Source organism: Spea bombifrons, chromosome 10 (assembly GCF_027358695.1).
Source record: "Spea bombifrons isolate aSpeBom1 chromosome 10, aSpeBom1.2.pri, whole genome shotgun sequence".
In the NCBI taxonomy this organism is placed as follows: Eukaryota; Metazoa; Chordata; class Amphibia; order Anura; family Pelobatidae; genus Spea; species Spea bombifrons.
Window position 1 is genome coordinate 30,138,838 of NC_071096.1, and position 142,654 is coordinate 30,281,491.

General features: G+C 43.8%; 9 protein-coding genes and 1 long non-coding RNA gene across 10 annotated transcripts in view; 7 read left to right on the plus strand and 3 right to left on the minus strand.

Annotated features, from left to right (window-relative positions):
- The first annotated feature begins 3,940 nt into the window (after positions 1-3,940).
- PIEZO1 (piezo type mechanosensitive ion channel component 1) lies at positions 3,941-50,040 on the plus strand. Its single transcript, XM_053449181.1, has 51 exons — positions 3,941-4,388; positions 20,156-20,251; positions 25,708-25,830; positions 26,159-26,201; positions 26,413-26,569; positions 28,935-29,112; positions 29,504-29,717; positions 31,207-31,378; positions 31,500-31,583; positions 31,793-31,883; positions 32,942-33,039; positions 34,398-34,658; positions 34,756-34,867; positions 35,052-35,230; positions 35,624-35,772; positions 35,891-36,067; positions 36,307-36,398; positions 36,726-36,886; positions 37,011-37,187; positions 37,566-37,691; positions 38,183-38,383; positions 38,620-38,824; positions 38,923-39,027; positions 39,157-39,310; positions 39,584-39,827; positions 40,159-40,255; positions 40,411-40,579; positions 40,817-40,906; positions 41,008-41,084; positions 41,332-41,403; positions 41,724-41,824; positions 41,909-42,017; positions 42,270-42,341; positions 42,600-42,772; positions 42,864-42,991; positions 43,086-43,292; positions 43,472-43,730; positions 44,007-44,195; positions 44,526-44,694; positions 44,802-44,907; positions 45,085-45,232; positions 45,314-45,528; positions 45,728-45,886; positions 46,282-46,429; positions 46,959-47,147; positions 47,256-47,348; positions 47,501-47,673; positions 47,920-48,042; positions 48,215-48,294; positions 49,001-49,199; positions 49,522-50,040. Exons 1-51 carry the CDS (start codon positions 4,325-4,327, stop codon positions 49,769-49,771), a joined length of 7,458 nt encoding a protein of 2,485 aa, XP_053305156.1. The 5' UTR covers positions 3,941-4,324; the 3' UTR covers positions 49,772-50,040.
- Positions 50,041-50,561: 521 nt separating this feature from the next.
- CTU2 (cytosolic thiouridylase subunit 2) lies at positions 50,562-56,052 on the minus strand. Its single transcript, XM_053449219.1, has 15 exons — positions 55,924-56,052; positions 55,490-55,564; positions 55,307-55,385; positions 54,651-54,710; positions 54,343-54,403; positions 54,129-54,238; positions 53,544-53,848; positions 53,281-53,416; positions 53,030-53,161; positions 52,835-52,926; positions 52,593-52,693; positions 52,038-52,194; positions 51,566-51,632; positions 51,248-51,306; positions 50,562-50,811 (listed from the first exon to the last, which is right to left on the minus strand). The coding sequence occupies exons 1-15, from the start codon at positions 55,974-55,976 to the stop codon at positions 50,757-50,759; spliced, it is 1,542 nt and encodes a 513-aa protein (XP_053305194.1). The 5' UTR covers positions 55,977-56,052; the 3' UTR covers positions 50,562-50,756.
- A 724-nt stretch (positions 56,053-56,776) lies between these two features.
- RNF166 (ring finger protein 166) lies at positions 56,777-62,099 on the plus strand. The gene is made up of 6 exons (XM_053449220.1): positions 56,777-56,988; positions 58,726-58,882; positions 59,513-59,625; positions 59,968-60,082; positions 60,491-60,598; positions 61,585-62,099. Exons 1-6 carry the CDS (start codon positions 56,822-56,824, stop codon positions 61,648-61,650), a joined length of 726 nt encoding a protein of 241 aa, XP_053305195.1. The 5' UTR covers positions 56,777-56,821; the 3' UTR covers positions 61,651-62,099.
- Positions 62,100-67,226: 5,127 nt separating this feature from the next.
- Positions 67,227-73,147, plus strand: SNAI3 (snail family transcriptional repressor 3). The gene is made up of 3 exons (XM_053449826.1): positions 67,227-67,324; positions 72,087-72,617; positions 72,966-73,147. The coding sequence occupies exons 1-3, from the start codon at positions 67,246-67,248 to the stop codon at positions 73,145-73,147; spliced, it is 792 nt and encodes a 263-aa protein (XP_053305801.1). The 5' UTR covers positions 67,227-67,245.
- Positions 73,148-84,894: 11,747 nt separating this feature from the next.
- Positions 84,895-93,466, plus strand: NAE1 (NEDD8 activating enzyme E1 subunit 1). The gene is made up of 20 exons (XM_053449150.1): positions 84,895-84,988; positions 86,300-86,403; positions 86,667-86,727; positions 87,284-87,314; positions 87,796-87,867; positions 88,161-88,240; positions 88,333-88,442; positions 88,789-88,898; positions 89,207-89,269; positions 89,353-89,416; positions 89,623-89,714; positions 89,840-89,899; positions 89,979-90,112; positions 90,385-90,460; positions 90,577-90,616; positions 91,189-91,275; positions 91,422-91,514; positions 91,901-92,015; positions 92,589-92,638; positions 93,256-93,466. The coding sequence occupies exons 1-20, from the start codon at positions 84,939-84,941 to the stop codon at positions 93,363-93,365; spliced, it is 1,602 nt and encodes a 533-aa protein (XP_053305125.1). The 5' UTR covers positions 84,895-84,938; the 3' UTR covers positions 93,366-93,466.
- Positions 93,467-96,453: 2,987 nt separating this feature from the next.
- TERB1 (telomere repeat binding bouquet formation protein 1) lies at positions 96,454-107,857 on the plus strand. The gene is made up of 19 exons (XM_053449790.1): positions 96,454-96,475; positions 97,222-97,332; positions 97,449-97,577; positions 97,665-97,796; positions 98,212-98,272; positions 98,535-98,650; positions 98,811-98,933; positions 99,506-99,655; positions 99,902-100,033; positions 100,485-100,610; positions 101,157-101,305; positions 101,718-101,984; positions 102,378-102,706; positions 103,206-103,267; positions 103,860-104,006; positions 104,497-104,572; positions 105,961-106,061; positions 106,648-106,695; positions 107,248-107,857. The coding sequence occupies exons 1-19, from the start codon at positions 96,454-96,456 to the stop codon at positions 107,493-107,495; spliced, it is 2,529 nt and encodes an 842-aa protein (XP_053305765.1). The 3' UTR covers positions 107,496-107,857.
- A 1,274-nt stretch (positions 107,858-109,131) lies between these two features.
- LOC128467249 (uncharacterized) lies at positions 109,132-113,981 on the minus strand. The gene is made up of 2 exons (XM_053448819.1): positions 113,790-113,981; positions 109,132-111,322 (listed from the first exon to the last, which is right to left on the minus strand). The coding sequence occupies exon 2, from the start codon at positions 111,312-111,314 to the stop codon at positions 109,536-109,538; it is 1,779 nt and encodes a 592-aa protein (XP_053304794.1). The 5' UTR covers positions 111,315-111,322; positions 113,790-113,981; the 3' UTR covers positions 109,132-109,535.
- Positions 113,982-118,763: 4,782 nt separating this feature from the next.
- DYNC1LI2 (dynein cytoplasmic 1 light intermediate chain 2) lies at positions 118,764-129,590 on the plus strand. The gene is made up of 13 exons (XM_053449202.1): positions 118,764-118,870; positions 121,138-121,211; positions 121,366-121,482; positions 122,845-123,075; positions 123,331-123,500; positions 123,742-123,835; positions 124,462-124,597; positions 125,020-125,131; positions 125,218-125,277; positions 125,430-125,471; positions 126,146-126,263; positions 128,111-128,236; positions 128,557-129,590. The coding sequence occupies exons 1-13, from the start codon at positions 118,785-118,787 to the stop codon at positions 128,658-128,660; spliced, it is 1,470 nt and encodes a 489-aa protein (XP_053305177.1). The 5' UTR covers positions 118,764-118,784; the 3' UTR covers positions 128,661-129,590.
- A 2,175-nt stretch (positions 129,591-131,765) lies between these two features.
- Positions 131,766-132,420, minus strand: LOC128467491 (uncharacterized). Its single transcript, XR_008345730.1, has 2 exons — positions 132,375-132,420; positions 131,766-132,030 (listed from the first exon to the last, which is right to left on the minus strand). It is a non-coding gene; the product is annotated as an uncharacterized LOC128467491 (long non-coding RNA).
- Positions 132,421-132,523: 103 nt separating this feature from the next.
- Positions 132,524-142,654, plus strand: part of CMTM4 (CKLF like MARVEL transmembrane domain containing 4) — a 16,696-nt gene continuing 6,565 nt past the window's right edge. Inside the window, exons 1-2 of the mRNA XM_053449149.1 lie at positions 132,524-132,902; positions 137,440-137,616. Coding sequence (XP_053305124.1) covers positions 132,714-132,902; positions 137,440-137,616 — 366 coding nt within the window. The 5' untranslated portion in view covers positions 132,524-132,713. The remainder of the gene's footprint in view (positions 132,903-137,439; positions 137,617-142,654) is intronic.

Genomic DNA, 142,654 nt, shown 5'->3' on the forward strand with positions numbered 1-142,654 from the left:
TCGGGGGTAGTTTGTTTATTAAAGTGGTACAGTCCTTGAAACAACTTTACTTCGCAGTTTACGTTTAGCTTCGATTTTATTTGGAAACATTGGCAGGTGTGTTTTTATACAACGAACATTATTTGTTTGTAAATAGAAGACTTCAGGAACTATACGTTTCCTTCGCATTCCATGCCCTCTAATTTAAAGGAACCTTAGTGGTTTTGTTTTTTTTTGTTTATTTTTTTAATTCATTTTGTAAAATGTGCTAAAAATAAATGTTGGTCTCATTTTTCTATAACGGCGCCTTTATTATTTCAGCAAAGCACTGTCCTGTGCATTATGTCCAAAGCTCCCTTCCCGTCTCCCGTTTGCCCCCTCTCAGGGCAGGGCAGCTTCCTTTACAGAGGTATAATGAGGTATTTTAGACTAATATTATTGCACATGAGGGGAGCCGTTTTATGGGCCTGTGGTGTCGTGTAACACCGGTGCCACCGACATTGCCTACCCCATCTTGAGGGGTTAAGGGCCGACAATGGGGCCATTTTCTTTGGGCCACTGCCAGAGGCCTCCACTTTTTCTTGGCGTCTCGCTCTAAACATAGCCACCGAAACGTCTGCAGTAAGTTTAGGAAGCCTTTACTGGATCCTTTTTTCTACTCTGTAACCTCTATTGGCGAATGTGTTGCCCTTTCCCCTGGGTTAGGCTTTTCCTGCCCTCCCCTAACAGGCCTGGATATGTTAATCGTATTCGAATAAACGAACTGCATTTGCAATGTTTTCCCCTTTTCGGCCAGTTGTCGGAAGTGCTTTATGATGTCGTTCCTTATGTTCCTCGTAATTAATAACCCGCAGGTGAGACACGGGGGCGTCAGAGCGAGAAGCAGAGAACTTCCTTCCGCACCGCGCATGAAGACAAGTACGTAAATTGCGTTTAGTATATGAAATACACCTGTTTGTATGACACGGCATGACCTCACGTGTTCATCCATGTCGCTGTCAGTTAGGTCATTGTCACAGCAGATGGACACGTCAGTTCAGTTGAATGCTGTGGAGCTGGTGACGTGGGCTCTGATTTTACACCCACCTCCGACTGGCTTCCCAGCAGAAGAGGCAACAGTCAGAACTGAGACAGAATCTCCTCACCCCTTCTGTCTTCTAGATTCTCACAAGGATCTCTGTGTCCAGATCAGCTTGAGAGCGGCCTGGACGGACCCGGTCTTGCTCATGCCCTTCCACGCCGGTCCACTTGGCACCGTTCTAGCTGGGTATATTACCTGCTTAGAACACTACTGGCTCATAGCAGACTTTCAAAATCTTTGCCCAAATTATCACCCAGAAAAGTGATTTCTTTCTTTTAATGTATTAAAGAAGGCCACCTTCAATGTGTAATGCTTTGCTGATCGCTTGACTCTTAATGTGACTAGAAACAGCAGAAAAGAAGTTAATATGCATTAATACTCAGTTATATTATAGCTCATTATAGCTAAAGATGGTGCTGATATGGTTATCAAAACATCAAGGCCTCTACTTACAAAGAACAAATGTGGTGCAGTATAGTGTGTTCAGCGTGACCAATGCTTTGGTGTGCACGGCAACCGCTCCACATTTAGCACTGAGATATGTGTGTCCTATACGTCTTCTTTATTATACAAAAGCCCTGGTAGTGCCCCACATGACGTGTGTGCTTGTTGGATGCTTCTGGGAACCCGTAACTGCGGTATGTCATGTCAAAGCCTCCTTTATTTCTGAAATACCCACACAAACCATTTAGCAGACACTGCAGTGTGCAGTTCCCATGTGCAGACACTAGATGGCGCAGTTCATCACCATTCACGCCTGCGGCAGAACCCATCAGAAAGCAGACGCCGAGTTACCGAATTCAGTGTTTATTATACATGTATATAGTGGTATATAACACACTGTTAAACCTGCAGATTTACTAACGTGTGCAGTTGACATATGAAATGCTCTGTACCCACTAGCACAGTAAATGAGGATTGCGGCGTGCCTTGTTCAGCACACCTTTCATGGAAGAATAGGTCTGAATACATTTATGCATCAGATCAGAGAGGGGACTGTGGAATCCTAAAGCCAAATCACTTGCAGCTAATCCAGAGGGTCCTGCTAATATTATTAGATGGGGCTGTTAGCTGCAAGGCGCTGGTAAGATTGTAGTAGGAAAGAAGTGGGATGCTGGTGTTGCACAGAGAGGGTATTATAGACTGTGGGGCACTGGTGATATGTTGTCAGGAGTCCATCATAGAGCAGTGCACCTACATACCGAAACCTTCACTTCCACCCAGCACTGTAGACTAAGGGCCCCTGTGTTGCAAAAATCTCTTTATTCACACAGAGAAATGCAGGTGATGGGACCCTTATTACAAAAGATTTGTGAGCACCTGTAGAATAATGTAGGGATATTGCCTTTTATAATTATGCGGGTACCAGGAAAACTGCTAGCCGAGTAAAAAAAAAAAAAAAAAACTCTTATATTCCAAATCCAGTATTGATGAAGACGGCACAAGGGAGTTGGAGAAACAACCTAAGTTACCCTGACATATTTTGCCTTAATTATCACCAAGGGTAGGCCTTGCAATGGGGGACAAAAGCTAGTCCTAGCCAGTTGGCACTAGATGGTCACCCGCTGACTTTCCACACACAATTCCGACATTAGAATGCTCTCTAAAGCTGACCATTTCTGAGTTCTATAATCATTCATAATGGAATAATGGGTGAACAGGGCAACCTGCCAGCCTGAGGTTCTGACATCCCATGTCAGCGAAGCAGTGAACACTTTGAAGTTGCTGTGCGTGTCAGGCTGGTTTACACATGTATGATCTTGTGTCGTGTGCCTTTCTTCCCTCCGCATTGTTCTTGCTGTTTGAGCTGATGCCAACCTCCTGGCAGCCCTTGTGCTTGGCATCTGATGGTTCAGGGGCATAACCACAACAGTATAACACTACAGAGGCTGCACAGGGGTGGAGGCCTAAGGCTAGGGCTAGGTCTCTGGCCTTTGTTTTTTTCTTAGTATTGTACTGATGGAAACAAAGTTGCCAAAGATTGAGTGCAACTTAGCAGAGTACATTTAATATACGAACAGGAAAGGTGGGGGTTATTTTAAATCTAGGTCTGTTTGATCATAATGTGGTGTGTTGGAAGTGAGCAGTCCTCGCCCATGTTGCATGCCAGTTCGGTGTGTTAATGGAAAAACACGCCATGCGCTGCGTGGACGTCTCTGCTGCGTCCACAGACTCACGAGCAGCTGTGGATCCCGGTCGTGCGGCGGGTGTCATACCGCTGAGTGACCACCAGGTCGCGCTGTTTCATTGCTTTTCAGGTGATGTTTTTTTGGGGCAGAAAACGTTAAAAAAAAAAAAAAAGTGAAATTAAAAACAAACAGCCTGGCTGGAGCCAAGAGCCACGCAGGGAGCCTGACGCAAGTGACGGCAGATGATCGCACCCTGGAGCCTGGGTCAGGGAGCCCGGTGACCGTGGCATACATAGCCTGGGATTGTCACCATGTCTGGGATATGAGGACGTATCTTGAAACAGGCTGCCTATAGGTGCGAGAAAGGGCACATCAGGTGGCAGGGGCAACCAGGAGCTCATCCCGGCACCCTAAATCCGTTGCTTAACATTGGGGCTGCGTGTGCGATGCCCCCCTTGGTGTGCCTGTTATCCAATAGCTCCTGTTGCAGAGGGCCAATGTAAACCACATGTTGGCAGCAGAAGCTGGTAGTTGCAGACTGAGTGTGATGAGGGAGGGGAGAAGGGCAGAGTCGGTGTCCTGACATTTTGTGTGTGTGCTGCCCCTGGGGAGATCTGCACAGAGGCAGTGCCCACACACCCCTCACCGTTCAGGGCAGGGGCCGTAATGTGGGTGTTGCTTTATTTGGAAGGAAGTAGGGGAGAGTTTAGGTAGGAAATGCAAAGGGAGGAGACTGAACATATAAAACTTGGTGCGCGGCATGCGGAGTAGGACACGGGACGTGTTAGTGTTGGGCAGCCCCGGGAGCGTCTAACTACAGCAGCTCATCACACCTACTCTGCCCACCAATTGCCGCGGTGGATTCTTTTAGTTATTGAGCCGGAGCCGGACTGCAGGAGGTGGATCTACCCTGACCGGGGTGTCACAGGGATGACTCGTGTGCCGAACTAACGCTCCCTCAATGGGAAAAGCTCTCTCACAAACTTCTCAGAGCTCCAGCTGCTGGGTGAGGACTGGACCCTAAGTCTGCCAGGGATGGATGCGTTCTGACAGAGACTCCCTTACCAGCTGATTGCACGGCCTCATGTGGGGGTCCTCATTCCCCACCCACTGACACTTCGTATGAAACTTGGCAATGGAGCTCCAGGTCCTGTGTGGAGCACTTTTTTGGGTCTTGCTTCCTCTATCCCTCTTGGCAGGTAAGCGACATTGCGCTCTGTGAGTTCATTCATTCATTTAGTGGTGGCTTGCAGGCGTTGTAGCGTAGTACAGAGATGAGCCCCTATGCCACATGGCAGCTACCTAGTTTCTGCCGGTAACATCCCTTGTGACTTATAACAGTGTGTGGTATGGGTGTCATTCAGCTTGTATGTAATTGCTGCTGTGTGTCGCTAGGTGAGACGTTTCGGGAATGCGATTTGTGACTTTTTAATTTTGTTTTCATACCTTGCTGTTTTCATGAACGTCCAGTTGTTCTTCCTTTTCCTGGAATGGAAAATTACGACTGAATGGAAACCCATTTTATCACATCTCTAAACAGTCGGTGTAGTGATTTGTGCAAGCAGGGTACTTGTTATTCACAAAGCACTTTCACCGTGCAACACTTAACCCCTTCCTGGTGATTTTATAGTGCTTCGCATCACTTGTTGGGTGGGGAAGGAAGTGGTGGTATTCACTAATCCTAGTGACTTTTTAGGTTTAACAATTTGCTTTTCTTAGCCAAACAAGACACACGTTTTGGAGGTAGATTTGATAAAATAATTTTTAGTTGCACTAAAAGTTGTGACATTAGCTGTCAAATTGCAGTAGTGAAGTTTTATTCTAATGTCCCGAAATGTTTGCCTGTAATTCCTCTCCTGTTATAAATTGTCAATCATATGGAAGTTATGATACGTATTTTTCATTACTTAAACCGTATACTATGCAGAGAGTAGTGAATCCATAGAACTGGCCCCCAGTGTTGGTTGTAGAGGTCCAAAGAGGAAAGGAATTTGCAGTCGCATCAGACAGACATAAGCCTGCCACAAACAGGATGAACGTGTCTGTGTTTACACGCTTTGTCTTTATCCGTATGTTCGTTTACATGCAGTGCTTGCGCAGAGCTATGGAATGTATGTATCAGCCGAGGCATCACTGTGCAGGCAAAGGCTTGAATTGAACTCTTAATCCATAAAATAACAATAATTGCCCTCGGGGCAATTCAGCTACCGGTGACTCTGTCCTCTTTAGCAGCCGTTTCACGTGATTCCGGGGATAGACTGCGCACAATATCACCGGCATCACCGGGCTTCATGTTCACCCATTCAGTGCCACACTGGCCCTGCTGGCATATGCCACCAACAACCAGCGGAGGAGAGTCCGGGCTGTGAAGTTCATCTGGCCGGTTGTAGGTCACTCACTTAGGTAGTATGGTCATACAGCTTGCTGGGTTTGGAACACGAGGGGCTTCCACCATGACTTTCCCCCAGGACTGGCTTCATTTAGATTGAAAGGTTATATGGCATGCGCTGTGAACTGTAATATGTTACACACTTTGTCACCAGACTACGAGGAGAGGAGCTTTGTGTAGAGAGGGGGCCATGAAGACGTGGTTACAACGCAACAATCGAAGGGCCTACAGCGTGTTACACATCACCTCTGGCTGTTTCATACAACCACTCCCTAGAACTCCGGTGCGGTAATCGTGACTCCTGTCTTATAACATCCCCTATAACTCCCTCTAAATCCCCACCCATGTAATAGGCTGCGGAGTCCGTGTGGAATCATTCCTTCTAATACTGAAGCTGCAATTCCATCCTTTGGGGATCTCGCTTACAAACATGTTTGTCCCGCAGCCCCGTTTCTGTTTGAATTCGGACTCAGGCGGTCTCTTTGTAATCCCTGATGATAATACATATTACTTGCATGTCACTAACGTTCTTTGTCTCTGAGGCCAGCGTGGAAGTCAGCTGATTGGTTATAAAGAATTAGTGACTTTGTGAACGCGTCCGTTTTATGGCCGAAGCTTCGTTGCCCTGCGTGTTGTTTGTCAGCCCCGAGTATTCCTTCCGCACAGAAGCTCTCGGACACACCAGCTGATCTAACCAGGGGCCGGTGACAGATCCGCTCTCTGCTCCAAGTACCACCGCTTATCACCATACCTGAGGCTCGAGAAATATTAACCCTTTAATAGCACATTGTAAAGATTCTCTAAATGTGTTACTCAAATGGCTCTAATACTGGGTCTCGTGGAACGCTTGACCTGTCGTTATTTAAAGATCCACTTAATGGCGTCGCCTGCGTTCAAGCAGGGATACCAACCATAAGTCTGATATATGCCCGCAGCAGGATAGAATAGAAATAAGTTCGTACGATCTAGTATCTTGTGATGAAGAAACTCCAGCAGCTGGGCGAATGACATTTTTTAAAGGGCTTTTTACTGTTATTGTCTCGTTTCCTTAGTGTCTTATTTTACGGGCCGTAACGTGACATGCACACATTAACACACTAAGGGGAATTAACCAACGTTATCAGTGCCTTGTTTTAGTAAAGTGTTTTATACAGGGTGTTTTTAACACTTACACCGCGGGCGTGCATTCACGTCATGGCAGTCTTGCACGATGCGTTTTTTGCATGTCTTTGGTTGTAGGGCCATAATGCGAGGGGCTGGCGGTATAAGACCTGCAGTCGCTGCCGCGTGGCACGGACACCTGCAACGAGTGTAAACTGGCACCGTGCTGCACATCATTGTGTTAAAGTCTACAACATGGACCCCTGTGCCTGACAGAGCCCCACAAACCCACACCGATGCCGCAATGCACTCTGTCACCGCCGGCACGCCGCATTCTTACATTTTCCGGTAAGCTTGCTGTACCATATAATTTTCTCTGCTGGAAAACGTGCCTTGTCCAGAGGTGGCATAACATCCGCTTCACAGACAATAGGACGGCGTCGAGGAAGCAATCGTGGGAAATGCATCTGTCCCCAAAAAAGCGTGCAAAAACAGGGTAAAAATACATAGAAACATAGAAAGTGACAGCAGATAAGAACTGTTCTGCCCAACCCCTGAATACTTTCCTTAGTCCCTGGCCTTATCTCATATCTAGCTTAGCTTTATGCCTGTCCCATGCTTGCTTAAATGCCTCACTGTATTAACCTCTACCACATCTAGAAGGCTATTCCATGCATCCACTACCCTTTCAGTGAAGTAATATTTCTGATATTTTTAAACCTTTGCCCCTCTGCGCTGCGGCCTCTGTTGGTGCTAGTTAATGAAACACTCTGATAATGCGGCACACAGGCCTCGAGGGTAAAAATCTGTGAGCACCAGGTTTGTAGGTTTGTTTGGAAGACGTCCAGTTTGTTGGGTTTTCTATTTATTTTATAATGTTTATTGTTTGTTTTTTGTAAATGACGGTTGGGGAGCAAATCAGGAGCAAAGCGGTGAAGAACTCAGCAGGGATATCCTGCAGCGGAATGGCTCTTCGTACATAATGCTCGTGGAATGTAAAAACTTTCCCTAAACATTGTGAATGAGAACAATAACAAATAACATAAACGTAGCATTTTCATGTTCAGATTGTATGTCGTGGTGTGAGACTGTAAACTGTGCGTGGAGTTACACAGGAGGCAGCCTTTCCATGTCTGGATCCCTTTTCTTGTCCTTCTACAGTATTACGTGTTAGACGAAGAATTATATATAAGAAGTTTTGTTAAGGTAATCCTTTATTCTCTTTGCGGTTGGGATGTCCGCCAGAGAAAACGTTACCGGTCTACCCCTGTCACAGCCTGACCTGTTAGCCTTTCTTTGTCATCGTATGAGAGGACGTTGTGTTTTAGGGGTAGAGATTATGCCGTATGAGAGAACGTTGTGTTTTAGGGGTAGAGATTATGCGGTATGAGAGAATGTTGTGTTTTAGGGGTAGAGATTATGCGGTATGAGAGAACGTTGTGTTTTAGGGGTAGAGATTATGCCGTATGAGAGAACGTTGTGTTTTAGGGGTAGAGATTATGCGGTATGAGAGAACGTTGTGTTTTAGGGGTAGAGATTATGCCGTATGAGAGAACGTTGTGTTTTAGGGGTAGAGATTATGCTGTATGAGAGAACGTTGTGTTTTAGGGGTAGAGGTTATGCCGTATGAGAGAACGTTGTGTTTTAGGGGTAGAGGTTATGCTGTATGATAGAACGTTGTGTTTTAGGGGTAGAGATTATGCTGTATGATAGAACGTTGTGTTTTGGGGGTAGAGATTATGCTGTATGAGAGAACGTTGTGTTTTTAGGGGTAGAGGTTATGCCGTGTGAGAGAACGTTGTGTTTTAGGGGTAGAGGTTATGCCGTATGAGAGAACGTTGTGTTTTAGGGGTAGAGGTTATGCCGTATGAGAGAACGTTGTGTTTTAGGGGTAGAGGTTATGCCGTATGAGAGGATGTTGTGTTTTAGGGGTAGAGGTTATGCTGTATGAGAGAACGTTGTGTTTTGGGGGTAGAGGTTATGCCGTATGAGAGAACGTTGTGTTTTGGGGGTAGAGATTATGCTGTATGAGAGAACGTTGTGTTTTAGGGGTAGAGATTATGCCGTGTGAGAGAACGTTGTGTTTTGGGGGTAGAGATTATGCCGTATGAGAGGATGTTGTGTTTTAGGGGTAGAGATTATGCTGTATGAGAGAACGTTGTGTTTTAGGGGTAGAGATTATGCTGTATGATAGAACGTTGTGTTTTAGGGGTAGAGATTATGCTGTATGATAGAACGTTGTGTTTTGGGGGTAGAGATTATGCCGTATGAGAGAACGTTGTGTTTTAGGGGTAGAGGTTATGCCGTATGAGAGGATGTTGTGTTTTAGGGGTAGAGGTTATGCTGTATGAGAGAACGTTGTGTTTTGGGGGTAGAGGTTATGCCGTATGAGAGAACGTTGTGTTTTGGGGGTAGAGATTATGCTGTATGAGAGAACGTTGTGTTTTAGGGGTAGAGATTATGCCGTGTGAGAGAACGTTGTGTTTTGGGGGTAGAGATTATGCCGTATGAGAGGATGTTGTGTTTTAGGGGTAGAGATTATGCTGTATGAGAGAACGTTGTGTTTTAGGGGTAGAGATTATGCTGTATGATAGAACGTTGTGTTTTAGGGGTAGAGATTATGCAGTATGAGAGAACGTTGTGTTTTGGGGGTAGAGATTATGCCGTATGAGAGAACGTTGTGTTTTAGGGGTAGAGGTTATGCTGTATGATAGAACGTTGTGTTTTAGGGGTAGAGATTATGCTGTATGATAGAACGTTGTGTTTTGGGGGTAGAGATTATGCCGTATGAGAGAACGTTGTGTTTTAGGGGTAGAGGTTATGCCGTATGAGAGAACGTTGTGTTTTAGGGGTAGAGGTTATGCCGTATGAGAGGACGTTGTGTTTTGGGGGTAGAGGTTATGCCGTATGAGAGAACGTTGTGTTTTAGGGGTAGAGGTTATGCTGTATGAGAGAACGTTGTGTTTTAGGGGTAGAGATTATGCTGTATGAGAGAACGTTGTGTTTTGGGGGTAGAGATTATGCCGTATGAGAGAACGTTGTGTTTTAGGGGTAGAGATTATGCCGTATGAGAGGATGTTGTGTTTTAGGGGTAGAGGTTATGCTGTATGAGAGAACGTTGTGTTTTGGGGGTAGAGATTATGCCGTATGAGAGAACGTTGTGTTTTAGGGGTAGAGGTTATGCCGTATGAGAGGATGTTGTGTTTTAGGGGTAGAGGTTATGCTGTATGAGAGAACGTTGTGTTTTGGGGGTAGAGATTATGCTGTATGAGAGAACGTTGTGTTTTAGGGGTAGAGGTTATGCCGTATGAGAGAACGTTGTGTTTTGGGGGTAGAGATTATGCCGTATGAGAGGATGTTGTGTTTTAGGGGTAGAGATTATGCTGTATGAGAGAACGTTGTGTTTTGGGGGTAGAGATTATGCTGTATGAGAGAACGTTGTGTTTTGGGGGTAGAGATTATGCCGTATGAGAGAACGTTGTGTTTTGGGGGTAGAGATTATGCCGTATGAGAGGATGTTGTGTTTTGGGGGTAGAGATTATGCCGTATGAGAGAACGTTGTGTTTTAGGGGTAGAGATTATGCTGTATGAGAGAACGTTGTGTTTTGGGGGTAGAGGTTATGCCGTATGAGAGAACGTTGTGTTTTAGGGGTAGAGGTTATGCCGTATGAGAGAACGTTGTGTTTTAGGGGTAGAGATTATGCCGTATGAGAGAACGTTGTGTTTTAGGGGTAGAGGTTATGCTGTATGAGAGAACGTTGTGTTTTAGGGGTAGAGATTATGCTGTATGAGAGAATGTTGTGTTTTAGGGGTAGAGATTAGGCCGTATGAGAGAACGTTGTGTTTTAGGGGCATTATTATTTTTGAGGCATGTGGATATGATTCACTCGCTATTTTATACAGTAAGAGGAAACGATACTGCTTCATTAGCAAGTCCCAGGAACTCGGTAGATGGGATTCCTTAATGTGAGATGTGTTGGGTCTGACTCAGCCATGTGAGTCAAAGCGCTGCTCGCACCGAGGAAACTGCCATCCGCCAGTCTCGCTTTAACCCTCTGCTCGCATACTCCGTATCACACCTTTCTCATATCAGTGTGCCCCTCAACCTTCTTTCACCGGCATGTGTGTTTCTTTTCTGCCAATTATTACGAATATAATGAACTGTAATATTGGAAATGTCTGTTCCACTAGTACCTTCTACCATTTTTTGTGGGCCCAATGGTCTCATGTACCCAATGCTGGCTGATATCCTAATCCTGTAGAATAAGGTGTTGGATACTAGTTCTGAAACGCTGTAAAGCAGAAGTGATGAAGGGGGTTTTGTGTGGCGGTGAGGAGATAAGATTTAAAAACTTTGTGACGTAAGAAAACTTGATTCCAAGGAGTACAAAAAGAGAAACCACAAAGGATTTTATGTAATATACAGGGTTACGTTACCCCAAACGGCATTATGATATCTAGATACGATAACACCATGCCCTGTAAAGCACTTTGGTTAGAAAGAAGCGTGTTTCGCTCATCTTGCGAGGATGAGGTCAAACAGTTAATATTTTATTCTCTAAAATATTCATGCGCTCCGAGTTGGAAATGTTTATGGAAAGAGATAAGATTTGGCAAGAAGAACAGAAACGAGATGTTTGGGTAACGGAGGTAGGGACTTTGGGGATTTGTTCAAAGACCGCTCTGCCTCAACAAACAGCTTTCCAGGTTTGTGATAATTATATACATACGGTGTCGGTAAAAAATCCGCGTGTACCGTGAAAAGGACGCCAGACTTTCTACCTCTCATGAGAGGAGGTGCTGAATGAATATTATATCGCCGGGATGGATATGTTAATATCGCTCTCGAATTGTATTTTGTCTTCACCAAACTGCGGGCCAGATTTATTTTAATCTGCTCCTCCTGGAAATCTATTTAGATCAGACAAGACTGGTTTATATCAGCAGGCATGTAAGGAATACTTTTTAGAAGTGGGTAAAAAGTATTTTCTGTGCTTGAAGTGCACTCTGTAATAACCGAGGTGAGTCACTTCTTAAACGTTTCTTTAAGTTTGCGTCTGTTAGAGGACTATGTGTGAATTCCTCATGATTCAAACAGACACATACAGAGTGAAATGAACATTCAGATCATTAATACACCAAATTTTCCTGCAGGAGAATGTGCTCATAGACATTTTGCTGTTCATCAAGTTACTCAAAGACAGGGGCGTAACGAGAAACCACAGGGCTCCGGTGCACTGATTGCCCTGGGATCCCCCATTTTCACCAAGCAAAATGTCCCACAGGGCCAGCTTTGCTCCAAGCAGCTTGTGAGTGCCATCTAAGCCCCCTAACAGTTTGTCTGTGCCATCTTAGCCCCCAAACAGCTTGTCTGTGCCCCTAAACAGCCTGCTTGTGCCCCTACCCACGTCACTTACCTGCAGGAGGGGTGTGTGTCACTCTTCCTCCATGCTGTGTGCAGACAGATCCAGCATGCAGGAAGTGGATATGATGTCATAGGATGATCTCTACACTCCGCATGCCGCTAGTTGCTGGTATTAATTATGCTCTAGAGTGGAGGCCTGGTTGCAGTTGCATCCCCTGCGACCATAATTGTTATGGCCTTTGCTCAAAGACACTGCTGGGCACAGCTCCCTGCCTAATACAGCTTGGCATGAAGCTTTGATGAATCTATTTTCCTGTGGAGTTCAATTAACTTTGTGATTCCCTTCAGACTGATTAAAAACTTGGCACGTTGAATTACTGAGGCAGAGAGTTGATTACTGATTATTATTATTATTATTGGCTCTTAGAAAAAAACATGGTCTGCCTATCTTTCTATCACCGTTTGTTAGGGGGTTATATATTGGATAACATTTACAAAGTGGTCCTGTCGCCGTAGGAAACAATGCAGTGGTCACAGTGGAGACCATTTTTTTTTTTCTGCATAACCTCCAGTGACCCCGGTGTGTAGAATATAGCACCGCGCGTTACTTACCTTTATCAAAGATAGATATTTGATCGGGAAGAACGTAAGGACCCGCTGAACCGGATATCCCAGATTCCAGTGCATGGAGCGGTTCTGTAGAAACCTGGGTTATTCTGGTTCAGGGCTGACCAGTTCCATTCCACGGAAATAACTCACCCGACTATTTAATGTCATTCATTAACTTTCCCGTGTGTAGCAGTGAGACTTAAAATGTATTAACGGCTTCAGACAGGCAAGGCTCATAGGCTTTACTTTTTATCTTTGCTTTAACAACATTACTCAAGAACAGTGTATACCGGCGTCTTTAGAGAAAAGCCTTTCTGTCCTGTATCGCTGTAGGATTCCTTGCCATGATTGGGACGCACGTTGCTCCTTTCTCAGCAGTGGTCAAGTATCCGTGTAGTTTGTATGTAGCGAGATGAAAGAAGACTGGAAGAGAGATGTTCACATGCCAGAGATTTTTATAAAGTGCGGTTCTCTGCTTTGCATCGCAGAAGGATAGCGTACTTGATGTATATTAATACAGAATTGTCAGTTGTAAAGGGGATGTAACATGGAAAGATAGTGAACTAAGTTTAAAAAAAAAGACGCGAGTCCATAAAGTTCCACCATGTTTCATGGATTTGCCCTTTTGATCCCTGACATGGTAGATGCTGCTCTGTATTTGTCTCTGTCGCCTTCCCTACTATACAGGGGGGCAGAGTCTTGGGTTAACAATATGGTTTTTTTTCTGCTGCCTTTACGAAGATTTCTGATTGTTTGGATAAAAGCCGTTACGGTGAGAGTTCAGTATTTTGGACGGCTTCCTAGGAATGTGTAATCAAATGCTCGCTGTTATGTCTGCTGACATATTAACCGTATTTCATAACTGCCTCTTTTTGTACACGGGGGCTCCTTACATTTAGTAGAATGTTATTTTCCACAATCAGCGCCTAATTAGTACCGTATCATTGCACCATATAGATTGAAAGAAGACTGAGTCAGAAGCAGCCACCAGGTTACCGAATGACAAAGATTCTCAGCCGCCTTCTGTCTAGCGCCTCTAATTTAGACATATAACAGTGTTATAATATCTCGTTTTGAATTATAAGTTTTGGTGTGATCTAAAATGATTTAAGATCAGAGATAAAATATAGGATATCTTTTTAAATTCATATTGTGGATGTGATCCTACAGTAATTAAAAGCGTCGGAACTTCGTGTAAGTGATAAAATATTGGTTTTGCCTTTTTTTTCTCATTTAATATCCCTAACAGGATGCAAGCATATATAATAAATTCCATATAGTTGTTTAGCGTATGAGGTTCAGATTGGGAGAAATTGCAGAATCCAGGTAACCTTTTTTTTAATGATTGTGTCATCCATCATACGACATCACAACTCAACAAACTTGACAACAAAGTCTTCAACTTTGTTGTCTTGTGGCTTCTAATTCATGACTGACTTAGTCTGCCCTCGTCAGAGATCCACTCCGTAGACGTATCTTTCCAATAATAATTTTAGCCACGTTATGATTTTGTGGCACACGCGTGTTTAGCAGAAATGCCCCACTTCCCCCCTCCTGGCCCGACGCTTTCTTTTCCTCGCACACATTTCACGAATGGACCGTCGCCTCTATGGACACAGGGCTCGTGGCAGCTGTCAGTGTTTGCCCAAAAGCCAGCCTTTCTCTGGCCATATAGCGCGTGTGAACGGGCTGTTTACACGAGATAAAAGTGTCAACGCTGGGCATGACACATCACAGTAACAAAAACAATTCGCAATATATGGGGTAGAAAGAACCTTATCACTGCGTGGGAACTCTACGGAAGCGCTTCATGTTTGATCACCTTGTATAAATACTTTGTTGCCAGAAGGGTACACCAAGTAATAACTGAAGGCATTGTTTTAGGGGTTTTTCATGCAAAGTAGGTACAATTCATGTTTGTCCCATCGTTCCCTGGTGGATGAACATTATTAGGATGTTTGGGGGGTCCTCAGGTGCTCCTTGTATAGTAAAGACCACCTTATTCTCTAACGCAGGAGAGCTGCAGTTTCACCCACAGTCATCAACTGTGAATGGCCAACCCCAGGGAGCTGCTTCTGCCCTTTATTAATGTATGTATTTTCTTGAACGTCGCCTCCCAGATTGAACTATTCATTACACGGGGCTCGCTCAGCTGTTCTTGCAGGAGAACCTTACAAGGCTGGGCCTCTATAATGCATTGTGAAGTTGGGAAGCTGAGCTTAAGAACATACAGCTCCAGGGTCAGTGACGCAATAACCCTCCCGATGGAACAGAATGGGGAGAATAATCTGGGAGCATTACATCACATGTGTGTGTGTCTGTGTGTGTAAAGTGTTGCGTAAGAATGTGTGTCGGACAATGCAGAGCGGATCGGCAGTGATCATTTATAGAGATCTGTCCGGCTTCTCTGGGGGCTACATACGCCGGGCGGGGGGCATATGAGCGGAGCCAGCACTTTGTGCTGAGTGACACTGGTGGGATTAGCAACATTGTATTGTGTCCCACTGTTTGCAGCGTGTTATACCGTCTGTGTCTACGCTGCTTCCCACAGACAGGGGATCCCATGCCCCGCGGCACACTGACATCGACACGTGGCGCTGGATACGTTTTGTGCCATCAGACTGATCCGTTTGCAGAAACGTTTGCTCAGGAATCTGAAGGCCACTTAATCTGTTTGCGAGCTCACTCCCTCCACTCGCAAGTAATTGGGTGAGAGAAGTTGTGTTCTTATGGCAAAGCCAACACTTGTAACACAATATTGTGTGGCTCTCGTGTTTCAGTGTGTGCGTTTCTACTAATAAATAAATCCTGCAGCCAAGAAAAGTTTCGTATCTGCACGGGGTGGAGGTGCAATTTAGCGTGGCTATGGGGCATCTAGCACCTCCGTTTGCCCCAGGAGAAATATCTCAGACCTATGTGCCAAGGAGAGCTTCGTGGCTCCAGCACGGGAAGGTACAGCTTGCCGAGTGCCCTCCCTGATCTGTATCCCGACGCCCTCCTCTCGCTGGGTGTCCATGCTTATTCTGTGGCTCAGGACTTGTTGTTTCCTTTTGAATTTCCTGGCAGCTTCGCTGACTCTTTTGCCCGGATCTTTCCTTCACCTGCAACTCCCCCCAGACGCCAGTCTTCATCCGCACCACCCGATAAGAGGCATTCTCTATATACACATGGATCTCATCTTAGACCGAAGCCATACATCTATATTACTATTTTCACTTTAATGCTGACCGTGTCTTTTAGCCAGGTGCCTTTGTCTCTTAAAGGGTCCGGTCGGGGTCTCTGTCTTGTTTACAGAGCATCTCTAAGCCAATTAGGATGTCTCGCTGTCCTGCTGTCTCCCTCTTCTCATTTTCTTAGTATGTCTCTCGTTTTCAGTGCCCATACTAAGCTTGCCTCCAGCTGTTTCAAGTCGCATTGTTGTATATCCTCATCGTTCAACGCTTCCCAGCAATCAAGCCAGCTGAATTTGCCATTAAGGGTGTGCGGCCCAGAGCAGAACACAAGCCGGGGTCGTAGGAGCTGCCCGCAAAGTGCACAGTGGCCCTGGGGGGGGGCCCTGGGCTCCCGAGGAAGTTACACTCACACCAGCACAATGTCTTCTAGCTGCTGATGCGTGTCCAGCGTCCCACGTCTTGGCAAGGGGGCCGCCTTTGCTGTTAATCTTATTACCAAAGCTACGAGCTGCCAGTAAAGCACTTTAACACGTTCAGCGCAGGCGCACCCGCTGCAGTGTGTCGCCAATAAGGATTTCTCTTTAGTCTTCCACGTAGGCAATCGATCGGTCAACTGCTGTGTGACCCTGTCCGTGTGGAGTGGCCTGCGGGTCTCTCCCAAGGGGAGGCTGGCTTTTCCACCCCTATATATATAGATATATGGTGTGATATATTCGTTTTCTTTTATTTTTCTGCAAACTGTAAGAGGAGATATGTAGAAAATGTAATGTTCCCATTGGTTTCGTCTAGAAGCACGCAAACCTAGATGCCCGTGCAAGAGACGTCTCAGACCATAAATACTCGGTAATTATTAATCTTAAATAAAAAAGGGATCAGATATGAAATAACTTGCCAAAGAAATGTGAACTATGTGCGCTGCTTGATTTGGGAGAAAGCAGGGGATTCTTGGTGCAGAGAGACGCCGGGGAAATGATCGGCCCGATAGCCGGCTTCTCTTCTGTCTGCTGTAAAGTTCCGTGTAACTGTTACGCATCTCTTCGAAGCCTCTCCAAAGCCAGACGCTGAAATATTAATCATTAAGTATATGACGACACGTTCTCCCATGTTACAGAGTTATTGGTAGCGCAGACCCCGTGGGTTCCCCCCCGTCGTTTGGTTTTGTTGTGGAGGGGGTCCCGCAATCTGTGCGCACGGAGCAGCAGGGTATGGGAATTTTCCATCTTCCTGCCCAACGCCATCACATACGATCTATACAATAGAGCAGTGTCTGGAGGCAGAGGGGGGCTGCCCCTATATTTTGTGCTGGAGATGTGCTTTTTATAGTTTATTTGGGCGTTTGGGGTCCCGTGACTTTACTTTAGGTGACTTTTTGCAGTTCCTTTATAAATAATTGCATGTATCGCCGGTATAATGGCTGCTATTCTGCTTTCATTCCAAGTATTTATTTGGAGTTACACATTCATCGTAACGGCGCCAAATATTGCTGTCCAAACAGGAGCTCCTCGTCTCCCCACTTTTGCTTTGATTTTATGATTTTAAAAAGTATCAAATAGGTCATGAAACATTCAAGTAAGAACATCCTTAATTACAACAATATTTGGGACAAAAAACAAAACAAAACACTGTTGTAAATATTTTGTATTATTTGCACGATTGAAACAAAGGAGAGTGTGGATCGGCGTGAGGTCGCTCTGAGAGCAACATCTTTTAAAACATCAAATTTACTAAAAATATACACAGGAAAAGGGTGCTTTTTTCAGACTCGCAAAAAGCATTGTTTTCCGTTAACTGTTTCTTATATGGGAACATTTAACGAAAAACCTTCATAGAGCCAAGCACCGCGTAGCCACATCTGTTGTATTAAAGGTGCTGTTCCACTGAGACAAATGATTACGTTCACCGTCTAGTTCTTTAGGTAAATAAACCGCGATGCTTTCATCTGAAGGTTTAATCACATAAGAATTTCCAAGGAGCCTTTTCAGGTTCTATGGCAACAACCTATCACTGCCCTCTTTTGTGTCACATGACTATTAAGCATTCCTGGAAGATTTTTAAAGAGGCAACATGTTAATTATTGTTGGGAACTGTTTGACGTAAAAGGAATGATGTTTATCGTGTGGTATTTAGTTACAAGATAAATCAATTCATCAGAGGAGGTGACAGAAACTTGATACTTTAGCATAGGTGTACTGCAGCCCATGTTTGCTAAGCAGTACAGCCGTACGATGCGTAGTTTTCACCGGTAGGGCGATGGTATCGCTGATGGTTCTGAGTCCAGTGCATGCCAACAAAAACCTTGAGCCCTCTGAATGATATTCTGTGCAGCCAGACATCGGCGGCCGGGTCGACCCCAAACCATCTGCAGCTGAACCATCTTTGGCAGCTCTGGACGCGCTGAGTGACAACGTCGGCCATCGACAGCTGAGAAGCCGAGGTCAGCCGAGAGCCGACTATCCGCACAGGGCCGTGTACACACATATGCGTGTTCATGTATGATTATATTACTGGCACGCACGCTCCTGCACAATGTACTCCCTTTCAGAAATAGGTGTGATTTTATTTATACATGTCTATGCTTCTGTTTGCTCATCTAAACCTGCTCTGTGCATTCAGTATCATGAATACAACTAAAAAGAGTATATATTTAAATAGCACGGGCTGGGCAGCCCCGTGAAACTTTTTCACTGGAAAAGAAATGAGAAAGCCGGATCTAAACTTCCTCTTCCTGACTGTTCCGACAGCCCCGAGTGGGCGCATGGCGGCAACTTCACATCAGACCCTTAACAAAAAAGATAAACGCTAAAGCAGACGGTGACCCTCCGCTTAGAACGTCTTTTATATCGCATTTTCTGTTACATTTTTATAGCTTATATTATACTTATGGTTTCTAAACCTACTCGGCCAGGGGGCAGAGATCTATTCTCAAATACATAAACCGAGTTAATGCCGAGTGATTAGCTTTTCACACACTCTGGGGCTTAAAAGCAGACGCTGCGATCTCGGTCACTATGACGGCATATGTCTCCGACGACCTGGCAGTTCCTTTGGGTTTATTATAGGTAATTTTCTTTAAAAAGTCCCAGCTGTGTAATAACGGCCCCTTTCCCCCCCCCGGCCACCTCCACCGGGCCGTTTCCTCTGACTCATTTGTATCATTTCCTCGCAGGACCTCGCTAATCCATCACCAGGGATTTCACATTATTTTTCCCTGTACCCCGGTCCTGCCCTCCCCAAACCATGTCACTCCTGTCATCACAGTTGCTTTATGGGCTGCAATGGCTGATATGGAGAACAAATCATATTATCCACATTATCTCAATTACAGTGAAACACAAATTAATTAGAAATGAATTGTTGCAGCCTACGGTATAATTTCAGGTTCCTACACTGAAGTGATCCTCCTCCTTATCCCTCAATGACTAACGGGGCACCCGGGGGTATCATTATCTGGGAATAGCAGAGTCCGGATTTTGATGTCACTTTTATCCTCGCTCTATTTTCATATATATATATAGAAATCCTTGCATTGAGGTATTTCCTCAACAGTGATTTTGAGCTCATCCTGGGGCATTATTCTATTAGTCCTGCATGATGGAATTCTACCGTCTATAGCAGGGGTCGTCAAACTGTGGCCCTCCAGCTGCTGCAGGACTACATCTCCCATAATGCTCCTCCAGCTAAGAGGCTGGCAGAGGCGTATGAGAGATGTAGTCCTGCAGCAGCTGGAGGGCCGCAGTTTGAAGACCCCTGGTCTATAGGTTCCACATGGATGTGTTCTCACCAGTCTGATACTGTTATAACGCACCTCTGAATAAGCCCCATTATATGTTTTTATTTAGGGTGAGTTTCAGTTCATAGAAAGAAGCTGATTAGAAGGAGGAGACACGGTTTGGTCTGGAAAGCGATTAGTTATACAGATTTTGCTGCGCATGCTGCTGCATTTTGTTAAAATGGTATAGCTCGTCAACAAAATACCAAAGCTAGTGAGGATGGGGATTGACTGTGCCTGTTCCATGTTATGCACAAAAGCTGGTTTCCTGATACATATACAACGCATTTTATTCCAATTTTGTAAAAACATTACGTTTGTTTATTTAGCTTATCCATTTGCACCATGTGATGTAACTGATCTGCTCTATTAAAAGCCATTTAGATAGCAGGTACACTTTGAACTTGACATTGTAATGATTTCCTTACTATTCTTGCAGCCAATATATCTTTTTGCTACTTATTTAATAGAAATGCATTGGAAATGGAGATAAAGCAGCATCGTATGCCCTGCTTGTTCTCAATTTATACTCAATTGTCTTTTTTTTCCCCCACTTGCAGCATGCGTCTTCCGATACAACCTCCTTTCCTTGATCTACTTGCTGTTTCTGCTGCTGCTACCATGGTTTGTAGGACCCACAGCTCAGAGCATGAGAGGTATGTTGGTTCTTCATCAATAAAGTACGGTAATAGTAATACTATTCATACCAATGCAGGGGTTTCTCAAAGAGGTGGTGTAGCAGCTTTATCCACGCCGCCTGCCTGCCACAACCCTGAGACGCCTCTCTATTCAGCAATCTCAACCCATCTCCATGTCTTCTAAAGATCTGTTGATGGGGTACCTTCGGTCAAAAGCAATATGACTTCCAGACAGGATTCCCTAAAGTATATAGCAGAGGGTGTTGTACCCATAAAGTATCAGTTGGCAGACGAGCCATTCTTTCAAATAGATCTCTGCTGGTCAGCCCCGATGCAGAGAGTAGTGGGCCTGCCGGGAATATTTGCAGAACAGATCTGTATTGTCCTGTCTCTGTAACAGAGCAGACGTTTAACACCTCTAAATACTATGTGCACAAAACTGGCCCTTTAATAAGAGGGGGACTAGCGCATTACCGGAATAAATCATTTTTTGTGCTAGAAGCGGTAAAGTCCAGCAGCATGGTGCAAATGTCTGGACCTGCGAAATTTGGGGTGAAAACCTGTAAATTATATAACCTTCTAGCTTTCTGGACTAGAAACTCAACTGATTGACAGCAGGTATCCCACAAAACACAATCCTTTTACAAACTGCAGCTGTGTTCCGTTCCTCTTGATACTGTTACTGAGTCCTCATGTTATGTATTTACCCACGTTTGTTGTTTCAAACCATCTCTCCCTATCTCCCTCTCTCTGGTTTGATGTCACATTCTCCTCCAGTCTGTTTTCTTTTTTCCATTCTCTCTCTGTGGATTTGTGGTAAATTGTTTGTTATTATTATTGTTGGTTTTTGTTCTGTCTGGACAGTGTTTAGTAGCCCTTTTTCCTTTTTTAATTTGACATTTCTGCGTTCTTCCCACCCTCCTTCCTCTCTCCCCTCTGTCTTTCCCAACTCTTTGAGTCCCTCTCCATCCTCATCCCTGTCTTTCCTTTTTACATCTCTCCCTCCCCCATTTTTTTTTCTCTCTGCCAAACGGCCTCTTCATATAAACCATCCCTTGTTTGAATTCCTCCCCAAACTTTCCTATCCCCTGACCCGCAGGGCTAAGAGTATATCTTCGGTAAAATATTCTTTCACAGCCTGGGCTGACCCCACTTGCTCTTTGCTACTCCTGGAAGGCTCATCTCTGCCTTTATTCAGCGCTCCTTGGCGTGGATCCGGCATTGTTTACCTGGCAGCAAAAATGTCACTGTTACAACCTTTTAATGTTATCCCCAAACTTCAGAGATCTCTGGGGGGAACGTCCCGTAGAGGACCTCCAAACATTACAGGGCAAACTGAGTAGAATTGGTTCCCGGCCCTACTGTAGGCTGGTAAGGTAAAGTATGCATACATGTCGTTGCCTGATTTGTAAATAATCAAGCATTTTGGACCATTGTATTCCAGCATACATTATTAAACCTGTGCCACATATAAAGGGTAAGCTAAAATGGCTAACGCGCTCTGGGATTTGGCTAATAAACAAAGCTTATTCCAAAACTGCAAATTTGGGAACAAAGGGGAATTATTGATATCCAAGTACATATATATATATATATATATATATATATATATATATATAAACAACGTTTTTCCAGCTTGTTAGTCTTTTGTAAATATGTCTGGACTTCCACATCTTGGCTAATTGTAATAATTTATATTTAAATGTAGCCGTTGCCTGGGTAAGTTTTATCACAGGAGGAAACCTAATATTAATGATCGTAACGCACACATTGCCCGTTTCCGGCGGTGACAGGGATTAGAAGCATTAAATGTACCCGAGTTGCACATTCTGTTTTGGTAGGAAAGGGCTTTTTTTCTGCCGAGTCCCGGAAATGCTCACATAAATGAATAATTTCCTGTTAGTGACTGAAATAATAAGCGCTGGAGGAATTTAAATCATTGGTGCTCTTCCCCAAATTTGCGTTCATTCTATCTGTCTCTGCATTTCCTCCCGTTAAAGGCTCGGGGGACACCCGGCGTTCCCTCTACAAAGAAGTCTCTTTGCTGCCCCTTAACCCTTCCTTGTCCCCTAGAGAGTGTTTAGCGGCCGGTTAACTAGTTGAGTGCAGAGGAGGAGCGATGCGTTGTGAGAAGATGTGTCCCTCCTTCTCTCCAGCAGGGAAAAAGTTAATTCTAACGTTTCTTCAGAAGTCCCACCACTGTAACACATTACTACACACGTTGTTAACCATTAGTAGTCGTTGTTTAGCTAAACCTCGTGTCTCGGCTTTTAAAGGGACTTAGACACTACCATTTATTAATTAATCCAGGCCGTAACCTCGTATCGCATACAGACATTGTAATGCCACATTTTGCCCCGATAATGCCATCATTGGCCATCAGATTTATTTAGCTCTTTGCTGTAAGGGGTAATGCACTTTTTTTTTAATAATAACCACTAATAAAATCATTTAGATAACTCACAATCTTCTGTTTTCATTATTTTGACTTTGCGGGCAGTTTGTGTATTTACAAATAGTATTACGTAGTAACAGTGTCGCAGAATGCCCACCATGCTGTAACATTTTCATTTGGTTCATAGTAATTGCGTCTATATGTGAGAAGTAGGGGGTATTTAAACATAAATAGAGACCGCCATGGCCAACATGCTCTTGGATTGATTCCAAAAGAGAAACTGAGAGAGTAAATGGTGAAGGACAACATGGATAAATAAAAGGATGCGCACTTGTGGGCTTAAAATAAAGACTTTCCATGGGATCAGATTATAATGATCAGCGATGGTAGGATATTTACTAGAGGGTGCTGTAACTTTTTAGCCCTCTAGTAAAGTGCGTATTTTTAAACGACGTTGTGTTTTTATTCCCTCCACCACAGGAAGTATCATTTTTACCCGTCCAACATTTTTCCTTTTAACCGCCAACCATCCTTAGGACCTCGGTTGCTCTGATGTTTAAAAGGGAAAAGCGTTGGCTATTTGCTCTGGATATCCAGAATAGACGCGCGCGTATTTATATACTAAAAGAATCATAGAACAACCAGAACGGATCTAAACACACCAAAAACCATCTTCCCAAGAGGCCGCGTCCAAGAACGTAGCGCTATATGTTATAAAGAATACGAACTTCCCTTCCAATTCCTAGTTACAAAATGTATATATTTTTTTTATTGACGATGTCACAAAAAGCTGTCGGTGATGATGTCGGCCATTTTTATTAGTTTGATGTTTAATTCTACTTATTTGTCTAAATTTCGCCATAGTGAATGCAGCAGATGAAATGTTTTCTTCGCCCTCGGCACCGTGTCGTGTGCCCTGAATATTGGAAGGGTCAGATTCCGATATGGCAATCGCACAAAAAAATGTTACCAGCCACTAAATGGTTCTTAAGATCTAAATTCCTTTTTTTTTTATATGAAACAAACGTAACAATTGTGAGTCGCAGTCTGTGGTGCATATCCAATGTGTGCACCTCTTTTTATGTGGACATTTGTAGAATTTACGCATTTTATTTCATAGCAAAAGCCGGTTAAATTGACTGTGGCGCATGCATGCTTCCTGAAATGTTTTGGAGGAATCCAGAACAAATGTGCTCATCAAACTAAAGTTCCGATACTTCTTAGAAATCCAGGTTTCTTTGTGGCGAGAGTCGGGTCTTGTACATACGCCAACAATGCCTTTAGTATTATCACATGAGACTTTAAAGAGGAGGAAAGCTAATCGAATGACTACAGGGAATGGACTTAAAAAGTGGATCTTTTTTACGGACTATATCCGCATTCCTCTCCAGTTTAAAATGACATTTCCGGGAATGATCCGCACGGATTCTGTATGCATGGTCCAGCTCATTTATACGCGTGTCTCTTGTAAATGGGATCCCTAAACCAATTCTTGAGGAACACAAAGGGTCCATGTTTTAGGGTGCTTGCGGTTGAGTGGCGGTGCCCCCCCCATTCCTTACCGATTGGCGAATGCCTTTAGGGCTGATTTAGGAGCCCCAGACCTGATTAGTGATCGTTAGGGTGAAATGTATTACAAAAAAAAATCATATATCAAAGATAAAATAATAATAATAAGGAATAAAAAAGATCAAAAAAGGCCAGAATATTTTATAATATTTTAAGCATGACATATCATTAAATGTATAACAAAAAGATCATCAAAATGCCGGAATATATTATATATATTATATTGTTAGCATGACATGTAGTGTTATATGTGTATGGTTTCGAACAAACCCCCTATTTAACTCTAATAAATACTGCAGCTTCAGCACCCCCAGTGGGCTCGCGCTGGCCTTCGCAGTGTTAAATGTCTTTCACCTGTTCCCTCCCTGCTGGCATTTTGGCTTCGTCGATAGGAACATGTGAAATCAGATACGGTCCCGTCCGCTTTTTTTTTTCCAGAGGCTTCATGGCAAGACCCCAAAGGTTGCATTCATGGAGACCGGTCACTGATGAGTTTAACAGTCCCGCTTTCCCTGCATTTCCGCTAATCCAGGACCCTCCGGGCACAGAGGGTGCTTAAAATGACAAAATATAAATATAAAAAATAGGTCTGCTGCAAAATCATTGAGAACAATTCACGTCGGCATTTAAAGTGCCGCCCCATTGCAAGTCTAACCTCATACACCCTACCCTCCTATACATGCTCATTTCTATAAATACCCCCCTGTGAAGACACCGGATCACTGAATGAGGGTCCGTTATCCCCGGTGGGGGACAGGGCTGCACTGGATACCTACCTCCCGCTGCCCTTTCCATTTCATCTCTTAATTAAACCACCCATTGCCGCTAAATACATTACTCGTTACTTGCTCCGAGTAACTAACATATTATTGTGTAGCCGGGTGTCTGGGAGCACAGCAGGTCCGGGGCTGTTCTGCGTCTTTAGAATACTCTTGTTGGTAACGATCTGCAGATATATTTTTCTGTGGCCCCTTGCAACGGGTCCAGGAACTTCAATAAAAAGAACCTAAATCATTTCAACTCGTCACATTTTTCCAAAGAAAAGTCTTTTAAGTGCAGAGGTCATAGGCAGTGCATTCTAAACACACTCACTTTGCACCATGGAGTGTCCCAGCCCCACTTCGAGTGTAGAGCGGGGGTCTACTGACCATATAAAACACACAATCCATCCATGCCAGTTGGAGACCAGGGGCTCATGGGAATTCTCCCTAATAATAATGTTAAGGTTGTAACAGTGACTAATAATGTATTCCTGCTTAATATCAGATACCGATCGCAAACGTTTATATTGGCGGTGGTTGGCGGGTTTGCCGTAAGAGGAGAACAGATGGAAAAGGCTGAGATACACCAAGTAATGTGGATGCTGGCGTCCAATACGTCTAAGCCACCCAAGGATAATACTTTTAAAATAGCTGTAGTGTTTATATAATATAGACAAAAGCAAGCGCAGCGCTCCATGCTGCGCTAAAACACTTGTCATGTTTATACTGTGTGTTCTTTTCCCTGACAGGTCACACGGGGCGTCTGATGAAGGCTCTGCTCGCCATCAGCATACTCTTCCTCTCCGGCCAGCTCGTCTTCCAGCTGTGTCTGTATACCGTGCCCGGGCTCGATGACATGCTGGGGCATAACTGTAAGTCCAGCAGCTATAACCCCTACGGATCTGCCCGACTTTCCTGCCGCAGATCTCTCTTAAACGTTTGAAAATATTATTCAAATAATATTAATTCTGGGGAGGAAAAAAAAAACAATTTCTGAACTCAAAGAGATTCTTCTCATTACTTATTCAATATGATTTCTTTGAGAAATACAGATAGCGTTTTTAGTTGTTAATTGTGAAAACAAAATATTTAAAACATTTCAGAATACTATTTGAAATGTTTGTCTTTTTTTATTATTATTTTGCTATTTGAAACTGTACATTCACTCTGCATAACATTACATTTGTGTAATTCCTGCAGGCACTACCTGGGAGATTCTCGCTCATCATGTGGGGGTCACAAGGTAAGCAGTCCTTGCTCCTTGCTTGCAGGCATTTAAAATTATATGTTCAAATGGAAAGTCAATTATAATGGATGTTAAAGAAAAATACTTTATTATATTCACCATCTCTGTTGGTAGCCGTCCCACGTATCCACACATATTCCAGCGTGGGCGATGCGACCATCAGGCTCGTTCTGACATTCAAAGTGTCCTGTGTCTGACTCTCCCCTAGGCTGGACTTCTACGATATCCCAAACACAGTGAGGATGCTGTCCCCGGATTTCGGCATGTTCTTGGTTTCAGCAATATGTCTAGGCCTGTGTAACCGCTTGGTGAAACGAGAAAACCAGCTCCAGAAGTCGCGCATGTCCACACTACTCTTGGAGCAGGTGGGACCACAGCTTGAACACATAATGTGTTAGTCTTTTGTGTCCCATGCTATCATGGGGCTATACCCGTTTCTAGCTCTTTAATCCATGTGCCAGTCTCCTGCTCCTCACACCTTCGTTATCCCAGGGTAATGGTGTGGTGGGATGATGCCAATGGTGGAGTCCTTCAGGGCTGCCCGTTCTTTCTACCACTTCTCGTGTCCTTTAAATGTGTTCATTGTTATCTGCCGTCTGCCTTCACGTACATCTTTATTTCTCTGGAATCCTCATTCAGATCCTTGTTTCATGCTTGCCTTAAGTGGTTTGTTCACTAGGTTGTGAATTGAGGGGATTTGATGTAATTATGCATTATAGAGGGACCACCTGAGACTTCTGGTTGTGTTGCTTAAGACCTTTAGGAACAGTGAGTGTGTATGTGTGTAATCTAATTACCTAACCAAATGACGTTAACTTCATATGAGCTTCTGGCTGAAGGGTCTATGGCTAGACACCATATAGATTTCTTTATGCAAATCCCTTTTTTATAAGATATATTTATATTATTTTTATAGCGCAATCTGCTGCTGGTGTGCAGCACGCTCCACGCCGGAGCCACATCTTCTCTGTGTATTCTGTCCCTGTGCTCAGTTACAGGCCTGGATAAATATAAGGAGAAACTTTAAGGAGGCATCTTGGACACTTTCAACAAACTATTACCGCGGTTCCCTGCCGTCCCTGCTGACGGCATGGGGGGGAGACCAGGTCCAGCTGTACCCGGCATGTGATAAGCTCACTGCCAGCCATTACCCTTCACACACCGGTTCTCCTCCGCCTTCCCAACCGGTTGGCTGTATTAACTCTTTCCTCGTTTTGCAGGAGATGGAGTCATGGAGAATAGCAGCTTCCGTGCGGTTTGGCACCGTGTCCGTGTCCGATTACATTTAGGGGGGGTTTGGGTTATACAAACACATGAGTGCACGGTGTTAACGTGTTCCAAAACCCTGGAAAAATTAAAATACCTTAATTCCCTATTTGTGTCTTCACTCTCATGACCCGTGTTTACAGACAAACATTCGTCCTGTACATATGTGTGGGCATACAATGTATCTTTTGTTATAATTTTGTATCTGAATGTAACTTTTATGTTGTTATTTAGAAACTTGGACCTAAACTACCCCGATTTCACATAACAGAATGAATGCTGCCAGGGTGGAATCGGACCTTTGACAGTCAGATGTGTTATTAAAGGGTGCTGGAAATTCACTTAGCCCAGGGGCCAGCCGAGAACAGCAGCCATAACTCTCCTGCCAGAGAGTGGGGAGAGCAGAGATTTCTGTCTGTTTACTAACCGCTCGATAGAACCAAAGCCATGAGTGTTATAACCTAGCTCGTGGGGACAGCAGCCATTGCTATTCAATACCTTTTCTGAGATTACGAATAATGTTAACAAAGTAACGATCACATCTAAGGTGCATCATACCTCTGATACAGAGACATGCCGGGGGTGTCTGTGAAGATTGAATCAGTAATAGCCAAAAGGTACCTTTCATACTAGAATGTATGTTTCACGTGGGTTACGCAGCATCTGTTTGTGTGCTCACTAAGGGGGTCCATGGATTGTGTCATTGGGGTTCTAGTGGTAGATCAACACCCCGTTTTATATTTATTAAGATGACTACTTTAAGGGTCTAGAATATCCATCCGGCCTCTTTCTTCCTCCTGGTCGGTGTAATAGAGGCATTATTGAAGGGGATTCTCATAATTGTAAGTTGTTTTTGTCCTATAAAGTGGTATAAAGGCGTTTAGAATTACCGTGTACCTGGTCCTTCAGAGCACACCACAGAAATAGTTTGAACAAGCATTATGTTTTCCCAGCTCTGCTGAAAAGTGAACTCTAATAACCTGAATTTAAGTTTAGCCAAATTTAAAAAAGCCAAACATTATTTGCCCGTAAAGCACGGTGGCATTTACTTTATTTGCAGACTAGGTGAGAAGATGTGCCTGCTTATGATTTGGAAAGCCAGTGTTTGCAGAAGGCTCACCGTGGCCCCTGTGCTGTTGACTGAGTAGTGGCGCTGGTCATGGATGATTCTCGGCAGAGCTGCACATTTGCCCAGCTTGCGGTGCATTCGAGTGCAAGCTGTTTGTCCCTGTTGGATGGGTTCCTTGTAAAACTGGTTCCATGGGTCTCTCTAACAATGCAGTTTTAATTTGTTCTCTTATCCGTGTCACAATCCCAAATGCATATTATTTTTTTTTTAAATCTCTGGATATCTCGGTACTTCCCTTTTTGTTCTCTTTGAATCTTTTTCTTTGTGGTCACGTCGAAAACTTTTAATAAAAAGATTAAATAGTAAAATAATCTCCATATCGCTTGCCATTACAGCTGGAAGAGGAGGGGGCAGAGAGCGGACAGCAGGAAAGCCGGGAAGATGCCGATGAAGAGGAGGATAGCCAGACAACGCCATACGACGAGGCTCTGGCCGTACGGATCAAAGAGGCAGCGCACAGACTCCTGGAGGCCGTGGGGAAGTCTTTAGCCATCCTGCTATTAGCTCTCGCAGGTAACATCTCGCCCATCTAGAATTTTTAAGCGTATGTAAGACCTAATAAATTAAACTACAGAAACTAGTGCAGTGATATATAGCTATGACATGCAATAGTGCTGCCTTGAGCTGACATGCTGAATTTAAAAATGGGACAGCTTCACCTGTTAGCATGTATCCCTAGTTGTATAACCGACAGGAATAGTAATTTCTCCAAAGGCTAAAAGATAAACCCGGACTGTGATTCCTTGCCTTTCCCTTTGTGTGATTTATGTACAGAAATATGGGTCTGTTTTTTAATGTAATTATATAAATAGCTGTTATTCCAGTATATATTTCACATTAGTTTGTGTTATCGCCGTGCTCCATTTTTTTTTACTAACCATCCTTTCCTCGTTTACCGTCACAGGTATTACTGTCCCCTCTGCGTTCTCGGCTGCCTACTACCTGGTCTTTATTGGGCTGTGCACGTGGTGGGCATGTCACTTTCCCATGAGCCACCTGGGCTTCCATACGCTCTGTGTCATGATCGGATTTTTTGCCGGAGGTCACACGATCTGCCTTTATATTTACCAGACCGCTTTCATCCAGCAAATATTTCCTCCTGAGCACCTGTGGGCCAGGTACGAATAGCTATATAGATAGCACCGCTTTCAAATTATGCAGCATGGCAGTCAAAACCTTTTTAAGAGTGTAATTTGCAAGATTCTGCGTGCACACTTCATTATTTGTTTGTAAACCGCTCCATATTTAAAATAAATTTACAAATCTGTATATGTCTGTATGTCTGTATATCAGTTCTGCCATGCAGCGGAATGCCCCGACCGTTACATTCTGGAACTTTTAAGCGCACATTTGCCAAAGACTGTCCAATTTGACAAGGATTCCGGAGCCATTAGACAGGGCCTGAGTTTAGATTCTCGGCTCGCCGTGGAACAGCTTGGCTGTGTTGGTGCGATGAGTGACAGCTGTGCGGTTGGCCGTGTTGATACAGTATTTTTCAGAGAGGATCTGTTGGCAGCTTTCCCCGTTTGAGTAACAGCTAAGGTATATTTGCATATGCTCTTTTAAACAGGTCTGTGACGGTTACTTTGGCTGCCTAGATGGTACTGGTAGAACTGGCCTCATACTTCTCATGACTATAAACACGCAGCGCCTCTTTCTTCTCTTGGTGTGTCTCTCTGTCAATTAATTGTTTAATCTCTTCCTCCGGTGGCCTTAATCAGCCAACCACAAAATGATAACTGAAGCCGACTTAATTGTGTTTCTTCCCTTGGTTGATTTAACAAAAAAAAAAAGAAGAAATTATTTTGCTGTCTTAAAAGACCGATTTTAAAGTCCTGTCTCAATAGGTTATAATTGTTGAGTTTTTTGGATATATAATTATAATAAATAATTTTCACACTGGTCTTTCAAAGTCAAAATGCTCCGCTTTTCTGTTTCGTATGGTATACCGTCTCTAGGAACAGAAAGGCTCCAATACTTTTCTATACATGAAATGGTTTATGATCTGTAGATAATTTGTCGGATGGTACGCTGTGGAGCTATCCCCCCTTCTGTCAATACAATCCCTTATACAGGTCTTCCTAATTTAAGATAATCGCGTCCCTAATGATAATCCACAAACAATATAATTATAGCTTTAGCATTTTAGTAATCCTAATTTGTTGAAGTCAACTCACCGGAAGAGGCTCTGTCTTCTTGCAATTGTGTTAAAAGTTACACAGAAGAGTCAAAATAAATAGGTGATTGCATCACATCGCAAAAAGATGTAAGTAAATCCTCACAAAAGACAAGCACAAAAAATAAAATACACAAATTATTGCTAGCATGCTATTCATATGAATACATTTCTCTCCGCTATTGCTGTGTGCTCTTTGATGATCTATGTATCCCACGGCTGATTTAATTGCATCAATAAGTGAAAACATGCGTTTTTAATTCCCTTCTTACTTTTTTTAAAAAAATTCTGTTTGACATTCACCTTTGGAAAATGAATAAAATATATAATCAGTTGAGTAAAGATCTCAGATCTATTCTTGTTTATCCATACAAATGGATGTTATGTAGGTACCCAATGAGAAACGAAACAAATGATTTCATTTGTTGCAGGTTATTTGGTCTGAATGACATAATTATTCACCACAACTGCACAGGCACCATTGATGACCTCACTCTGAATCAAAGCTTTGATTGGCCGGTCTATGTGAATCCCGGGATCCTGCTTATGCTTTACTATTGTGTCATATCGCTGCTGAAGCTGAGGACCTCCAAAAAAAGACTGGTAGGAGGGATAAGGAAATAGAATCAGCTGCCATTATCTTTTAACAAAAACATATTCTGTCATCCCAACCATGTTTTTTTTCTTCTTCTTCTTATATGACTTTATGTATATCCCTTTGCAGCAAAGATGTGGCCCCTATAAGTCAGAGCGTGAAACAATGGAGTTGGCAGAGATGGAGCGATACAATATGGGCGAGGAGACCAAGGTAAGGGAAATTATGTTTCCACCTTTAAAAAACAAACCAAAAAAGTAGCGTTTATTTCATTGACCTGTATATTTATTTGCTTTTATGTATTGTATATTTGTTTTGTATAATTTTCATAGAACGTAGACATTGGGGTCTAAATGAAGAATTATACCCAGTATTATTTATTATTATTCCTCTCCTTTTGTTTGTTTTTCTTTCTCTATCAGCCTATGTTGCCAAAGACTGACGCAGCGGCAGAAAGGGATCAGCAGGACTGCACCGTCCACGACCTCCAGCCTCCCTCTCGCCAGCATCGAGGTACGACCTTCGTGTTGGGTTCCGCTCCAGAAGCCACGCACATTTGGACTTGTGACCAGTTTATATTTGGCTGTATGCCGGTCTTTGGCAGTGGTACCTATAGAGAATACATCTCCACGGAATCCATTCAAACACTCCTTTTTCTCAGTCATACTGCGTATAGGAATGCATACCGGGGCAATTTAAGTGCAAATAACTTTCTCCGTAGAAATAACGCTCTACAGAGCCTTTTTAAGTTTGGAGTTTGGAATCAGATATTAAACAGTTTAATAATGACAATACAAGTTTCAGAATCCTAAAGCTCCTTAACAGATCTCGTCTTTCAAAAGCTGCAGACTTGCAGGGTGCCATCCCAACATGTTCATAGAGCTAAGTAAATATTACTAATTGAAAACCGTAATGTCAGGGGCTACATTCGCACTGTAGGTTTAAGGGAGAGAAATGCGGTTCCATTCTCTCTGCTTTCATTGTAGCTACAGCGGTGTTTACTATACTGGGTGAGCCGGTTCTGCGAGAATTCTCTGTGCCGGTCAAATACATCACCGAAGGCCATCAGCTGCCTGACGACCTCCTGAGGTCAAATCCCGTCTTTCACAATGCAGACAATGGCCCTCCTAAGGATATGCATTCCTTACGCTTTGCTTTTTCACACCCCAAATTTAGAGGGGTCATTTCACATGCCTGTTCCATTTTTTTCTCTAACTTTTGGGGCACATATGTAGGTTCCAGTTGTTAATCTAGAATTGCTGGGCAATAAAGAGGTTGCATGCATATAGAACCAAAAAAAGCCCACCCGTTTTCTGACGCTTCGTCTGGTTTTTCTCATAAAGCGAAATAGTTTCTGTAAAATGAATCGGCTCTCGGAGTATTTTGCAGGACAGAGGTTGCCATGCAGTGATTCACAGAAATGGCTTAGAAACAAAATATGTTATTCTTGAACTTTCCCAGCTGGAATTTGACAGCCGAGATATTGAGCGCTGGAAATGCTGGGGGAGTAGAACAGAAAATGAATTATTTTCAAGGCCTTTTCACAAAGGTTCTGAATTTCTTTTTTGCAGATGACGCTCATGAGAACAGCAAGGACCCGTCCCCGCTTCACCTGCTGAGTAACGTCATCCTGAGCCAGAGCTACGTGTGCGCGCTCATTGCTATGATGGTATATTAAAATGTATTTCTTGCCGCCTGCGTCACTGAAATACCTTTTTTACTTGCACAACTGTACACGTGTTCTTTAATGTATTAATCTTTCTGCCCCGTTTGAGATAGAAATCCAAGCCTCCTGGTTAACTTTCATATCGGTTTCACCTTTAAATATTTAGAATCTCTAATTAACTCTCTGTAACTAGTGCTCTGATTTAACTCAATGTATGTATTATCCCGTAGCTTATACATCTTGTAGATAAAGTAAGAGTAAATGTGATGAAGGCTACCCCTTCCTCTCGGGGGTCTCCCTGGTACAATGCCCATTTAGCTCTGTGTAGAATGTTTCCAGTAGTAATTACATTCATGGCGTTCCATAGCAGTGCAATAGATACATTTTGCCTTTCACGCATAGCACCGGAGGGGAGATTTAAGGTAGCAGCATTGCTTAAATGGCGCCCCGTTCTCCTCCTGCGCGGCAGCTGGCAGATGTTCTGGGGACGGCTTGTTTGTGTAGAATTTGGCACCAGGCCCAGAATAGTAGAGCCGGGGAGAGCCCGTGCGGCACGTGTACAAATGCCTCGGAGAAAACATTTAATGTAAACTTCTACGGAGTTTTGGTCCTCTATGCAGCTGACCAGATGCCTCGTGATGACATCAACGATGAAAATACGCCTGTAAAGCCAGAATTTACTAAGCAGCCTAACCCTGTTCCAAGCCTTAAGTCTGGAGCATACTCGACTTTGAGAGTTAAAAAATAAACTGATGAAATTCGATGCATTTCCAGCATGATTTGGCATTTAGATTTAAAATATCAGTCGGTATGCATGGCTGTAACTAAGAAAAAAGTATTACACAGACAGCATGAAAACACAAAATATTACAACTTTATTTAAGTCAATATAATATAATATTACAGTCCCAATAATATTCTTAAAACAGGGGTCCTACATTGTAACTGTAACCAACTAAGTGCATACACAATCACTTATACATCAAAACATATATTAATATTCTGATTAGAGCAGAAAAAAAATAAAATAACAGAGATACAACCAAAACAATCACACATTGACAGGACCGTGCCCAAAGGTCGGTGTCCCCAATAGCTTAACTTGCATGTTAGAGAGGCTCACAAATGTTTTAACAAACAATATCAATAAAAATAAACAAAATAACATCTGTAAAGTATGTTTTCTAAATACGCCGCCTAATATGTGCTGCTGTTTGTTCTTATTATACTCTGTTTTATTGAACTATAATTTGCTGCATCTCCTGCCGTAGGCTACTAATGATGATGTTCAGGGCCTAGCCCTTGAAGCGGGGTGTAATAAATTTGCTCTCGTTGTTGACTACGTGCCGTCTTCTTCCCAGGTATGGAGTATCACATACCACAGCTGGCTGACCTTTGTACTGTTGCTCTGGGCTTGCCTCATCTGGATGGTGCGCAGCAGACGTCAGTGTGCAATGATCTGCTCGCCCTTCATTCTCCTCTACGGTGTAACGCTCTGCAGCCTGCAGTACGTCTGGAGCATGGACCTGAAGGCTGAACTTCCCACCCAAATCGGCTTCATGAGGCTGTCCCAGCTGGGTCTGGTGCGAGCGCAATATCCCTGTCTCAATCTGGGAGCCATGGTAACAACATCACTTTTTCTCTGTTGTGATTTATGGAAATACGTAATACCATAACCGGTAGAGATTTGTAATAATGTCCGTTGTCTTTTATTCTCAGCTTCTCCTCACCTTGACATTTTGGCTGCTGCTTCGTCAGTTTGTATCAGAAAAGCTTCTGAAGCGTCGAAGGGTGTCCTCTGCCCTGATGGAAGTGACGGTGCCGAGTGCAGGTGGGTAGGGATTCTGGTTGCGGTCAGGAGCCACATTTCACACACATTTTCCGACAGGGTTCTGGGTTTTTTGCATATTTTGACATTCACCCTAAACGTCTTTATTGTATGACTATTAACTCGTTCATTGGCCGCGCTCTGTTTTTGCGTTTCCCGCATCTCTCAGTTGTTTCTTTCATCCCAGGTCAAACGCCGAAGAAGAACCTGCTAAAATGCCTGGGGGAGCAGGTGATGAGCTTCTATGCCAAATACTGGATCTACGTGTGTGGTGGGATGTTCATAGTGGTCAGCTTTGCTGGACGGCTTGTGGTATATAAGATTGTCTACATGTTCCTCTTTCTCCTGTGCCTTGTGTTCTTCCAGGTAAGTAACGTATACCAGGGGATAAAGAGAAGAAGTAAAAAGCTGGTTTTAATGGACAGCACAATCTAAACGAGTGTTGTCTAGGATTTTAATGGTAATGGCTACATTAAGTAGGATAACCTTGGGAGCCTGACCTTATCCAAATTGGTATATGATACAACAGAGCACATTGGGATTTTAGGTAGGGACTACATAAAACCTTTAAGGCCTCGTCCAGATAGTTAAACATTGGTCAACTTCTGGTGAGCTACAAGTTTCACGAGGTAGCTCAAACCTTTTAATATCTTTGGTTCCTATAGGTGATTATATGCTTTTGAGTTTGCAGTTAGTAGTTTGCTTCACTATAAATATTACTTTTTCAGCACTTCTGATGTCCTGGTGTTTTTTGTGCAGTTGTATTATTCACTGTGGAGGAAGCTGCTGACCTTTTTCTGGTGGCTCGTGGTGGCATACACAATGCTGGTCCTCATTGCCATTTACACTTACCAGTTTGAAGAGTTCCCCATGTACTGGAAGAACCTGACAGAGCTTTCCGATGAACAGTATGTTTTGTTCTTCTAAAGCCTAAAACCCCATTTTCCCTTTATCACCCCAATAGCGGAATCCTCCTCTCATCCACCGTTCGCCAAACTCTTCTCCTTCTTTGTCTTCGTCATGTAGGTTAGGTGCTATAGGTCTTGAACAGTTCAGTGTGTCTGAGCTTTTCACCAGTATCCTGATCCCAGGATTCTTCCTCTTGGCATGTATCCTTCAACTACATTACTTTCACCGGCCCTTCATGCGCATCACAGACCTGACAAGAGCCTCATCCTCTGAAAGCAAAATTTACCATGGCTTGTAAGTATTACTTTTGCAATTGTATGGGCCTTTTGAAAAGTTGCACAGCTGAGGGATAATCCTTGCGTCAGGGTGCTAATGGCATTAAAGGTTTGCTACAACAACAGTTTGTTAGGGCTGTCTACCTGGAAGCCTATGGGCCTTATGTTACCCATAACAAATCTACGGTTCACTCCCACTTCTATACAAAAGCTCTGATTTAATATGGATGGTTTGTAGATAATGTGTCTGTTTCACAGCGAAAAGCCAATCGAGGAGGAAGACGCAGCTGTCATGCCCAGTGAAGAGGGTGCTGGGGAAGAGTGTCCAGAAGAAGGCTCCACGCAGGAAGGTGAGCTATGACCAAACGCCCGATAATGCAAACTGGATGCTTGCCTTGAGTGTCACTTTTTTCAAAACATAGCAGGAGATAATGCTACATCCATTAATCCATGCGTTCCCACTGTTCATCAATGCTTGCCTTGAAATCTCAAGGGGAAGCAGCAGTTTTTGTACCGGTGTCGTCTCGGATTCCAATCCACACGCCCTGGGTGTTGGTCGCTGACCATGGTACAGTGGTATAAGCAAACGTGTATTTGTGGCTCCATTGGGTAGGAATCCTTGTGCATTTTGAGCCATACTGATTAGATAAGCCATCACAACCCATTGTCTCTTTCAGCTCCTCTGAGTAAATGGGATTTGGTCACCCAGCGCCTCACCGTCTTGTTTTACAAATTCTCCGAGCTGCTGCACAAGGTCCAGGTGTTCCTCTGGAGGATTCTCGAACTCCATGTACTGAAATTGGTGGCTGTTTACAGTGTGTGGGTGTCTCTTCAGGAGGTGAGAATCTTTTATGGTCGCGTATGGCTCTACGCTGTTTATTGTCATCTGAGCTCATCCTCGTTACTGCTAAATAAGGAGGAGGATGCAGTACATTTTCACTTTACTCACTTCTCATCCTCAGATCTCCGTGATGAATTTTCTGTTTGTGATACTCTGGGCTTTTGCCCTTCCATTTTCCCGATTCCAGCACATGGCTTCTTGTCTCTGCACTATCTGGAGCTCCGTCATCATTGTCTGTAAGATGTTGTACCAGCTAACGATTGTTAACCCACAGGAGTACTCCAACAACTGCACACTGGTGAGGAAGGACGGCATTACTTTGGGTTGTAATTGGGGGCGCATTTATCTGATACACCCAAAGACAGCGTGAACTTGTATGAATGGGCAGATATCCATGGGCATAACATGAATTCATGAATTCTTAGTTCAGGGGCAAAAAGCTCTTCTTTTAGTGTAGTCATTCTTTTCATGTATATCCATTTCCTCTTCCAGAAATGCACTAATTCTTAAGAATTTATTGATTTTGTCAGATTTTAAGATTGGGAATTACACAAATTTAAAATCACTCAAAACGAATAGGAAAATAAGTTTATAAAATGTAAAATGTGCTAACCCGTTTTCGTGTCAACATGATAAATCCTAGGAGTTAATTATCTCCTCTTCTCTTCGGCAACAGCCTCTCCCGAATGCCACCAATCTGCTGGAGGAAGAGGTCCTGAATTCCTCCCTGTATCGGGAACCGATTGATCCCGCCAACTGGTTCGGAATACGCAAAAGTCAGCAAAACCTGGGATACATCCAGGTACACGGAAAGCCCTCTGTGACCACCCTACGTCTCCCAGCCATGTAAAAGAAACCTTGGTTGTGCAAAGGCAATAGTACATAGCCCTTTCCTCTCAGTGCACCGTGACTATAAAGAACTGATCACTGATTAATACCTGGAAGCAGAAACAGCATTGCCTTTTCTTCCATCTGGTCATGGTGGATACCGCTGAAGCCATTATTTTACTAAATCTTTTTTTTCTGACCTTCTATCTAACTTCTTAACTATAACACAGAGAAGAGTTAGGCTAAAGCCAATTCTAATTTATTCATCAACACATTCCTCATGGTTGCACTTTTAGGTATATAATGATATATAAATACGAATACAGTTGGGTGTTTTTGGTAAACAGACTATTGCAGCTCAGTTTCCACCTACTGTAGTCTAACCGGATCACGTTAGCATTGCAGAAACATTTTCTGTGTTGTAATAAAAATGCAAAAATATTTTTTTATGTTATCCCCCTTCAGAATCATCTTCAAATTCTCCTGCTGTTGGTGTTTGAGGCCATAGTATATCGTCACCAGACATTTTACCGGAAACGTTACCAGCTGGAGGTGCCTCGCCTACAGGCGGTGTTTCCAGATGTATACAGAGACCATCTGGACCAGGGACTCCTGAGCTGTATTAAATACTTTATCAACTATTTCTTCTATAAGTTTGGTTTGGAGGTGAGGTGATTTCAGTAAAAGTTTCAGGGTGAAATAGAATGTGGACACTGGAGTTTGTGTTTCCTGACCGTCATCAGATGCATGTTAGTGATTTAGTAAAGATAACCGACCTGTGATGGTCCAGCAATACTCTGCTGAAGCCAGCAGTCTCAAATGTCACCTTTCTTGCTATGATGCTTTTAGAAGTTTCATGGTGACTTGTTAAAATGTTACATGTTGTCCCTGTGTTTCCATAGATCTGTTTCCTGATGACGGTGAACGTGATTGGCCAGAGAATGAATTTTATGGTGATCCTCCATGGCTGTTGGCTGATTGTGATCCTTACTCGGCGGAACAGAGTCAACATTGCTAAAGTATGGCCAAAGTACTGCGTGTTCCTGGTTTTCTTCCTGTTGTGGCAGTACCTGCTGTGTCTGGGTATGCCACCAGTCCTTTGCATTGGTAAGTCCTCTTGGAATGTATCAGAAATGTCATATTTGGCAACAAATTATTATATGTGGCAAGATGATATCCCAGCTGTTTTTACTCTTTGTTTACAGAATATCCCTGGAGATGGGATAAGTTTGTTCCTGTTAACTCTGCTCTAATAAAGTGGATGTATCTCCCTGACTTCTACTCCCCACCTAAAGCGATCAACCTGATCAGTAAGTGTAAACGGGTTATGAGCTTCTCATGGGGTTAGTTGTTGCAGATTTTGCTAAATAGTTAGAGGTTTTCCGGAGCCTCTGCGTCTTCCCAGCTTCCCCATCTCTTACATTCTTACCTTCCTCCAGGTGACTTTTTGCTGCTGCTCTGTGTGTCTCAGCAGTGGAAAGTCTTTGTTAATGAGAAGAAGGAGGAGTGGTACACCATTGCTGGAGAGAACATGGAAGTATTGGAGCTGCCCAAGGACAGGCCCAACCCTGTGCCCAACTTCATCAACTGTAGGTGGGTCGTCCTCTGTAATAAACAAATAATATCTAAATATCGCCCCGCAACTATTGACAATTCCATTGTGAGTGTAAAGTTAGTTGTCAATTAATGCAGAACAAAAGCGTTACTTTGCATTAGTCCCCCCCAGCATGTAAAACGGTGAGCTATCTTTTAGTCTCCTGTTTGAGATAGTATCTGCTGTATGATTTTGGTAAGCTTTTGCCTGGCCTTCCCTGTTCATTTCCCATTGTGTTGACTAATGTTACAACCATACTTTTGCCTCTGTAGATCATACCTGGACATGCTAAAAGTTGTGGTTTTCCGTTACCTCTTCTGGTTTGTTCTGGCTGTGGTCTTTGTCACGGGTGCCACCCGGATAAGTGTTTTCGGTCTCGGATACCTGATGGCTTGCTTCTACCTTCTGCTTTTTGGCACGGCGCTCCTGCGGAAGCCAGTGAAAGCAAGGCTTGTTCTGTGGGACTGCCTGATCCTCTACAACATCACTGTCATATTGTCCAAGAACATGCTGTCGGTGAGTTATTGTGCTGCAAATCTTTGCAGAGAGGTACTTCATTTTTCACCCTGTTTTCCCATCCCGTGGGTATTGAGACAATTGAGTAATTTGAATGCAGTTATTAATAATTCATGGAATAGGTCGTGTAAGTTAAAGACACTATGGGACCCACGTTCTACGCTTTGTTCATAATGGTTTATTCAGGCTGTCTTTGAAAATGATTTAACCAGTATAAATGTGGCCAACGCATTGTGTCCATGCTAGTAATACAATTCCTGAAATGATACATTACTTCAGAGGTAATAAAGTATAAGGTGGCTAACAGCTGATATTCTCATCTCTGCTTTAGCTTTTGTCCTGTGTGTTCGTTCAACAAATGCAGACTAGTTTTTGTTGGGTCATTCAAGTATTCAGCCTGGTCTGCACCGTCAAAGGATACTACAATCGTAAGTGTGCTTTCAATTTGAGTTAATTTAAGGATAAGTTTGTACTGTGCAGAAAACCTCTGCTGGCCTGAAATTTACGCACCTGCAATATAACCTGCAGGATGATTTACTGTTTTGTCCCTTTAAAGGAACATTTTTGTTTTTTTGTTTTGCAGCCAGAGATATTGCTATGGACCGTGACTGTTCCCTGCCTGTGGAGGAGGCTGGTATCATCTGGGACAGTATCTGCTTCTTCTTTCTCCTCCTGCAGAGAAGAGTCTTCCTCAGTTCATACTTCCAGCATGTTATGTGTGACCTCCGTGCCAGCTCTCTGCAGGCCTCCAGGTCTGGCCTTCTTTGTGTGCATATAATTAAAAAAATGTTTCCTATCACTAAAGCCCTAGTGTTCCGATAAAGTGACCGACAAAGATCTACTCTGTAAAACCCCAGTAAAAAAAAAAATCAATATGTCTTAAATCGGACTGTATTTGGTGAATGCCTTGTGGGGTCTCCGCAGTTCTAACAGCATGCAGAGTTGATGATCAGAGTTCTTCATTGACCAGGACACTTCTTTTTTTGCAGAGGTTTTGAGCTGTACATGGCCAGCATCCGGAAGAACATGCATTCCCACCAGGAGACAGAGAGAAAATCTCTTAAAAATCTGAAGAAACAGTAAGAGCGCCGACAATGATAGGAATCTCTGGACCCTGCTTTACCTTAAATGGTCCAAAAGCTTACGTCAATCACTATGTATCATCACTTCTGTCTTACAGAATGGAGAGGATACGAGCAAAGCAGGAGAAGTACCACCAGGGCAGGAGGCAGAGTGAAACTGACCAGGACAAATCTGGTAACATTATTATTTTTGTTTTGTTTTTTAATTAAAAAAAGAATTCCAGTTCTTTGTCAGGCATGAGCTTTTTAGACTGGTAGTCTTTTGTTAAATCACTTATATTTTTATTAAACATTTGCTTATGCTGATTGTAACAAAGAGTATAGAAACTATATCTGCCTCCTTCACTAAGCGGCAGCGCACTAGTCTTCATCCTGCTACTGTTAATTCCATAGCACCTCATGTCCTACTTTTGTTTTTCCAGGTGAGTCAAGAGGTCGGAAAGGACAGAAAAGAAAGATCCACTGGAGCCGTCCCTGGTTAGACCACGCATCAGGTAGAAAACCTTTGTTATGCTATCCCCAGTCATTTGCTGGCAGCATGAAAAAAAAGGATCCATGATCCGTCTGCTGCTGCCTACAAACTTTGAGACGCGCTAAGCCCAATCACCACAACGTAGCCATAGCTCCTGTGGAGCAGATGCTGCTGGCGCTTGACCATTCGCTAGCCTGTATTCTCTTCTTGCGCTGGTAAAAGTGGTGGTAATAGCATGAGATTCCTGTTTACTGCTGCAGCCCTCTGACTTTACCAGATTATTGACACATCCTCTGTTTTGATTTTCTTGTTTTTTTTTTTGTATTACCTCCCATTTTGCAGTACTGCACTCGGGAGACTACTACCTGTTTGAATCTGACAGCGAGGAGGAAGATGAGCTGGTTCAGGAAGATCAGAAGCCACCCAAGCAGAGTGCTTTCCAGGTGAGAACGCAAGCCTTTATTTTATTGTAGTTTTAATGAACACACACCACATTCCCAACATAACACACTTGTGGATCTATACAGCTGGCTTACCAGGCCTGGGTCACGAATGCCAAATCCGCCTTGAAGGAGAGAAAACATCAGCAGAAGATGGAGGCTGCAGTTGGGGAGCCTGGAACGGAAGGAAAGAAAGGTTAGAAAACTGAGCTGTTTGCCCACCCCTCCACTCCCTCCATGGTGGCTTTGGGATGATAAATTAGCATAATGGTGTTGGCCAGGTCCTTCCTCTTGTAAGCAGTATTTGAAACATCCAGTATGTCAGCTTGGTTAATGAATAGCGGACCACTGTAATTACACACAATTATTGAATAGACTGACTGTTTTGTCTTGTTTTAACGCTGGAGTGATGTTACCTAGCACTTCAATTGTCTTACTTTAACTTCAGATGGTGAGCAGGTCACACAGGAGTCTCCGGCAGAGATGGACGCTGAGGATGTGGTTATGGAGGAGAAACATGGTAGGGATTGCAAAGCACCTGGGTGACAATCGTGTTCAAGCCTATTCTTTTGGTTTTTCATGGTCATAGGGTTAAAACCTTGAACCAAACAAACCTGTAGCCAGTCTTAGAATCTTAAGTGCATATCAAGCAATAAACCATAGTGTCGGTGGCTGCCATTGTATTTGGGATTATCTATACCTATTTCTTTTTATTTCCCATCATAGTCTTAAAGAATGTGTGCCCCCTTCCTTACCTAACTTCTTCCACCTCCTGCAGGTGGCAGCAATGTCATGCAGCGCATACTTGATGTCCTAAAGTTCATCTGGGTTCTGCTGCTTGCCATGTTGGATGGACTAATAGACTGGTTGGCTTCTCTTACCAAGCAGTATGTGGATATGTCCACGGTGCTGTGGGTAGAGCGGTATATACTGACACAGAAGCTGTCTAAGGTAAGACTTGTGATAACATCATGATGGATTTGAAATGGTACCCTGGCATATTGTTTCTGTGAGTTAAATGGGGCTTTTGAATCCAACTCAGGGGGAACAAGTGACCCGGAGGGTTCTCGATTCGTTCTCTGAGACCGGGCCGGACCGGAAGACCCCTGGCTCCTCTAGTTTACTCACAGTGCCTACTTTAGACAAGGGAGTAGAGTCCCAAAACAGCAGGTGAGGTGCATATGTTTATGTACAGGTGGCCAAAACCCCTACAGTACAAACCAATGAAGGGGAGATGGTGTTATAAAATCTTCTCTTCCCGCAGTGGCTGTGAGGAAGAAGAGGTCCTTAGCAGCACGGCAGACTGCACAGATATCACCACTCCGCTTACAACGGGGTACAACACCATTAACAACAGCCTGGAGCAGGTGTCTGGGGCCGGGGGCTGGGAAGACCCCATGTCCATAGAGGAATCGCAGGAAATCGAGCCAACGAAACGCTGCCGAACCGCCAGTGAACTGCTGATTTATAGGTATAGAGCACTTCGCAGAGGGCAGTACGCATGAAGGGGGGGGGGATTAATTGCACCATATCTGTCAGAGGGAAACTCCCCTCATACTTTCAGTTTCTCAGATAAAAAAGTAGAAATATTTAGGTGGAAGATACGTTTTTTGGTGAATTTGCTTTAGATCATGCTCTCCCTACTTGCAGGCCCCTCAGTTTCCTGGAGCTGTCCGAGTCCCAGCAGTTCTTCCAGTCTCAGAACAGGCTTCTGAAACTGCTCTTGGCGCTCTATCACTTTGTGGCTTGTCATTCTGAGCTGCTCTGTTACTTTATCATCATCCTCAACAACATGGTGAGCGCTTCACTGATCTCTCTCTTCCTGCCCATCCTCATCTTCCTGTGGGCAATGCTGTCAGTCCACCGACCCAGCAAGCGCTTCTGGATGACGGCCATTATCTTCACCGAGGTACGTCAAAGACATCTATAGAAGCTTGGTAACCAGTAGACTTTACACGTGTAGGGAGAGTGATCTCTCACGCATACGCACACACATGCACACACATGCAGTATATATAGCTTAAATCTTTCCCCAACAGTCTAGATGTTACTAATGTGTTATTTATTAGCTAATAAGGTCTGTTTTTAAGACAAATCAATATATTTTGCTTGCCTGGCTGCCAATTACTTATTTTTGTCCTCTAGTCCCACTTGATTCCAATTACAAGTTTTCTCATTCCCACAGATCATGGTGGTGGTTAAATACCTCTTCCAGTTTGGTTTTTTCCCATGGAACAGCTACACGGTGCTGGTGCGTAATGAGGGAAAGCCGTTTTTCCCCCCACGCATTCTCGGACTTGAGAAGAGCGACTCGTATGTGAAGTATGACCTCGTACAACTACTGACGCTCTTCTTTCATCGGTCCCTGCTCATGGTAAGAATGAATGCTGCGACACCTTTTGTTAAAAATCGTTTGTATGCTAAGGTGTATGACTTTTTAGACTGCTGTAAGAAGATGTATCTGTTATATTCTGTAAATAAAAAATGTCAAAAAGCCATGTACATAGTATACCATGATGGTCTGTTAATCACTAATATATTGTTATGTCTGTACCTTTCGCGAAGAAAAACTATAAATGGTTTATCAACCATAAGTAAATAGATCTTTGTAGACTGTTATCTGTGTTGTGTGCGATAGCCCAAGATATGTTTGTTTACACTCTTGAAACCCATACTATGTGTCCCCACTATCCTTTGTTTACAGAGCTATGGCCTGTGGGATCGGAGGGACATGAATCCTGGAGAGAAACCTCTCATTAAGGAATGTGAACCGGAAATCCAAGCGTCAGAGGATCCAGAGCCCGCAGGAAGCAGCAACTCCACCTTGCGCCGGCGCAAGAGAGGGGAGTCCCAGGGCAGCGAGGCTGACAAAGGTGAGGGATCTGCCTTGAAGCCTATTCTGAGGTTTTGTTTGTAAAGTTTTTCTTTACCCGTAAGTCTATGTGCCACTCATTTTTATTCCACTATTTTTTCCCCTCAGATTTGGCAAAGGAGAAGCCACGAGAGGCAGACAAGAAGAAGAAGTTACCAGCTGCCGTCAGAGTCAAGATGATGGGGGTTAAAGTGAAAAATGTCTTTCTTTGCACGTGAGTCCTGTGGTGGGTGATGGGGTAAGGGAATAGTCTTAGAACTAAGACCAATGTGTGATCATCTCAAAACATCATCGATATGTAAGGTTCTGTTCCCTGTCTGTGGGTCCTGAAAATAATTTAATCTGGTGTCTGTTGGTTCCGTTTTGTGGTAACCCTATGTCTGTATTGCAGTCTGCAGGGAGTATACCAGCCCATCAGAGCTTTCTTTCATGACATTCTGCACACCCCGTACCGAGCTGCCACCGATGTCTATGCTTTGATGTTCCTGGCGGATGTGGTTGACTTTGTGATCATAGTCTTTGGATTTTGGGCGTTCGGAGTAAGTCCTCTCTAGATTAAGCACAGGATTTAGCTTGGAACTACTCGTAGATCTCTTCTTATGGAATATTCCCCCTGCCAGAAATACTCGGCGGCTGCGGACATCACCTCATCGCTCTCGGATGACCAGGTCCCTGAAGCTTTCCTGGTCATGCTTCTCATCCAGTTCTCCACTATGGTGATAGACCGAGCGCTCTACCTGCGAAAGACCGTTCTCGGAAAACTCATCTTCCAGGTTATTCTGGTGATCGGCATTCACGTCTGGATGTTCTTCATTCTACCGGCCGTCACGGAGAGGTAATGTCATTATATCTAACGTAGGATCCAACAAGCTTCTATAGAAAAGTCACATCCGCGTATCACAAAACACTGCGATTAATGTGTGCTTAATCTGAGTTTGCATAGTTGTAGTTACACCTCATGGTTAGCGTGGACATAAAACAGCAGAATCAGATTTCGCAGTTAGACTGACTAGTGGATTCTTCTCTATCTGCAGGATGTTCAGCCAGAACACGGTGGCTCAGCTGTGGTATTTTGTGAAGTGCATCTACTTTGCCCTTTCTGCGTACCAGATCCGCTGCGGGTACCCAACTCGGATCCTTGGAAACTTCCTGACAAAGAAATACAACCACGTCAATCTCTTCCTCTTCCAGGGGTGAGCACATGGATAACGCTACAGTTTAACTCTTTGTGTTGCTCACCCTAAGCCATTCAATGAGCACTGCCCAGGATGTTGTACATTATTGCAAATGTCAAGGCACAGTTACATGCACATTAAATTCCCTGCGATGTTGTGAATCGTATATTTAACCCCTTAAGGACAATGGGCAGTCCCTAAACCCATTGAAAACAATGCATTTTGAGCCCGTAAATGTACGGGCTTTGTCATTAAGGGGTTAAAAGGTTTGCAGCAGTTCTAAAGTGTGGACGTGAACATGCACAAGCAGATGAAGTATATATGGATACATTGCAGTCTGGACTTGTTAAGTCCAGGTAGGACATAAGTCGGTGATGCCCTGGCAATGCACTATCCGTGTGCCTTTATTTCAGGTTCCGTCTGGTGCCCTTCCTGGTGGAGCTGCGAGCTGTCATGGACTGGGTATGGACAGACACAACGCTCTCCCTCTCCAACTGGATGTGTGTGGAGGACATTTACGCCAATATCTTTATCATCAAATGCAGCCGTGAGACCGAAAAGGTGAGGTCCTACTCTTTCCTACCTAATAACTCGGATTATTTGTCAATATCTACTTATTATTACGGTTACAGTGCATTCTCCCAAATTTCTATTAACCATCACTTATAATGTCAGATCACTAGACTGTATGCCTGTTTGGGAGCCTTGTAGTGGTTACTGCCAGCTCTGAAATATTTTCAATACATTACAACATGACACGGGCTTTGTATAGTTATTTTTTATTATTATTATTATTTAGTTATATGGTCAAGCGAGTATGTTTTGGACATTTTGCTAGAATATTGCCACATTGTATATTACCATTTTTACCAGGCCAGTTTCCTTCTAGCTTAGCAGCCACAAAGCCTTTTCCATGTTTTAGTTAGTTAAAGAAAATAAATTTTTTCATAAAATAAACCCAAATTCTAATGCTTGCATCATGATGATTAACACAATGATCTCCAGCAGCATGGGATGTCACCTCAAGCGGAGATGTCTTCTATAAGTCATGCCTTCTTTAGCTGATGTGTTTTTATGTATCCTGTTCTAGAAATACCCCCAACCTAAAGGACAGAAGAAGAAGAAGATGGTGAAATATGGCATGGGTGGTCTGATAATCCTCTTCCTCATCTGCATCATCTGGTTCCCCCTTCTTTTTATGTCCTTGGTGCGTTCTGTGGTAGGGGTGGTCAACCACCCTATTGATGTTACGATCACCTTAAAACTTGGGGGTTACGAGGTAAGAAAGAGGGTCTAAACATAGCTTAACCCGCAAGGTGTGAAAAGAAAGTGGGGTTATATCATAAGGTGCTAAAGCGGCCACATCTCTGCTTGTCTCTGTTCTCAGCCCCTCTTCACCATGAGTGCCCAGCAGCAGTCCATCCAGCAGTTCACCCCGCAGGAATACGAAGCCCTCACCTACCAATTTGAGAGACAGCCGGTGAGTTTTCTTGATTTGTAAAGACATCTGACTCGAATGTGTGGTAATATGAAAAGCAGATTTGGTGGGAATGTAATGGAAATACACCTGTACCCTCTCACACAATGGCTATGAGGGAGTTTTTGTTACTGAGTTTCTCTGTCTCCACGCAGATAGCCATGCAGTTCATTTCCTTGTACAGCTTTGAGGACATCGTGACGGCTCGAATTGAAGGGAGCTCAGGTTCCCTGTGGGGAATCAGCCCTCCAAGCCGCGAACAGATGCGACGGGAACTCCAAAACGGAACATCCGATATAACTCTGCGATTCACCTGGAATTTCCAAAGGTTAGTAACGGAATAGGGGGCACAAACAGATATGCTAATCCACTGCCGAGGCAAATTGCAAGGAAAACAGAGAGCCAGAGAACTCGCATAAATTACCCTTTAAAAGACTAGAAAACAGAGGCGAGAAACTTTGTGGTTTTCCCTATTAAGGTTATTTTTATCTGTTTCATAGTTAACTTGATGGTAATTCAGTGTAGTATAAAGGAGGTAGACTACCTGCTAAACTTGGACTTTCTTCATTCACAGAGATCTAGCAAAAGGGGGGACCGTTGAGCACACGTTTGAAAAACATACCAAGGACCTGGAGCCCGGAAGCCTTGTGCGGAAGGAGTTGGCAGATCTCTTGCTTGGGGAACGAGACACGCCAGTGTGAGTCCATCTGCATTTTAATGTCCAAAAAAACCACACACACACAAGTTAACCTAACTGTGAAAGTGAAGTTATATTCTGCCGCTTGCTATGTTGACAACTAGATTGTTAGATCGTCCATTGATTTGGCACACAGTTACTTTCCAGTGTGTGACTTTGTATATTTTTCCAGCTCTGTGCCGCACTTGTTTCCAAAATATATCCGAGCCCCCAATGGTCCGGAAGCCAATCCAGTGAAGCAGCTGCAGCCAGGTGAGTTAAACAGAACCCAGTGTAACGGAATAACGTGAATTATTGGATCAGGTAATGCCACATTAGGCAATTATCATAATTAACACAAACTGTCTTATCCACTGTGTCTGTGCCGTCCGAAAGGGAGTAAAATAGTATTGATTGGGCTTTAATATATAAGGATTCAGCACAATATTTTACAACATAGTATTCGCTTTAGTGCATTAATGCTTCCAAGAAAGAGTGTGCCTTCTAGTGCCAGTACCATCAAAAAGAATATTGTATTAAATCCTCCTTGAGCAGAATTCTAAATATGTTGCTTGAAAGAGATTTTGCAGTTGGATCGAAATGTTGCCGTGGGGTGGAATAATTACATCAATCGATAGTGCTGAGTTATATTGTTTTATTTCATTCTTAACATGGAGCAATCACCATGGACACTGGATGATTGCTAGATCATTATGTTATTTACAAATATGTCTGTGGTTTTAAATCTGCAACAGTCGCTGTACTTGTAAATGTTGTTACAATGTTAGCTGTGTTACAAATACCAAATGAATGATCGCTTGCATATGAGGCAACTTCCAGAGAAAAGTCACATAGTCATAAATGTAACAATGATAGTTCCCTACTGCTAGACTAGAAGGGTAAGTTTTAGAGGGTTAGGTATTGTCAGTAAAGATTACTGGTTAATACATTTTTTATTATTCTTTAAATCTTTGGTCAGATGAGGAAGAGAACTACCTGGACGTGGAGGTTCAGTTAAACCGGAAAAGGATTGGGTCGGGGAACAGCAGTAGTAGTTTTGTGGAGTGGTGGGTGATCAAGCTGGCAGACTGTGAGAATGAAGAATGCAACATTCTGCCCATGGTCATCTTCAACGACAAGGTCAGCCCTCCCAGCCTGGGCTTCCTCGCCGGATACGGGTACGTCCGCAGCGACCACCTAAACACCTTGGCCGCCAAGCTATTTTAATTCGTCTCAGATGTATTTACTTTTCTTATACCTTCCACTTCCCAATTCCTATACTGGAATAATGCATGAGAAATAAATAATTTGCAAATATTTCCTAAATCATTAATGCTGCATTTAAAAATCCCACCATAAAGCCATTTGCTAATGTTCCTTCTGTCTGTAGTAAGTGTAGATGTATTATAGTTAAGACATAATAAGCAAATGGATAAAAGCAGGATTTATAATTTGTGGAAGAGGGATGAACTTTACTGAACGTCTTTCCTTCCTGCGCAGGATTATGGGTCTATACGTTTCAATTGTTCTGGTCATTGGGAAGTTTGTGCGAGGTTTCTTCAGTGAGATATCTCACTCTATCATGTTTGAGGAATTGCCTTGCGTGGATCGGATACTCAAGCTGTGCCAGGATATTTACGTGGTGCGAGAACGCGGAGAGCTGGAGCTGGAGGAAGAGCTGTACGCCAAACTTATCTTCCTGTACCGCTCACCGGAAACCATGATCAAATGGACAATAGAGAAGGACTGAGGATGGCAAACTTCCCATATGCAAAGAGAGGACTCCTGTACTTAAACTTTATACGCTGGAGCCACCTGAACTCAAGGAAGTCTTGATCCAAACAGGTGATATGGGCCACGTCTCTAATACTACAAATATTTATATGCTAAGTTTGTATTCAGCAGAACGGAGGCACACTACTGATCCGATGTGAAGAAAGGCCTGGACAGGATTTATATAGCCCTGTGCGATTGCCCTCTACTGGCAAGTAAAGGTCCAGCTTAAAGGACAGGACTCTTCCTTTCCTAGAACATTGGATATCGCTAAGTACGTTCACGAGATACACATATGCTGCTCATGTTAGAAGATCCAGCTTCTGGGGGAAACAAACTGCGTGCGGATGTTCCAGCATTACACCACCTGACTGCCTCTCGTTTGGGGAAGGACTACAGCGGGTGGTGTGAAGAAGAATTCCTTTACAAGGTTGGAGAAGGACCTTTTTCGTATATTTATATATTGTTCAATATGCAGTATGCACACGTCACTGCGTGCCGGCAGCCGCCGGATGCCAGAAACTGACCGTTCATTTAGCAATAGCCAAGACTGTTACCTAATGTGCAATGCTGCCGATCAGAGCTCAGCGGAGCCCTTCAACACACCTCATTTGCCTACTTTTCTGAACAAGAACAAAACTAGATTTCCACCGTTTTTACTATTAAAATGGCTTTTGTGAAATAAAATTGCGTGCGTGTGTGTTTTGAAACTGAAATGATAAATGCCCCACGGTCCTGTGTTAACCTATAAATCCACAGAAAACGTATAGATTTAAAATTCAATTTATTTCAAGAGGTAAACCAATCCATAAAAGTTTTAAAAGTAATAGGCATATTAAAAAAATTAAATAAAAACTAAAACGTGATGGGTCAGGACAATGATACAAGGCCTTCCATTCATACGGTTAGTTTAGCTTATTGCTTTCTTCCTCTAAAAACACGGTGAGCATGAAGTTTTCAGGTCACACGTCAGCGTCTTCGAGCAGGAATTCCTGGATTTCTTTTCTCATTTCGCGCCTGGTGACAGAAGGAGGGTGTAAGATTAATCTTTTTGCTGTAACAGTGCTAATACTTTTATTAGTCTGTGATAAAGACGTCATACGACAGGTTGCTGCAGAAAACCTACATACTCGCAAACTGAAAGACAATAAGAGAAACCGCCCGCTACCCCAGCATCAGACAATGAGGGATGGTGTAAACATTTCAGGGATTTGTAATTATTATTAATAAAGTGGTAAGACTGCCTGTAAAATTACACCAGCGCTATTGTAATTCTATTTAACATAAGAGATCTTTAAACAAGAGACTAAAGTGTGGCGTTTGTTGGTTTTATGTTTTTTTTTTAAATTGTGCAAACAGGTCACTGTAGGGGAGAAATAATTGAGGATAAAGTTCAGGATTGTGGTATATTAAATTATTTTCGCTGAAGCGGTTGGGAAAACTTTCTAGTTACCTGCAGCTTCGGTGTTCTGCTTCGTGGAGGATGTACTGGGGCATTTTATCCAAGGACTTCTAAAGCAAAAGGACATATTTTGGTAAATTACACAAAGAAAGATGACAGCGGGGCAATCCTGTAAGCCAACCATGATGACGATAAGCATGTCATGCTTGGCACTGTAGCTGGCTTTTAAAATGAAGATGGTTCAGGAATAACCAAATGTGAGTAATTCTTGCCAAAGAGATTCCGCGATATTACTTGGCGGACACGCGTTTACCTACAAGCTTCCAAATTAAATCGTTTGAGACAGATAGAAATTAATATTCAACTCACCAGTTCCTTTACAGTCAGTCTGCAGCTGTAACAAAGCATGTTAAAGATCCCGGGGGTCCCAGCTCCCCTGTGACACAAATAAAAAGTAATGTCTCAAAACGCGTACGCGGAAAAGCCACATTTTTTCTTCAAATCACAAAATTGTTTCAGCTGTATCTCTAGTTTATATATGCTTACCAGCAATGTCAGTGTTATGGTTACAGTAGGCGGTGAAAATGAATTTGTTCAGAACAATATCACCGAACCCGATAGCAAGAATAAAATATATACTAGCTCCATAGGCTAGTTAAACGTTTTTGGAGTTTACCAATGACAAATGATTGCAGCTGTAATTAAGATTAAAACAGTCTGGAGCTTTTATATCATTTTATGAATTAACAGACATTAATTAACATAAATCCTAGACTCTCACGTGGTCTAGATCTTGTGAAATGTTGACAGCTCCAGGCACGCTGTGTGAAACCGATCTCACCTTGTCAAATAGGCAGGTACCTTCTTTTCTTGCTCGCAGCATTGCCCTGCGTTGCCGCATGTGTTCTCACAGTCCTTTGCAGGCGTCTCGGTACCGTATACCGTCCTCTGAGACAGTCGCTGTGACACCTCCGTCGCTTGGAAGGCAGAGGCAGAACCTGCAGAGAAAGGTAAACGTATACCTATATATATATATATATATGTCACTATAATGTTCTCACCCTTCTTCAAAGGAAGATGTTTTACCAGAACCCAAGTATCTCTGCGATGACGCGTGTAAAGTTCCCTCCAACGTGAGCAGAACCAGAAACCTGTATATTTTACAGGAATTCATCCAGCAAGCTCACAAGCTCTGCCTTTGCAATCTATAGAGGGTGCATGTTACATCTGCGGAAATGCCCACCCGCCCGGCCAGTGCATTACGAAGGTGGTGAGGGTGGCGAGATTCCATTCGCAATGCCTACGGGCCATCCCTACACACTGCACTGTTTAGTTGATGAGTCCCTGTTTTAACTAGCGTGCGTATGAACGGTGACGAAGGCGTGTAGATCCTCACCCACACACGTATCCAAAGGGCACAAGCACATGAGACATTTTTCCTGCCTGTTGTCTTCTTGATGCTTTTCTGCTGTGGACAGATTCAACTTCTCACTAGTCCTGAAAGAAGCAGGATCTGCATTATTTTACAGAAGTGACGGGTGCGTTTGCCGTGACGGTTTGCTAGCCAAGTAGTTAGCCGTCGCCGTAACAGATCAGAAGTAATAGCCCCTGCGTAGCACGTGATGTCTTCTCTCTCACCTGTATACAGTGCTCACTGTGGACGGGAAGTCCGCCTGCAGCCTGGTGATAAACGTCTCAGAAAGCCGCTGGATGCTGCTATTGTCAGAAGCCTGAAGATCAAGTAAGAAACCATTAAATATGAATTGAGTCCACCCTGTGAGGCCAAGGCCCTGGCTTGTTCCACCCCATAGGTAAGGGAGCACCCCCCCACACCTTTGTGTCCAGTGTTGGAATAAAAACGGACGGGACATCAAACAGCCGGTTATTGAAAGAAATTTCTTTGAGGGAATATTCTCTCATGGGACGGATAAAGGTAACATCCCCAAAGCGGCTGTCAGAAAAACCCTAGAAATAAAAGGAAAAAAAACCGCTAGAATTAATGAATAAACCCCCAAATAGGCTTTTTATTTAGCACAGGTGAGAGGAGTAGTGATATAAGTAACGGGGCTGCCTGGAGTCCTTACCGTGTCAAGTGGCAGGAAAGCCCCCCTCCCCAGCGAGATGTTTGAGAGTAGACTGACAGAGAGACGGGTACAGCTCTCGCCGCTCATCACCTTAGAGTAACCACAGCTCCGGGCTGTATGTAAGATTAGGTGGGTCCTGAGAAATGGGGGAAACGTCATTAGAGCGCATGCAGGGATATGAGCAGGGTTCACAGGAGGAGAGGACGTCTCTGTAACGCTACGTGCAGAGCGACGTGGTAGACAGGCAGGGGTTTGGCTCTCACCGCAGTGTGTGTAGCAGCTCCTGTTTAGCGGTGAGCGTCTTGGTCTGGGTGAACAGCTGCGTCAGTTCCTCCGTAAGCCTTGCGGGAGGGCGGCTGCGTGAAGCGGTGTTTGGCGCGGCGTCACTGGCCCTGGGTGCTGCGGAGTCTGCAGTGCTGAGTTGAGCCAGCTGATCTGTTATGTGCGATTCCTCCGTAGATCCATGCTGATGTTCCAGAAAGAGACCCACGGCCTGCTTGTAATTCTGCTTCTGGGCAGAAGAGCCTGGGGGGGTCCTCTGCAGGACAGAACTCGGCAAAGACAAAACCTGCAGCCGCCAGGGAGGCGAGAGAGGTACCCATAAAAAGGTATTAAATACCATACGATAGATACACTGCGCAAGATTAATATATGTGTACAAATTTAAATTTTTAGTGACTTTGTACATGTCCTAATAGATGAATTAACATTTTTACTCCTCTTTCTCCTAATAACCCTTGCTGGGGGAGGGGGTAATTTTAATGAGTGCCCTGTGACATTAAGCATGACAATGGCTTTACAATATGGTATATAACAATATAATCTGTCTCCCCTGTGCCCTGTCCCACCTCTTCCAGGGCCACTATGTGAAATGGAAATCCAGTCCCCCGAAGTACATGTTCCACCTCCGAAACGGTCTTCTCTCTGTCCTCCCCGCTCTGACCACAAACCGCCCCTTCTGCGGTAAAGAGAAAGCGGTGGCGAGAGATGTAAATAAGTCTACTCACAGAAATAGGTCTACTCTCTGACTCCACTTATATGACCCAGTACTCTTAAATTTACCATCAACAAAGAGGATTCCGGGGACAAAACGCAGCTTTTTAGGAGCGTCTCGACTCAAGCCCTGCAAAAATAGAGATAGAGTGATGGGAAACATACCAGGTTACAGAATGTTATCGGCTGTATCTTTAAAGTGACACAGCCCTAGCATGTTTTATTATCATCTTTAAATCAATTTCACTTTCTTTAGGAAATATAGTACTATAACTAGAGTAATGATAGAAATATAAATAAAATAGACTTCAATTTAACCCAAAATACTCGACAGCATTTTACAATACATACATCAGCACAGTTAAGCAGATAATTACCTCCTGAACTTGCTGGATCATTGCACTCGAGGATGGACCACCTGAATAGGCCAAGAGAACCTAAAAAAAAAACCCAAAAAACACAGGGGAGTCCTTATACCATCCATAACATGACTTATGTCTATTATGGTTTTATATAGCGCCGTCATATTCCCCAGCAGTGTACAATGGGTAAGCAGGAACTAACAAGTAGTAAATAACATAACAATCAGGGTTTAGTGCAGTGATGCGCAATTCGTATCGCCGGATGGCCGGGACATACAGTTCCAGGCGGGTGATTTTTTCTTTCTTTCTCATTTTGCCCTGCTGCGGGCAAGCAGCAGGGTTAGGATCCAGGTCCCCGGCAGTGCTGCAGGATCCTCCTCTCTGTCAGCCGGTGGACGTCTGCGCAATGCAGACAACCCCCGCTGCTGCCGGCACTTCCGCCGGAGCTTCTATGACGGAGCGCCAGCGTGACATGACCTTCCAGCGCTCAAAGAAGCCCTGGCGGAAGTGCCGGCCAGCAGCAGAGGTTGTCTACGTGCATCGTACAGCTGCCGCCCTGGTAGACGGCTATTGGTTTTCCAAATTTCTGTTTGTTTTGAACATATCCTGTCAAAAGCAGGACGAAATGCATAATAGATAATAGCAAAAAACGTCAACCGTACGCTTCTTACCTTCTCACCAGGATACACCACTCTGTTCTTGCCAAGCATAGCCCGGAACTTGTGGACAAAGTATTCTTTGAAGCAAGACCTAAAAGGAGAAAGACGTCAGACATGTTTGCATTCGGAGTTATTTCTGTCCAAGTAAGTCTGGAACTGGGACTTATCTTCAAAATAACGAGCGAGTGCTTTTACCTGCAGAATGCATCTCCCACACGGATTATAATAGCAGCGGTTCCTTCCTTGCACTTCATGCATTTTGTACCCAAACTATAAAATAATGGAATATGTCAAATTATGGCTACAGTGGGGAATTGATATATCTGACAAAACATTACAGCTTTGACTTCCCTACACCTTTTATATCTTCGCCACATGTAGTACTTTACATGACAGAAAGGGTAATTTATTGGGATGATGATGAAGAAGACAGGAACTATTAGGGTTACATTTAGAGAAAGTCACAAAGCTCACAGTATTAATAGAAAACACTTTATATGGCGAGCTTTGCAGGACAAGTTGCTTGTCTGTATGATTAAATGGGGTTGGAATGTACTATTTAGGAAGCCTGTGTATTTAAATACCCCACTGCGATCACATCTGCCCCTCCATTAATACCCCCACCGCACCTTTTCTCCTTTTTGAAGAGCTCCAGGTGATCCCCGTCTTCCACTTCACACATGATCGCTGTCCAGATCACAGAAACTAACGTGCCTTGGCAGCAGCTGATAACTACTTCCGGCGCATAGACCCGGCGTCACTGCAACAGCGCCTGCCGCATGAAGGTGACGTCAGGCCATCCTGTGAAGCAGACTCTAGCTCGGTCCCGTAGGTATAAGCAACGCCGTGCGCTTTATGTTGAAATAAAACCAGTATCCGTGAATGACAGCATTATGTATGCAATACCCCAGCCCACATGGTAAAGCCTCTAACCCCTTATAAATACCCATTTTATGGGTAAATACATGTTTAGCATCCAATAATATTTTACCGTTGGTTTTTTTAGTAACGTTATTTTGCTAAAATAGCAACATTATGATATATCGATCTTATGTAATACGGTTATACTTTCCGGCTGTTTTCTATATACATTATTGTGACTTTTGGGGCTGTAGAGAGACTGCCCAACCTATGCTGAGACCCTTGGGGTCTATGGATGTCTGGTACAGTTTAAATATGATTTATACATTCACTTTCTCACGAAATACATTTCTTTTTCCTCATTTTACTCTGACTGTCCAAGTAACTAACAATGTTTTGCCCTCAGTCAAGATGGTGGAATTGGCCTCCTAGGGTATTTATTCTGGAAAATAATGAGTATTTCTCTAATCGCTCCCGGAACGTCATTTCATTCTCTCGGTACGTTTTCACCGTGCCGTCGCTGCTTGTCCCTGTCCCCTCTGACCCCCCCGTGCCGTCACACAGCCGTGCCGGGACCTGTCGCATTGCTGACGAACTCCGTCGCCCTGGTGATGACGTGCTATGTTTATGTCCTGCAGCCGTTGAAGTGACGGGGCTGTCGCGGTCATGGCCATGTTCCGGAGCCTGGTGTCCTCCTCTCAGCACCGGCAGCACCACTCGCACCAGCCCTCGGCCACTCCGTCCTCCGCGGATAGCCTGGAGGCGCAGTATGGCTGCCCCATCTGCCTGGAGGTCTATCACAAGCCCGTGGCCATCGGGAGCTGCGGCCACACGTGAGTCACCCGGGGGGGGGGCTCGGGGGGACATTAGTAATGGCCCCAGTGCCAGTGACCCCCAATATCAGGGCCCAGCTGTGTGCTGCACCCCTAAATGGCCGCAATCCGCTGTTCTCTTTAAGTGGACTCGGCCTCTCTTTGTCCTGCATGTCACAATCTGCTGCTAAGACAGGTGTCTCCGGAGCTCTCCTCACATGTCACGCTTCACTGATCTCGCTTTATTAGAAGACCTGCCGACTGTCGTGGCCACAGTCCCTATAAATAACACAGAGGAGCTGCAGCACCCATAGGCGCGGGGATCCCCAGCTGCTGCTCATCTTCTCTTTTAGTTTTTCCTTTAAACATCAGTTTTAGGAAGTTGTAAAAATGTCACTTATTCACAGCTGTATAAAAAGGAGCAAAATGTAAGAGGATGTCTTATCACCATGGCAACCCTTGGAATGGTCTAATGTGCAGCATCATGCCATTGGTTGCTATAGTGACAGGATCACTTTTTTGAAAGGATGTCTTATCACCATGGCAACCCATGGGATGGTCTAATCTGCAGCATCATTCCATTGGTTGCTATAGTTACAAGATCACCTTTTTTGAAAGGATGTCTTATCACCATGGCAACCCATGGAATGGTCTAATGTGCAGCATCATGGCATGGGTTGCTATAGTGACAGGATCACCTTTTTGAAAGGATGTCTTATCACTATGGCAACCCATGGGATGGTCTAATCTGCAGCATCATTCCATTGGTTGCTATAGTGACAGGATCACCATTTTTTGAAAGGATGTCTTATCATCATGGCAACCCATGGAATGGTCTAATCTGCCGCATCATTCCATTGGTTGCTATAGTGACAGGATCACCTTTTTGAACATGGGACCAGACCCATTTTCTTGCACATCCGTCGTTGCGTCGGTCAGTCACATCTCCTGTGGGTCACCTTATTTACTGCCGGCGTAACTCATCCCTAGTAACCATCAGTGCAGGCTAGTGATAGCGTCTCGCGATAAAGCACATATATATAATATATAATATTCTCTCCATACGGTATTAAGGGACGGCCTCGAGAAAATGAATACATTGACAGGTTTTCTTAACAGCAGTGATGTGGTGAACGTTGTCTGTGTGCGAATTCTGTAAAGATATCATTTAATAAATAAATAAAGGAAATCAAAGCATCCTTTCCAATCGCTCCCCAGAAGTTAATTGGTAAAGTAGGCCATTTCTGGAGTCTCATCCCCGTGTATTATTAGTTGCTCTGTGTCATAGTATACGCTCCAGCGACGTTGCATTCTATTGTTTGTAAATACAGGCGTGGGATTTATAAATCTCCGCGTTTATTTACATAAAATTCCCTAAACATACACAATAATGTGTCATTTTACAGCAATGTGCCTTTCAGCCCCCTGCGCTACTGAAGAAGCAGTTGAGAGAATATGGTTTGTTGGTACGGGTGATATCCCCAAAATAAAACCCGATCCTAAATGCCACATTCTCATTAATGCTATTCTAAATAATTAACTCCCTCAATTCGAGATTTCCCCTTTAAATCAAACAATCAGTAAGAAATGTGTTTTCAGTGTAAATTCTTGCCCCCCCCCATCCTGTATCCTGATGCTGGAGGGAGGTTTTGGCTCTGGGTCTGTCCCGTTAATCCGGATTTCTTTTCCCGGTAACGGGCGGCGTGTGGATGCACGGGAGCTGGCGATCACTCTGGGCATGGTGTGGTTCTTCTCCAGGTTTTGTGGCGAGTGCTTGCAGCCGTGTCTCCAGGTCTCGTCTCCTCTGTGCCCGCTCTGCCGCATGCCGTTTGACCCAAAGAAGGTGGACAAAGCCTCAAATGTAGACAAGCAGCTCTCCTCGTACAAGGCTCCCTGCAGAGGCTGCAGTAAAAAGGTGGGTCCCGCAGACGTCTTTCTGTGTTTGCCTCAACGTGATGGCTCTGTCACCCTAACTCTGCTTTATCGGGATGTTTACCTTTGTTTTGCTTATGGCTCTATAATGGTATTGCGCTTTTAGGAGGGTTACGAGCAAGGATCATTAGCTCGGCCAGCTAGGGGGTCTTAGACTGAAACGAGGCTTTATACATCAGTGGCTAGTATACGGTTATCATCCCAGTGCCACAAGAAGGCCGTAGTTATGATTGGTTTATATAGCGCCATCATATACCGCAGGGTAAACAGAACATAACAATTTATCCTTACAGAAACTAAAGCAATGTAGATATCGAGTTATACAGACAATTTCCCGATCAGCTGATTCTCTTAGGAATTTGCAACAAAGGCGTGTCGGTTTCAACTTTATTTTTTTAATTGTGGTTCAAAAGATTTTTAAACCGCTTTCATCTCCTTAATGTTATCTCATGTAAATAAATACATGTCATGGAAATGGCCGTCTGGGTGTATATGAGTCTAGATGCTGTGCCTGTTGTTATTCTGTATATGACGTGCTCGCCATCAGCAGTCCTGTTATATCCCCCTCACGGGGTCTGTTAATGCCATTTGCTTCTGTGCTGTCTGTCTACAGGTCACGCTGTCAAAGATGAGGTCCCACATCTCATCGTGCCCCAAGGTTCAAGAACAGATGGCCAACTGCCCAAAGTTTGTTCCTGTAGTCCCTACATCCCAACCCATTCCTAGGTACTGATTATTCTTACTATAATCCCTAAAGATAGTTTGTAATATCGAGTAGCCAGACGTAAAATGTACCGGTGTAAAAGTGTAGTCACCAAGTATGTAAGAAAGTATACATTTATTAATAATCAGCTTCCTTGCTGAGTGAATGTCCCTTTTACTGTCAGTGTATGAATGGCATGTTCCTGCGCAGGAGCCAACTTGGGACTCGTTCACTGGATTGGCATCTAGAAGATTAATGTGTCACATCAATTCAGACCCACTGTAGAAAGCACAAGAAATAAAAAAGAGAAAATTGTGTAAATGCGAAATGCATCACAATAACTCATCTTCTCTTCTCTTCCGTAGCAATATCCCAAACCGTTCTACCTTTGTATGCCCCTACTGTGGAGCTCGCAATCTGGACCAACAAGAGTTAGTAAAACACTGCATGGAAAATCACAGGAGTGACCCCAACAAAGTGGTAAGAGCTGCTACCCCCTAACAGCGGTGGGGTTCATGCATCACATATACCTCATATATACCTCGCCCTGTTTATCCTCAAAGCAAAACTAAGCGAGTTACATTTAGTTCCGCTCTGTCACTGAAACAGTTCTGAGGTCGGGGTTTTTTCCATAGTAACGTTGTCATGCTGGGTAGATGCCAGGACTTGTGTCCTTTTCTGAGACAATAGAAAGCTTGGATCACATGTCTGTAACAATGCAATAGTTCTGATTATTCAGCAGACTGACACATAATGTAAATGATTAAAAGGTGCAAATGTTTGTAAGGCCATTCCAAAGCCCCCCCCCTGCACCATGAATTAATAATGACACATCCAGTGCCCCCATCCTTTAATCCTTAGATCGGCTTTCTCTGCTTTGGTTTCCAGGTGTGCCCCATCTGTTCAGCAATGCCATGGGGTGACCCCAGTTACAAGAGTGCCAATTTCCTGCAACATCTGCTCCACCGGCATAAATTCTCCTACGACACATTCGTGGTACGTATCGTCTGAACAAATGGCCCACGTGGTCTGGAGAAATGTATACGGCAGATAATAATGAAAGCATCAAACCCTATAGGACGATGAGTCTGTAACTCCACAGGTAAAACAGAGAGAGTGCGCTGTGTGCTGCGTTATCTGCTGTAGATGTAGGTGAATTACTTAAATATTCAGTAAAACTATGGAGGAGAAACGTTCGAACAAGAGATCGTAATATAAAACTAGAGGGTAAGAGGCTTAGATGTAATGTAAGGATGTTTTACTTTACTCAGAGGGTGGTAGATAAATGAAACGGCCTCCCAGCAGAAGTGGTAGAGACTAATATGTTTAGTGATTGAACTTGTTTGCGGGGAGACTCTCAGTTGAAATAGTTCCAGATCAGCTAATGCTTAGAGTGAAAGTAGAGCAGATTAGTATTAGTATTGCTTGTACCCTCATCTTTAATAAAATGTGTAGTTTAATGATGTTGAGATGAGCCTCGTGAGGAGACACGGTCTCTGCTTTCTTGCATTTGTTGAGTTGTCTCAGAGGACGGCTGTCTCTGTAACGGATGTTGACGGCTGTCTCTGTAACGGATGTTGACGGCTGTCTCTGTAACGGATGTTGACGGCTGTCTCTGTAACGGATGTTGACGGCTGTCTCTGTAACGGATGTTGACGGCTGTCTCTGTAACGGATGTTGACGGCTGTCTCTGTAACGGATGTTGACGGCTGTCTCTGTAACGGATGTTGACAGCTGTCTCTGTAACGGACGTTGACGGCTGTCTCTGTAACGGATGTTGACGGCTGTCTCTGTAACGGACGTTGACGGCTGTCTCTGTAACGGACGTTGACGGCTGTCTCTGTAACGGACGTTGACGGCTGTCTCTGTAACGGACGTTGACGGCTGTCTCTGTAACGGACGTTGACGGGTGTCTCTGTAACGGATGTTGACGGCTGTCTCTGTAACGCATGTTGACGGCCGTCTCTGTGTGTCTCTTGCAGGACTATAGCATTGACGAGGAAGCGGCCCTCCAAGCAGCCCTCGCTCTGTCGCTCTCGGAGAACTGAAGACCTCCATTTAGTCGCCAGAGTTCTTCTCGGTGCTGCCACCCATGGCCGAGGCTTGTACATTCCTTCCAAGTTTAGCCAATCACGTTTCCTTTCTCCCCATGCCTTTCTTGTTTTATTCCTATTATTTTGATAGAGGTGGAATCTTTTGGGAATAGCAGAGGGAAATGTCCAGCGTTTACGTTTGCTCAGAAAAATGCTCTCCAGTGCAGTTGACAAAAAATGGACAGCATTTCCAGGCTGTTTATTGAAACGGGATCCGCTCCCGACTTCTTGGCTCGCTTTCCATCCTGCGGCAATGTAAGGAAACCAGTCCAGGAGCCGCAAGGAGGCTGCATTGCCTTTCAGTTGGTCAGATCTCACCAAATATGCCCTGTGCTTTAACCCTTTATATGTTGGAGGAATCGGCCGCGTCGTGCTCATCCCTCCAAGGGTTAGCAGAGCGAACCTATAGAATCTGCTTATCTTTTAAGTTTCCACCTTGAAGCAGCAATGGTACCACGGCAGCCAAATCAAGCTGTCCTGCGACTAATTGATTAGTCTGGGCATCCTTTTTTTCTACCAGATTGTCTGTGACACAGCAGAGGCAGGGCTATCCTTCTACATCCCATCTTAAAACCTTCAGAAGCATTGTCAGCTCGGCCCAGCAGTGATCGCTCAGGATAAGGACAGTCCTCCCCTAGGGAAACCTCTTGATTTAGCTGGCTAGCACGGGTACCCTTGCTGCGTATGCCTTACCTCTGAGGGCTTGTTTCCGAGAGCTCTGTGACCTCCGAGGGTGGCACCTGTCTGGGAATGTCACGAATGTACAGCAGACATTACCACGTGATGACGGCGTGGTAGATAAATGGAACAGCATCCCAGCAGAAGTGGTAGAGGCTAATACAGTGAGGGAATTTAAACATTCATGGGATAGGCTTATGGCTCCTGAATCTAATGCTAGACTAGATGGGCCGAATGGGCCTTTTCTGGCATCAATTTCTATGTTTTTATTGCGCAGAGGCTGCGGCCACCAAGGAATGGCTATTTTATTGAACTATGTGCCGTCTTGCTCCATTAGTGCACGTGAGGCTAGCTTTCCGCAGTGCGTTCATTGGGAGTTATGGTGCAAAGTTTGAAAAGTGGTCTTTCATCATTGTAATCAATAGGATGTTCCGTTGGTCGCTTGGGGTTAAAAACCCTGAGGAATATGGCGCTATATAAATCAATAATAATTGGTATATATATATATATATGATGTATATAATATATTATATATACATCCCCAGTAGTGTCGTGACCAAGCAGCGTCGCAGATCTCTCTCACCGCTCGCCCCAGAGGGAAAGGCTCGATTAGTTTTATACCGGCTTTACGATAAAACGGTTTTGGCATTTTTACTGCATTAGTGTGAAGCTTTGATATTTTATAGTGTACAAAAAGTATGTATTATAAACTAAGAAAAAAAAAGGAGAAAACTGTTATTCTTCATACTGCAATGTCCGTGTTTGACTAGTAACAATAGTATTTTTATGGAACATAGGAACTTGAAAAAAAAAAAATGTCTATTTTTTTTAAAACATTTTGCAGCTTTAGGGTAAGTGGGTAAAAAATCTGGTACGGTTCAAGGAAAGACTTTTTGTTTCAGTTCTTCTTTTGGTTGTCACTATATATATATATATATATATATATATATATATATATATATATATATATGCAATAACCAAGATAATTCAAACAGGTCTGATTATGTTGCACTTTATAATTCTGTACTTTATCCAAACCTTTTGGCTTCTATAGAGGAATGCTTGGCTTGTAAGCTCAGGCTAATTTTCATTTATAAAATAATACGGCCGTAGAGCACCTTAGCCCCTTTAATTCTGATGAAGGGACGTCCACGCTGCAAAATGGAACTTTTTTCTTTTCTGTACCTACATTACCTGCGAACAATTTCTTTTTTTTTTTTCTTTGTCAGGGATTTAACCAACGGAGAGAGATCAGATGTAGATAAAACTGTGTCCCGTCCCCCCTTTCCCTCCTGTAATTTATTGTTTGTTGTTTTTTCGGAAATTGGAGTGCAGTAATGGGTGGGCGCATGCTAAGTGGTTTTTTTTTAGGAAGGGTCCCGTAATTGTCGGAAGGTTTTGGATTTGCCACCGGTGGTCATGCAGTAATGTAGCACTCACCTTGTAGTTACACTCTGTGTCCAGTAGGTGGCATAGTCACAGCATTCATAAGCAAACCCCTTATTCCACTTTGGGTATTATTTATTATTATTATTAATTTCTTTTTTATTTAAATAGCGCCAGCAAATTCCCGCTGCACTTCCTACAGTCCAAACATCCAAAGGGTCTGACTACAAAAACTACAACTGACAGACTAAGACGAAGCGATTAGGTAAAGAGAGCCCGGCTCGCAAGATTAAGATGATTTGGTCTTGAAACTGAGTCTTTAGTGGAAGGTGATACCTTTATACCCTTTATACCTTTATTCTCACAGCTTCATCCGCTTTCCTTCTGACGATGCACTTTAAAGAAAGCCAATCAAAAGAGAGATTTCAATCATACTTTGTATGGACTTTCTGCTTTGGAAGGTAGGACGGGTTAAGTGGGGTGACGGCGTAACAGGGAACGTCCGTTTTATTAATTGAACTCACTAGAACGTCTGTCTGTATTAGGATTGCCCAGAACCTTCTGCTTAATGCGGATACCCGTGTGATTTCTGGTACGCTCGGTATAGTAATAGGACACACGGCTGTAGGGGACTGCGTGTTATCTGCTGTCACGTCCCAGTGAAATGTATGGAGAGATATGTAGAGAAGGGCACAGGGGAGATAAGGATCGCCATCTTCACTATGCGGGTTATATAGGTGCCAAAGACTCTGGTACTCTGTGAACTCCTTACTCCTGTGTATTATGATGCAGTCTGACCCTGTTTCTACCCTCACCCCTTCTCTTGCCCCCCATACGACTCCATTTCCCACCTCCTTATATGCTTTTACCTTCTATGAGCGTTCATTTGGCGCTATCATTAGACATAAAATTTCCCTTTATGGTTTTGATTCGTTGTGATCTCTAAGTTAATATGAATTGGTCAAAAGGCACCTTTAAGGCTTCTGTACGTCCGGGATGCTTTGGGGTATAGTCAGTGTGTTTGGGGTCTGTACGGAAGCCTGTGTGCTTTAATTTCAATCGTTCATTTGGAACTCGATAAAACTTCTTACCTGGGGCATTTGGCGCTGGGGTAGAGTGTATATTTCCTGTAATATGTTTATAAAGTGCTACGTATTGTTACCCTTCGTGATACATTTTCCCCCTGTGCCCCCCCTCTAATCCCTGCCGTGTAAATGCCCGGTCCTGCCGAATCTACACTCTGACTCTCCTGTGAGTGAGGTGGAAGGGTTCCATGCACACCCTGTGCAGATCAGTGCTTGTATGTGCATGAAAATAAATCTCTTACCTCGTGGGAACAATGCAAATCCGTCTGTTTGGTTTCTGTTACCGGTCTGTCCTTCTCTCTATGATTGTCGTACCCCTTCGGTTCTGCGGTGCTAGCTTGGAGACGGAGCGGCGTAACCAGCCGGGTGTACGTGAGCAGACTCCGCACTCTGCCTTTAATGCCGTCGGGCAGCCACAACTCCCATGACTCTCAGCCCGCCGTCCCGGAAGCCGCGCTGATTCAGAGTGCTATAGATGTAAGGGGTTGTCTCGAGGCGTGCTGATTGGCCGAGGGACGCGTCGCGTTCTCCTAGACCCCCGTCTCTCCCCCGCGGTTGCGTTACACGGAGGGGGGGCGCGCGGAGTCGCACATGGTACGTGAATATTGTCTGTCTGTGGCGTTCATACACTGCGTCTGCGTTAATTGTCTTCTTTTTTGCATAACAGGCTGAATACTAGAAGTTTTGAAGATAAATACTGTTTTTTGGAAGCAAAACAATTTATTATGTATTTGTAGCAAAATCATATTTCTCAGTAAAAATCCAGTTTCATTCCAAAAATGTGTCCAAAATGTCTTTTTTTTTTTTCTTTCCTTTATAAAGTCTCCAAAACTTAGTGAAAGTGACTTCTTTTTGACCCGGGACATTGGGGTGCAGAGGCTGGAAATGTGCAATTCACAATTACAGGACTAATTAACAGAAAGGGTAGTAGATACCCAGCATAGCCTCCTGTCAGAGGCAGCTGTGGCTGGTGTACCCCTTTTGAGCTTTTTTCTGGTTAGGAACCCAACACAATCACATTTTTTATTGTAAAATGACCTTTAACGTATAACATATTCACTTCTGCCTGTACGGCTCCATATAAAAGGCGCTTAATATATTTCAAAAGATGTTTTTCTTTGATTGACAGAAATGCAGGTTTAATTAATCTTTCCCAAACGCCACGCGCGCGCTGGGACTGATAACCGCACTCGGGGCAGTGAGGTGTCTGCGTTCCCATTTAGGTGCGGCCTGAAGAGGTAAGTAAACTCTCAGGGTATCTTTAAGTGTTACCGCCAACACACGGCGGCCCATCCCTGTACTTACTAAATATCTGAGAGCGATCAAGAATGCAGAGCCCTGGGTGACGTCTCGGTTAACCCTCGCCACTCTCACAGCGCCCCTCTGCCTCATTATGGGAAATGAGCGCTGCTATGGAGCCATCATTGCTTTCGCCATATACATGCCTGCTGAAGGGACTTTTTTGTCCGCAGCGAGAGAGAACGTGTGACTCCAGAAGGTGGCTGGGGGACTATTTTCCAGGAAAGTAATTATGTTGCATACAGAGTCCCTGGCATTTAACACTGCTGCTGTATATATATGTATGTGTGTGTATATATATAAATATCTCCAGATTTTGGGATGGCTACGTCAAACATAATTCTGCCTGCTGCGAGATAGCGTGATAACTGCAGCGTCACACGGCTAGGATGTAATCAATACACACGTCAAGGAATTACTAGGCTTTAATCAATACATACTGCCGGGTCGTGCTCTGCAAATATGGGGTTTAACCCGGGAATAAGCAGAATTTGTGTACAGAGAGAGAAATTCCTCCCCCTGATACATGTTACATGGATCCGGGTCCTAGCATGTAGGGTATATATGTGATTTATATACGTGAGTCATTTTTAATGGCAGCGATGTGAAATGGGGTATATAACACTGCACTATGGCGGTGGATACCTGGATACTACTCCCAGTCAAGGCGACTAAATGTGTTTATCAATCCTCCCTAAAAGTCTGCGCTGAAAGCAAATCGTTAAAGAAAGCTTCTCCAAAAAGACTCTCAGATCCAGAGATAACAAGTAAATAAAAAGCGTGCCGGCGGCGGTCGTGGGTCTGATGAGTGAGTGAGTGAGTGTGCACTCGTCGTGCATGCGCTGCTTGTGATGAGTGCAGTAAGACTCTCCGGAGTCAAAGAGATTACAGCCAACGGACCCCACGCGGTGCCAACACATCGTATCCTTCATGCACCTGCTGCAGCTGGGAGCGTTCATGGAAAAAGCCCCCCTGTGCCCCCCCCCCCGCACTCGCCCCGATGCCCTATTGGCTGACGTTTACTCCGTATGCTAATTAGCCCAGAGAATTTGTACTCGGATTGTCCCCGGCTGCAGACGGCGAGGTTGGAAAGTGTCAGAAGATGCCCCGGTCCTTCCTAGTGAAGAAGCCCTGCAGCCACAGGATCCCAAACTACAGGCGCCTGCTGGGACCAAACACAGGTAAGAAGACACACCTGCCCGGGCTGAGCATAACATATAACATTACGAAAACTTTCTACGGAGATTCCTTTACTGGGGACATACATGATAAAAACTATATGATGCCGGACAAAGCGGGAGCGCACAGACGGGGATGTATGACATGGATCCGACCGCACGTTATCAGGACGGGCTCAGACAGCGTTAGGTCTGTATATAATATACAGGATCCGACCGCACGTTATCAGGACGGGCTCAGACGGCGTTAGGTCTGCATATAATATACAGGATCCCACCGCACGTTATCAGGACGGGCTCAGACGGCGTTAGGTCTGCATATAATATACAGGATCCCACCGCACGTTATCAGGACAGGCTCAGACAGCGTTAGGTCTGTATATAATATACCGGATCCGACCGCACGTTATCAGGACGGGCTCAGACGGCGTTAGGTCTGCATATAATATACAGGATCCCACCGCACGTTATCAGGACAGGCTCAGACGGAGTTAGGTCTGTATATAATATACCGGATCCGACCGCACGTTATCAGGACGGGCTCCGACAGCGTTAGGTCTGTATATAATATACAGGATCCGACCGCACGTTATCAGGACGGGCTCAGACGGCGTTAGGTCTGTATATAATATACAGGATCCGACCGCACGTTATAAGGACGGGCTCCGACAGCGTTAGGTCTGTATATAATATACAAGATCCGACCGCACGTTATCAGGACGGGCTCAGACGGCGTTAGGTCTGTATATAATATACAGGATCCGACCGCACGTTATCAGGACGGGCTCAGACGGCGTTAGGTCTGTATATAATATACAGGATCCGACCGCACGTTATCAGGACGGGCTCAGACAGCGTTAGGTCTGTATATAATATACAGGATCCGACCGCACGTTATCAGGACGGGCTCAGACAGCGTTAGGTCTGTATATAATATACAGGATCCGACCGCACGTTATCAGGACGGGCTCAGACGGCGTTAGGTCTGTATATAATATACAGGATCCGACCGCACGTTATCAGGACAGGCTCAGACGGCGTTAGGTCTGTATATAATATACAGGATCCGACCGCACGTTATCAGGACGGGCTCAGACAGCGTTAGGTCTGTATATAATATACAGGATCCGACCGCACGTTATCAGGACGGGCTCAGACAGCGTTAGGTCTGTATATAATATACAGGATCCGACCGCACGTTATCAGGACGGGCTCAGACGGAGTTAGGTCTGTATATAATATACAGGATCCGACCGCACGTTATCAGGACGGGCTCAGACAGCGTTAGGTCTGTATATAATATACAGGATCCGACCGCACGTTATCAGGACGGGCTCAGACAGCGTTAGGTCTGTATATAATATACAGGATCCGACCGCACGTTATCAGGACGGGCTCAGACAGCGTTAGGTCTGTATATAATATACAGGATCCGACCGCACGTTATCAGGACGGGCTCAGACGGCGTTAGGTCTGTATATAATATACAGGATCCGACCGCACGTTATCAGGACGGGCTCAGACGGCGTTAGGTCTGTATATAATATACAGGATCCGACCGCACGTTATAAGGACGGGCTCAGACGGCGTTAGGTCTGTATATAATATACAGGATCCGACCGCACGTTATCAGGACGGGCTCAGACGGCGTTAGGTCTGTATATAATATACAGGATCCGACCGCACGTTATCAGGACAGGCTCAGACGGCGTTAGGTCTGTATATAATATACAGGATCCGACCGCACGTTATCAGGACGGGCTCAGACGGCGTTAGGTCTGTATATAATATACAGGATCCGACCGCACGTTATCAGGACGGGCTCGGACGGCGTTAGGTCTGTATATAATATACAGGATCCGACCGCACGTTATCAGGACGGGCTCGGACGGCGTTAGGTCTGTATATAATATACAGGATCCCACCGCACGTTATCAGGACAGGCTCAGACGGCGTTAGGTCTGTATATAATATACAGGATCCGACCGCACGTTATCAGGACGGGCTCAGACGGCGTTAGGTCTGTATATAATATACAGGATCCGACCGCACGTTATCAGGACGGGCTCAGACGGAGTTAGGTCTGTATATAATATACAGGATCCGACCGCACGTTATCAGGACGGGCTCGGACGGCGTTAGGTCTGTATATAATATACAGGATCCGACCGCACGTTATCAGGACGGGCTCGGACGGCGTTAGGTCTGTATATAATATACAGGATCCGACCGCACGTTATCAGGACGGGCTCGGACGGCGTTAGGTCTGTATATAATATACAGGATCCGACCGCACGTTATCAGGACGGGCTCGGACGGCGTTAGGTCTGTATATAATATACAGGATCCGACCGCACGTTATCAGGACGGGCTCGGACGGCGTTAGGTCTGTATATAATATACAGGATCCGACCGCACGTTATCAGGACGGGCTCAGACGGCGTTAGGTCTGTATATAATATACAGGATCCGACCGCACGTTATCAGGACGGGCTCAGACGGCGTTAGGTCTGTATATAATATACAGGATCCGACCGCACGTTATCAGGACGGGCTCAGACGGCGTTAGGTCTGTATATAATATACAGGATCCGACCGCACGTTATCAGGACGGGCTCAGACGGCGTTAGGTCTGTATATAATATACAGGATCCGACCGCACGTTATCAGGACGGGCTCAGACGGCGTTAGGTCTGTATATAATATACAGGATCCGACCGCACGTTATCAGGACGGGCTCGGACGGCGTTAGGTCTGTATATAATATACAGGATCCGACCGCACGTTATCAGGACGGGCTCGGACGGCGTTAGGTCTGTATATAATATACAGGATCCGACCGCACGTTATCAGGACGGGCTCAGACAGCGTTAGGTCTGTATATAATATACAGGATCCGACCGCACGTTATCAGGACGGGCTCAGACGGCGTTAGGTCTGTATATAATATACAGGGTCCGACCGCACGTTATCAGGACAGGCTCAGACGGCGTTAGGTCTGTATATAATATACAGGATCCGACCGCACGTTATCAGGACGGGCTCAGACGGCGTTAGGTCTGTATATAATATACAGGATCCGACCGCACGTTATCAGGACGGGCTCAGACGGCGTTAGGTCTGTATATAATATACAGGATCCGACCGCACGTTATCAGGACGGGCTCAGACGGCGTTAGGTCTGTATATAATATACAGGATCCGACCGCACGTTATCAGGACGGGCTCGGACGGCGTTAGGTCTGTATATAATATACAGGATCCGACCGCACGTTATCAGGACGGGCTCAGACAGCGTTAGGTCTGTATATAATATACAGGATCCGACCGCACGTTATCAGGACAGGCTCAGACGGCGTTAGGTCTGTATATAATATACAGGATCCGACCGCACGTTATCAGGACGGGCTCAGACGGCGTTAGGTCTGTATATAATATACAGGATCCGACCGCACGTTATCAGGACAGGCTCAGACGGCGTTAGGTCTGTATATAATATACAGGATCCGACCGCACGTTATCAGGACGGGCTCAGACGGCGTTAGGTCTGTATATAATATACAGGATCCGACCGCACGTTATCAGGACGGGCTCAGACGGCGTTAGGTCTGTATATAATATACAGGATCCGACCGCACGTTATCAGGACGGGCTCAGACGGCGTTAGGTCTGTATATAATATACAGGATCCGACCGCACGTTATCAGGACGGGCTCAGACGGCGTTAGGTCTGTATATAATATACAGGATCCGACCGCACGTTATCAGGACGGGCTCAGACGGCGTTAGGTCTGTATATAATATACAGGATCCGACCGCACGTTATCGGGACGGGCTCAGACGGCGTTAGGTCTGTATATAATATACAAGATCCGACCGCACGTTATCAGGACGGGCTCAGACGCGTTAGGTCTGTATATAATATACAAGATCCGACCGCACGTTATCAGGACGGGCTCAGACGGCGTTAGGTCTGTATATAATATACAGGATCCGACCGCACGTTATCAGGACGGGCTCAGACAGCGTTAGGTCTGTATATAATATACAGGATCCGACCGCACGTTATCAGGACGGGCTCAGACGCGTTAGGTCTGTATATAATATACAGGATCCGACCGCACGTTATCAGGACGGGCTCAGACAGCGTTAGGTCTGTATATAATATACAGGATCCGACCGCACGTTATCAGGACGGGCTCAGACAGCGTTAGGTCTGTATATAATATACAGGATCCGACCGCACGATATCAGGACAGGCTCAGACAGCGTTAGGTCTGTATATAATATACAGGATCCGACCGCACGTTATCGGGACAGGCTCAGACAGCGTATAATAATGTGTGTATATATGTCACATGGGGAATTCCCACATCCGTGCTCCGTTAGAAGCGAGTTCTTTATTTTACCCCGGGCCAAACTCAGGAGACCTGCTGACTTCACTCTATGTTATGAAAGGTCAACCCCAGCGAGTTACTTCTCCATCTAGACTCTGCCCGGGACCATGCATATCTAAATGAGTGGGATTTCTTAGAAGTCCCCGCTGCCATTGACATATGCATCTTTAAGGGCTGGCTCAGCTCATCGTGAAGGAGAAGCTCAGATTTGCCGGCCCTTCATAATGCGGCGTGAAGCCATGGCGTTAGAATCAGCAGTTCTCTTCCAAATGCTTGATTTAGTGAACCGCGCTGGTCCGCGGCGGTGACTGCCACAAAGCTCACCCTTGGAGCGATCTCTTAATTTGTTTTGCGCATTCCCTGTACAGAGCTGCAGTACGGAGATCCTTCGGCCCCGAAACAGGACGTCACGGAGGAAGGGAAGCCCCCACCAGCGGTGTCACAGGAGCTCGGGGACGCTGGGCAGAAGGAAGAGTCGGATAAGACCCCCATGCAGACCAGAGTGGGGGGTCCTGAGCTATCTGTTTGCCTCAATGGACTGCCCTTTAAAGACAGTATGATCAGTGTTAAGAACAGGCCGTCGGACGGCGACTGTGATACCCCAGGGCCAGAGGCCACCTTTCTGCCGCCTCCGCAGACTGTGCCTTCATGTGTCCTGGAGGCTATGGCGTGCTCGGACTTTCCCAACGCTTATTCCATGTTCTCCGAGCAGAAGCCGTGGCACTTCCAGGGTCCGCCACGCAGGCTCTTCAGCTGCCAGCAGTGTGCCAAGGCTTACACCAGCCTGGGGGCCTTGAAAATGCACATTCGGACCCATACCTTGCCCTGTGCCTGCGGGATCTGCGGCAAAGCCTTTTCCAGACCCTGGCTACTGCAGGGACACATCCGGACGCACACCGGTAAGCTGGAGCCATTCCGATGCCGCGAAGGATAACGTTGGCTACTACTTGGTCTCTCCCCAAAAATGTTTCTAATGTACCTAATGAGAGGAAGAGAGGGTCCGTGCCCTGCTATTGGTGATTGTATAAGACCCTCCGCTGCTTGGTATAAATGCCTCTAAAGCCTTGGAGGTCCTCTTTCATGGTGGGTCTGTGGACACGGGTGGGACAATCGTACGCACCCTCGGTTGATTATTCTCTGCCTGGGAGAATCTCTTCGGACGCGCTGCCAGCTCCTGATGCGTTTGATGTGAATATAGTGTAGGGGGGTTTGCTATTCTTTCCTAAATCTTTCTGTCCATCTCCCAGGTGAGAAGCCGTTCTCCTGTTTTCACTGCGGTCGTGGATTCGCAGACCGCTCCAACCTGCGCGCTCACCTGCAGACGCACTCCGAGGTCAAGAGGTACCTGTGCTCGGGATGTGGCAAGTCCTTCTCACGGATTTCTCTCCTCGCCAAGCATCGCGATGGCTGCTGCTGTCCTTTGACTTGAGACATGGTGCTTCGTAATGGGGACTTCGACTTAAACACATGGACAAGACTTTTGTACGACCTTAGGTGTCTTGGCCTATGACATCACAAAACATCCATAAAGTGGTGTTTGGCTTATTTACTAAAATCTGCCATAGCGGTGCAAGCTGCCTCTGAAAAAGCTCCGCTCCACGTTCTCAAAGTTCTGACTTCTGCATCAAGGTATCCCACAGATGTGATGGGAAGCCGGGCGATTTACGGTACCTTCACATCTATTCAAGGGGAATCTCCCGGCTTAATGACTTACGTCGCTGCGCATCGAACGGCTCATCAGAATGGAACCATATAATATGTTGGGTTGTGTACAAGAGGATGAAGAAGACCCCAAATTCACCCGGACCCGTAACACTTCTGCACAACTACGTAGGGATTCGGCGGTGAAACGTTGTATCTACATGAGAACCAGAAGAGCCTGAAGGAATCCGTTGAATCATTGAGGAACTTCCTTTCCTTGGTTCCAGCACTGAGTGGGACGCCGGCACACGCTGGGGATGCTATAATACGGGCTCCATATAACGGACCTTCCACCTGGGGGACGTATAAACATTACGCCAAGAAGTGAATAGTACATGAACTCACATAACATGGCCTACATACCCCCGTCCATGGATCGATGCAAAGATAATGGAGTCTAATGTGTTCCATGTTATGCGTATAAAGCTGTGCCAAGTACAGGACAATGACCAGGTTACGATGATCGAGGTCACAGCGGCCCAAAAAGCTACAACGATGATGATGATGATGATCGTTCCTGAAAGGGATCGCTTCGAAAAGAAACCTCAGGCTTCTCCTGCAGCCCCCTCTGCGGCAACGAAATGCTTAATAAGTTCTGAATGCACTGAATTCTTTCAAACCTGAATGAAATGTGAACTTGGGATCATTTTAATGAAATAAAAGCACTTTTGGATGCCAAGCGGCTAGTTTGATGGGGTGTGTGTGTGTGTGTGTGGGGGGGTATTAAGATTTTAATAGTCGTCTCCGTTAAAATGTTTTCCGTTAGACATGTAAGAAATTGTTTTATGGAGCATTCCAGGAGAATTTAGAACCGATCTTGGGTGACACCTAAATAATACTAAGGATGAGTGTCGGATTCTGCGGGCGTTATGACGAAGCATCGCTCGGAGTCTGACATTTAGAGCGGGCTGGAAACAGGCAGACGGCAGACTCTAGTGGTCCGGAATGGTTTCAGGTCGCATGCAGTAGACGTGCAGGCCCTTTGATCCGTGGCCTTCTGTTATAATCGCTATAGCTCAACGTGGCTTCCAGGCACATGCCGCTGACGGTACAAATAGCTCTGCGGATACCGGCTGCCGGTCGATGCCACGAGTGCCTCCCGAGACCCCCCCACCCTCCGTCCCACGCTGACTTATTGTGCGGGGCCGTCTATTTTCAGAAGCCGCGTCTAAATATGTCGCGGCACCTGTCTCTGCAGGAAAATATTTGGAGGGTCTAAAATAAGACGAGATGCTTTCCCTCCTGGAAAAAAGTCGCCGTGGTGGCGGCAGGTGGAGCGGCTAACCGTGCCATCTCGTGCCATCTTCTTGGCTCTCCCGACTCCTGCGAGATGTTTCTATCCTTCCAAGTTCACGCCAGCAGTCGGTGGGCAGCTTGGCATCTTTTTCAGATGAGCTCATCACAGAAGACGGAACATCAGACTGAAGCTCCATTAGAGCGCAAATCACTTTAACTACGCGAAGAGACGGCGTAGATACATCGCTACCTGGAGAGGTGGCCTTGAAACGGTTACATGTGACATCATATGTACGCAAGCGATGGAACTGAGATGTCACGTCAGAATTTGGGACAGAGAACACGCACACTCGCGCTTCCACAAATCTCTAAGCGTACACGTTAAGCGCGCAGCCCTCGCCGTACCGACGGCCCGGCCCGCCGTGGCCCCCCTCGGAGGGCAGTTCCTCTGTTTATTTTGCCGAGCTCTTTGTCACGCTTCTGTTTATTGTGCGATCCCCGCTGTCTGACGTGGCGAGGTCGGAGCTGTCACAGAAATGCTGCGGTCTATAAATACCCAGCGCCTGTCCGGGGCAGGGGATTTCTTGGGAGTGCCGTGTCAGAGGGGGTCCTTTAAATAGCTTCCGTGTTACTATGTATACCCACGAGCGGCTGGCATTCGCTGACGATCTTTCCTTGCTGTGGCACGAATCTCGAGACTTTCCTGCTCCCGCTGGCCAGGGCCGGACATGCCTGCGTCACATGCCACGGTTAGCACCTGCGGGCACCACACCTCGCAGCCACTTTAACCTCCTCAATACCGCTGCAGCCACAAAACCAAAACTCAGTGGCCAAAGCGTGTGATTTACAGATCTCTAGGTTTGGTCGTTTGCCTGATTCGTCCATTGTTATAATAATGTTATAAACGGCTTCTCTATACAGAAAGTCCGCACACCTTTCATGCTCGTGTCAGAGATTTATTAAGAAGAAGAGGCTCTTGGGGGATAGAAACGTAGAATTTGCAGGCAGTTCAGACCCATAGCCGTATGTCTATCCCATGCATGTTTACAACATTCCCTCGCTTAACCTCTACCACTTCTGCTGGGAGGCTGTTCCACTTATCTACCCATGAGTGGATCCAGAGGGGACAATGGGGCGAGTACCCGCACTGAGAATGATGGCAGCATGTTCCGGTCGTAGGCATGAAGAGGTAATTCCAGATGTAGCTGTGCGGCAGCTTTCACCGCATTAACAACAGGCTGGAGGTGGCTCTTGCAGGTAGAGGGCGGCCCTGATTGATCCACCTGGGTCAGGACTGCTGGGCTGTTCAGTGATTTCCAAAGAGCTGCTTTGATGTTGCCTCTTAATCCACTCTTTCTATTAAGAAATGGAAACCCAAAAGACCCCACAAGTTTGTGTGGGGGGCTGCTGTCAACTTTCTGCCCCCTGAAAAGTCTGTTTGGGGTGAATTGGGGAATTATCTGCTCAATCAAGCAGCAGGCCAAGGCCCTGGAATATAATATTGGTTGCAGATCGGCGGAGCTCTGGGGTCTGGATTATTACACCAAAATCTACCCCATGGAGGGATTGGACTCCAGCTGAACTGTTCCAGTAAGGACACGGAGGGCCGGTGAGTGGTTTGTTGATAAGACAAGCATGTGGTTTTATTTATCAATAAATAGTTTTTTTATTTTTTCAAATACAAACTGGGCTGAAAGGGTTAAACCCTGTGTTTTATGCTGTTGTGATGAAGCATCTGAGATGTTTGCCGCTTGCTTATATGTCTTTAACAATACGATTGTGTTTGCCTGGCGATGGGCCGCACGCCGCTGTGGCACACAGAGGGTTAATATTGTAGCGCTGTTTACTCTTTGAGCAGAGTTTATGTCCATGTTCTGGGGTTTGATTCACTCGCTGGGCCGCGGCGTGCCGGTTCCCCTCTCGTGTGTGTAAAGCTGATCGTTCCAAGTTCTTGGTGCTGATGCGTTGTATATATTGTGTATATAAGTAATAATAATAGTAATAATGCCGTCTGCCATTTTTGGTTGCTATGTGGCAGTGGACCTGTGCGCATACCCGGGGCCGTGCGTCCGGTGCACATACATCCGTGCCGACCCCCTGCCCGCGGACCTGCTGCGCCTGCCCGTGGACCCGCTGCCTGTGGACCCGCAGACCCACCGCGAGCCTACCCGCTGCCCCTGCGCGCCTACCTATTGACCCTCTGCCCCTGCACGCGTACCCATTGCCCATGGACCCGCTGCCCGCTGAACCTGCACGTACCCAGCACGCTGTGTTCTCAGAGTGACTTCCGACACTAGGACTGGAAATGACCTGAAAGTCCTTGGAATGAGTTACGGGGAACCACCGCAGCGCAGAGTTTTCCAGAATGCGTTCTGCTCTGATTTCAAATCATGGGCTGAAGATCAAATTCCAAGAAGCGTGGCTGAGGGGCCGTAGAATAATTAAATCAGAAAAGGATTTATAGCCAATACAGGACAGAGCATTCACTCGATGGGTGGGGCGCGGTGGGTGCCCTACCTTCCTCGTGGCTCAGGTCAGAAGGTGAGTTTGTCACTCAGTAGGTTATAGATAAGGACGTCATCCAGTAACGAGAGTAATTTAGCCAACGATAAAACTACAGCCATGCAGAGCAGTCCTGGATCTCTAAAGAGCACCTGGGGGCGAGAGAGCTCAGCCTGGGACTGGATGGTTTTTGAGAACGCTCTCGGAAAGGAGGTTCAGGTGTTGGGTGGCATTCCCTTCAGCTTTTCCCCCCTATCTGAAGCAGAGTGAAATAGAATGGGCGCCTGGTTAGCTCAGCACCCAGTGTCCCTCTCTTCTGTACCACGTGGTGTTCCGCATGGTCTGGAATCTGGGATGGATTCAAAGAGTTGTGAACGTTCTATGGTCCACATTGCTGGTGTATCCATATGTGGCCGGTCGATCCTGGCTCATGTTTAATACTCTTATGTGTCATCGCAGAGGACGTTACCGATTGTTATCTCGTTAGACGTTAGCCGCAGAATACACACAGCAGGGATCCTTATTTATGGGTTACGGTTTTTGCATACATATCTTTAAGCGCGATTGATGACATCATCTTTATGAGGCCAGCCCAAAAAATAATTGCAGATGATAGAGACAGATCAGAGCTACGTAATAGTCATTCTACGTTCCAAGCCTCATGTTCTGGGTAGCAGAACGCCTTTGACGTGCATGTTAAATTTCACGCACTGTATTAACCTCTATAATTGGGATGTCTGTAGATACAAAGTTAGGGTTGTCCTTTTCTTGTTTGGGTGAATTTGTGACATTGCTGTCTGCGATTGGCGCTTCTTGGTGATTGCGCTGGAAGGTGGCGCTTCTTGGTGATTGCGCTGGAAGGTGGCGCTTCTTGGTGATTGCGCTGGAAGGTGGCGCTTCTTGGTGATTGCGCTGGAAGGTGGCGCTTCTTGGTGATTGCGCTGGAAGGTGGCGCTTCTTGGTGATTATGCTGGAAGGTGGCGCTTCTTGGTGATTGCGCTGGAAGGTGGCGCTTCTTGGTGATTGCGCTGGAAGATGGCGCTTCTTGGTGATTATGCTGGAAGGTGGCGCTTCTTGGTGATTGCGCTGGAAGGTGGCGCTTCTTGGTGATTGCGCTGGAAGATGGCGCTTCTTGGTGATTATGCTGGAAGGTGGCGTTTCTTGGTGATTGCCCTGGAAGGTGGCGCTTCTTGGTGATTCTGCTGATAGGTGGCCCTTTTTGGTGATAGTATGTCGCATAAATAACTGATGGAAAGACGGGGCAATCCAAGACGGTCCTAAATTAGGCTACAGGCCATCCATGCGTTGATGACGGTCTCTGATGCTCTTCTCCCTGCTTGATAGTAAACTGTCTATGAGAGCCGTTTCCATTGACTTTAGGAGAGCCATTAAACAACAAACCATGTACTTGCCAGCAGTGGAACGCGCCTGCTTACTTCATGGATCATACTCCAATGATGTTCCAGCTCAAGGCCTGCTTCCCTGCTGCCCTCACCATAATAGATTAGCGACCTACTCGCATTTAAACGCGACAAACCCATTCTCCACCCATGATCATCAATTCCTCCTTAATGGTTCCCTGGCACTTTAAATTTAATTTTGGATTCTTTTAGCCCCCTACCATTTAATTCCTCAGTTTACTCGAATATATGGGGATTTTTTATGTGCATTAGCCTTCTGCATGAAGTACAGAGCCTCACGGTGTATGCTCTGCGCCTTCTCTCTGATTAGTATTAATGGCGTAAAGTTTACATTAAATTGTCCCGGTAGTAATAAAAGTCATTGGGATACCAGCATACTTTTGGCTACGGCTTCCCTGCCTCTCCGGGGCATACCATCAGCGAGCTGGCCGTGCTCACCGTGCACGTGTTGGATGAGAATGATAATGCCCCCCGGTTTGCCCCCGCAAACCGCTCCACGATCAGCCTGGATGAGACGGCGGGGCTGAGGTCCGTGGTGTTCAGAGTCTCTGCCCACGATCCGGATCAAGGGACCAACGCCGAGCTGGTGTACTTCGCCGAGCCTACCAGCGACTACTTCTTCATCGTCCCGAAGACCGGCCAGGTGGTCCTGGTGGGGTCCCTTCTCAACGTCAAGAAGCCCCTCAACCTGACTGTGTATGCTCGGGACCACGGCCAGCCTCCGCTATGGAGATTGAATGTTTTTCTCATTGAATATCTTGCAGGTGGCGGTTGGAATCAAAGATATTAATGACTGCAAGCCAGAATTTCAGCAGCGAATCTATAGCAAGGATAACGTACCTGAAACAGTGCCTGCGGCAGCCGCTCTCTTACAAGGTTAATGTGATAGTCCTTGCTGGCGTGGGGGGGGTCTTATAGCTCTATACCCGTACACCCCACGAGATAGAATGCACTTTTCAGATGATAACTCTCACTTCTTGGTATATTAGGAGATAGCGGCTGAGAAGAGGATCTATTTGTTAATTACTGTAGGAGGTAGAATTTTATTATGCCCTTAGAAACCGAGACTGACCCTTCTCCGTTCTGGGATTGGAAAACTTTCATTTCTTAAGACTTTGTCATATTTATATAGTATAATATATAGTATTATATATGGTATAATATATAGTATAGTATATGGTATAATATATAGTATAGTATATGGTATAATATATAGTATAGTATATGGTATAATATATAGTATAGTATATGGTATTATATATGGTATAATATAATATATAGTATAGTATATAGTAGAATATATAGTATAGTATATGGTATAATATATAGTATAGTATATGGTATTATATATGGTATAATATAATATATAGTATAGTATATGGTATAATATATAGTATAGTATATGGTATTATATATAATATATAGTATAGTATATGGTAGAATATATAGTATAGTATATGGTATAATATATAGTATAGTATATGGTTTAATATATAGTATAGTATATGGTATAATATAGCTTCCAGCATCAGTCTGAAAGATGTCACCCATGCGCTGAGATACTCGGTGCTCTATTTCTATAATGCTCCTACTTCCAGAAGTGGAATTAGCAGAGTATGTATATGTGTGTGTGTGTATGTATGTGTGTTTGTGTGTTTGTGTGTGTGTGTATGTATGTGTTTGCATGTATGTATATGTATGTATGTATGTGTGTGTATGTGTGTATAAGTGTATAAATGTATTGGGTAAAATGTCATTTTCCCTTTAAGGCTTCAAAATAATTTTCACTCTGGGAAACAAAGAAAGTGACTTGTCGAGCGATCAGCAGCAGACTTAATTACAGCCGTAATCCCCAAAACTGTACGATTGTCCTACTATAGGGCTGTTTCAGCTGCCAACTGTATTGATGTGTAATGATATGGTATATCAGAGCGCTGCGCATGCTTATTGTTGTTATGTTTGCTTCTCACCAGTGACAGCCACCGACTGCGACTCAGGTTTGAAGGTCTGGGAGTTGGATTACGAGAGGCCCAACCATCTTTACGAGTTTGTGGTTCTGGCGATAGACCACGGAGAAGACCCAAGCACCGGGACCGCCACCGTCCACATCCGTGTCTCCAACGTGAACGATGAAGCTCCGGAGTTCTCTCAAACCACGTAGGTGCAGCTCACGAGACTCTTCTTAGTTAGGGTAGGGCCGACATGTAGGTGGCAAACCTTTCCCCTTCACAGAGTGGAAGTAATGGATCCAAAACAGATTCAAACTTGAGAGTTTTGGGCAATCTTTCCCAAAGATTAATTGTTAAACTTTGGGCAATTTTCTAAGCTTCGCTTCCAAAGGGGAGGGCAATACAATGGTAGGCGATCGAAAGCTCGCAATCAAACTCTCAGTTAGCCAGTAAATGGTATCATTTTAACTATACTTTTCTCCTATGCGATTCATCTCAGGCCAAGTTTAAATAATGGACAGAAGTCCAAGTATAACATCACTCATTGTCCCTCTGGACAGCTTCATCACCGCCGAGAGATCCAAAGAAAACTAGACAGCCTTCACCCAGCGATATGTGTTCCTGTGACCCTCTCCTAAAGAGGAATGGGGAGCAGACCACAAAAATTATCAAGAGCACAGCTTCAGAAACTGCACTATTACTGCACCTAATGGTTTGGTGGATTATCTCCAATACACAGTTTTGCTGGTTGAAATCTACATAACTGTATACTCTTATGTTGTGAGGGGATGAGGCTGATGGGATTGGGGGTTGGGTTTGGTGCACAGTGAATGGAGATTGTATATAAGTTCTGTGTGTTTGTAATAAAGAAAGTTCTGTTTTGACCTCAAAGCATGAAGTCCTGTCTCATGATTGAGGGAAGTCCTGGTCTGTGACTGCTTTCTTCGGACAGCCACAGCGTGTCCGCTGACTGGGAGAGGGAAGGAGCTGACGGGTGGATGTTTCCAGTCTGGGGCACAGGACGATCCGGCACACCAATTATATTAAACACAAAGATTCCGCTGTAGCCACGGATGAAGCATGTGCTTCCCTGATATTAAACCGTTATTATATGATATTATATATTATTATATATCCAATTATATTAAACACAAAGGACAGCAAACAGGCGGATGCTGCCGGAGAAATGTATCGTCGTCTTTAACACGAAAGCACTTCACTTACTGTGAAGAGGTAATGGGGGTAGGGGTTACTTTGGATGAAAGTACTTATCTTACTGCACGGTGGTCAGCTACAAATACATGTGTTGGGGCGATTTACTGAGCTCATCCACCAAGCATTGAGCATTACATTTTGGAGAATTGTAACGATTCAGCTATAATAAAATGCAGCACGAGTAATGAGGACGTTGATACATTATTACAAAGTGTTACATCCCTAATACATTCCAGCATCTATTATTATTATTATTATTATTATTATTATTACTATTATTATTGTTATATTTTCTGATTATTATTATTAGTATTGCTATTCTTATTATTGTTATTAATAATATTATTATTATTGTTATATATACAATAATTTCTTTGAAAAAATGTTGCATCATTGAATATGTTGGTTGACAATGAACCCCATTAATTTTCCGGTAATTTTCCTGAGGCTGGGGTGAGGATGAACAGACGCCATGTCTGAAACCTTATATAGCACATACTATAGTCCAATCTTATAGCATAAAGTGCAGATATTGCCCCGTTATACATCGTTCATATAATAATGATTATTATTGCCCCTCTCCATGCGGTAGGTGCCCTGTTACAGCTCCTGTAGCTGTCCTCCGATGAATATCACGGTTTATTCACGTATTGTTACTGCGAGGTCTGCCCCCCGCAGGCTGTCAGGATCTCCTGGTAGGAATGAGGCTTCACAATGGTAAATTGGTTGTGAGTGTGAGTGTGCGGTTATATATAGTATGTGTCTGGTTATGTTAGTGTGATGGCTGAGTGTGTATTACAGAGTATGTTAGTGTGTGTTTGCATGTCTGGTTGTGTTAGTGTGAGTGCCTGAGTGAGTATGTGTTAGCATGAGTGTATGTGTGTCTAGGTATGTTAGTGTGTCTGGGTATGTTAGCGTGTGTGTCTGGATTTGTGTGTTAGTGTCTGTGGATCTGGATAAATGAGTATATATGTCAGTGTGCATGTATGTTAATGTTTTCAGTGTTTGTGTTAGTGTGAATGTCTGTGTTACTCTGTAGATATGTTAGTGTGTCTGTGTGCATGTGTGTTAATGTGTTTGGTGTTTGTATGAATGCCTGTGTGTGTATGTGTTACTGTAGATATGTTAGTGTGTGTGATATGTTCGTGTGCATGTGAGTTACTGTGTCAGGTTGTGTTAGTATGTGTGTTAGTGTGATCGCTCCTCCTGAGGTCACGATCTCTGGTTCCCGCGTTTTTCCTCCTCTGCTCTCACACAGTGGGAGGCGTCTCCATTACGGGCCGCTCCATTAACCCTTGATATTATTGTGTATTTACTAAGCTGGGAGTTTGCAGGAAAGTTGGGCATTTTAAATTCCTGATATCGTTCTGAAGGGCCGAGCTGGGCCTGTATAATACCGGGTGATATCGGGGAGATGAAACGCACCACTTCCCTGCAAATGGTGAAAAAGTGGCTCACAAACCAGTGAAATAACTGAAAAAGGGCCAAGAGAGGACCAACGAGGTCTGTATTCAGCCTATAAAGCAAAGAGATGAGTAATAAACAGATCCAGCTGCTACAGGGTTAATACTGTGGGGTGCGTGGGCCACGTGCTGCTGAAAGGGATCATACCATGACACATTTTTTCCTGGCCGCAGTATGAATACGTGTATGTTTTCCCTCCCCGGAGCTCTCGCATGTGCAGAATACTTTCCATGTGAAGCGGCATCAGCGGGAGAGGCTCTGGAGCTCCATGGCTGCTCTCCTAACGTGGAGAACGTGGACATCCGGATACAAACACACAAAATGCACGACACATACTAACACCGTGATCTGTACACACATACCGCTACTGCACATACACATACTAACACCCCGCTCTGTACACACATACCGCTACTACGCATACACATACTAACACTGTGATCTGTACACACATACCGCTAGTGCGCCTACACATACTAACACCATGATCTGTACACACATACAGCTACTGCGCATACACATACTAACACCCCGCTCTGTACACACATACCGCTACTACACATACACATACTAACACCGTGCTCTGTACACACATACAGCTACTGCACATGCACATACTAACACCGTGCTCTGTACACACATACCGGCACTGTGCATACACATACTAACACCGTGATCTGTACACACATACCGCTACTACACATACACATACTAACACCCTGCTCTGTACACACATACAGCTACTGCGCATACACATACTAACACCCCGCTCTGTACACACATACTTGTACTGCGCATACACATACTAACACCCTGCTCTGTACACACATACCGCTACTACACATACACATACTAACACCGTGATCTGTACACACATACCGGCACTGTGCATACGCATACTAACTCCGTGATCTGCACATACATACCGCTACTGTCCATAAGCACAGCAGCTCTTTCCGTAGACATACTGTTAATTTACATTCCGCTGCTGTCCACACACTGCTACTTCATATACAGAAGGGATTCTTCTGCGTGTGAGTACAACGCCACCCAGTGGACCCAGTGGAGTCCCTGACATACAGGCACCCGTGTCTTCATTCACGTGTGCTGTTCATACATGTCTGCTTTGAATACAGTAAATTCTCCCCGAATCATGCCGTCGCCTCCCTGTCTCTGGTTTGTTTTCGGACCTTGGCGACAGCACGCACAGGGCAAAAGGGGCAAATGCCCACCAAACAGCACTGCCCGGGGCAATGGAAACAATAATAACGGCCACAGCCATTCCGGTTCCACAGAGAAGCAATGATATTAATGCAGTCTGGCCAAGCATCATTATTACTATTATTATTATTACTATAATGATTAGTATAATTATTACTATAGCGGGTAAACTCCCAATAATTTACAAATCACCACATTTTGCACCATTTATTTACAGGGGTTATTTATAAAAAGTGTACATGTGACGATGGCAATCAATGGAATTGTGTAATGGGTTGCCATGGTGATTGTGGATTGTTAGATTCATGGTTTGCAGTAGGGTGTGGAGACGATGCTGTCATCACACAGCTTGGTAAATCTCCCATGTTTTGCCCCGCAGCGCATACAATAAGCTCACGATGACTCCCTGGCCCCGCCCCCTCTGCCTGTACAGTCTCTCGGCGCTCTCTAGTAGTGCCTGGGCGCCCCCTGGTGGCAGGAAGTGCTGGTTGTTTACTTCCGGGTGATAGCCATGGCGCAGGGTGCACTGGTGAAGGAGCAGAAATATGACAGGCAGCTTCGGTATGGTGACACTGCATGCGGGGCAGCTTAATGTGCGATCGCCGTATGCATGGTATTCGCAGTGTGAGGCTGGGCAGGCCCCGGGGCATTTAAACTGCACTAACCCAGCTTCGTGCTGTGTTCATTGTGCATACACTCTGCGCAGTTATCACTACTTACTACTGTGTGAGCATAGTCCTACATAATACTACATAGTATTTACACAGTACAGAGAGAAACACACCGAGCTTTACACTGTACAGAGAGAAACACACCGAGCTTTACACTGTACAGAGAGAAACACCAAGTGTTACACTGCACAGAGAGAAACACACTGACCGTTACACTGTACAGAGAGAAATACACCGAGCGTTACACTGTACAGAGAGAAATACACCGAGCGTTACACTGTACAGAGAGAAACACACCGAGCTTTACACTGTACAGAGAGGAACACACCGAGCTTTACACTGTACAGAGAGAAACACACCGGGCTTTTTTCACTGTACAGAGAGAAACACACCGGGCTTTACGCTGTACAGAGAGAAACACACCGGGCTTTACACTGTACAGAGAGGAACACACCGAGTGTTACACTGTACAGAGAGAAACACACCGAGCTTTACACTGTACAGAGAGAAACACACCGAGCTTTACACTGTACAGAGAGAAACACACCGGGCTTTACACTGTACAGAGAGAAACACACCGGGCTTTACACTGTACAGAGAGAAACACACCGAGCTTTACACTGTACAGAGAGAAACACACCGAGCTTTACACTGTACAGAGAGAAACACACCGAGCTTTACACTGTACAGAGAGGAACACACCGAGCTTTACACTGTACAGAGAGAAACACACCGAGTGTTACACTGTACAGAGAGAAATACACCGAGCGTTACACTGTACAGAGAGAAACACACTAGGCTTTACACTGTACAGAGAGAAACACACCGAGCTTTACACTGTACAGAGAGAAACACACCGAGCTTTACACTGTAAAAAGTGAAACACACCGGGCTTTACACTGTACAGAGAGAAACACACCGAGCTTTACACCGTAAAGAGAGAAACACACCGAGCTTTACACTGTACAGGGAGAACACACCGATCTTTACATTGTACCAAGTGAAACACACTTTTAGAGGGATATAATTAGAGCAATCCTGGTTCAAAGTGGTACACATGTTCTTATCACCATAGCAACCAACAGACCATTCCTGATGATTGTACCATTTGATCACTAGAAGAGTTTGTGCATAGGCTTCACTGTGTCTCATAATTATTAAATATTCCCGACTGTATATAAACATTCATTCTGTTGTACAGGTTATGGGGAGACCACGGCCAGGAGGCGTTGGAATCGGCTCACGTTTGCCTGATTAACGCAACTGCTACCGGCGCTGAGATCCTGAAGAACTTGGTACTGCCTGGTGAGTTATCTGTGCTCCCCAAACTCACCCTGTGTGACACAGGCAGCAATAATCATCATTGTTCTTCCCAGAATGCTTTGAAATTGTAGGGTAACAATATAGACAAAATGCACATGTATTGCATCAGAGGAAGCAACAAAGTATCATAGCATGACCTCCAAGGAAATGTGGCAAATATATTGCGAAGATTGTTATTGTTATTGTGATTATCATCCTGGTATGGGCTGATGTTTTATTTCACACAACGTCCTCTTCCCTTGCAGGGATTGGCTGCTTTACCATCGTAGACGGGAACATAGTCAGCGGGGAGGACGTTGGCAACAAGTACGTATTTCTGCCCGGAATAAAGACAGAGATGTTCCGTTAGACAAGCAAAATCCAGCACAATGTGGGATTGAAATGGCTTCTTATCAGTCCTGATAGATTTGTCCTGCAATAAGACTCAAGCTGGCCTTTTAATGCTTATAAAATTTAATGAGATGTTTAATCTCATTGTACCTTACCCACAGATCATTGTTTAGTGCAGGGGCGTCCAACCTGCGGCCCTCCAGCTGCTGCAGGACTACATCTCCCATCCTCCTCAGCCAGCCCCTTTGCTGAAAGAGCATTATGGGAGATGTAGTCCTGCAGCAGCTGGAGGGCCTCAGGTTGGACACCCCTGGTTTAGTGTATCAACTGCATGTTAGGCCATCCATGATCTGTTACGGTACCTACATAGAAATATGCAGTGTTTACTGGATACCTGCAATAAATGGGTAGCCGTAGACGTGCCAAAGGCTGAATCAACGCATTTCACACATTCTAACCTGCCAGAGTGCCAAATCCATATTTCTATGTTGTTTATATCATTCTGATTTAATGTGATTGTTCTCTTTTTTAGTTTTTTTCTTCACAGAAACAGTATCGGGAAGGTAAGAAATATTTATTTGTACAAAACAGTCTTTCGGTGTCATGGTTAAACAAACTGTTAATTCCATTGTAACGTACCAAGATTTGGCTTCTTGTTTATAAGGAAGAAGTTACACGGACACATATAACTTCACACCCACTAGCGTGTACTGACGCCTTTCTCATAGAAGCAAGACAGTAATTAAAATATATCAACTTGCAAATACAAATCCATTATATGAAATACACCATTCCAGAAAACTCAGGGATGAGTATTCTTCTCTAGTGCATCCTACTTATGGGGATTTCACTTAATGTTTAGGGTTTTTTCCTAGTGAAACTTCAAAACTAATATTAAATTACTGTTTTTCCTTTATATTTTGCTCCTATGTACCTATGCATTCCTATATCCCCCATACATTGGACGTATTGGTTAATTCTGTATTTGATTTCATTGTCTATGTTGTAAGTATTTATACATTTTATACCTTTGTTCCACAATAGAACCGGGCACAGACATCTATGGAATTTTTGCAAGAGCTTAATGATGATGTCACCGGGAATTTTGTTCCTGAGGTTGGTAATATTACTATTATTACTTCATTATTTATAAGTAACAGGTTTAGGGGCATATACTGTATATATATGGTGTTAAAGTATAGCAACCAGATTATTTTCTGTTGTGTTTTTGTAATGCCATATAAACGTTGTGCGTTTCTGCAGTATCATCTATATCACAACTTGCTTGACTTTGTATGGTTTTCAAACTCTAGAAACACTTTCAAGTGAATAGAACGTATTTGTTGTTATGTATTTTTATGCCTTATATGTGTTTTGGTCTTGATTTGTGTTCCTTTAATATTTTCTAGGGCCCAGAACAATTGCTTGAGAGTGATCCCTCTTTCTTCTCCAGATTCTCTTTAGTGATCACCACCCAGCTTCCAGAGAGGTATAGTAACACACATAGCTATTTATGTAGCTGGCCTAATAGATGTGTGTGTGTGTGTGTGTATATTATATATATACTTGTCCATGTTTCAGTACGCTGCTACGTCTGGCTGAAACTCTGTGGGACGCCAATATCCCTCTACTGGTCTGTAGGGCCTATGGATTTGTTGGCTACATGAGAATTGCTGTGAAAGAGCATACTGGTAAGATATCATTCCTTTTTTATCTTATTTACTTTTAACTTCCTGGTACATTAATTCCTTGTTCCGGGTATATTGGTTATTTTGTTTCTTGTTGTTTTTGTTTGGGCATGAAATTATTTATTTAAATCCCAACAAATGACATTTCTCTAAAGGTGATAAGCATCAAGTCACAACTCTGGGAAACACAATAACTGTGTAATAATGTATTTAATGCAAAATCATGTTACAGCTGGTTCATTGTCTACAAGAACAGAAAATGATTGTAAGCATTGGAATTGGCTGTTTATGCCGGAATAGACCCCGGTGTAATGACCGGTTGGTTCCTGATTCTTCCGTGTTATTGCAGTAATAGAATCGCATCCTGATAATGCACTGGAGGATTTGAGGTTGGACCAACCCTTCTCTGAGCTTCAAGAGTACCTAAAGCTTTATGATCTGGATCACATGGAGAGAAAGGTATGAACGCCTGCCTGTACATGGAACCTTATATAAAAGTTATGGTTATTTTTTAAAACGTGTTCCAGTAGAAAAATATATATTTTTTTTATTTTGTTTCCTGAACGTTTGCATCTTGATGTTGTTCAGCTCCCCAACCGTGTTTCCATTTAGGAAGATATTTTTTCCCTGTTAACCCTTTAAAGAAAGGCAGCAGCCTATAATCTGGACAGTATGAATATATATGAGTATAGTATGAATTCTGAATGATTGAGGATGAGAACGAACATGGTCTAATTGTCTTTTGTGCTGTTATGCTTCATTCATAGGATCACAGTCACACACCGTGGGTTGTTGTAGTCGCCAAGTATTTGGAGAAGTGGCGCAGTGAGGTCTGTCTTCTGAATATTGCGTTGTAAACGGGGAGGGGGGTTCTGTTTCGAATCTTAACCTCCGACGTCCTTGTGTCTTACAGAATGCTGGGCAGATCCCTAAAAACTACAAAGAAAAGGAAGCCTTCCGTGATATGATCAGGCAAGGTACCTTACCCTCTCCCATAGTGGCTGTGCCTGTTTAGCTAACAGGACGATGTCTGCTGTTTAACCCAGATGAGTCTTGGCTAGCTTTGACCTATTATTGGCAATAGCATCATGGAATTTCTTGTTCACCGATGGCTGGACGGAGTCCCTTTGGCTGTTGTTGATCTAAACGGTGCTTGCTCTTATGTGATTTCCTTTCCTGGCAGGCATTTTGAGGAATGAGAACGGGGTGCCTGAGGATGAAGAGAACTTTGAGGAAGCCGTGAAGAACGTGAACACTGCATTAAACACCACAAAGGTACAAACTCACTGCATGTGCCCTCGCATTTAACAAGGCCACGTTTTTTAATCATAACAAATGTGCCTTTTTTGTTGGGGGAAATGATTATTGTTTCTAAAAGTTTAATTGTTATTCCTTTAAAGATTCCAAGCAATGTTGAAGAGATTTTCAACGATGAACGCTGTAGGAACCTCACACCGCAGGTACAACCCCTTCAGATACTTGATTCAAGGTTTTTTTTTTCTAAGGATCCCAACACAATGCTGACTCTGTTATTTTCAGTCTACCTCGTTCTGGATTTTGGCTCGAGCCGTCAAAGAGTTTGTGGCTATGGAAGGGAATGGGAATTTCCCCGTACGAGGTACAATTCCGGATATGATTGCAGACTCGGACAAATTCATTAAACTTCAGAATGTGTAGGTTTTCCTGTTTTTATTGTAATTCTTCTAACTCTTCTTGTACATGGCCCCTAGTTGGGTGACGAGAGGGGGCCTCATCTTGATTTTACTGTCAGGCACAATAATAATTCTATTGTGTTTTATTTAAATATATATATATATACGTGTGCCTAAATTGTCAATCTAACACTTGCCTGATGAATTTTATCCTGGCTCTTAGCTAACAAGTTGTCTCTGGAAATCCATGCTCATGTAGACTATGCTGATGGTCCTAATTTTCTTCTGTTTAGCTACCGTGAGAAAGCCAAAAAGGACTCAGCTGCTGTTGAGAATTATGTCTCCAAATTCCTGCAGTCTGTAGGAAAAGTAAGCATCTGGGGTTATTTTTAATATATTATTAAGATAATAAATTCCTTTTGTCCAGGTTTTTTTTTTTACCTAATATTGTTAGTTTTCTTGATCTGGCACTACTTTCTCTGCAGCCTCCAGAATGCATACCTGAAAAAGACATTCGCCTGTTCTGTAAGTATATGTACAGCCTGGGGAAGAGAAGAAGCCTTTAAATATGCAATGGGTTAAACAAAGCATAGGAGGAAAGTATTTTCCAAAGGGGAAGAAATACTGGGACAAGAGGCCATGGATCCCGTTGTGTTTGAGGTTTTACAACTGGCAAAAAAAAGGGGAGACAAGATAGACCCAAATAGATGGGTTTGTTGTTTCCTCCAAGTTTAGTTTTGCCATTATTTCACCTCCAGTTTCCTTCAGTGCTACAATGCTTTTCACTTTCAGAGGGTTTTTCATTCCCGTGGAAGTCTTGAAGCAAAAGCAAACCTAGGTTTGGTACCACAGGGTGACCGTAACAATCAACAGCGCTACACTTAAGTGTTAAATGTCTCTACGACATGGGGCAAGTGAGAAAAAGCTGCCCCACTTTGCTCAGTCTTTGTCAACAGGCATCAGACTGAGATTATGGTACAATAAAAGCTAAAATTGATAACTGACCACCCAAAGCCACGCTTCTGTCAGTACATTGTTTGGAGCTGATTATGAGTTACTTGGAAAGCTCATTTGGCCCTTTGTGTCGCCTGATGCAGGTAGGAACTGTGCTTTCCTGCGGGTTGTACGGTGCAGATCACTGGCAGAGGAGTACGGCGTGGACACCGCTAAAAAGGATGACATAGGTACGAAATCCACTTATTTCCTTACTGGGATATTGATATATAGATAGATGCTTCCATATCTCCAACGCATCACATGGCTGGTTATATTCGCTTTTCAGCTTGTTTTGAAATGATGTTTATTGTGCTGTTTTTCTGTAACTCTTCAGTTTCATTCATGGAGAATGCAGACAATGAAATAGTGCTATACCTGATGCTCAGGGCGGTTGACAGGTTTCAGAAACAGCACGGCAGGTACCCAGGTAAACGCTCCCTTTATACACCTTGCTTATTGTACTTGGTTGTGATGCTTACTAAAACGTTTCGTGTGTCACGATTCTCCGAGTGATCGCAGGGCATGCGTCGCCAGAAACTCTTGCCGGAGCTAGAAAATGTTACTTTACACTCATTTACAGAAATGGGCAAATTTCGTTCTTCCAACTATACTTAAAAGTCCTAATGTCCTTTCCGAGAACTTCGATGCAGTAATTCATGTACTGCCCGATATGTATATACACGTCACCTTATAACATAGAACTGTCGCTTAGCAATGCTGACGAGTAAGAAAGTATTTCACATAAAGTCCTTTTTGTTTAGATGTTGAGACCACGACTGTTAGGGTTAACCTGTGCTCTCACTGTCTTTATAGGCATCTACAACTACCAGATTGAAGGGGATTTTGGGAAGCTGAAGAGCTGTCTGAATGGTCTCCTCCAGGAATACGGGCTCTCCTTGAGCGTAAAGGATGATTATATCCAGGAATTGTAAGCAAAGGCATATTTAATGCCAAATTCTCTAGTGTCACGGGCTGGGAAGAAGTTAAACAAAGAGTATTTCCCCAGAGATAACGTGTGACGGGGCGACTCTGTTAACCCCTTAAGGACAATGGGTGGTCCCTAAATCCATTGAAAACAATGCATTTTGAGCACGTACATGTACAAGCTCTGTCATTAAGGGGTTAATTGACACATCCTGGCAGCAGGAATGATAAAATATTTTGTTATATCAGTAAATTCTTACAATTATTGTTATATCAGTAAATTCTATAATTATAAATGTGAATTGGGCAGAAGGTGTAAGCTTTCCCTGGCTACTTTTCACTCTAATATATACATTATGTCTTCCTATGGGCCATTGACGAATAGATACAATAAATTGATATAACTTGCCTGGTGTCTGACAACCAACACCATCCTTATACGTAGATTGAAAGCCATGTTATTGTTCCTTTTCCCATCCTGCGGCTAGTCAGAGCGATGGGATCGGAGTGCCCGTCACGGTGTAAGGACCGTCTGCAGAGCGTCACGTAAACCTTCATTGTCTCCCTTCTCTTTCAGCTGTCGCTATGGAGCGTCTGAACCCCACACCATTGCTTCTTTCTTGGGAGGTGAGATACGCATAAGCCTGTAATACAGCATGATGATATCTCATTGGACATTACTGTGTTTTAAATAACTCTTACTTGGCTCCATCATTCAATGACATCTACGCTATACCTCCTTCCCGTATACCTCCTTCCCGTATACCTCCTTCCCGTATACCTCCCTCCCCTATACCTCCTTCCCGTATACCTCCTTCCCGTATACCTCCTTCCCGTATATCTCCTTCCCGTATACCTCAGTCCTGTATACCTCGGCTCCGTATACCTCCATCCTGTATACCTCTGTCCCATTACATCCACCTTGAAAGCAGAGCTTTGAAGAGACATTTAAAAACAGAATGATGCCTATAGGATCAACAAAAGGTCCCTAATTAGTGGCTGCCTCTTTGTGCCCCATTACTTTAGCTGAAGGCAAGATAACAAAGTGTGTCTTTCTTGCCTGCCTTGGCAATGTAAGACGTTTTTTTTGCTTGTGGTTACCCCTTCAACTCAATAATAGTGAGGGAATGAAGACAGTGTCCGATTGTCTTGAAGAACATTATAAAGATGGGGATCTCCTGATTTTACTGCGGATGACAGAATGTTCCTCCTTTCTAACCATTGCTTCATGTTCTATCTTTCAGGGGCCGCCGCTCAGGAGGCTATAAAAATAATAACGAAACAGTTTGTCGTATTTAATAACACCTTTATCTACAACGCCATGCTACAGACGTCCGCGACCTTCCAGCTGTAGGCTCCATTGTATTATAGTAACTGTCTGTGCTCTGTAACATAGAACCACTGTCTGTAACGTTCCGACGTAGCAGCCTGGAAATAAATGTGATTAGTGCTGAATCTCTGCAGACGCGCATGTTTTTCCATAGCGATGTGTATATACAGTTTACATCCATTGCATTTTGGAGTCCAGAACCTTTAACCTGCGGAGGGTCGGAAAGGAATTCTGTAAAAGGATGCATTTCAGGAAAATAATACAAGTCTGTAGTATGAATAGAGTAGCGGTGGATCAGCTGGCATTACGTCCACCGACTTGGCTCTGACCTTGTCATCAAGAGCGAGTGAGTGAGTCTGCTCAAACGCATTGATTATTTCGGTTCTCATGTAGACTTGGTTGTTAGGATTCATACAAATTAGAGTTTTAAGGAAATTTTTTGTTATTTTTTCACTCACACTTACTCACGCACTCTCGCTTTCTCTCACGCTATCTGTGTCTCCCTACCTTCTTTGCCGAAAGCTTCCGCGTCCCTTTCTGCTTTCCCGCACCTCTGTTTCTTCTCTTGTCTCCTCGTGTCTTCTTTCTTCATCTACGAGGTGTTCATTATTCTGGCTTAAGCATTCACCTGACCATTAACCTCGTGCAGGGGTACTGTTGAGAAAGTCTAATTCACACGGCCGTGATCACGCCACCCCCTCCAGAAAGAAAAGTGGAAAGAGGAGCTCTTTTACTTATCTAATAAGAACAATTAATGGCATTATTAATCCAATAAACCGCGTCAGATCTGATACCCTACCCTTGGAAAGTTTCATCACGTAAAAACAACACAAATGTCTAACAATCTTTTATTCGGTCTCTTTGGCGGCCTGCTTTGTGTCATGTGATAATTAAGTGTTCCCGGCAAAATTTCGAATGAAACATGGTTTGACATGATTAAAAATATATATTTTTGGGAAGGGTTTGGCCAACCTGGCGGAGTGAATATTTTCTGTTGTGGGTTTTCGTCCCAGGCGTTCTGTATAGAATAACCAACATACCAGCGCCCGTGGGGATAAAGTGACCCCGCGTAGCTCCTTTAATCATCGATCATATGAAGCGCTCCCTGATTAGGAGCCGTGTGATCGCCTCCCACCCCATAAGACAATGGTCCCGGGGTGGGGGGGCTACAAATCCTGGTCTTCTGGATATCCTCACATTGATTGCTCTATAAGAAGCACAGCCGGATCTGTCAGTAGAACCGAATGACCCACCGAACCACAGCCGGATCTGTCAGTAGAACCGAATGACCCACCGAACCACAGCCGGATCTGTCCGTAGAACCGAATGACCCACCGAACCACAGCCGGATCTGTCCATAGAACCAAATGACCCACCGAACCACAGCCGGATCTGTCCGTAGAACCGAATGACCCACCGAACCACAGCCGGATCTGTCCGTAGAACCGAATGACCCACCAAACCACCTGCTTCCTCGAAGGAAGTCCAGAGACGGCTGCCCTCTGACGATACGGGTAAGATGCATACCGCCGTAACGTGGTTTATCGGACTATACCTTGTGTGTGTATATGGAACGGTCGCAGGAGACAGAGGCTGCGTGCAATAAGGATTATGGGAATTAGGGGCATGTTCTTATTCGTGTTATAAGGAGGGTACACGGCAGCCACATTATATCAAGCTGCCTGGGGTATGACACCTGCCATGCCAAGTGCCAGGGCCCTGCCCCCCCAGCCCAAAGACCTAACAACTAAATAATAATAATATATTAATGTACATATTTTTCCTATTAACAGCAAAGACATAACCCCAGTAACCTCATTAGCTGCCATTACACTAAGAAGCTGCTAAATTGCTAATTTAATGGACTAGCCCTCTATGCTTCTTTTCTCACACGTGTCAATCAAACGATGCCCCGCCCCAAACCACCCTTCTAAGCCGCCTTCACACACTTACCCGCAAAGCGATAGGATCGCTTAAGACTCTTGTGTTTAGCACTTCGGCGGAGGTCCGCGCACTGACAAGGCGGCGCTCAGAGTAGGCGGTCTCCTCAGGGAGAGTCGTGACGTCATCACCCGAAGAAAGTCGTGGCGGGAAGCACGAGCATCAGGGGGTAAGAGGGTGCTTAATGCATGACATGTCCCTATAAACGTGTCTAGCCGAGGTCATAATGTGGCATTAGGGCTCTAATGGGAAGTGTTACCACAAGTATGGCAGCTTAGATCTCCTGCCGTGGCTTCCCCTCCCTTAGTGCTGTGTAGACAGGAAGGGCCAGAAGGAGGCCATCATTGCCTCGGTATGTGGCAGGGTTATAATTAATATGGGTGCTTTAAACCCTGTAGTGTGCACAGCACTTATAACCATGTGTCTCCAGGGGCATCCTGACAGCTCTTGCACTATGAAGGGGTATTTCTGTCTCCTTTATGTGTCATGGGTATTGTTATTGTGGCTCCTGAGGTGACTGGATCATTAGGAAAACAACTGGGCCCTTCAGGGCCACATATTAGAAGCCGGTCATATAACAACGGTGTGTCACATACACCTACTCTATAAGCGACCCTGGTACAGGCCACATCAATCTGATTAAAGAATAAGGAACACGTGTAGTATGATCAGTGACGTGGCTTGAAACTCTACACGCAACACGCTAGAAAACAGCAGGATTCATTATTACTTTATGCTTTTTCTCTCGATGACTTTAAAGATGCGTTTAGTTACCTGCTGCCTCATATTACCCCCCCCGACCGACCCATGCTGGATGTTGCTGTCACTCGTTACCCTATTCTCTATAGATCTATAGATCACATCTTATGTATGTTCCGTGATTAGGCATCATGGATCTCTATGGATTGTAAGCTCTTTGAGTCAAATTGTTATGTGACTCGTATGATGAGTATGATGGCGCTATATAAAACATTAAATATTAATCATAAAGGATAGACCACTAATGTATCGATACCCTGATTTCTGGTGTATTGCACCATAGCAGATATATGAGATTATTTGTATAGATATACATAGAAAACGGGGCAAAATAGAATAGCCGCTCTGCTTTGAGCACAAACTCAGCCGATATGTAAAATAATTTCTCGTATTTTCTGCAGGAATTTCCGACATGGAAGCCGAATTGAGTTCAGGTGAGTCCCGCGACTCATTAGCAATGCAGTTCCTCTAAGGGTTAAGACGTTGGTATGTTTATAATCATATCATTGATGTTTCTTTCATTTGATTTGTTTTGTACATTTTATTTGTAAACTATTTGAGCAAATATTGAGACACGTCCTCGGGAGACAATGACGCTTCTGTCTCTTGTACTGCAGAAATCTGTTAAAATCTGTTAAAATGCTTTTTTTCTTTTAGTTTTTGTATTTGTAAGTCAGGTTATTTTTGATATACAGATGTTACAAATAACCTATTGTAGACATTTTTATTGTCAGGGGGGTCCAACCTGCGGCCCCCCAGCTGCTGCAGGACTACATCCCCCATACTCCTCAGCCAGCCCCTTAGCTGAAAGAGCATTATGGGAGATGTAGTCTTGCAGCAGCTGGAAGGCCGCAAGTCGGACGCCCCTGGTATATGTCATTGTATCATTATATTTATTGTTTTGTACGGCGTATTGTGTATTAATATGTAAGCCAAGCAAAAAAAAAAACATAATTAAAAAATCTGTTAAAATGCTAAAAAAATAGCAACCCCCAATGTAGATAAGCCCAAGTTCTACAAATTCCACCTTTCTTCTAAAAATCAATCAGTAATGGAGACATTCGCTGCAAGCTTAGTAGGAGGCAGACTAGATCACTTGTCGATGATCATCGAGTGCACATAATGTGACCTACGCTTCGTTCTTCAACTAAATAACTTCAAACGTTTGTTTTCTTTTCAGAAACGAAGACGGACGTCAGTTTATTGTTGAAATGTCTGAAATTTCAAATGGATGATCCTGAGTCGCAGAAAGCAGCTCTGGTCACGATCTACTCGATCTGTCAGGGAAGCAGTAAGGCATAGACTTCTTAGATATAGAGGCTGGAGTAGTCCGTGCATATACCATATACCGTACCATGTCCTTATAGCTTCCCCCCGTGTCATTCATTTCTTTCTCCACTTTCATAGCTCAGGCGTGTGATCATTTCCGAGAAATTGGCGGCTTAATGTTCATCAGCAACCTCGCAAAGTGCAGCCCTCACCCGATGGTGAAAGAGGTCTCTTTATTCACTTTAGGGGTCCTAGCGGAGAACAACGGTAAGCATAGATGGAAGAAACCCCCCCATCATGTTATATACACTAACATTCTTCTAAGACTATGATCTCTCGCTGTCTTTCGTCCAGTGTTTTGTCAGCAAGCCTTGTGTACCTTGGAACTGTTTGGAGATATCTGTTCGACTCTGTCCAACGAGGAGGCTTCTGTGAATTGCAAAAGAATGTCTGTTTACGTGTTTCTGGTCTTGGTGTCAAACAACAGTAAGTTTGTTTATGTTCTGCTGTTAGTTTGTTGTTTTTTCTTTTTGTTGAGAGGGTGAATTGATATCTGCTTGTGGACAAATTATGAGCTTTTCCGTAGAGAACAGAATGTCGAATTTTAGTTTCGTATACCTGCACGTTTAATTATGATAATCTATGACACTTGTAATGCACTCGTATAAAGGCTATGGAATCGGTTTCCCCTCTTTTTAGAAAAAAAAAGTTTTATAAGAGGTGAAACATAAAGTGAATGTGAGAAATGTATAAATATTGTATATATTATTTTACATGGGGGGGGGCAATTGACATAGGGGCGACCCTTAGGCAGGCGTAGCCCGGGAAGGGGCATATAAGGCTGTTTGTTAAAAGAAAGATTATGGAAATCCTTGTTTCATCAAATTGTTCTTGGTCACAGAAACCGGGCAGAGCTTTGCAAACATATCCGGATGTATCGACATGCTCCTAATCCTGTTTAGGTAAGTGATTCAAAATATAATTTTTTTCATGTGTGTTATATGTATGTTGCCAAACCCCCCCCTTCCCTGTTTTCCTCCCCTTTTCTTTTGTTTTATTCAGACTATGCTGTTAAATTCAAGTATGCTTTTGTAGTTACTATAATTTTGTATTATTTGTTATGTTACAAAAAAATTTTTTTTTTAAACTTTAATAAAAATATTTAAAAAATAATTTTTATTTCACTTGATGTTTGTGTTTAAAATGTAATTTTTTGTTTTGCAGGGAAGTTCTGTCGCTGTGCAGCATGCATCTGCCAGATTTAGAGAAGAATCAGCATTATCTGCTGTGGACGTCGGTTTGCAGCGCTCTTTGTGCAAGCGCTAACAACCCCCAAAACGGTAACAGCCCCGCGTCTAAATATGCCAGGTTTCTGTATAGGTAGCTGTCAGGTTAATAAACATGAGCTTTCACGTGTGAAGATCGCTGGCAGAATCAGGACAGTTATATGTTTGTTTTGCATTTCAAAATAACGACTTTTTGAAATTCTTTCACTCGCAGATGAAAACCAGAAATTGTGCAGTTCAGCATTTCCCCAAGCGACCGACTGGCTGCGGGAATATATTCAGCCGGAGATTGTCCGTCCTATCTGTTCTCTGGTTGGACTCGCTGTCGCAAATAACAGTATGTAACACTTCACATAATATCCACATATTGTTAAATCGTACTGGGATTTAATATATCGCATATAACAAAAAACTACCGGTAAATATGGCTCTGGATACATTTATGGATGTGTATCGTTTCAATCTATGAAGCTGCAAAATGACTTATTAAAGCCATTAGCAGTCTAATTAAATTAGACGCGTGGCGTTGTTTGACCTTTTGACTGGTGCTTGCCTGCAGAATAGTGTAATGTGATAAGAATAATATGTCTAATAAATAAGGCTATTTAGAAAATAGTTAATCAGAGAGCTAATCATTTTTTTGATAATGTCAGTGATTCATTTTATTGCCGTGGCTTAAATGAGAGACAATAAAATGGATGCTGACCTTAAGAGCCGCTCGTAGCTTTGATATTTAATATTGTTAAATAAATATTTAATTGCTAGTGTGATGCTTTTGGGTGCTTGCTCTATATTCATGGTATTGTACGTGGCACCATGAATTTGCTGGCTTGGGGTATTGATATTGAAATATTTATGGTGCAGCAGATACCGCAATGACTAATAAAGATCTGTTTGTATATTCCTAAGGTTTTGCACAGGGATACTTTGCGTCCGTCGGAGGACTAGACACGCTGGCTGGTGTTCTTGTGAAGCTTGTTGCTGATCTTGGGAGGTCATTATATTCCAAGCTCGCTGTTGCGGTGACAAAGACTTTGGATGCTTGCGTTGCAGATAACCGTAGGTTACCACGTCTTTGCAAACTACAATATGTTGGCCTGCGTACGTCAAATAGCAGTAAATAATAACCCTATATATACAGTGCTATTCCATTGCTTGCTTCATTTGCTAAAATGTTACCTGTTTTATTGGTAGACTTTATATTTTTTCTGCTGCTTAGGCAATACAACTGTCTCTATATGTGACTAGTGGTAAAATGTCATGATATTCCGAACTAAATTCCCATTGTTTGTTTTTTTGTTACAGCAACCTGCGTAAATTGTTTGTCAAAACACAGCATCGTAACGTCTTTAATCCGACTTTTGTCCCATGAAACCCTTGATCTTGGAGACAGATTCGGTGTTATTCTGGCTTTGGGTCATTGCACCGAGAGCTGCGGTATATTCGTGCGACTTATTTCTCTTTCAGTGGTTTGGTTTCTTTGGTGCTCGGCACATGTAAACATGGAAATAAAATGCTCAATACTTAACCCCTTAAGGACAATGGGCAGTCCCTAAACCCATTGAAAACAATGAATTTTGAGCCCGTACATGTACGGGCTTTGTCATTAAGGGGTTAAGCTTTGTGTTTGAATTTAGATCTCATAAAATTCACGCTGTTTTACAAATTGTAGTCAACAACCTATTACAAAGACTCAGTATGAGATAAGTGCCTCTTAATGTGTATTTCTTCCTCTTTCTCTGTCCTTCATTGATCTGCAGAGTATGATGCTTAGTGAAAACATTCTCAGTGTGAGAAACAGTGAGACATAGACGGCAGAACGGAGGTTATCAAATGTAATTCTCGGCTTGTTATTTGATCTATTTTTAATGATTGTTTCATTCAACAGAAGCAAATCAATACGAACTTCTGAAAAGCAACGGGCTTCCCCTTATGATCCAGATGCTCACTGAATCACAAGACGAGGAGTTAAGAAAAGCAACGACTTTTGTCCTCCAGAACTGCAGGCAAATCAGTAAGAATCCATATCCAGTTGTTTTGTGAGAGCCCTGAATACTGATTGTTAAAGCCCTCTTTGAGATTTGAGTTGTACATTATTCCACACACCAACATATTAATAAGAAGAAAAAGGTAAGGTAGTGAATCTCCCTTCTTCCATCGTGTACATCCTACATACAGGTCGGCAATGTGGGCAACTCATATGTGACCTGGAAAAATAGGAAAAGGTGGCATGCCTAGTATTTACCTTCTGAGATGAAATCTCTATACGAGCGGCTAGTGAGCTGATTTAGGGAATTATTGCAATTATTCACATCCTCTTGTTTATTGATGTGCATATCCTTGGGCTATGTCATTGAGAACCCTTTTGGTTCACTATTCACTGCTTAACTTGATGTAAGCTGGGCCTTTACACATACAAGTCAAGGAACCAGATGTTTCCATTGCTCCTAATGGCAGACACACGTCACGTTATTCTACGTATGGTGATTGGTAATGTAGCATCTGATAATATTGGTCATGTCGAAAAAAGCCCACCTTTGTTATATGCATTTCTACCCAGCCGAGAAATTGTCTGTGAATCTAAGGGAACCTTCCCCGAGTGTTAAAAGTGGTTCGGAGAGAATAACAGAGAAGCATATGGAAGAATGCTGGAAAAAAGCAAAGGAGATGCTTCACAAAATCGAATATTTACAACAGCAGCATAGTAAGGTAAGTGTATAATCCTATTAAATCTGGGATGTTGGTTTTTTTTTCCTATTTGCAATCATACACTTTGTGTCTTAACTAAAAGAGAACATGGTGTTTGACTATAGCCAATTCGATGGTTAAGACTGTATAGTTTGTTAATGAATCCTCACATGTTTTTAATTCATTACATTTCACTTCCCCGCTGGTGACATTCTAGTTTAAAGTGTTTGGTTTGAACAGTTTTTATTTTATTGAATACTATATAACATCGTTTTTCTGTATGGATCAGGGACTGAAATTGTCTAATAGTCTATCTTCAGTTTAAAAACATATTTCATAAAACATTACTGGACTAATCAATGACTTGTATTCTGTTAGAAACTATTATAGAAGTCCATCTCGGAATATTAATGTAAATGCATTTGGCTTTCAGGAGCTGGCGGGGAGTGAGGATATTAATTGTGGCCCTCGAGCATTAATGCACCAGCTACATCCAGTGGCTTTGGAGCAGACAGACGGTAGAATTCCCAAAAGCCTTTCTATTACAGAACACTTTGGCCGAAAGGATGATCATCAGGTGCCAGCTTATCCCAACATCGAGCTGAAGAATCACAGGCTTGCCATCGTTCCACACTCGTACAATAAAGATCCTAAAGGCTTGGATGAAAGAGCCAGTGTCAACAGAGAAAGCGTATCACTGGTATGTATCCATGGCCAGTTTGTATGTTACTTTTACACTAGCTCGTTGATTTATAAGGTGTCCCGTGCCATATTTTGGATGCACTTATTCATTTTACATAAAAACATTATAAGAATCCTTATAGATAATACCTAGCAATATTTATTTATCGGTTTTGTATCAGTTTATATATAGATATATAAAATGTTGGTTTCTAGTTGCCATAGGCTTGATTTAAGACGTCCGCTATGCCTTAAGACATCTTTAGCAGAGAGTGAAAAAGGGGTTCATTTGTACCTGGGATCAATGTCTCGTTAATGAGAGTATCTTTAAAAAGGGCATGGCAAACTCCTTCATAATTTACATATAAGCATGCGCCTGATAAGCCTAATAACAAGTTGTTTCTGTGAACAGAAAAAAGCCAAAATGCAGAACATTTCAAACACCGCTCTACAGCACAACCTTGCTGCATCTACATCAAGCTGCTCAGGTGAAACTGACAGCGACGGCCAAGCAGCTTCACTGGAGAAGAACGCTCATTCACCCCGCAGAGATCGGAGCTGCGAGTCTTACACCGGTATAGATAATCCTCTGAGGGATCCGGACACACGCAATACGGCACGTCCAGTAAAGGACAAGCATTGGGATTGTATCCTCAAGCCGTCTAGTGAACTACCGCAGAAAGCCAAACACAACGGCTCTAGATCTGCAATGGAAAAGGAAGTTCTAATCCTTCGCTCAAGGTATACCAAGAAAGAACTCCATGCATCTTGGCATTCTGAGTAATGAAAAACAAAATGACTGTATGGAAATACCTTTTCTGTATATATATATATATATATATATATATATATATATATATATATATATATATATACCGAGGATTATAATTTAATTCCAGGAAGATGACTTTGTTCTTCATCTGTAAAATGTGGCTTCCACCAAACCTTAATCCTTCCATAGTTCAGCAGTCCAGCTCTTGTTTCATTTAATACTCAGAGAGCCAGGCGGCATCCAGTAAATGTTGGTTCCTCCTGTCCCTCCTTGTCAATTTATCAGAAATGTTGATTTACCTTGCAGACACTTTATTTACTGAATGTTCTGATGCCATACCACAATGTACTGCTTTTTCTATCACCTCCAAGTTATCTTCGCCTAGTCCCAACTTTAATGAATGTAATCAAGCGCTTTAATCCAGTTGGGGTATTTTATGTTAATGTTTCTTGTATGTTTATATTACAGGGATGACATGTTTAAAAATCCAGCCTCGGTCACAAGAGAAAGGAACACAGCAGAGCATATCGGTACCTAAAAAAAAATCTTTTGTTAATCCAGTTTTAGAAGTCTCTTTAATTAAGTGTGAAATACGTGCAGTTCTATTACTCTACATTTTACTCCAATCCAGCAGTCTGTAAATGTAATCATGCTATAAAAACTTAGAGGCACCTATTCTATGAAAACATACTAGAAGTTAACAAAATTTTGTTTTAGATCCCCTGATTGTATGTTCAGACATAATTGAAAAGGAGATCCGTGACATTTCGGGCACTGAAGTCGCAATAAATCAGTCAAGATGTTCAGGTGGACAAAGTCTATTACTTAATAGAACAGACAGATTTCCTGAAAACGAGAATGTGTGGATAATATTTTCACTGACACTCATATATTCAACTCATTAAGTTGGAATTGGTAGGGATTCAGTTGTATTTAAACGAATACCGATAAATAATCTGATGTTCCTTTAATATAGACATTTTCTTTAGTAGTTTCATTGGAAATACCTGTCACTTCAAGCAAATAAGTACTATTTTGTTTCCCTTACCTGTATGTTAAATAGATTCGGCCACAGTAAGGGGAATGTGTGCCAAACGCATGATGTGCCTCCTTGTCTTGTAGGTTGTGTAGCGACAGGCACAGCCATGAACAGCAGGAACTGTAGCAAGATCCTACATAGGTGTTGGCACCTATGCATAAGACATCAGGCTATTCTACAAGCCGAGGAGCGATATAAGAAGAAATTAAAGAGCTCAGCATCACATAACTGTAATGATAAACATGATGACGCCTTTCTTTTATGAAATGTATTAAAAGCACTCTCCAGCCATCATATGCACTCAAATGCATATGATAGCTGTATGTCCCTTTCGATTTTGGGGTGTCCCCTTGAAATTTCATATCCGGAATCCCCCCATATGCTTTGGCCCCTTTCTCCATCCACCCGAACTATTTTCTGTGCAGGTGATACTTACGGGCTCAGCGAACGCTGCAAGCGGGGATCTGATTTAAGATTTTTTCTTAAGAAAGTATATTAAGGTACTCGTAGAGTAAAATAGTTTATCAATCCAAAATCGTTAAAAGATGACTGCTGTACATTAACCAGAAACGCAAACCATCCTGCCCTGAAGAATATTAAGTAATAAAGCTGGAAAACATGTCCATTTGACTGTTTCCACTAAAGGTTGTGGCGTGTAGTTGATTTTTTACGCTGCCGCTGATCCCCAGTCCTGGTTTTAATTGTCGTTTACTGTTACAGATAGTTTGACCCCGCTAAGAAAAGGAGGGATGAGCTATGAGATGTTTTGTCAGGGGAAACAAAACCGCAGCCGTAAGTACTATATAGGAGACCCTTGTTATCGGAGACCCTTGTCATCCACGGAGGTGGAAAGCATACCCGTTTATTTTTTTCATTCTATATGAACCTGGCCTTAAATGCAGTGGTAATTGAGTAATCACCACAAATAAACATTGCGCAATAATAAGATAGGGAGGGGTTGGTAGAGATTATTAAATTGTATTTTTACGAGATGGAAAGGGGCACAGCGCGAAAGCTATTACAGAGCTAATTACTCCGGGGTAGCTTGCATATCCAGTTTAGCGTTATTTTACTGCCCTTCCCACATTTATGTAGGGGGGTTTGGTCTATTATTACCCTGACCCCCGAACTACATGATATTATCAAAGGCAATTGGGGTCTCCCTCCTGCTTCTCAAGGAATTGTGTGGGGAAGGAACGGGGGGCTCACAGGGGCAGCATATTGACCCCCAAGGCGTCTATTCGCAATGCGTAGGTAGAGAGGGTTGGATGGTGGGCTACCCTTTGGTTAATAGAGAGTTGAACCTGATTAGATTATTATTTGGAATCTTGTGTTAAAATAACTATTTTTATTTTGCAGGCATTTTGTTAACTCCCATTAAAAAGTCAAGTAAACATATCACTAGAACAAGCGCTCTAGACGGGAAGCGTGAATGCTCTGATAATCGGGTTTGTTTTCCAAAAGGTAAGTGCTGTATAGAAGACACATTTTGCCTCTAGAAGGTCATGTAGTTACCCCAAGCAAGATCTCCCCTGCATGTACAATGATATTGAATATGTACTATATGTCATATAGGGATAGATTTAACCCTGTGTGAAATGGTATACATTTGGATTGTAGGAACACAGATGACAAGCCAATATGAACTTGTTCATTGCAAGGAATAGTTGGGTATATACCGCTTACAGGCGGAAGCCTCTCAGGTCATCTACATGCTATATGTAACCGCAGGACCCAGAGTTATTAGTTCCGAGCCCTACTAAATATCCTACATTTGGACATGCATTCCTCTGGGTGCCAGTAATATTAATTGTTCTTGGTACGTACCTGTCTGATTCCTGAATAGCATTGTTATGTCCCACTAATGCCAATTAGATTTTTTTTTCTCTATGAAGCACTTAGGTTAATGCATTTGTTCTTTATGATTCTTGCCGTATATTACGGCAGTTCGGAAACAATACTGTAGAAACGCTACTTCCAAACGCCTCGGCGTTAATCCGTTAAAACCAGCTCTGAAGCGATTGTTACGTCGATTTACAGGTTTGCAGCTGAGACACACAAATAATTTAAAAGCTTGCCCCATGCCCCACTGCCAAGTCTTGCTCTGCATAAAATCAATTAACCTCAGATGTTAATGGAAAAGTCTAATATTATTAACAGACAAAGGTTTGTTTCCAATAATAGGATCGGGTTTAGAGTCGGCCTGTGCCAAGGATTCATCAGGACAAAAACCAGAAGGTGCGCTGTCATTAGATATTCACAATGCTGCTTCCTCAAACATCCAGGTAAACAGCCTATTTCTTACTGTCCTGCTATATAGCGTAATGTTAATGCTTCAATATTTACATATAGATATATACTGTGTCTATATATATATATATATATATATATATGTATATATTATTTTTAATATTTCAGATCCTAATTCCAAATGTTATCTCGTCATGCTCATCTTTTTACTCTATTATCTGTCTTGGTTACAGAATCATGTCTTTAACGTATGTCACCGGGTCCCTGTTTATGTGATCCGGCACCTTTATAATTAAATGCAACATTAGAGACATAATTCTTAGTACTCCTAAGTGCTCAAACCCTTCCAGGAAATAATCCTTTAATCATGTCAAAGTTTGGTCAAATTCTTTTTGCTGGGAGCACTTATTATGCAGGCGACACAAAAGCAGGCACTGACAGGAGGTTGCCATAAAAACTAAAAGTGCGTATTACAAGCTTCTGGGTTGCTTTTATGTGATTTAACTTTCAGAGGAAAGAATAAAATGACAAATCGGTTAAGGTTTATTTGCTTAATTTGCTAGAATGTACTATTCGGGTTTTGTCTCAACTTACAAAGCAACTTTAACTTTGCTTGTTTAGGACCCGGATACCAAGGAAGAATTGCCGTGTTGCTCCCTATACCTGCAGGTATGTGTCTTGTAACGAACCCACCATTAATACAGGCGTATATGTTATACAGACAGAAGGACCCCAAAGTGCCCTGGGGTTCCTGGCTTTATTGGGAAAATTCAACCAGCTCCACATTTGATGAATTCCACTGCACCCCCTTACTTTATTTTGCTTTAACCGTTTGCCATACAGTAAAGTACGTGTTCTGTATGGTAAGTAGTATGTTAAAGGGACAGTCTAATGCACTTTAATGTATATGATAGCTGTGCAGATCCAAATTTCAATGGTGGTCTTTTTGCAAATACATGGTGGTCTCTGTCCCTTCCCCTGGTCCCAAGCTGTTTTCTGTGAAGGGGATGTGTTTGTTCAGTCAAAAACCTCTCCAAGCATGTGATATACTTACCTTAATGTGGTTGTCAGGGACATTTAACCCTCCGTTTAATCTCTACATTGTAAAATCTATTTTATTTATTGATCCATTTGTGTTATTTTTGTGTTATCCTTGATTTAAAAAAAAAAAACACCCACAGTCTTCAGAAACCTTCAAATATCTTTATTTATTTTGTCAAGCAACCCTGAGCATGTTCTCGGCATTGTACTCGCAGAACCTTGCGATTAGCGAGCAGAAGAGAGGACGGGAAAAGCAGAGTCGAAGAACCCGCAAAGACTTTACAGAGAGCGAAATGGCTTATCTTTTGGACGGCGTCCAGAAGCTTGGTCATCGCTGGAATTCAATTCTGTGGTCATATCCATTTCAGAAAGGCAGAAGAAATGTAGACTTGGCCAAAAAATACAAGAAGTTGAAGGCGCTGAGCTAACGTCTGATGCTTTCTGCGCGATGAAAGAAGAGGCTGGAAAACGGCGTATATGTGCTGCTAGTTGGGCATAGCGATCTCGTTTGGGAGTTTAACAGTTTAACGTTCAGCGCTTTATATATGTTATTTAGCTAACATTACCTGTTACGGGAGATAAAAAGTAGGCCAGCGAGAGCCAAAGTTCTTACGGAGATGTTCTGATGAGCTGATGCAGGTATTTTTTACATTACCAACAATGCCAAAGTCGCGAGGTGATGGCATTGAGTGCATCACTGGCTATTTCTAGTAGTATTTTGACTAGTTCAATAACCTATATCATTGTTATTTGCAGAACATTATGTATTCCTAAGAGATTTTGTTGGTCCCCAAAAAATCAAACAAAGTAGATTCCCTGTAAGTAATCGTACTCGAAGGGGCTTAGTTCTATATATGTGTAGACCTCTATATATATATATACACACTTTTCATTTAGTTCTTTTGACACAGGTGCCTAAATCTTTGAGATTAAAGGGGTCATGGCATTTACTGCAGAACGGATCGTTGTAGATGCCCCTGCTGGGTAACCCAGGTCATGTGCAGAGAGTGCCCCCCTGTGGCATAGGAGGGAAGCGACAAGTCCTGTAAAAGATGTTGTGCTGTCCTGTACACTCGCAAACTGCTTTGCTTGTTTAGACAGGGGCTGCGCATAAGGAGTGATTCTGTTCCAAAGTAGTACGTGTGGAGTACGACGTGAGTAGTTTAATGGTTGCACCAAACAAAAAGTTTATATCTCTCTATATTTACATATGCCCTGTAGCATTGCATTAAATGTCCATATGGGGGGGGCTGTATTTTATGGGGAATACGCAGGCTCTTCCATGCTCCGGAATTTCCATGCTGAACACGCTGATGTTGCATTCTTGATCCATTTTTAAATAATCCAATGATAAACCGTATCCAAATATAGAATATTGTTAGTAAGTAACTATAAATGGAGAATATTTTCTGCTCTTCTGTATATTTTTAGAACTTGCAGGCGAATTTTGTTGGTTCGGTACAATGCATGAACCATTATGTATGAATATTCCAATGTGGGCCCCCCCTCACTAAAACATTTCTTGTATCGTTAAATGTTTTTGCGGCATAACCTAAGCCCTCTGTGACATCATAAGCCCTGAAATATGCACCTCTTATAAGATTCATTAATATGGGATTGGAACGACTGTGGTTATGTCAATGCCTTTGTCTATATTAAAAGGTTGTAGGTTGTGTTGAAGATTGAAAGTTTTTTTTTTTTAACCAAACATGTAAACAAGAAGTAACGTTTTGCTTTTGATGTCCCAATTATAGAGGAAAAAAGGGGGCAGAATTGCAACTCTTTATATTTTGTTACTTGCTGAAAAAGGGATTGTATCGCAGCGGAAGATGGTCTAAATATATAAATCTACTTTTGCACTTTACATTTCGTGATGTAGAGGTCTGTGTTAGAACATCAGGAAGGCCTGTGTGATACAAAAGGTTTAACTACCTTTACTTAGAATCCTACTGCGATACATTTACCCCATCTAGATCAGGTATATACACATAGATATATATATTTTTTGGATTTTCAGGTTGAAGAACGCACCTCATTCATAAAGACACGCAGACAAAGAGTAAATAATAGTATGAAACCTTTATTTGTGGAAAACATTGTGGAATTCATGCTCTTAACACGTTTCGATCCGAACACTAGGTCGAGATCATTGCAACTTTACTTGGGTGTAGGTAACATTTTTTGGTGCCGTTTGCAACGCACGTAAGCAAGGAACAGCGATTCTGCCCGGTGGAAAGGTAGAAAACGTTTATAAATAGGATTTTTTTAACGCACCAGAATTTTCTACGGAAAAAAAACGTTGCAGTATTTTAAAAGACATTATGGTTCTGGTTACAGTTTAGTAGGAAAACTGAATTCTTTTTTTTAACTTTTCTAAAATTTGGATGGAGGCGTTTGGTCACTGACAATGTATACAGTACATCATTTTGAGGAATTATGTCATATTCGATACTTGGAAACAAATGCTATTATTCACTGCACGCAATTTCATGGCTTTGCCCGTTTAGGTCACTAATTGCATGGTCTGATCCATTTTCTAGGCTTCCGTTAACTTTCATTTCTTCCTTAACAGGTAGGCCGTTGCTAACATGTTTATCGTTGGTCTGCTGAGCAGCTGGAGACAGCTTTTCCTTTCCTAGCTCTTCTGGCTCTGGCAATTCCTGGTTCTGACTTTCTTCAGGTACAGCATGGACGTTTGGATCAGGAACTTTTGCCGCTGGTGATTCCGGAGGCAAACACTCGCTTTCACAAGCAATCTGGTCGCATTCTTCTGTTGCCAGTTTAGCATCGGGTTCGGTTTTGCCGTCATCCTCTCGTTTTAGGTCACCTTGCTGCGACACGAGTTTATCTTCTTCAGCTTTTTTTTCTTCTGTCAAACCCGAATCTTGTTCCGTAGGGGCACTCTCCGCTTGCAAGTTTGGAACAGCTGCCTCCTCGATAGGAATATTTTGTTCTACCTGATTGTTATCTGGGATTGCTTCTGCTGAGACCACCGATGGTGGTCGCAAATCTGTTTCTGCTACTTTGGCCTCGATATTCACCATATCGCTATCCTGACTCTCACAGTTTGACAATTCTGTATCTGCTGGCAATGTTTCAGCCGCCGGCTCACCTTCTTGCTTGGGCTCAGGTTCAGACACTTGAGCGGGCAACTTCTCAGACTGTTCCGTGACCGGTTCGTTATTCTCTGGCTCAGGTTTGGCTAACTCTTCTACTGGTTTAGGGAGTTTTTCGGGCTCGTCTAGCTGTGTAATTGATTCTTGAGGCTCTTCAGATCTGACATGTGCTGCTGGAGGAGCCTCCTGCGCCGGCTCTGCTGCTGGAGGAGCCCCCTGCGCCTTGTCCATTTCCTTCTTGACCGCTTCCTGAGAAGCCTCTTCAGATCTGACATCTGCTGCTGGAGGAGCCGGCTCTGCTGCTGGAGGAGCCGGCTCTGCTGCTGGAGGAGCCGGCTCTGCTGCTGGAGGAGCCGGCTCTGCTGCTGGAGGAGCCGGCTCTGCTGCTGGAGGAGCCTCCTGAATGTTGTCAGTTTCCTTCTTGACCACTTCCTCAGAAGCGTCCGACACACACTGCGTTTGTTCGATAACCGACGGCATTTCCTCTTTAGATTCCCCGTCTTTCTGCTCAGCCGCTGGTTTGGATACCTGAGAAGGTTCCGCATGGGCATTCGTAACTACGGTTTCTTTAATAGGTTCGCTTTCTATTACAGCTGCAACCTTACTCTCTGTAACTTCTGGCTCCTGCACTGGAACACCCTGAGGTCCACACGATGACTTCAAGTTGTCAGAGCCATCTGCTGCCTTTTGTTCCCCCTGAGCAGACGGAGCTTTTTCTGCCGCTGAACCCTCTTCTTTTGCTGCTTCGCACACCTGTTCCTGAGTTGTATTTGAACAAACCTTGGCGATTTCTGGTTCACCTTGGGAACTTTCACTTTGCTCTCCTTTTCCTTCTTCTTTCGCACTAGGAATAGTTTCTTGGTTTGGCTCTAACTTGGCATCATCTTTGGTAGTTTCACCTGATGGAACGTCTACACCCGTCTCCTTCTCTGCCTGGCATACCTCTTCCTCTTTGCCCCCATTAGTCTCAGATTGGTCAGTAGATGGTTTTTCTCCATTTTGTTCAGCATCTTTTTGTGCATCTTGGTTTTCGGTTTCCTTTTGTTCTACTTCAGTTGTTTCTGTAGACTCTCCGTCTTTACCAGCACCGAGACAATAACCCTTTTTCTTCTTACTTAACTTGGCTCCCATTGTTACTTCTGTTGGAAAAGAAAGACACGCCAACATGATTACCTTTGGAGTTACACTTTTAATTATTATTATTCTACTTTATTTATAAAGCGCCGACAGATTCCGCAGCGCTGTACAAGGTAAAAATTTTACAGATAACGTCAAGTACAAGACGCCAAGCAATTGACATACAGATTCCAACGTCCCCCAATGTCAAAGCGTTAAATTCTTTACCCCGAGGCTAAACAAATCCTTTTGTTCTGGTGCCTGACTTTTTGTGCCATTTTAAATTGATCTGGCGCCTAAAAATATCAAGCCTACTCTACACCCAGTGTTCCCAAATCCCCCGTGTATCCAATGAGGACATCATACGCACTCGTGATTTACATTGGGTTTCACGGTCTCAGGAGAGACAGACATGTGAAACTGTCAATTTTATTAATTGACTATTGCTTTGACCAAAAGTCAATCCTAATTGCTGGTTAAACCAAAGGGGCAGAAGCTGCGTAAGCAATAGCACCACTGGACTCAAAAGGTACGGTAACTTCTCCCAAATAAGCAAGTGAATAAAACCTAGAAATTAAGGTGGATTGCCCGAGACTCTACGCCCCATTGGCAGCTTATAACACGTGTATCCTTGGCATTGCTTCAATGGACTGTGCGTTAAGAGCAGCTTTTCACCAGTTGCCATGGCAACTGCACAACACACCAATCTTTACATACAACACCCAGAGCCAATAATCTCACTTTCAATCAAAATGCTGAGCCTAGTAAAGACAGAATCTAACTTCACATATTACACTTTCAGAACAATGTCCATTATTAAACATGTCACAAAAAAAACAAAAAAAAAAAAAAAAAAAAAAAAACAGTTTTGGACAAACCTATGATTTTTTTTTCCACACAACTCATTGACCGGTATATCTGATAAGTAATAATTTATGGACAGCTTTTAACCATGCTTTTATGTACGGCAGTATACATAGGTTATTGTCCTGGTGGTTTATTAATAGGCTGTTAAACGGAATAGGCAGTAAAGTTAAATTCTAGCCCGTTAAGAATTATTCTCGGATCTCATTTGGTCGGGAAGCGAGGCTTAAGGGGCCACCAAGCAACCGATGCGGAATGAATATTTTAGGCGTTATTAGACCATCGTCCATTATACCTTCACACATTGACGCTTTAATGCAAGACTTTCTCCAGCATCTTAAAGACTGCAAAATTAATCCACCCAAAAGAAAATAAATCAATATCCTTTCCTTAATACGCCAAGTAATGTCATTCTTGGCTTGGTTTCATTTAAATGCCCTGGCTTCACAGCTGATACACGGGGGGGGGGGGCTGCACTCCTCCTGAGTAGCACAAGGGGTTAATACTCAAACAATGAGAATAATGGCTGTCAGGAGCAGCCCATGGCACATGTTTTACGGAGGGTATTAAAGAATTTAACTACTTCATTGCTGTGGGGGGAGGGAAGAAGCATTGTTTTCCACCCAGCCCCCCCAGCAACAAACGTATGGCAACCAATAGGTTAAATGAGATTGTAAAACACAGATGGGGGAGATCAGCTGTTCCCAGATGCAAAATGATTTAATTACAATTATTATATATGGGGGCGTTAATTAGATGGTATATGTGCTGCCATCACGCACAGATCCCTTCCTTGACATCGAAATAAAGGGGATTCTCAGGATAAACCGCTTCGGACCTCAAATAAAGCAGATTTTAACCCCCCCTCCCCCGGGCATTATATATATATATATATATATATAGCTTTCTGGCACCGATGGGGTTAACGATCCAGGCGCATTGGTTTTTAACCTACAAAGTGTTAACTGCCCCCCCCCCAAAAAAAGGGGAAAAAAAAAAACTAACCGGTTAACCCAATAACGCCAAGCGGGATAAAATACGTTAGCCATTTTTAGCACTAATACCGTATTGTAAAGATATGCAAGAAAAGTGAAAATGGTACTCTTCCCCACGCTTTTTAAAAAAAAAAAAATTGGCATGCCCATGGAAATCAGAGGGTTAATTCAGAAACATTTAAGGGTCTTTGTATATATATATATATATATATATAAAAAAAAAAACCCTGGCATAGGTTGTATATGTAGCAGGTTTAGGGGGCACAGATGTGACCAGTAATGGGATTTATGGGCATGGTGGCTAATAATGGGTGTTGTGTGCCACATGCCAGCCTCACTCGGTACCGGGGGGCATTTAAAAAAAACATTTATGCAAGAAAAATGAAATGAATATAGAAAATAAAAAGTGAGCTGTAGTGTGTGTCCAGATCATGGCATCCTGAACAATAAGGGGCAGTGGCTGATCTCCGAACACTGCAGAGGGGTCTGCAGCAGCACAGAGGGAAGAGAGGCATCAGAACAAAGGAGGAGGCAGCACTGCCTGCATCTGCACAGAACCCCAATCCTACCCCCTCCATACACCCTGCATGCACCCAAACACACAACCAGCGCCTCCTTAAGCACCCCATACCTGGTAGCCGGTGCCAATATGGGAGGCAGAGATGCAGCAGGACCCGGGGTGGACAGGATCCACTCCTCAGCAGGGTTGGGCTAAGACTGAGCGCAAGATGGAGAGTGACAGATGCTCCCCTCTCGGAGGTACAATCTGGTGCTCTTCTTTCCTTCCTTCCCCCTCCTCCTTGCCTTTCAGACTCAGTCCCCTCCCTGCATCTGCTCCCTACAAGACCTCAAAAAAAGAGTCTAACCTCCTCCTCTGACTCCTCTTTTAAAGAGCCAACTGTTCCTGGGAGCTCCAGGGGATGAGACCCTTTTCCCCTGTGGATCCTGTCACATTTTCATTATTTTCTTCAATATTTCACAAATGAATACAAAAAACTGTCTGTTTACTTACATAAAAACCTCACTGAGCAGCAGATGATCTAAATTCCGTCCTAATAATAGTATTATAAGTATAGTTTTATCATATCTGTCTGTTATGGAGCACAAGGGGTTAATAAGGTATCCCATTGAGCACCTGCTGTGAATCACTGATTGCTTTTGTTTGCAGGTCTAAAGATGTTTCTTTTTTTGTTTGTTTGTTTAAATCATTTTAATAAACTGTTTTAATATTTAAGTTTGTTTTTTTTTTAAAATCAATCATTAAACAATTACAATCATTATTATATTATAACCCCCCCCCCTCCATAAAAATTACTCTTTTTCCGGGGATAAAAAAAAGATCTGATGGCTGCAAAATAATGTATAGATGTGATGTAATTATATGGTAAGAGAAAAATGCCCCCCCCCATGATAATAATGCTGCAATTAGTCATTTTGTTCAGGAAACAAAGAATCCTCGCATCCAGTTGACGGAATCATGCGTGGAATATAGTCATTTTGGAGATGAGTCAACATAAAAATATATGGAGGGATTCGGGGAGGATTTAACCCCCAGAAAACGTTTAGAGTCTGTGTAATATATATATATATATATATATATATATATATATACATATTAGTATATAATATATATATATAGATATATATATTAGTATATAATTGGTATATATCATTGGTATATATATATAAAAAATAATATATATATATCAATATACCAGTCATCAAGCTGAAGAAGAGACCTCTGAGTCCTGTGAAGCTAGTGTCAAATACTGTCCTCTATGTTTGTTTATACCACTTTTGTGATGTCTTTATTACAAAAGTATCTAGAATACCCACAAATCTTTCTTTAACCCCCCCCCATCTAGAAGATCCTTCCCTCGGGATCATCTGGAACGCCTATGGCTAATATCAGCAGGACTTAAATATTTATTCTGGACTGTACAGAGTTGTTTATATAGCGGGTTATAACCAGGCAGTTCGGAGAAAAAGCAGGGCCTTCTTCCACCCTATCCATGGAATTGGAGGGCAAAGAGCTTACAGCCACCTCTTGCCTTCTAAGAAGTAACTCCCCGAAATAAGTAGGAAATCACACTTTTTAAGATTTTTCCATAAAATATATTCTACGCGCCAAGCCGATTTTTACATGAGCTCACGCAAAAATATACTGAAAAATCTCATTTTTATATCTTTTTTATTATTATTTATAGCAAAATGTGGCTCCGTCGATATGTCTCAGCCTTATGGTATAGTAGAAACTTTTATTTCACCCCAGTTTTCAATGGTTTGAAACACACCCAGGAATAGTTGGGAATATTCGCAAAAATCATTATAAAAATGATTCTGGTGCAGTGCTTGAAAAATGCACTTATCTCCTTAGCAACCAATGGACTGGTCCAATCAGCAGGAACATTCTATTGGTTGCTATGGTGATAAGACCATTTCTGCATTACAATCTCCTTGTATACACCACCGTCAGGTAGTCGTAGGTAAAAAGGTGGTTTTATTTATATTTTATTATATAAGGAGAATTCTATTCTTCTTGGAGGAGAAACAAGGATCATGTGATATATTGGGAATTATTATTATTATTAATAACTCTCCTTTATATATTATTAAACTCTTTGTTTTCACAATGTTACAAAAAGAAACTCAACCTCATATACAAAATATTGTCAAAGACTGTTTATCTGATGTTTTAATTCTAACGTTATCCTTTCCAGCTCAGAAAGGGCCAAACCTTACTGTTTGAAGCTGTCCTGCTATGCAGTGAAATGGTTAATATGTCTGTGTTTTTATTCTGGATCTCCCCTGGGATTCCCGTGTGGTTTCTTAAGCATTCTGCTGATCAATAACAAAAAATATGTTAAAGCGAAAGAAAAAAAAAAACAACACCTTTGTGGAGAGAGCAAATGGTATGGTCCAGGAGGCATATTTAGCCAACAGAGGGAGATAAGGCTGACATTTCTAAGAAATGTGACTTTTCAGGGAGCTTAAGGGCTTTTGAGTCCCTCTCATGCTTTGCTAACCATATATCCCAAAAACAAACCAGGTTTTAGCAACATGTCCATATACACAGGCGTTATTGTCCAGGCCAAGGCATGTGGACATTATTGGCGCCATCTTTGGTCAAATGTCCATGATGAAGCCAACCCCTGAAGAAACCCTATATTGTTTGTTGACTTCTAACTAGTTCTAATTGTCTCCATATTCTTCCAGGAATCAGACGTATGGTGCACAACCTCCGTCCCTCAACCCACACGGTGTTTGAGTGGCCTCTGTGCCAGGGCTTTACGCCACCGTCATTGTGGACCTTCCACAGACATGAACAAGATGCTGCCCAGACAGAGAAGTCACATTTCTGACCAAGTCACGGTAAATACACAGGGAATTTAATGGTCGGTGGAAAAGGTCATAGTTTCTGCACGGCACCAGAACCCAATCGGTTTGTCTCTGGCCACCATTTAGTGAACCTTTGGCAGCCACTCCACAAAGACGGGCAACATGCACTAGACATGGGGTATCTGGTATAACCAAATGTCCTTGTAGGGGTCTTGCAGGCACCATTACCATAGATAAGAGAATACTGCAGCCCATACCATTACTGTTATTACTGGTTAAATTATAAATGTTACAGGATTGTGATTGTATGTGGTCATTGTACAGCGCTATGGAATATGATGGTGCTATATAAAACAATAATAATACGGTAATAGTATGACAGACTGGGTTAATCAATAACACTCCACTACAACACTTGGTGTGACTTAAGCAACATAAACAAAGAAGCGACATGTACGCGTCAGGATATTATGGCGGTCGAGCCGTCTCTAGTCACTCATCTGTTTGACTACAGGCTGATGGTTCCATGAAGGTTCCCCAAGGACACCGTGAAGTGTCGGCACTTAGATTTCCTTGTCCTCCTCTGACAGGCCATAATGCCATGCTTCAGATGTAGGTCAATATGGCCACCACTGTCCCTAAAGGTTCTAGGTCCATCCACAAAACCATAAAACAGGGTCAAATCTTGGCTTCTGAGCATTGCAGTCCTAAGGCTGAACTGTACTCTCGCCAGGCTTACCAGCCCCGCATATGAACCAAGCTGAACGACCCTTGGGTGAGAAAGGTTCTTGTTTGCATCCTACCAGATGCCCGTGAGGACCCAATGCAGGGGAAGACTGGGTTCATGTGGCCCCAGTGACATATTCTGGCCTTGAGCGGCAGGTCAAGGGAGGGCAGCCTCAGGTACCATGCAACGTCATTACTCAATGGGACGGTTAAAGGGGAGACCACTCATCTCTCCAAGCAGCCCATTAGCAGTACGCAGAGCTGTGCCGAGTCGGCAGAGTCCTCCATAGTTTCTTTCTGGGCCGCTCTTCCTTATATAGTAGCCACCTGTCATATCTCGCCAGCCAGAAGTAAGGACATTGGCAAGGAGGGTGCCGTGGGTAAGGCCAAGAGCAGCACTGAAGGTAAACATATCATTGTGTGAGCAGAGGGAGGTTCAGCTAGGTGGCCCATTAACACCGGAAATATATTTGGGATGCAACTTAAAAGCTATTGAATGCCTCTCAGCTGTCCCGCTTTGAACAAGACAGTCACGATTTTTCCACTGCAGTCACACAGAGCTCTACTGCTGTTCTGCTATTCGCCACAGAGATAGAGCTTGGAGGGACATCAGGACTTACGTTGCTGATTTCTTTGTAGAGTTGTGCACTTGTACTGTAGCCCCCCCCCCCGAAGAAGGTATGCCATTAAAAATGAACTACATTGAATGGGGATACCATAATAGGAACACAGAAAGGATCCAGATGTGGGGTAAATGCTGCATAAATCAATGTTAATATAGTCATGTTTATGTTGAACCATCACTAACCCAATTGCCCCTCTGCTCCCCTTGTCAGCCATCACCTGGGTGGTCCACACCAGGAAATGGCTCACGGTTTCCAGGTAAACTGGTGGGTTTCACCAGATTGGTTAGAATAATGCCGACAGATCATCCAGATCAAAACATTTGTATTAAAACACGTCAACAGTTTCTGCAGACATTATTGTGATTGCTTTTGATATTGGGGGGGGGGGGTCTGTTGAAAGACTGTCCCATCTGGGTGGCCAAATAACTTGCCGGGCGCATTGCTGTTAGAGAAAATAAAGCTAAAAAATAATTTAAGCCACCCTCAAGGTTAGAATATTAAATAAAAATGATGTCATGAAATGGTGACACCATGTGACTATTATAACACAGTGACATCCCCAGACAGTGACATCATCCAGCTGCAATATGATGCTTACACCCCTGGACCAGTACTACCATATGGCCAGCAGGTGGCAGTGTGATCATAAGTCGGCTCCTCCCGTTATGACCTCGCCCCAGCTGAAAGACCCAGACGCTTTGCTGTCCGTGATATTGCCTGATTGTAAATACTTGGTCGAGCCACTCTTTTCTTTAGGATACCCAATGGACGCACCCATTTTAATCTAATATACATGTTCCTTATATTTTGCTATTCCAGCCATTGCATCTACGCGGGTCCAAAGATGTGCTACAGGCTCATCCTTGCCGCCCTCAAGGCGGGGTCCTTAGAAAGGACCGGGTGATGTCATTCTTTGTGGTGGCTGCAGTGGCAAGATGGCGGCGGAGAGGAAGCTGCTGGGCGCTGACCGGGGGGAGGCACCGGGAGTTGGGGGCGAAGAGGACGAGGGGCAAAGCTTGTGGTGAGAATGATGCCCTTGTGGAGGGCTTCTCTGGGTATAACCCCCAGTCCCTGGCTCTTCTCTGGGCACAGGGCACATGTCTGCCTCATCCCATTATAATGCACCCTTAGCGTCTGTCACTCAGCCTCATTAGAGTTGTCATCACTTTGTGACAGGTGACATTTTAGTTGAGTCGATTCCCCAAATTAAGCCGTTTTAGATGTTTTGCCCAGAGCACCCAGGCCTTGGCATCTTTAATAAATGCAGCCATGACACTGTGGTTAATTGCACATACTTCTTAAACACATTGAGGCAAAGTTACAAATGTGGAGCAGTCACCATAGCAACCACTGGTGTGTCCCTGCAGTTTGCTATTGACTATTTGCCCTAGAACGGCTCTTTATAAATAGGGTCCAGCCAGTTATGCTGTGCGGGGGACGCAGGAAATCTTATGCATAAAGTAGTGTCCTAATATTTTGGAACTTTGCTATTTAATATGATGTGTTCTCTGCAGACATATATATATATCGGTGTGTGTATATATATATATATATATATTTTAAGAGGAAGAGGCCATGGCTGAGTGTACATTGATGCGTCTGCTTATTTTCAGCACCGTTGGGGTTATATGATACGCCATTACTCTATCATAAAACTCTTTGTGTATTTGGCCGACGCTCAGCCTCAACTCGCTTGCCGGCAGGATTCTCGGAGGTAGACGGGGTGGAAATACAATGTGTCGGAAAGACCTGCCAGCTTAGTCATGTAGGCCTTTGGCTGTGATATCCCGGTACTTACGGCTCCCACTGATCTGTCATCTTGCCACATTGCTTTACGACGGCGGCGGCAGGCATCTATATACCACTGTTATTATTTATTGTTCTGTATGGCGCCATCATATTCCGCAGCGCTGCATGCTATATATCCATATTAATATATCTCGTCATGGCATATTATTAAATATAATAATAATAAATATTTAATAATATAAAATATAAATAAATATTCTGATAATATAATAATAAATTAAATAGCGCTTGTATCAGTGTCCACGGTGAAATCTGATTTTGTCACGTGGCGTATTAGTGACGTGGTTCACTTTTGCTTCCCAAACCAGGCAAACCTTGGTTTTCTTCCCATTTGCACCCTTTGCTTTCTGTTAATGTGTGTTTTTTTTTTCTTAGGGGCGTATGAAACAAGACTGCAGCCTGGTTTGGGGTTTTTATTAGTAATAATAATACTTAAATGTAGTCTGCCTTGGGGAATACCACACCCTGCTGTCAAGCTGATCGCATGATGCTTTTTTTTTTATTAATTTGTTAAATAATGCTGCATACTTTATGATTTATAATACAAATATATAGTGTTTCTTTCTAGAAGCTGTCAAAACAAACACCATTTGTGTAATATAATATTTTTAAGTCATCTTGTTGCTATTAATTATCAAACATAAATATAACAATGTAAATAACTGAGGCATTATGTTATTTCACTATATAAATAGTAAAAGTGTTTTCCCCTCCACTCTCAACAAAATCAGTAGTTTTAGTAATTAAGACAAATACATTAAAATTAAATATAATATATGTATGTATATATATATTTTTTTTACATGGGGAAGGGTCCTCCATCTTTCTTTTTAAAATGATGTCTTATCTCCTCTGCGTTGTGATGCGCTGTATGATGGTGCTATATAAATCAATGAATAGTAAGAATAATAATTTAGAGTCGCTTAATTAATATTATAAAACAATTCTTATCGCATTTGTATATAGGATATACGGTGCTTCCATGGCAGGGTGACGCCATGCCGAGAAATGTGGACTCTGCTGTTTGCATAAATGCTCACTATATATCCTTGTTTAATACATTATTTTTATTGGGTCTGTTGTGATCTAATCATATTATTATTCTCTGTTTCAGCTAGTACTGCTCCAGAATATAGGCACAGTAGATCTTTTCCTCTGGAAATTTTTTCCACGCCTTATGAGGTTGTGGGGTCCATGTTGTTCATTTATGTAATACCCAGAATCCCAAGCACCTGACAGGTCTGCTGACCTATATTGATGGTACACGTGTTTGACCTGGATGGTGATCTCTTGCGAATTTGCTTGTTGAATGTCCCCATTAGCAGATGGTATGAGGGAAGCCTGCGATCAGATATTTCACTTTCCTTCAATGTAGCGTCTCCTTCAGATCACTTTGAGTGACCAATCGCAGGGTAGCGTATTGCATCGTACCTAAAGAGTCAGTTTACAGTGAAATAACAATTTCATTTATTTGTTTAGGTCATCTATTCTCAGCGATGTTTCCACCAGGGCAAGAACAAAATTACCTTATGGCAAAAACATACTGGTACTTGGTAAGTTCTGCCTGTGAATATACTTCTAGTGACACTGCTTATTTCCAGAACTTTATTTGCTCAGTCTTTAGCAATGAGCCCAATGCTGTAGGGCATCGTCCCAACTTGTATCCAATCAGAGCTACTAATGTGAATTGTCTTTGTGTTCTTACAGGCGAGGATGGATCAGGAAAGACCACTCTTATGGCGAAACTACAAGGAACAGAGCATAGTAAGAAGGGAAGAGGGCTGGAATATTTGTACCTGAATATACACGATGAAGACCGGGATGGTGAGTGCTGCTGATGAACATCCAAAATGTCCAAAAATATTTGGCCCATTGAGTAAAGTTGTTCCTGCCTTCCTGTTGTGTTTCATATCGATGAAATTCCATGGAGGCTGCCGTCCTTATATTATTATAAAAAAAAAATGGGGATGGGGCTTTCGCTAGTACTTTAGCCTCTTATTGTGAATTATAAATGTATAGTGTAGTAAAAATGCTTTTTAGAAGCACATTTGATATTAATCAACGAGGCACTGCCAGAAGAGAGGGCACGTTGTAGAGTTTTATGTGAAATACTTACGGTTGGGAACCACTGGTAACGTCTCTGGCGATTGGGAAGTTTATACAGCCCTGACCATAGACCTTACTCAGACGGGCTACGCAATGAATACTGTCCGATATTTTATGGGGTAGCACGTGGCTGACCAGGTAGCTGCAGAAAGATGGTTTATGTTATCTGCTAACCCACGTGGATGAGCATTTCTTGCCCTCTGGTAGGAAAAGCGTTAAGCTTGTTTGATTTTCTCGATTCCAATCCAAGATAGAAGGACTACACGCAAAAAAATAAAATTATCCATCCATCAATTGCTAAGCTATAGACTATAGTCTATATCTTAGAAGACAGAGCTTAACCTAACCCAAGGTTCCTTAGACAGAGATGCAATTAGCCAAATGCCATAATAAGTAAATCCTAAGGAAAAACCAAACATTTTTAATATATTTTTTCCACTTCAGAACAGCGATGGATTGTCTGCCTGGGTGGGGCATGGTTGACTTAACTAGTTCAAACAAACCTGTCATTTGAGCCACGCCACAGTTAAGCGTATGGCTTTATTCTGCGTCTCATTTTTAAATAAAATGTCAACTTTCATCTTCACCTTTTTTTTTAAAGCTTATATGCGACCTGCCTGTGTCGAGTCCATGGATGTTGAATGTTTATCTATTAAATGAAAGGAAAACCAACAGCACTGCGGGACATCCATAATAATATTTTGAATGCGCATGGGGGTTTTCAGCGCTGTCACTTGGCTGATAACCGCTGTCATCTCTTTATGCTACAGCCTGCCAGCGTTTCCTTGTAGACAGAAATTTGCATTGACTACCCGTGCCGGTTCCTATTATAGAGACAGACAGACTATCTGTAGCTGGCAGTGTGTCGAGTGACGCCTCTCGGCATCAAACTGCCAGCTATTTACGGCGCCCATTAGTGCCAAGTAGCAGCTGGGTGACGATTTATGCCTCATATTGTCCCAAAACAATGACTGCTCTTATACTGAGGCCGAGCCTCAGTAGAAATATTTGTAAGCGTGTTTGTGTTTCTGGTAAACTGAATCATTTTTACACGAACGCCTTTTTTCCCCCCCTATACAGATCAAACCCGTTGCAACGTGTGGATATTAGACGGAGACTTGTACCACAAAGGCCTTTTAAAGTTTGCGCTGTCAGCGGATACGATCAGGGAGACTGTGGCCATGTTCGTGGTGGACATGTCCAGACCCTGGACTGTTATGGAGTCGTTGGCGAAGTGGGCCGGCGTGTTACGGGAACACATAGACAAACTGAAAATTGCCCCCGAGGAAATGCGGGAGCTGGAGCAGAAGAGTAAGTCTGCCATGGGGTTTCCTGGTTTAATATGTGAAGGAGAAAAACATTTCATCAATACTAGACTGAGAAGAAGAGTTGATCACAATGTGCAGGAACAGCTATTTTCTTTTAGTATTCTTACGCAATTAATGATGTTTTTTTGGTGATTTTCAATTTCTTTTTTTTTTAACCAGGATTTTCTGTAGGTTGTGATGGAGTATCATGTTATGCGGAACCTATTGGGTATTTTTATATTTCTTTCTTACCTTACAGTTATTAAAGATTTCCAGGAGTACGTGGAACCGGAAGGTTTACCTGAAGGGTCGCCGCAGAGAAGGGGACCTACAGCTACTGGGACAGAAGATGACAGCATCATCCTTCCACTCGGTGACAACGTTCTCACTCACAACCTCGGCATTCCTGTGTTAGTCGTCTGCACCAAGGTGAGTGTGCGCAACCTCACCGTCTGTGCTTCAAACTGTCTCCTCTGGGGTGTTTAACTATATCTCTGCCTACCCATTGTACAGCACTGCGGAATATGATAGCACCATACGAAACAGGAGCCACTACGTGTTTAACCCAGCAGTATAGAATATGGCTCTCAAAGTGATAAATAGAATAGCAGTTTTGGCAATATATAGATTTGCCTTTTTTGTACGGTCTTGTAACTCTGTGTTGTCTTAGTGTGATGCAGTGAGTGTGTTGGAAAAAGAGCACGACTACAGCGAGGAACACTTTGATTTCATTCAGTCGCACATCCGGAGCTTCTGCTTGCAGTGTATCCTTTTTATAGTAATCATCTGTCCTTTATTTCTTCTTTTTAAGACCAAGTGCAGAAAATCCAGCTCTTTCCTTAATCCGAGACGGAATAAGCAGGCTCTAAACTCGCAGGTCGCATTAATTATCATTATCGCTCTGGTCATCCGGATTTCCAGTGCCTGGCAAAAGCATTCACCCTCCTTGGCACTTTCCTATTTTGTTTTATTATGACTTGGAGTTAAAATGGATTTTTATTTGGATATAAATACAGGAACATTCTTGATGGAAACCTGTTTTCCAGAGATTTGAGACCGTGGTGGAGGTTCACCTTCCAGCTGGACAATTACCTTAGCATACTGCTGAAGCAACACTCGAGTGGTTTAAATGTCTCGGGATGCCCTCGTCAAAGCTCAGACCTCAATCCAATTGGGAATCTCTTAAAGATTGCTGTAATAATAAAAATAACCCCACTAACAAATCCATTTTAATTCCAGGTTGTAGTGAAACCAAATAAAGCAAATGCCAAGAGGGGTGAATACTTTTGCAAGGCACTGTAGTTACAGAAGGTAATACTTTAATTTAGTGTGCAACCTTAAAAAGCTTGCGTTTTCCATCGCATGTCTTTTCCTTAACTAAGCATTTCAGATGGCGCTGCCTTAATTTATACGTCCGTAAAGGAAGAGAAGAACTTGGATCTACTGTACAAGTATATCGTACATAAAGCGTACAATTTCTACTTCAACAGTCCTGCCTTAGTGGTGGAGAAGGACGCTGTCTTTATGTAAGTCTGCTTTACTGTGTGTGTGTGTGTATATATATATATATATATATATATATATATATATATATATATATATATATAATATATATATATATATATATATATATTATTTAGTTATTAAACCCATAGTATAAACGTGGAAACATCTCATGCTGAGAATTTACTGATTTGCACCCAAATCTTGATTGTGAAGTAACTCTTAATTTAAGCACATTTGAACTTAAGACCAGCAATTGCAATTGGGAGGTTATACCATTTTTAATAGGAACATTTTCTGTTAATTGCTGCTCCTTCTTGGGGATCTGGGGTTTAGTATAATGGATTTAAGGCGTAGAGGGAAGTATATTTGAAATGCGTGAAATAAGGTCTTATACCGAGCCACCAGAACTCCTCTCGTCATTTGACTCCTCTCATCCTTTTAGTCCTGCTGGTTGGGACAACGAGAAGAAAATTGCAATTTTGCATGAAAATTTCACAACTGTGAAACCAGAAGATGCCTATGAGGGTTTCATCTCGAAGCCTCCAATAAGAAAGGTAATGGCTACTCGGCGGCCTGAAGGCTCTTCCGGGACCTGGTGGGGATCATCTTTTCTCCAGCTTAACATGTTTTTGTTTGGCAGCTTGTCCCGGATAAGGAGGTGGCAGCAGAAGACGAGCAGGTGTTTCTCATGAAGCAGCAGGTATGTGGATAGGTGGCTTTTGTTTGATTTGTGGCTCAGAGTACTTAATATTACTGAACATGTGTTTGGTCAAAGTTCTATAGGAATGCCAGATCTGGTAAATACTGGAATGTGTGACTGATGTATTGTTCTCTTTTTCTTTGTATATATAGTCTAACCTTGCAAAGCAGCCGGCCACCCCTACGAGAGCTTCTGTAAGTAGTGCTGGAATAAGCGTGACCCGTGCAATAATGTGCTTTTCAGAAAGACTTCTCGTTTTGGTGAATTGGTGGAATTTGCAGCAACCAACAGAATGCAAAGATGGAGAGGAACTATTTTTTTTTTTTTTTTTTACTTTGCCAAATGGGTGGTAGATAAACGGAACAGCCTTTCATCAGAATTGGTAGTTGCTAATATATGCAATGGAAAAGAGCATTTTGTACCACCCTTAAATCCATTGCCGGGTCATCAGTTACCCCTACTCGGCACCTTCTAAGATGGTTCTTTTCTTCCAGCTGTCTGAATGTTTTCCAGAACGGCCTCAGTGGTTATCTGGATCAACAGCATGATAGTCACAAGCTCTGAAATGTGATATCTATGCTGTATTTATACAAAATGCTTATTCTGCTTATCAAAGCCCTAGAAGCTTTAACCCTTTGAGACCTGTATGTACTCTCTTCATTCAAATCTCTAAATTCATCCTCCCTCCCCACATTACTGTGAAATAAGGAGGGTAGATGCTGGACAGCCTTCCAGCAGACATGGAAGAGGTTAATACAACGAAGAATGAATGTGTGAAACAGACACCTCTCCTCTCACTGTACCGCTCTGTGCATTATGATGGCGCTATAAAAATTATTAAATAATAAGACAAGGCTTCGTCTTGCAGGAATCTCCAGCGCGGGCTCCTACAGGATCCCCTAGAACTCCGGGTCGCTCTGGCACCACCACCGTACCCAGCTCCTCGCCGATGGCGGCAGTAAAGAAACCAGATCCAAATATTAAAAGTAAGTGCGAGCGCCACTCTCTCTAGATACTGTGTGTCTGGGGACAGCACTTTAGCTTCATGTTAGGCCGTTCAGCTTGTTTTCTTCAACAAATTTGGTTTGGATCTAGGAGCCAGCCAAAAAAGTTACAAGCCAGCTTCCCCAATCACGTTATTTACCTGGCGCCTGGGGTTTGTTGAGCCTTGCCATTCACTGACGTATTTACACCCAACATACGGTAACAGACACACGGTAACATGCTCACAAACACTAGCACCTTACAGTTACACACGCACACATTTTATCCTCCTGTACACTAACGCCATAAACTAATAGACACACTACATGCTGACATACACACATACTGTAACATAAGCAAACCCACTAGTACCACGCTCTTATACGCATGGGCACACACTGGCTAACACTATACATGTATAACATTTCACACTCTAACGCTGTGCACAAAACACGGAATCTGGTGCTACAATACAGTTGAAATGCTGAATCTGTCACTATACATTTACACACACGCATACTGACTCGAGCCATGTACATATAGCACGCATACACGCTGACACTACAGTACTACACACGCACATATACACACTGCCCCCAGCACCCAACATATACACACTGACACTACAGTACTGCACACATACACACACTGCCCCAGCACTATACATATACACACACTGCCCCCAGCACTATACATATACACACTGACACTACAGTACTACACACACACATACACACACTGCCCCCAGCACTATACATATACACACTGACACTGCAGTACTACACACACACATACACACACTGCCCCCAGCACTATACATATACACACTGACACTACAGTACTACACACACATACACACACTGCCCCCAGCACTATACATATACACACTGACACTGCAGTACTACACACACACATACACACACTGCCCCCAGCACTATACATATACACACTGACACTGCAGTACTACACACACACATACACACACTGCCCCAGCACTATAGATATACACACTGACACTACAGTACTACACACACACATACACACACTGCCCCAGCACTATAGATATACACACTGACACTACAGTACTACACACACACATACACACACTGCCCCCAGCACTATACATATACACACTGACACTGCAGTACTACACACACACATACACACACTGCCCCCAGCACTATACATATACACACTGACACTACAGTACTACACACACACATACACACACTGCCCCCAGCACTATAGATATACACACTGACACTACAGTACTACACACACACATACACACACTGCCCCCAGCACTATACATATACACACTGACACTACAGTACTACACACACACATACACACACTGCCCCAGCACTATACATATACACACTGACACTGCAGTACTACACACACACATACACACACTGCCCCCAGCACTATACATATACACACTGACACTGCAGTACTACACACACACATACACACACTGCCCCCAGCACTATACATATACACACTGACACTACAGTACTACACACACACATACACACACTGCCCCAGCACTATACATATACACACTGACACTGCAGTACTACACACACACATACACACACTGCCCCCAGCACTATACATATACACACTGACACTGCAGTACTACACACACACATACACACACTGCCCCCAGCACTATACATATACACACTGACACTACAGTAACACACACACACATACGCACACTGCCCCCAGCACTATATATATACACACTGACATTGAACAATTGAACAATAAAAATAATGTATGATGTCATGAACCTTTTTTTATGCGCCAATCATTAAGTGTAATCTGGACTCGTCCAATACAGATGCCGCTGCCAGCGAAGGAGTCCTGGCCAATTTCTTCAACAGTCTCCTGCATAAAAAGACAGGGTCCCCAGGCAGTCCGGGGGGGGCCGCCACGCAGAACGCACAAGGATCAGCCAAAAAAACAGGTATGAAAAGACCTCGACAGAATGTATGGAGCTTGATGCTCATCAGGATTCTTTACTTAAACCCATACTGTTCTCCCGTTTCAATGCCCAAGAGAGCGTTCCTTGGGTGGTGGATGATTATCTGTGTTATCGGGTGAGCTGTAGATTTCCTTTTAAATAAGCACTTTTGTTTTTTAAAGAGAACATATTTAATTTCTGAAAAGTGCAGCTTTCCGGCAGCCACAGTTTATATTGAGTGATTTATGTAGATGAATGAGGCTAGTAAATAATTGGTGTGATACTGATTTTTTATTTGTTTTGTATTTTTGTTTTGGCCGCAGGACAGAAACCTGTACTGACCAACGTCCAGGACGAGCTGGACCGGATGACCCGCCAACAGGACACTATGTTAGCCAACTCTTCTTCTACAGAGAACGAGGCCTGATCTCCTCGGACAGCTTAACGCATAAAAAACAAAAAACACTTTATGTAAATGACCAAATAATAACAAAGTATAACGAACTGATGTCACCAAGGCTGCTCTGCACACAGTGGATACTCGGTGGAAAGCGGAGGACGCCCTCACGGAAACTGTTGAAATATGCCGTTAAGTGCAGGAAAGGAATGGCGTCGCTCAATCTTTCTGCACCTTATGAGCACTTAGCAGGTTGTATTTAGGGGCCAACCCGCTCCCCTAAGGGTTAATAGAGATAACCGTGTCCTATTAAGAGCCGGATAGCGTCCCCATAGCCGAAGGGGTGACTGAGATGGAATGTAAGCTGAAGACAGAGAGCGCTTCTGTATGTTGGAATTAGAGGTTTGCCGTAAGTTTAGGTGAGGGACCTGCCTGTTTTAACCCTTTATCTTTTGTTTTCACCCTAGGGATGCTTTGTAGAAGGGGGTGTACTAATCCTACGTTTCTCCAGCTGCTCCCCTAATCCCTTCTCAGAAATACCCCGGCGATGGAAATAGGGGGGGGGCGGTTATATGTTAGGGGTCCGGCTTGTTGGATGGTATACAAGGAAGAAGAAAGTGTATTTGGTCGCTTCCAAGTGCCTGGAGCCGTTCCGGATGTTCCACTGGGAGGTTATTGAAGTAATGATGCACTGTATGAACAGTTAGATTTATATATATATATATATATATATGTATGTGTATGTATGTATTTTATTTGCAAGTGGTCTTCAAGCAGCCTTTCTTATTTTGGATTTTAGCCTCCAGTTCCCCCCGCCGTGTCCATCCTTCTACTAACCCTGGGATCTGCATGTGTCACAAACCTCCTCAGCCGGTCGGAGGCTTAACCGCAGGCCGTTTATCATGCCATGGATGTTATTTTAATGTTACTTGACAGCTGCAGTAGCACAGATATATATATATATATATATATATATATATTTTTTTTTTTTTTTTTGCTTAACCATGACTTTTTACCCTTTAGATGCCGGTGGCTCCTGCAGGCCCTTTTTCCCCCTGAGTTGTATTTAAAATATATATATTTTTTTTTTTTTTGGTTTTCCATTACATGGCGCAGGCACTTGCCAAGAATGGTGACGTTAACACGACAAAGCCACGTTGGCTTTTTAATTGACGGCGCGCTCGTTCGAAATCGATAGATCCAGCTCTGTCACCAAATCCGCACTTTGACCTTAAATAATCCGTGGGCACTTTTTACATTCAGAACGATTTAAACGGCTGCCTCGTCTCTGTAAACTTCCAGCCTCCGAAATGTTTTAAATCGCTGCCGGCTGCCGTTTCCATTGATCTGTCATCTTATTTGTACGTATTTATCCAGCCTTTACGTAAATGACGGCGTTAATGCCGCTGTGCTCTTTCTTCATATCCAGTTGGTTTTATCCTGCATGTTAAACTGCCGGGGGAGCTTATAATGTATCCTGAAACCAATGTGCGTGACTCTCAAACGGTTAAATGACCCTGTTACCAGGCGCCGCCGTAGTTCTCGGTTCTGAGGAATGGGTCAGTTATTATTGATGTAAAAAACCACTATATATATATTTGCAGTGTACGTTTTATTTGTGTAAGCTCCAGTTTTAACACTAATTTGACCAGATGATGTTCTATCCTCAGGAGTTACGGGGGGGGGGGGGCGCGTTGATCGCTCAGACAGATTCCCATCGGATCTCTGCGTTGTGATTTCTTTCAGCCAGTGTGTCCACCAGCATGAACATGAAGGGGGTCCGCCATTAAAAATATTGCCCAACAGCCTCTACTGGTGGTAGGCTTTTGGGCCAGCGGTGTATAGATCAATAAATAAAAGCGGTATGACACAACAGAGTGCCTTTTAGCTTCCGTGTGCTAAATGGTAGGTTACTTTAACACATGCTGTGTGATTAGCACTGGCTTGCATCATTTAAAACAATATTTTTTCATGCAAACCTTGTTTTTAAAGGGAATTTTGTTCTAAAATAACGTACTTTTAAAATCAAATACTATTTTTATTTAGCTCCATTTTATTGCGTTGCGGCCCCCCCTCTGATGCTGCCACACATTTGCTGTTTATTGTGGGAATGAAAGGGTCTTGTATGGGCAATTTCCCGTATGATTTTGCCCTCACTGATACTTGTTACCCCTGGTATGACGGTATTATCATTAGTGTTTGCAGCGCCGATACACCGGCTCATAGGCGCTAAGGATATTTATGACTTCTTTTATGTTGATTGTCATGGACGAAAGTAAAAATGCATTACAAGTAGACTCATCACCCGCAATGTGCCCATTCTGCCAATTGGTGACCCCCAAAAGAACATTAAAAATGACAATTAATGTAAAGCCAAAATTCCATATGTTCAGATCAACTAGAGGAGAAGAAAACCACGTTTCTGAAAGAAAATACGGATGTAACCGGGGTCCTGGGCTTTCCCTCTAACCCGGTATTGGGATTGTTTTATTTCCAGGCCTTGTAATGATTTCATTTTTAATGTCAATGTTAAGCGACGTTCTGTTTAATGTTTAAAATATTAACACTTTGCAGTCCTTGGTCCTGTTACAGAGCAGAAACCAGGCGGGAGCTTCCTAATGCTGGTATAACTAAAGAGGACGGTGTTTCTGGCTTCAATAAACTATCATTGCAGTAACCCCCGTCTGCGTGTGCTTATTTGTAATAATTACTGAATGTTTCGGCGTGATAACGCTTTTATTGTATGAACAGGAAGTTATTAGCATCGTATAAATGATTATAATCTGGGTACAGCGCCCTCTGGTGGTGGAGTACTGATTCCTAGCACATTACTTTGGCTATGTTACGGGGTTAAATACCCCTACAGTCATATTGGGGGATGGACTGTATGGGAAGCCAAGGGAAGCAATTCATAAATGGGTCAAAATGTGTGATATTTATATTGTGTGGATTTATTGCCTCCTTCCCAGCCAAGCAACACATCCTCAACAGCGACTCTCCCTGTCCGAAATCGTAAGAGCAACTCCCCCCAAAGAATTTTACTGGGTTTCTATAATAAAATAACATTTTATGTGTTTCTATAATAAAATATTATTTATTAAATTAAATATTTGAAATTCAAAATAAACACGCAAGTTTCATTGAGGATAAAGTACATGTTTTATTCACATAGAATTATAAACTCATCATAGTTGGGATATTTCAGACACCTAAACTCTTAGAAAAACACATAAGGTTACGGAGGGATTCCCACGAGAAACGGGGCGTTTTGGGAGACGTTCATAACTCTGGCTCATGAATCACATCCACGACGGGGAGATTCACTTGGTTCCTTTTGCTCCGGTGGGCATCTTAGCAGAAGAGCTCAGGGACTGCTGTCCGCTCTCAGCCGGTGAGCCACCTGGGGGTCAGAGACAAAAGTATATTTTTAATTCACTGTTAAAAATACACGATTCTTCATTAGCGAGTCGTTCGAATAATTATCTCTGTTGGGTTACAACATGAATGATACATGAAGTATGGAAGCCGAGATCCAACAAAAAACACTAATTAACGGAGAAGCCAAGTCCACCCGCTCCGTGTGTCTCCATAAAACAAGTCCACAGCCGCTCCGGCGCAACCACCTGACCTCGTGGCGCAGTCCGTAGGGAACAGCACCACTAATGAGAGCCCCCCTCCCCGTATAAACAGCTAGAATCAGACTAGGAAGCGCGAGGACTGCGCTCACAAAACCGAAACAATGACCCAAAACAGAGCGAATCCTCACCGGCACAGAAGGCAGGAACCCAGTGGGCGGAGCAGGGAAAAAACACGACCTTTGGTGTGACGTATCTGCTAAAGCGAGGAGTTGATTGGGTGAAAAACGGCGCGTCAGACCGGGTTACCTGCAGAAAAAACTTGGCTGTGATAGAGAGTGGGTGTGCAGCTGCCGTGCTCCTTGTCCGCTCCTGCAATATCCCAGGGAACGAAGCTGGTACCTACCCCGCCTGGGGCTCGCTGCATGCTTCTCAGCCGGCCAGCTCGATCTCGTGGGCATGCGAGCCTTTTTCTGGTTGTAACCTGCTGTCGGGGGGCTCCTCAGGTATGAGGGGGGGAACAGAAGACATGGATGGCTTTGAGGGAGAGGCTTCTACGGCCTCCATGGTATCCGGGGCCAGCAGCCCTTACCAGCCCACCACAGAGCCTGTAATGCGGAACCCGGGCCTAAGAGGCATCAGCTGCGACCTGGAGTACATCCGCTCGCCATTGGGGATCCTAAAATGCATACAAGTGGTAAGAGATTGGGGTACATGAGGGGTCCGAGACAAACAAGCGGAATCCGGTAATAAACGGGTTTGTGTTGTGGGCGCCCGTCTGCTTGGGTTATCGGTAACGCTATTAAAGAGGGGGAGCGTATCTGGTATAAAGGGGACCGTTCCCCTCCTTGCAGATGGGTCAGTCCGGAGAATAAACTTGGAACCAACTTATTTTTAATGCTATAAAAAGTGTTTTTAAAAGCGAATTCAGTTTCCGGGGGCGTTTCAACTTATCGAACCGGGCTTACAACCCTGCCTGGGACCCGAGTTACGGCGCAGGTGTCTCCGGTGGACCCCACCCTTGGGTAATTGATTAATTGGTGGACCCCACCCTGCCGGGCGGTGGCTTAATTGACCTGCGTGCTCCATCCGTTACTCTACTCGGTGCTTATGGGAAGCGCAATCCGTGTTGGATTTTCACTTTGATTTCACAGAACTTACCCGAGTTTGAGGCGGTTTCGGTTCCGATTCGCCCTTCAGAAGGTCGGTGCCGGGAGCTTTATGTATCAGACGCGGCTAAGGAGTAAGCAGCCAAACCTTTACCTGCCGGGTCATTGCATAGCCAAGTCTGTCTTACCGGTTAAAGTTTGCTCGTCGTTACCGAGTTGCGCTGGGACCTCGATGCTCGGGACCCGAGGGTTCGATAAAGATGCCGAGTTGCAGTGCCGGTCGGAAACCTGTATAACGAAATGCAATTGTATTGATGCTGAAGTTTAGTGTCTTGTTTGGTGCTTATGCATCGGGATAAAGGTGGGCTGTATATGTTATATATTCTGTGTATATATTCCCTCACAGATATAAGAGTTATCTCACCTAGCTGAGCGTCTCTGCCTTCCCGGATCTCCTGCGCCGGTATCTGCGCCGTTGGCGGACCCTGTAAGGGAGATGCGGTTACCCGAAACCAGGGATTCCGCCGGAGACAGCTTAATATCGCATATAACAAGCCAGACGATACGGGGCTTTGAGTCGGTTCCGCTCGGGTTCTCCGCCGGCCGGGATCTCTCCCCGGGAGGCCGCCGTGTGCTCCGGGTCCATGCGCTCTACTGGCCGCCTAAAGGCTGGGTTTGGCTTCTGTAGCCCCTTAAATACGGCCCTGGAAGCCGAAGCGCTCAGCTGCCGCTCGGGAAACAATAATGAGGAAATTAACCGAAAAAGTGCTCTTACCTGCTGGGATCGGATCAGTGCTTCATACAGCAGCCCCTAGAGCTGATAAAAAAAAGGGTTAAATCTAATTAAAGGGTTAAATTGCTTTGTTAGAAACGATCAGTTCTGTAATTTTTCTCCAGTTTTTAATAGAGATTATTTTTTTCTATCAAACAGCGGCCGTTGTGTGTAAAGGAGGATTCTGGCGCAAACGGTTAAAGCGGATCAATCGGCAGGAACGTTCCATTGGTTGCTATGGGGATTGCTCCACTTCTGCCGCTGCACGGGAATTATTCTTTATACACATTGCCTGCTGTGGGTAGAGAAATCAAACCCTGTTTAAACTGTGAGAAAAGCAGCATCTGGACGTATAGAAAGTACTAAAACCGGATGCGGGGGCAATGAGGAGTGTTTGTCATACAGGTGCAGGGGCCTCACCTTTTTGCCCCTGCCGTTTAGTGCATGATATCGCATGTGGGGTATTTAATTAAGCTGCCCCTGGGGTTACGCAGTGGAGACCCCGTGGGAATGAAATGCCCCTGTAGGAGGGCATTAGAAGCGACAGAGGGGCTTTTGGCTTTGGGAAGATCCGGTCGGCTCGGGGTTAACCCCGGAATGTGCATTCGGAGGCTCCTTCTCTTCTAAAAGATGCGTCACCCTGTCTCGTGCTTCAATCCCAGCAAACGTTTATCCCGTTATTACAAACAGCTATAAAATATGCATTGTCCGGCCGTCCGCTCGATATTCCTTCTGAAAACACTCAGGAGCCGTATATACATCCCCTCACTGTATAAATCTCTACCACTTCTGCTGGGATGCTGTTCCACTTATCTACCGCCCTATTTCTAAGTAGAGGTTCTACAGTGAGGGAATGTAAATAAGTGGAACAGCCTCCCAGCAGAAGTGGTAGAGGTTTATACAGTGAGGGGATGTATATACGACTCCTGAGGAATATCGAGGGGACGGCTCTCATAGACGAGGAAGAAACGTCGCATACACTCCCCTGTCATGTGTATAAATAATAGCCTTCATCTAAAACTAGAGGCTCGGAAATAATGCAAGAAGTTTTTCTTTACTGAGAAGGTGGCAGATAAATGGAACTGCCTCCCAGCAGAAGTGGTAGCGGCAAATACAGTGAGAGAATGTTATACGCTTCTGCTGGGAGGCTGTTCCATTTATCTACCACCCAATTTCTCAGTAGAGGTTATACAGCGAGGGGATGTAAACATACAGGGGATGGGGATACGAGGCCCCTAATCTGTTTGATTAATGTCGGAGTGGTTACAGCAGGAATAACGGGCGGGTAGCCGGGGGCCGAATGGCTCCGATGTGTCATTAAATTCTCTGTTTGCATGACAAGTTGCTCCATGAGTCCCGCTGGATTCAGCCCCATTCCCTCATCTACTTGCCCGTTATTACTCAATCAGATTCAGGGCCCCGTATCCCCGTCCCCTGCATGTTTTTAATTTCCTTACGGTATAACCTCTACCACTTCTGCTGGGAGGCTGTTCCACTTATCTACCCCCTCTCAGTAAAGTAAAACTTTTTGCATTACTTCTGAGCCTCCTTAATAGATGAAGGCTATTATTTATACATATGACAGGGCAGCGTATGCATTATGCTAGTGGGTGGAAGATATTACTCTGCAATATGAAGGGCCGACTCTAGCGAGCTTCTCCTGCAAAGAGCCCCGCAGGCCCTGCATAATGTATAGTTTAATCGGTGCGAATGCGCAGGAATTCTTGCCAGTATCTGTGGATTGTTCGGTGACTCCGGAGGTTCCGGGAAAGAAGAGCCCTTCGCCTCCCTGACTCCGCTATGCATCGTACGGGGACGGCGCTGGCAGGAAGAGCTCACCGGGGTCGGCCCTTCATAATGCTGGGAGTGATGGGATTGGGGGCGCAACTTTCCTGTAAACCTCTGCTCTGTCAAATAATCCATGGCTTCTGCGGACAGATTGCTTGAGTGTTGCTGCCTGTTTTACTATACATTGTGCAGGGCCCGCTCGGTTCCCTTTGCAGGGGAAGCTCACAGGGGCGAGCGTTTCATAATACATCGAAACGTCCAAAACCTTCCTTGTGGGCTGTATTCACTAAACCTGGTGTCTGTTAACCATGATGCCACTCTGTATTCTGAAGGGCAGGCATCAGGGGATTGAAGCGTAAACTCCTGTGCTCGCCAATACCCCCCCCTCTGTACAGTATGAATGTTATCCTGCAGGAAGCCCCTAAACCTGTATAAATCATATCTGTGCAATAACCGGGGTCAGCCTGGATTATTAGCGCGAGAGGCTGAGCGGCTCCGATGGGTTTCTGCGTCTCGATGCGGGTCCCGGCGATGTCATAGATCTGTTTATCCAATGACGTCTGTCCCTCTATGGACTTTCATCTGTCTGTGTGTCCGGCGGGGTTATTAAAACCGAGCCGTTCTATTGTTTAGCGCAGGCTGTATGAGGAGTCGGATAGAACGGCTCGGCCGCCCGCAGACTTCGTAGAGTCCGAGACGCGGAGATTTTGTGGAAATGCCGTTTAATGTGATTTCATGAAATGTGTGAATTGACTCCGTTTTCTGGGGATTTCCTCGTTAATCCGGAATGTTTGGATGAGAATCGTTATCGGAAGCGGCATATTTATAGAATTGCTCGGCTTGTCTGTTTCTCACGGGAGGTAAATGCTGTTTAAAAGCCGTTAACCCTTTCATGCAGAGCCATTTCCACTCGGCGGCTGGACAGGGTGATACGCAGTAAGTACTCGAGACTTCACGGACGCTTGGGGGAAAGTCGGCAGGTACACAGCGAAGCCGATGTCCTGGCCCTTGCGGTCGGCGCCGGTGGCCCCACGGGAACCTTGAACGCAGTTTAGGCAGCGGCTTCCTAATGGGTTTGGGATGCTCAGAAAGCCGCGGCTGATAAACGTCACTTCCGTCTCTTCTTCTGTCTGCCCCAGTTTATTAAACCATGGGGGGGGGCAGCCGTAGTATTTAACCCCTCGAACAACTGCAGAACCTGAGCTCCTAAAGCTGACTTCGTCGGGTCCATTGGAACGAACCGTTTCCAAAAACTGTAATCCTTTAAACTACCAAAAAAATAATAAATCCTAGAATATTCAACTCGAGCTGGAAGATAACTGCAGCCGCCATCCGTCCCGTAATGTTATATCTGATGCATATTGTTTATATCCAGGGGGGTCTAACTCCCGGCCCCGAGGGCCACAACTAGACCAGGATACTGAGGTTCAGAACTGTATTGAGCTGCCAGTGCCCATCCTGGGATATCCAGAAAGCCTGGCCTGGTTGTGGCCCCCGGGGCCAGGAGTTGGACCCCCCTGTCTCTAGTAAATGCCAGTCTGATGTCCGCTGTCTCCTCTCTGCAGCTCCTGGCTCTTCTCTCCTTCATCTGTATCGAGACCATCATGGAGTGCTTCCCCTGCGAGGGGCTCTATTTCTTCGAGTTCGTGAGCTGCAGTGCATTCGTGGTGACCGGAGTTCTGCTCGTCATCTTCGCCCTCCGCCTGCGCGACAAGGTGCCGCCTGTCAACTGGGACCTCGTGGTGAGTCTCATAAATCTCTCTGCACTCGCCTTTTCCTGTAAGGTGCTGTTTGGTGCGGGTCGGGTTATTGTAATCACTGATGTCTCCTATAAGAGCGTTCTGTGCAGCTCTGTAACCCAACATTTATCACGAGCGTGATGTACAAACGCCGGCAGAAAATGCCCCGAGAAGGGAGTCGTCTGAATCAGGGGCTGCGTGGGGCGCGCAAAACATTATCCTGCAGCCTCGTAAGTAGAGAGGAGAGGGAACTTTTCGAGGCTTCCTTGTACAATGACTCGGCGTTGGCTTCAGTGTGACTGCCGACGGCTTCCGGCTTAACTCCGGCGACTGCTTGGGGCCCCTCGACAGAAGAGACCTGAACAGGTAAGAGACGCGTTCCTTTTAACAGTCTCAATTTTACCTGCTTTACATACGGCTTCGAGCCCCTGATTCACATTTTATCTCCTTGCTGCGTCTCTTGTATTATTATTATTGTTATTATTATATTAGTGCCCCTCGTGAAAATGCATATTCCTGCATCTGTACACAAAAGAACTGGGGGCAGAATTCCAACAGATTATCCCTCATGTGACCCAAACGCCGCCGGCGACAGCTTCTTACCAAAGCAGACAGACATTTATGCCGCCCTTGGGTTGGGGGGGGGGTTTGTGCAGTATGTGCGGGTTTGTGCTACCCTTTTTGTTGGGGGGGGTTGTGCTATCCTTTTTGTTGGGGGGGGGGTTGTGCTGCCCTTGCGTTGGGGGGGTTGTGCTGCCCTTGCGTTGGGGGGGGTTGTGCCGCCCTTGTGTTGGGGGGGGGTTGTGCCGCCCTTGCGTTGTGGTTTGTTGCATTTTCAATGAAAGGGACATTCGCTTCACATTCTAGAGAATAATGTTTCTTCGCGTTCTAGAGAATAATGTTGTTGTTTCTTCGCATTCTCGCCTCCCGCAGACGCTTCGAATATCCAAACTGTTTTGCTTATATTTACAAAATGTAATTTAAAACCAGAAACGGCAGCTTTTGGCATCTTAATAACATTTTACAGACTTTTGGGCCGGATATTCAGTCCATAAAATGTCGTTCAGATTGTAAAAGTCGTCGCTTCTGTTTTGAAACGGAATACAGTAATTAGAGCCGGAGAGGCTCGACGTCTCATACCTTTTTAGTGGCCAACATGTCCCAAACTGTGTGTATATTCTCTATATATTATATAATATATGTATATTCGCTCGATCTCTCTAGAGATATATAGTTTGTGTGTGTATATGCGCGTTGTGTAATGTGATATAACGTTGGTGTACGTGTGTGTGTGTGTGTATATGTGCATTATGTTATGTGATAAAGTGGGTGTATATGCGCCTTATGTAATTGGCGATATAACGTGGCTGTATATGCGCTTTAGGATATGTAATGTGATATAACGTTGTTGTACATGTGCATTATGTAATATGTGTGCATTATGTTATGTGATATGCGCGTTGATATGTGATGTGATATAACGTGGGTGTATATGCATGTTATGTAATTGGAGATAACGTGGGTGTATTTGTGCGTTAGTATATGTAATGGGGTATAACGTTGTTGTATATGCGCGTTATGTAATATGATATAGTGTGTGTGTATATGTGCATTATGTTGGGTGATATGAGCGTTATGTAATGTGATATAACATGGGTGTATTTGTGTGTTAGGATATGTAATGGGGTATAACGTGGGTGTATATGCGCATTGATGTCTAATGGGGTATAATGTAGGTGTATATGCACGTTATGTGATTGGAGATAACGTGTGTATTTGTGCGTTGCTGTGTAATAGGATATAACGTGGGTGTATATGCGCGTTATATAATTGGAGATAACGTGGGTGTATATGCGCGTTGATATGTAATGGGATATAACGTGGGTGTATATGCGTGTTATGTAATGCGATATATCGTGTGTATTTGTGCGTTGTGTAATGTGATATAACGTGGGTATCCATGTGCGTTATGTAATGTGATATAGTGTTTGTGTGTGTATTTGTGCATTATGTTATGTGATATGCGTGTTGATATGTAATGTGGTATAACGTGGGTGTATATGCACGTTATGTGATTGGAGATAACGTGGGTGTATATGCGCGTTGATATGTAATGTGATATAACGTGGGTGTATATGCGCGTTGATATGTAATGTGATATAACGTGGGTGTATATGCACGTTATGTGATTGGAGATAACGTGGGTGTATATGCACGTTGATATGTAATGTGATATAACGTGGGTGTATATGCGCGTTGATATGTAATGTGATATAACGTGGGTGTATATGCACGTTATGTGATTGGAGATAACGTGGGTGTATATGCACGTTGATATGTAATGTGATATAACGTGGGTGTATATGCGCGTTGATATGTAATGTGATATAACGTGGGTGTATATGCACGTTATGTGATTGGAGATAACGTGGGTGTATATGCACGTTGATATGTAATGTGATATAACGTGGGTGTATATGCGCGTTGATATGTAATGTGATATAACGTGGGTGTATATGCACGTTATGTAATGTGGTATAACGTGTGTGTGCGTTATGTAAATCTGAAGAAGGGACTTCTAAGGATTTGTGCTTCTGCTTCTCAGTCCCTGATCATGTAGCCCTTGGAAGAATTGAATGTTTGTCGGCTGCTCCCTTATTGCCTGATGATGGTTTGTGTGGAGTTTGTGGCATATGAGGGGTTAATACTGATAAATGGTGTAACACGGTACATGCATACGCCCTCGGGAAGCTTTACTGTCTGTCTCTGGTGCGGCGTCACACGCAGCAGATACCGGCTGGGGAGGAATTATAACACGGGGTCCCTGTGTGTCCAGGCGGAGATTTTAGGGATTCTGGCCATCGGCTGGAAAACTCTGCTTCCTAAAACAAAAGAGAATTGATTGAGATGGGGTAATTCTTCATCGTTCTCCAAGTAAAAAGTCGTCTGCGTTACCCAATAATGGGGCTTACTTACCCCGGGGGTCCCTGCGTAGGGAGTATGAAGATGACACCCGGAATAGGAGGTCCCATTTAGCATAAGTCATCTGGAAACCTCCGCGTCCCAACAGGAAAGATGGGCGAGTTACTCCGGAAACCTCTGCGTCCCCTCAATGGGTGAGTTACTCCGGAAACCTCCGCGTCGCCCCGATGGGCGAGTTACTCCGGAAACCTCTGCGTCCCCTCAATGGGTGAGTTACTCCGGAAACCTCCGCGTCGCCCCGATGGGTGAGTTACTCCGGAAACCTCCGCGTCGCCCCGATGGGCGAGTTACTCCGGAAACCTCTGTGTCCCCTCAATGGGTGAGTTACTCCGGAAACCTCTGCGTCGCCCCGATGGGTGAGTTACTCCGGAAACCTCCGCGTCGCCCCGATGGGTGAGTTACTCCGGAAAGCTCTCATGTGGTGTTAAACTCAGGAGCGGGCGGCTCGTCTGTCCCCTGAATTATTTGAAACACTCGCTTTATCCATCTGTAGGCAAAAGGCATACAACGGGTTAATATGTTTCATGGGAATAGCTTTTTATCGTTTGAACGATGACGTCGTATTATATTATATCAGCAATTTCTGTATATTTCCAAATAAGACAATATTTATCATTTTATTCGCATCTTTTACAAACAGTCATAAGATCCATTACTCCTCATGGAACTCGATAAGCGAGAAACTACATTATTATTATTATTATTATTATTATTACATTCTCTTTTACATTCCGTGGCTTTTATACGATCGGCTCTGCGGTCCTATATCCAGTATATCCGCCCAAAAAACGTAATATGCTCAATCATAACGGGTTATGAAACTGGGATGTATGTATATGGTGTATGTGTGTGATATATGGTCATGTGCATGTGTAGGTATATGATGTGTGCATGTGCGTGAGATGTGTATGTGGGGATGTATACGGACTTGTGTGTATGGGCCTATGGAGATGCATGTATTCGTTTTTCTTGACTTAATAGTACATGAGGCCGTAGGACGTTCTGTATAAGTGACAATTCTGGTGGTAAAAGTGGAGTAATCACCATAGCAACCAATACACCGTTCCTGCCAATTACTCCACTGCTACATTCTGCACCAGAATCGCTCCTTCTACAGAACGTCCGTTCCTTCTCTGCACGGAAATCTGCTGCTTTTACATTATTTACAAATCTATACCCCCCCCACACTTCTACAGAATCGCTCCTTATACAGAAATCTCCAAATACTTCCCTCCTATTGTGTCATTTACTAAAATCTACTCTCTTCCCCCAAAAGCTTGTATTTAAAAACCTCCATAACCAGCAACAAAAATAACGTCTCCTCTGAACCATAAACAGAGAATTTAATGACACATCGGAGCCCTTCTGCCCCCAGCTACTCGCCCGTTATTCCTGCTGTAACCACTCCGACATTAATCAATCAGATTTGGGGCCCCGTATCCCCGTCCCCTGCATGTTTACATCCCCTCGCTGTATAACCTCTGCTGAGAAATTGGGTGGTAGATAAGCGGAACAGCCTCCCAGCCGAAGCGTATTACATTCTCTCACTGTATTTGCCGCTACCACTTCTGCTGGGAGGCAGTTCCATTTATCTACCTTTCGGATGAGATTTTTTTTTTTCAAACGAGGAGAAACGTCAGAATAAAAGTCTCTCCTATACTTTATTAAACCTCTTCCCTCCAGACTACAGATAAATCCATCGCAGTTATGACCCCCCCGGACGCTCCGGGTTACATTAGGCCGTCGGGCATTATGTATAGGTGATAATTCTGGTGGTAAAAGTGGAGTAATCACCATAGCAACCAATTCACCGTTCCTGCCAATTACTCCACTGCTACATTCGGCGCCAGAATCACTCCTTATACAGAACGCCCGTTACTTAAATCTGCAGGTTTATGTTTACATTCTCATTACTGCCCCCCCCTATGGCTGCATTATGCATCCTTATGCTGAGGATGCGTAATGCCTCCAAATCCTGTTAATAATAAAAGACTTTAATTTATTGGCTTCTTATAATTTCTCCTGTTTGGGTCGAAACAAAAAGTCCTAAAATCCATTA

Excerpts from the sequence above, each read along its gene's own strand:
- DYNC1LI2 (XM_053449202.1), top strand. The coding sequence starts at position 118,785 with ATGGCGGCGGAGAGGAAGCTGCTGGGCGCTGACCGGGGGGAGGCACCG. Across the intron at positions 118,871-121,137 it reads GACGAGGGGCAAAGCTTGTG|GTCATCTATTCTCAGCGATG; the intron begins GTGAGAATGATG and ends TTATTTGTTTAG. Across the intron at positions 125,278-125,429 it reads TGTTTCTCATGAAGCAGCAG|TCTAACCTTGCAAAGCAGCC; the intron begins GTATGTGGATAG and ends TTGTATATATAG.
- SNAI3 (XM_053449826.1), top strand. The coding sequence starts at position 67,246 with ATGCCCCGGTCCTTCCTAGTGAAGAAGCCCTGCAGCCACAGGATCCCA. Across the intron at positions 67,325-72,086 it reads CCTGCTGGGACCAAACACAG|AGCTGCAGTACGGAGATCCT; the intron begins GTAAGAAGACAC and ends TTCCCTGTACAG. Across the intron at positions 72,618-72,965 it reads ACACATCCGGACGCACACCG|GTGAGAAGCCGTTCTCCTGT; the intron begins GTAAGCTGGAGC and ends TCCATCTCCCAG.
- NAE1 (XM_053449150.1), top strand. The coding sequence starts at position 84,939 with ATGGCGCAGGGTGCACTGGTGAAGGAGCAGAAATATGACAGGCAGCTT. Across the intron at positions 86,728-87,283 it reads GGGGAGGACGTTGGCAACAA|TTTTTTTCTTCACAGAAACA; the intron begins GTACGTATTTCT and ends TCTCTTTTTTAG. Across the intron at positions 92,016-92,588 it reads GATGATTATATCCAGGAATT|CTGTCGCTATGGAGCGTCTG; the intron begins GTAAGCAAAGGC and ends CTTCTCTTTCAG.
- LOC128467249 (XM_053448819.1), bottom strand. The coding sequence starts at position 111,314 with ATGGGAGCCAAGTTAAGTAAGAAGAAAAAGGGTTATTGTCTCGGTGCT.
- CTU2 (XM_053449219.1), bottom strand. The coding sequence starts at position 55,976 with ATGTGTGAAGTGGAAGACGGGGATCACCTGGAGCTCTTCAAAAAGGAG. Across the intron at positions 54,404-54,650 it reads TGATCCAGCAAGTTCAGGAG|GGCTTGAGTCGAGACGCTCC; the intron begins GTAATTATCTGC and ends CTATTTTTGCAG. Across the intron at positions 53,162-53,280 it reads CTTTCCTGCCACTTGACACG|GGTTTTTCTGACAGCCGCTT; the intron begins GTAAGGACTCCA and ends TTTTATTTCTAG.
- PIEZO1 (XM_053449181.1), top strand. The coding sequence starts at position 4,325 with ATGGAGCTCCAGGTCCTGTGTGGAGCACTTTTTTGGGTCTTGCTTCCT. Across the intron at positions 44,695-44,801 it reads GGGCAGCGAGGCTGACAAAG|ATTTGGCAAAGGAGAAGCCA; the intron begins GTGAGGGATCTG and ends TTTTCCCCTCAG. Across the intron at positions 46,430-46,958 it reads GCAGCCGTGAGACCGAAAAG|AAATACCCCCAACCTAAAGG; the intron begins GTGAGGTCCTAC and ends ATCCTGTTCTAG.
- TERB1 (XM_053449790.1), top strand. The coding sequence starts at position 96,454 with ATGGAAGCCGAATTGAGTTCAG. Across the intron at positions 97,578-97,664 it reads GGTCCTAGCGGAGAACAACG|TGTTTTGTCAGCAAGCCTTG; the intron begins GTAAGCATAGAT and ends TCTTTCGTCCAG. Across the intron at positions 101,306-101,717 it reads TACAACAGCAGCATAGTAAG|GAGCTGGCGGGGAGTGAGGA; the intron begins GTAAGTGTATAA and ends TTTGGCTTTCAG.
- RNF166 (XM_053449220.1), top strand. The coding sequence starts at position 56,822 with ATGGCCATGTTCCGGAGCCTGGTGTCCTCCTCTCAGCACCGGCAGCAC. Across the intron at positions 56,989-58,725 it reads ATCGGGAGCTGCGGCCACAC|GTTTTGTGGCGAGTGCTTGC; the intron begins GTGAGTCACCCG and ends GTTCTTCTCCAG. Across the intron at positions 58,883-59,512 it reads GCAGAGGCTGCAGTAAAAAG|GTCACGCTGTCAAAGATGAG; the intron begins GTGGGTCCCGCA and ends GTCTGTCTACAG.